This window comes from Oncorhynchus tshawytscha, linkage group LG18 (assembly GCF_018296145.1).
Source record: "Oncorhynchus tshawytscha isolate Ot180627B linkage group LG18, Otsh_v2.0, whole genome shotgun sequence".
NCBI classification, from domain to species: Eukaryota; Metazoa; Chordata; class Actinopteri; order Salmoniformes; family Salmonidae; genus Oncorhynchus; species Oncorhynchus tshawytscha.
The window spans coordinates 36,458,467-36,602,645 of NC_056446.1; the positions used below are offsets into that span (position 1 = coordinate 36,458,467).

The window sequence follows — 144,179 nt, forward strand, 5'->3', positions numbered from 1 at the left end:
ACATCAACCACCCGAGCCACTGCCTGTTCACCCCGCTATCATCCAGAAGGCGAGGTCAGTACAGGTGCATCAAAGCTGGGACCGAGAGACTGAAAAACAGCTTCTATCTCAAGGCCATCAGACTGTTAAACAGCCACCACTAACATTGAGTGGCTGCTGCCAACACACTGACAATGACACTGACTCAACTCCAGCCACTTTAATAATGGGAATTGATGGGAAATGATGGAAATATATCACTAGCCACTTTAAACAATGCTACCTTATATAATGTTTACATACCCTACATTATTCATCTCATATGCATACGTATATACTGTACTCTATATCATCGACTGCATCCTTATGTAATACATGTATCACTAGCCACTTTAACTATGCCACTTTGTGGCACACCTCCACTACATGGACACTCCTTTCCTCCACTACATGGACACTCCTTTCCTCCACTACATGGACACTCCTTTCCTCCACTACATGGACACTCCTTTCCTCCACTACATGGACACTCCTTTCCTCCACTACATGGACACTCCTTTCCTCCACTACATGGACACTCAAATCAAATCAAATCAAATTTTATTTGCCACATACACATGGTTAGCAGATGTTAATGCGAGTGTAGCGAAATGCTTGTGCTTCTAGTTCCGACAATGCAGTAATAACCAACAAGTAATCTAACTAACAATTCCAAAACTACTGTCTTATACACAGTGTAAGGGGATAAAGAATATGTACATAAGGATATATGAATGAGTGATGGTACAGAGCAGCATAGGCAAGATACAGTAGATGGTATCGAGTACAGTATATACATATGAGATGAGTATGTAAACAAAGTGGCATAGTTAAAGTGGCTAGTGATACATGTATTACATAAGGATGCAGTCGATGATATAGAGTACAGTATATACGTATGCGTATGAGATGTATAAAGTAGGGTAAGTAGTATTATATAAGGTAGCATTGTTTAAAGTGGCTAGTGATATATTTACATCATTTCCCATCAATTCCCATTATTAAAGTGGCTGGAGTTGAGTCAGTGTCAGTGTCAGTGTCAGTGTCAGTGTCAGTGTCAGTGTCAGTGTCAGTGTGTTGGCAGCAGCCACTCAATGTTAGTGGTGGTTGTTCAACAGTCTGATGGCCTTGAGATAGAAGATGTTTTTCAGTCTCTCGGTCCCAGCTTTGATGCACCTGTACTGACCTCGCCTTCTGGATGATAGCGGGGTGAACAGGCAGTGGCTCGGGTGATTTTGGCTACCAGAACATGTTGCTTTCCTCTGTCTGCTCCTCACACTGTTGGGAGGGTGACATGGCTTCCCTCCCTCTCTCCCCTTCTCCCTCCATCCCTATCTCTCTCCCTTCCACCCTCTCTCCCCTTCTCCCTCCATCCCTATCTCTCTCCCTTCCTCCCTCTCTCCCCTTCTCCCTTCATCCCTATCTCTCTCCCGTCCTCCCTCTCTCCCCTTCTACCTTCATCCCTATCTCTCTCCCGTCCTCCCTCTCTCCCCTTCTCCATCCCTATCTCTCTCCCCTTCTCCCTCCATCCCTATCTCTCTCCCATCCTCCCTCTCTCCCCTTCTCCATCCCTATATCTCTCCCCTTCTCCCTCCATCCCTCTCTCTCCCCTTCTCCCTCCATCCCTACCTCTCTCCCCTTCTCCCTCCATCCCTATCCCTCTCCCCATCTCCCCCATCCCTATATCTCTCCCCTTCTCCCTCCATCCCTACCTCTCTCCCCTTCTCCCTCCATCCCTATCTCTCTCCCCTTCTCCCTCCATCCCTACCTCTCTCCCCTTCTCCCTCCATCCCTATCTCTCTCCCCTTCTCCCTCCATCCCTCCCTCTCTCCCCTTCTCCCTCCATCCCTATCTCTCTCCCATCCTCCCTCTCTCCCCTTCTCCATCCCTATATCTCTCCCCTACTCCCTCCATCCCTCTCTCTCCCCTTCTCCCTCCATCCCTACCTCTCTCCCCTTCTCCCTCATCCCTATCTTTCTCCCCTTCTCCCCATCCCTATCTCTCTCCCCTTCTCCCTCCATCCCTACCTCTCTCCCCTTCTCCCTCCATCCCTATCTCTCTCCCCTTCTCCCTCCATCCCTCTCTCTCCCCTTCTCCCCCATCCCTACCTCTCTCCCCTTCTCCCCCATCCCTATCTCTCTCCCCTTCTCCCTCCATCCCTACCTCTCTCCCCTTCTCCCTCCATCCCTATATCTCTCCCCTTCTCCCTCCATCCCTCTCTCTCCCCTTCTCCCTCCATCCCTACCTCTCTCCCCTTCTCCCTCCATCCCCTTCTCCATCCCTATCTCTCTCCCCTTCTCCCTCCATCCCTATCTCTCTCCCTTCTCCCTCCATCCCCTTCTCCATCCCTATCTCTCTCCCCTTCTCCCTCCATCCCCTTCTCCATCCCTATCTCTCTCCCCTTCTCCCTGCATCCCCTTCTCCATCCCTATCTCTCTCCAGTCCTTCCATTTTTAAAGGATGAAAGTCCCCAGAACGTGTTGTTTTCCTCTGTCTGATTCTCATACTTTTCCTGTTGGGAGGGTGACCTGGGTGGCGGGTGGAGTTGGCACCTCTGTGTCAGCTTGCGACCCAGGCGTCAGCAGCACAGCAGTAGAACAGTAGCATGTGTCCTGGACTGCCTTCTTATCTGCCCTGCTAGAGGTAACAATTGAGTCGTTTGCAAAAATCTAGTAAATTTCCCAGAATTCCCAGGTTTTCTAGAAATCCCGGTTGGAGAATTCCTGGAACCATGATGGAAAAAACAACAGGAGTTTTGAAGAACCTGAGAATTTTGGGTAAGTGACCAGAATTGTGCAACCCTATACTGGAGATACTATCTGACTGTGCTCGAGAGGATGGAAGTGCTCTGACACCAACCCTAAATCACAGGACAAGATAAGTTCAGGAGACTACAGAGTGGGCATTTTTGTGCCACACACTCCACACTGAACATAGTCTATATCTGGGGAATGTCATTGAATCCCTTTACACGTTTGGTCAAATAACCTCAGGTGATATTCCTGTTGTAAAAAGGACAGACAGGGAAACACTTTAACATTCAGACATCATTTATAAATGAAGCATTTGTGTTGAGTGAGTCCACCAAATCAGAGGCAGAAGGGACGAGCAGGGATGTCCTCTTGATAAGTCTGTGAATTTGACCATTTTCCTGTCCTGCTAAGCATTCATAATGTAACGAGTAATATAAACATAAATAGTAAAGTAAAGTACAGTACAGGTACCCCAAAAAAACAACTTAATAGGACTTTACAGTAGTACTTTAAAGTATTTTTACTGGAGTACTTTACCCCACTGCAACTGTGGTGCCAGTATGGGTGGTTAGAGCGTTGGACTAGTAACCGGAAGGTTGCAAGTTCAAACCCCGAGCTGACAAGGTACAAACCTGTCGTTCTGCCCGGGAACAGGCAGTTAACCCACTGTTCCTAGGCCGTCATTGAAAATAAGAATGTGTTCTTAACTGACTTGCCTAGTAAAATAAAGGTAAAATAAAGGTAAAATAAAGGTTAAATAAAGGTTAAATAAAGGTAAAATAAAGGTTAAATAAAGGTCAAATAAAGGTTAAATAAAGGTCAAATAAAGGTTAAATAAAGGTAAAATAAACAAATAAATATAAGTAGTTAAATAAAGGTAAAATACATTTTAAAAGTATAATGCAGGGAAACGTTCTACAGTGCAGTATGAGTCTTGATGACTTAAACAGAGTCAGAGACTGACATTGGTATGGCTGGAGGGATCAATGTCTTCTGTCCCTTCATGCCTCACTTCGCCCCCTGCTAACTCCTTGTGGAGGAGCACAACCAATCAGTGTTCAGCACTACCTTACCGCTCTACTACAGCCTAGCCAACCAGCAGGCTGTAGTAGAGGGATGGTGAGAGGGATGGTGAGAGAGAACAGTGGGTAGGGTACCAGCTGAGCACCAAGAAGGGGACCAGAAAATAGGATTTTTTTACACCCTTCAGGGGCAGGCGACACACACACACACACAGACACACACACAGACACACACACACAACGACACACACACACACACACAGACACACACACACACCGACACACACACACACACACACAAACATACACACACCGACACACACACACACACACAAACACACCGACACACACACAAACACACACACACCGACACACACACAAACACACACACACCGACACACACACACACAAACACACACACACCGACACACACACACACAGACACACACACACACACACGAACACACACACACACACAAACACACACACAAACACACACACACACAGACACACACACACACACACAAACACACACACCGACACACACACACAAACACACACACACAAACACACACACACACCGACACACACACAGACACACACACACAAACACACACACACACACACAGACACACACACACAAACACACAAACACACACAAACACACACACACACACACACACCGTGGCGGCCTCAACCTGTGGTCACAGTTACATAACCTTAGTTTGACACCTTTTCAAAAGCGTCCTTTACCGGAACAGCAACAATCAGAGAGAGGAAGAGGAAGGAACTCTGTGGAAATGGAACGAGCCCTGGTGACCTTTTCAGAAGCGTCCTTTACTGGAACAGCAACAATCAGAGAGAGGAAGAGGAAGGAACTCTGTGGAAATGGAACGAGCCCTGGTGACCTTTTCATTGCCCACGGCTCAGGCTGTATAGAGAAGCCATTTGAAACATTGCTATAGAGGTTACCGCTGCTGACTGAGTGGGGAAATGTTTACTGTGCTGAGTGATGAAGAAAGGGCACTTAGCTTCTTAAACATTGAAATTAGGCTTGTTAGAATCATGTGGCGGAAACAGTTTGACAAATGACTACATGTCATTTTGATTTAGACATCATTGATCGAAATTACAATAATTAGGCTACAATGATGAAACATTGGCTTATGTTTATTTATTTATTTATTTTGTTTCACCTTTATTTAACCAGGTAGGCCAGTTGAGAACAAGTTCTCATTTACAACTGCGACCTGACCAAGATATAGTAAAGCAGTGCAATACAAACAGCACAGAGTTACACATGGAATAAACAAACGTACAGTCAATAACACCAGAGAAAAGTATATATACAGTGTGTGCAAATGTAGCAAGATTAGGGAGGTAAGGCAATAAATAGGCCATAGCAGCGAAATAATTACAATTTAGCAATTAAAAACTGGAGTGATAGATGTGCAGAAGATCAATGTGGAAGTAGAGATACTGAGGTGCAAAGGAGCAAAAAATAAATAACAATATGAGGATGAGGTAGTTGGGTGGCTATTTACAGATGGGCTATGTACAGGTGCAATCGGTAAGCTGCTCTGACAGCTGATGCCTAAAGTTAGTGAGGGAGATACAGTATAAACTTCAGGGATTTTTGCAATTCGTTCCAGTCATTGGCAGCAGAGAACTGGAAGGAAAGGCGACCAAAGGAGGAGTTGGCTTTGGGGGTGACCAGTGAAATGTACCTGCTGGAGCACGTGCTACAGGTGGGTGCTGCCATGGTGACCAGTGAGCTGAGATAAGGCGGGGCTTTACCTAGCAAAGACTTATAAATGACCTGGAGCCAGTGGGTATGGCGACAAATATGAAGCGAGAGCCAGCCAATGAGTGCATACAGGTCGCAGTGGTGGGTAGTATATGGGGCTTTGGTGACAAAACTGATGGCACTGTGATAGACTGCATCCAATTTTCTGAGTAGAGTGTTGGAAGCTATTTTGTAAATGACATTGCCGAAGTCAAGGATCGGTAAGATAGTCAGTTTTACGAGGGTATGTTTGGCAGCATGGGTGAAAGACGCTTTTTGTGAAATAGGAAGCCGATTCTAGATTTAATTTTGGATTGGAGATGCTTAATGTGAGTCTGGAAGGAGAGTTTACAGTCTAACTAAGTCAGAACCGTCCAGAGTAGTGATGCTAGACTGGTGGGTGGGTTCGGGCAGCGATCGGTTGAAGAGCATGCATTTAGTTTTGCTTGCATTTAAGAGCAGTTGGAGGCCACGGAAGGAGTGTTGAATGACATTGAAGCTCGTCTGGAGGTTAGTTAACACAGTGTCCAAAGAAGGGCCAGAAGTATACAGAATGGTGTTGTCTGCGTAGAAGTGTACCCACTGTTATGTTTAAATGGAGTACATACTGTATCCTATAGGAGAAAGTCTCAAGCATGGATTTCCATTCAGTGGGTCCCAGGATTATTAGAAAAAGCATGCAGGTCAACTGTTTCGAAGAGGCACTACTGCTATTTTGTTCTTTATTGTGTCTTCCTGTTGGTGAGCGGAGACCTAATGAAGTTATCCCGTCTGATCTGATGGGGTAATGCTGCGATGGATGTGAGCTGACAGGGTTTGGAGAAATCTGAGGATGAGTGACAAGAAGGTGAATGAGACAAGGCAGCATTTATCTTTGGGTCATCAATGATTTCTGCCATTTCAATAGCATGTTTATGACACTTTTGAGGCAGTGTACAAAGCTGAAGCACCCCCAGATCATCACCGATCCTCCACCAAATTTCACAGTGGGTGCGAGACCTGGAGAGGCCTACAAGCCACAGTGTCTCGCACCCACAGTGATATTTTGTGGAGGATCGGTGAGAATCTGGGGGTGATTCAAGCCTGGAATCGGGAAGATGTGTATTTGTGAAGGACACATGAATCAAGCCACGTACAAGGTTGTCCTGGAATTAAACTTGCTTCCTTCTGCTCTGACAATGTTCCCCAACTCTGAGAATTGGTATTTCAAGCAGGACAATGCTCCATGCCACACAGCCAGGTCAATCAAGGTGTGGATGGAGGACCTCCAGATCAAGACCCTGTCATGTCCAGCCCAATCTCCAGACCTGAACTCCATTGAAAACTAAGGAATATGATCAAGAGGAAGATGTATGGTCACAAGACATCAAACAAAGCTGAGCTACTTGAATGTTTGTGCCAGGAGTGGCATAATGTCCCCCAACATCAATGTGAAAGACTGGTAGAGAGCATGCCAAGACACATAAAAGCTGTGATTGATAATCAGGGTTATTCCACCACATATTGATGTCTGAACTCTTCCTAAGTTAAAACATTAGTACTGTGTTGTTTAAAAATGAATAGTAACTTATTTTCTTGACATTATTCGAGTTCTGACATCACCATTTATTTATTGTTATTTTGACCAATTGTCATTTTCTGCAAATAAATGCTCTAAATGACAATATTTTTATTTGGAAATTGTGAGAAATGTTAGCAGTAGTTTATAGAATAAAACAAAAATGTTAATTTTACCCAAACACATACCTATAAATAGTAAAACCAGAGAAACCAATAATGTTGCAGTGGTCTCTTCATTTTTTCCAGAGCTGTATATTTGTTACTGCTCAACTAAAACAATCCAGGTCGACCAACTGCTTAATGACCAAACAATCAACCAGTCAACTAAAACAATCCAGGTCGACCAACTGCTTAATGACCAAACAATCAACCAGTCAACTAAAACAATCCAGGTCGACCAACTGCTTAATGACCAAACAATCAACCAGTCAACTAAAACAATCCAGGTCGACCAACTGCTTAATGACCAAACAATCAACCAGTCAACTAAAACAATCCAGGTCGACCAACAGCTTAATGACCAAACAATCAACTAAAACAATCCAGGTCGACCAACAGCTTAATGACCAAACAATCAACCAGTCAATTAATTGTGGTTGGTCAATGAGGAGGTACACGGAGCTATATGGTGACCTCCAGATGGTTACAAACTTAGGGAAGTGCACCGTGATGCAGTACCCACCACAAGACTCCGGAGGCTCCGCAATTGATTCACAACCCTACTACACCGTCTGATTGCCTCGCCTGGTTCACCAACTACTTCTCTGATAGAGTTCAGTGTGTCAAATCGGAGGGTCTGCTGTCCGGACCTCTGGCAGTCTCTATGGGGGTGCCACAGGGTTCAATTCTTGGACCGACTCTCTTCTCTGTATACATCAATGAGGTCGCTCTTGCTGCTGGTGAGTCTCTGATCCATCTCTACGCAGACGACACCATTCTGTATACTTCCGGCCCTTCTTTGGACACTGTGTTAACAACCCTCCAGGCAAGCTTCAATGCCATACAACTCTCCTTCCGTGGCCTCCAATTGCTCTTAAATACAGGTAAAACTAAATGCATGCTCTTCAACCGATCGCTACCTGCACCTACCCGCCTGTCCAACATCACTACTCTGGACGGCTCTGACTTAGAATACGTGGACAACTACAAATACTTAGGTGTCTGGTTAAACTGTAAACTCTCCTTCCAGACCCATATCAAACATCTCCAATCCAAAGTTAAATCTAGAATTGGCTTCCTATTTCGCAACAAAGCATCCTTCACTCATGCTGCCAAACATACCCTTGTAAAACTGACCATCCTACCAATCCTTGACTTTGGCGATGTCATTTACAAAATAGCCTCCAATACCCTACTCAACAAATTGGATGCAGTCTATCACAGTGCAATCCGTTTTGTCACCAAATCCCCATATACTACCCACCATTGCGACCTGTACGCTCTCGTTGGCTGGCCCTCGCTTCATACTCGTCGCCAAACCCACTGGCTCCATGTCATCTACAAGACCCTGCTAGGTAAAGTCCCCCCTTATCTCAGCTCGCTGGTCACCATAGCATCTCCCACCTGTAGCACACGCTCCAGCAGGTATATCTCTAGTCACCCCCAAAACCAATTCTTTCTTTGGCCGCCTCTCCTTCCAGTTCTCTGCTGCCAATGACTGGAACGAACTACAAAAATCTCTGAAACTGGAAACACTTATCTCCCTCACTAGCTTTAAGCACCAACTGTCAGAGCAGCTCACAGATTACTGCACCTGTACATAGCCCACCTATAATTTAGCCCAAACAACTACCTCTTTCCCAACTGTATTTAATTTTTATTTATTTATTTTGCTCCTTTGCACCCCATTATTTTTATTTCTACTTTGCACATTCTTCCATTGCAAAACTACCATTCCAGTGTTTTACTTGCTATATTGTATTTACTTTGCCACCATGGCCTTTTTTGCCTTTACCTCCCTTCTCACCTCATTTGCTCACATTGTATATAGACTTGTTTATACTGTATTATTGACTGTATGTTTGTTTTACTCCATGTGTAACTCTGTGTCGTTGTATCTGTCGAATTGCTTTGCTTTATCTTGGCCAGGTCGCAATTGTAAATGAGAACTTGTTCTCTACTTGCCTACCTGGTTAAATAAAGGTAAAATAAATAAATAAAATAAATCAAGCATAAATTGGCTTTTTGTCACTCTAGATAAGTGGGTCTGCTAAATGACTAACATGTAAGAATGTCCATTTTTTTTCATAGTCTTTTACTCGCCATTCTTTTTTCTACGTATTTTTTTATTTTTATATATACCGTAATAAAGTGAAATATGCGGGAAGATTCTGGACCGATCACCTCACATGCTAGAGAAGAAGTCACATGTAGCTGCAATCTAATATCGCGAGATCCTGAACATTGTGGCGTTACCTACGTATGACGTCAGTCTGTGCGAGCAAGGGGAGAGAAAAAAATGTCGCTTACGAGGTGAGTCGTGTGGCAAGGCCTTATTTATATTTTACTGAATGTACAACACCTTTAAATAATAAAATGGCATGTTAAGACATTATGTAAAGTTGCTTACGTCTTACCCCCATATTCTTTTTATGAAATCGATGTTTTGGTCGTTAGCATATAGTTAGCTAGGCTAACTCCTGGCCTAGTTGGCTAGCTAGCTAGCAAGCTAACTGCTCTCTGGTGGTTTCTTGTCTTGGGGATTAGCTAGCTAGGTATCTGGTTTATCGGGGCCAGGTTTATTAGAAAATGTACATTGGCGTTACTAGTTGCGAACGCAACCATGTGTTGTGTCTGAACTTTCAAACTAGTACATGCATCGTAACGCGAACGTTAGATAGCTAGCTAGCCTTGTTTACAGTCGAGATACCTGAATTGCGTACATACAATTTAATAGCGAAAGAAGATTGACAACTTTGTTTGTCTGCCTGCAGCTTTCTACCTGCGCCGACCCAGCTGTCTCAGGACCAGTTGGAGTCAGAGGAGAGAGCCCGGGCACAGAGGTCCCACTCCACCGCCCTGGTCTCCTCCCGCAGAGAACCCCCTCCCTACGGCTACAGGAAGAGCTGGGTGCCACGCTCTCTGGAGGTACTGATATTTACGCCATACCTAGTTTAATGAATTCAATGAGGCTGCGATTCTGTGTTAGCTATGAGTCGTCTTAAAAGGGACTCTATGTAAAGTGGAAGGGACGGTCAAAGCCTTACAAGAGTTTGCTATTGTTGGTGCTGTGTTAGATAGTACTCGGTCCAGAAAAAAAGAGGTCATGTGAGACTTTTCCTCGGTTTGTGTTTGGCTCCCCTGCGTTGTAGGACTTTGGAGATGGAGGTATATCTCCACACAGTCTCTTCCCCTTAGTCTCTGTTTGTTTGACTATGCCTTGTTTTGTGTTGTAGGACTTTGGAGATGGCGGTGCCTTCCCTGAGATCCACGTGGCCCAGTTCCCTCTGGAGATGGGCAGGAAGAAAAAGACATCCAATGCCCTGGCAGTTCAGGTGGATGCTGAGGGCAAGATCAAATACGATGCCATCGCCAGACAGGGACAGGGCAAGGACAAGGTAAGAATATTATTAAATATCCAGCTTGTCTGCTTGGTCTAGCTAGATTTACAATGCAGTTGGACGTACAATACTTTATGTCGCAGACTCATCTGAGAATGTAAGGTCCATTTTATTTGGATTTATGCTGTGAGCCTCCATCGTTGTTGTCCTATAGTTACCAAGTAAATAAAGCTGTGTCTTGCCCAGATCATGTGTTAAAATTAGTTTGTTTTTGTCACGCTACTATGCGTTTATCTTGACCAGGTCGCAGTTGTAAATGACAACTTGTTTTCAACTGGCCTACCTGCTTAAATAAAGATGAAATAAAAAAAACATTTGAATAAATGCCCCCATAGAGAACCAGTGTAGAGTTCAGTTCATGTATGTTCAGCTGTCTCCTCTGTTTTCCCTGTGCAGGTGATCTTCAGTAAGTACACAGACCTGCTTCCTAAGGAAGTGCTGAACGATGATGCTCCTGAGCTGCAGAAGCCAGACGAGGAGGCTGTCAAAGAGCTGACAGAGAAGACCCGCGATGCTCTGATGAAGCAGGTCTCACAGAAGATCGCTGCAGCCATGCCTGTGAGGGCAGCAGACAAACAGGCCCCTGCACAGTACATCAGGTATGGTTATTCTCTGATGCACTATTAGTGACCATTTTATTAGGTATGCACATCTAGTATTGCCTCCAGAACAACCTGAATTCTCCAGGCAATGGATTCTACAAGGAGTGGCGTTCAAACGTTGCTCTATTGGGATCAAGGGACCTAACATGGAAAACATTCCCCACGCCATTACACCGCCACACCATGTGGCGGCAGGTAACCTAGTGGTTAGAGCGTTGGGCTTGTAAGATCGAATTCCCGAGCTGACAAGGTAATAATCTGCCGTTCTGTTCTTAACTGACATGCCTAGTTAAATAAAGGTCAAAATTAAAATAAATAAGAAACACCAGCATGTGCCGTTGACACCAAGCAGGATGGGGCCATGGACTCGTGCTGCTTATTTCAAATCCTGGCTGCCATCCGCATGCCGCAACAGGAACGGGCTTCGTCAGACCAGGCAATGTTTTTCCACTCCTCAGTTGTCCAGTGTTGGTGATCACGTGCCCACTGGAGCCTCTTCTTCTTGTTTTTAACTGATCGGAGTGGAACCCGGTGTGGGCGTCTGCTGCAATAGTCCATCTGTTACAAGTACCGATGAGTTGTGCTTTCCGAAATGCAGTTCTGCGCTCTACTGTTGTATTGCGCCGTTGTTTGTCTGTTTGTGGCCATTCTCCTTCGACCTCTCATCAACAAGCTGTTTTTGAGCCACAGGCAAGCTAACAAGCTGCTGACTGGATGTTGTTTTTCTGGTTTGTTGCACTGTTCTCTGTAAACCCTGCACACTGTCGTTAATGAAAATGAAAAGCCCAGGATGCCGGCCGTGTCTAAGATAATGGATGTAGAGCTAACCATTTTTGTGATTTGGGGGGGGGTGTAATAAACTGGCCACTAAGTGTATATCATTACGCTACACTCGCATTAACATCTGCTAACCATGTGTATGTGACAAATACAATTTGATTTGATTATATGATACAATGATGTAAAAATGTGTATGTATTTCTGCCCTACAGAAGAGTATAATACAACATTTTTCAGAAGCAATTTAGAAATCATCATTGTGGTCTGAACATTTGCGTACTTCCATGCAACATGTAGCCTAGGCCTACATGTGTACAGGACAGTCCCCGTGAAACCTATCATTTATTCAAAGTGTTTGTGTGGTTTATTGAAAGGGGCCTGTAGATGCTGATACCTTGTGTGTTATTCCAACAGGTACACTCCTTCCCAGCAGGGTGTGGCCTTCAACTCCGGGGCCAAACAGAGGGTCATCCGTATGGTGGAGATGCAGAAGGACCCCATGGAGCCCCCACGCTTCAAGTAAGTACATTTACATCATGGTCACTAACTAAATCCTTGCTAAACTCGTTAACTGGCATGCGGCAGGGTAGCCTAGTGGTTAGAGCGTTGGACTAGTAACCGGAAGGTTGCAAGTTCAAATCCCCGAGCTGACATGGTACAAATCTATCGTTCTGCCCCTGAACAGGCAGTTAACCCACTGTTCCTAGGCCGTCATTGAAAATAAGAATTTGTTCTTAACTGACTTGCCTGGTTAAATAAAGGTTAAAAAAAAAAATGCTTGTCAGTGTTATCTTGCTGGGGTAACTCGAGTCATGCATATCCTTAAACAAAGCGGATGCAGACTAGATGCCCACCCCCTTATTGTGTTAACTAAAATGACATGTTTGATTGTTTCAGGATCAACAAGAAGATTCCTCGTGGTCCTCCCTCCCCTCCTGCACCAGTCATGCACTCTCCCAGCAGAAAGGTACTGTTGGGGTTCAGACAAGGGGTGTGACGTTAGAATGAATTTGGAATCGTTAACGTTTTGGAAAATAATCCCTAACTGAAAACCTATTTATTTAGATTAAAATCCTAGTGCAGTTATCACCAAACTGTCACCAACAGGTGCCTTTATAATGACCAGGACAACATTTAAATGGAACAAATATATAACGCGAAAATACTACAGGTAGGCAATATGCATCTTTCAAATGATTTGCCACGGCTCTAAAGCGCCCCACATGTCATCGTCGTTAACAGGTGTAGAAATGGCAGATGGTGAGACAAAGAAGCGAAGACCTCCTCTGGCAATACTTTAAGGTGATCAGATGCAAACTTTGCCAAGTGGAATTGAGCTACAGTGGCAGGACAGGTGCTGGGAGGGAGGCAGAGTGAGACTCAACCCGTTGTTGGCAGAACAGGTGCTGGGAGGGAGGCAGAGTGAGACCCAACCCGTTGTTGGCAGAACAGGTGCTGGGAGGGAGGCAGAGTGAGACCCAACCCGTTGTTGGCAGAACAGGTGCTGGGAGGGAGGCAGAGTGAGACCCAACCTGTTGTTGGCAGAACAGGTGCTGGGAGGAGGCAGAGTGAGACTCAACCCGTTGTTGGCAGAACAGGTGCTGGGAGGGAGGCAGAGTGAGACTCAACCCGTTGCTGGCAGAACAGGTGCTGGGAGGGAGGCAGAGTGAGACCCAACCCGTTGCTGGCAGAACAGGTGCTGGGAGGGAGGCAGAGAGACCCAACCCGTTGCTGGCAGAACAGGTGCTGGGAGGGAGGCAGAGTGAGACCCAACCCGTTGCTGGCAGAACAGGTACTGAAGGGGAGGCAGAGAGAGACCCAACCCGTTGCTGGCAGAACAGGTGCTGGGAGGGAGGCAGAGAGACCCAACCCGTTGCTGGCAGAACAGGTGCTGGGAGGGAGGCAGAGAGACCCAACCCGTTGCTGGCAGAACAGGTGCTGGGAGGGAGGCAGAGAGACCCAACCCGTTGCTGGCAGAACAGGTGCTGGGAGGGAGGCAGAGTGACCCAACCCGTTGTTGGCAGCAGGGCGATGAGGGACGGCGTGAGAATCACAGCACTGATTACAGAAATGACTGCAGTTGATATGCAGGCATTGTCAGTGGTTGAGGATGTAGGCTTCAATACCCTGATGGTATACTTAGAGCCAGACCACAAGATGCCATGTTGAAAAACCATGACTGCTCTGCAAGTACAAAGCGCTAACTCTCAACCAACATACATGGCGTTAACAACAGATTGAGTGGGTGGTGGACAGCAGTAATACCATCGTTACTGAGTGGGTGGTGGACAGCAGTAATACCATCGTTACTGAGTGGGTGGGGGGACAGTGGTAAGGTGGGTGCTGTCTAGCTGGTTGGTAACCATGACTTCGGTACATTGAACTGAGTACCGCCTAGCGGTTGTACGATGGACCATATCTGAATTGTGAATTCACGTTATTTTATGAAGATAATAAAAAGAAGTTGAATGAGAGAGAAAAGGGGCAGTTGAAATGTTTGTTTAAAAATTAATGAAAATATTGTCCCTCGTTCAGACCATAGGGGTTCAGACAGATACATGCATCTCAAGGTTCGGGCAAAGTTAGTACCGTTCTGTTTTGAGCACTTTAATTCTGTTTTAAAAGCATCGGGTCAGTTGAATACATCACTGTGACTTTCTCTCTCTAGCTGTGTAAATGGGTTCATCTGGAACCTTCTCCCTCTAGCTGTGTAAATGGGTTCATCTGGAACCTTCTCCCTCTAGCTGTGTAAATGGGTTCATCTGGAACCTTCTCCCTCTAGCTGTGTAAATGGGTTCATCTGGAACCTTCTCCCTCTAGCTGTGTAAATGGGTTCATCTGGAAACTTCTCCCTCTAGCTGTGTAAATGGGTTCATCTGGAAACTTCTCCCTCTAGCTGTGTAAATGGGTTCATCTGGAACCTTCTCCCTCTAGCTGTGTAAATGGGTTCATCTGGAACCTTCTCCCTCTAGCTGTGTAAATGGGTTCATCTGGAACCTTCTCCCTCTAGCTGTGTAAATGGGTTCATCTGGAACCTTCTCCCTCTAGCTGTGTAAATGGGTTCATCTGGAAACTTCTCCCTCTAGCTGTGTAAATGGGTTCATCTGGAAACTTCTCCCTCTAGCTGTGTAAATGGGTTCATCTGGAACCTTCTCCCTCTAGCTGTGTAAATGGGTTCATCTGGAACCTTCTCCCTCTAGCTGTGTAAATGGGTTCATCTGGAACCTTCTCCCTCTAGCTGTGTCAATGGGTTCATCTGGAACCTTCTCCCTCTAGCTGTGTAAATGTTGGACAAAGACGTGACGTGTTTTCTCTCTGTCCTTTCAGATGACTGTCAAGGAGCAACAGGAGTGGAAGATTCCCCCTTGTATTTCAAACTGGAAGAACGCAAAGGTACTGACTCTCTGCTCCCTCCCTCTGGAGGCACTGGTGAATTCATGAGACATTTATCTTTGTTTGTGGCCCAGAGCGATAACGTTGGAAGCCCATCTCCTGTGTTCTGTGATTGGTCTCCCTAGGGTTACACCATCCCACTGGACAAGCGTCTGGCTGCGGATGGTAGAGGACTGCAGACGGTTCACATCAACGAGAACTTTGCCAAACTGGCCGAGGCGCTCTACATTGCTGACAGAAAGGTAAACAGTCTGTGGGTTTGGATCCTGTTGTTCGTCCTGTGGCCGAGGCGCTCTACATTGCTGACAGAAAGGTAAACAGTCTGTGGGTTTGGATCCTGTTGTTCGTCCTGTGGCCGAGGCGCTCTACATTGCTGACAGAAAGGTAAACAGTCTGTGGGTTTGGATCCTGTTGTTCGTCCTGTGGCCGAGGCGCTCGACATTGCTGACAGAAAGGTAAACAGTCTGTGGGTTTGGATCCTGTTGTTCTCCTGTGGCCGAGGCGCTCTACATTGCTGACAGAAAGGTAAACAGTCTGTGGGTTTGGATCCTGTTGTTCGTCCTGTGGCCGAGGCGCTCGACATTGCTGACAGAAAGGTAAACAGTCTGTGGGTTTGGATCCTGTTGTTCGTCCTGTGGCCGCGCTCTACATTGCTGACAGAAAGGTAAACAGTCTGTGGGTTTGGATCCTGTTGTTCGTCCTATGGCCGAGGCGCTCGACATTGCTGACAGAAAGGTAAACAGTCTGTGGGTTTGGATCCTGTTGTTCGTCCTGTGCCGTAGCAACTTCTCAGAGCCTCTCTGAAATAATGGTTTGGTTGTGAATGGTCTTCTCTTTTTGTCCATTTCAAATCCAACTACAGTTCTGTGTGATATGGATTTCCGAGTGATTCTGTCGCCATGAAAATCCTATTCTGTGTTCTCTCTTTGTTGTTGTGTTTAGGCCAGAGAGGCTGTGGAAATGAGAGCCCAGGTGGAGAAGAAGATGGCCCAGAAAGAGAAGGAGAAGAAGGAGGAGAAGCTCAGAGAGCTGGCTCAGATGGCCCGAGACCGCAGGGCAGGGATCAAAGGTCACGGAGGGGACAAAGGTCAGTTCACCACCCTGTTCCTGCTTTAATTCTACCCTAACCACAGATCTAGGATCAGATCATCTGTTTATGATGTTGTGTTTTCCTGTACAAGACTGCCAATGTGAAGAGTTGCAAAGTATCAACGTTTTGGTTATCATGATCACAAATCTCTAATAAGTACATTTGAAATGAAATATACTGACGGTGTTTAACCAAATGCAGCATTTAGAAACACTGAGTCTTGACCAAGTAGCTCTGTGCATGTAGAGGGAGGACTAGACTCCGCTGTCGTTTGTGAGTGAGCCTCCTGGTAACCCCCTTGCTCCCTCTCTCCCCCTGCACTGTCCCACTCTCTCATTCCCTGTTTCTTCTCCCTCTGCACTGTCCCACTCTCTCATTCCCTGTTTCTTCTCCCTCTGCACTGTCCCACTCTCTCATTCCCTGTTTCTTCTCCCACTCTCTCATTCCCTGTTTCTTCTCCCACTCTCCCCCTGCACTGTCCCACACTCTCATTCCCTGTTTCTTCTCCCTCTCTCATTCCCTGTTTTCCCTGTTTCTTCTCCCACTCTGCATTCCCTGTTTCTTCTCCCTCTCTCATTCCCTGTTTCTTCTCCTACTCTCTCATTCCCTGTTTCTTCTCCTACTCTTCCCCCTGTTTCTTCTCCCTCTCTCCCCCTGCACTGTCCCACACTCTCATTCCCTGTTTCTTCTCCCTCTCTCCCCTTGCACTGTCCCACACTCTCATTCCCTGTTTCTTCTCCCACTCTCATTCCCTGTTTCTTCTCCCACTCTCATTCCCTGTTTCTTCTCCCACTCTCATTCCCTGTTTCTTCTCCCACTCTCATTCCCTGTTTCTTCTCCCACTCTCATTCCCTGTTTCTTCTCCCACTCTCATTCCCTGTTTCTTCTCCCACTCTCATTCCCTGTTTCTTCTCCCACTCTCATTCCCTGTTTCTTCTCCCACTCTCATTCCCTGTTTCTTCTCCCACTCTCTCATTCCCTGTTTCTTCTCCCACTCTCTCATTCCCTGTTTCTTCTCCCACTCTCTCATTCCCTGTTTCTTCTCCCACTCTCTCATTCCCTGTTTCTTCTCCCACTCTCTCATTCCCTGTTTCTTCTCCCACTCTCTCATTCCCTGTTTCTTCTCCCACTCTCTCATTCCCTGTTTCTTCTCCCACACTCTCATTCCCTGTTTCTTCTCCCACTCTCTCATTCCCTGTTTCTTCTCCCACTCTCTCATTCCCTGTTTCTTCTCCCACTCTCTCATTCCCTGTTTCTTCTCCCACTCTCTCATTCCCTGTTTCTTCTCCATCTGTATTTCTCCCTCCGTTTCTCCTGTGGCAGGTGGAGAGGACGGTGAGGCCAGAGAGCGTGACGAGATCCGTCATGACAGGAGGAAAGAGAGACAGCACGACAGGAACATCTCCAGAGCCGCCCCTGATAAGAGGTACAATCATTTTTAACAACGCAACACACAAACATACACACACCATTGCTCCAGTCACACACCCGACACACTGACTTTACACACAACGGAGTCATTCATGCTGTGTAAGAAACGTTGAATGAATGCAGCTCACCACAGCAGCACCCAGCCCTGACCCCTTGTCTGTCTGCTACGACTGCAGGGAGACAACGGGGGGGGGAGACACCAACCGCGACTACTTAACCTTGCCGGCGCTTCTGCTGGACGTGATTATCTGCAGATTTGTAGAGATTGGGGATGATGAAGTTATGGGACCGTAATGTGCCCTGGTGTTATAGTGTGTGTGGTTTGGAGCAGAGACTAATTCCACACAGAGCTACAGAGGTTGGGTGCGCTAGGTTTTAGCTCGCAGGCTACCTTCCATTGTAGTACTTTTAAATTAATGTCTCCTGTTGTCTGTCTCCTTCTTCCTCAACTGTCTGTCTGGTGTGTTTCCATCGTCAGGTCGAAGCTGCAGAGAGACCAGGACAGAGATGTCAGTGAGCTGATCGCTCTGGGCCAGCCCAACCCTAGAGCCTCCAACGAGGCTCAGTACGACCAGAGACTGTTTAACCAGAGCAAGGTGAGATGGAGCGCACACACACACACTAGTGATGCGCAGGTTGACCCATAACCTGCCGTCCCCACGGTTATATCCACAGGCGGGTGGGGTTAGGTTCATGAAATATTGTATGGCTGAAGGAAGGAAGGTAGAATGAAGACAAAACAATACCGTAACCAATTCATTCATCTATAATTCTTGTGCAATTTATATCTATAGGCTACATTGAGGTTTGTCTTTCATTATTTTAGTCTGTCTGGCGTTAGTGTGTAATCCTAGGCTTTAGGGCCTAATGGGACTTGTGCCAAATACGCACAAATGCTTTTGGGGACGGGCAGAGAAAGCTTTAGTCGAACCACAGGGGGGGGGAATATTTGAGTTTTATTCAATAAGAGGAAACTGTGAAATGGAGAGTTGAAAATAAAGAGAAGAGAGGTGCAGAAAAGTAATGTTTGGGAAACATTAGGTGAAGTGGTAAAAACAGGATGATGGCAGTGCTGGCTAGGTTATAACTATGTTATGTTAATGTTATAACTATGTTATGTTAATGTTATGGCTAGGTTATAACTGTTGTGTGTGAGGATTGTGAGGCGCTATACAAATTAGACAGTCACCAGATGGGCACTTCAAACAGGCCTACGACACATCAAGAGAACTGTAGCCTACTGTTCAGATGGGTTAAATGGAAAGTGAAATCTGGACACTGACTGTAGCTCTGTAAACTCTCACATAGCCTCAACATCAACTCCTGCTGAATTAAGCATTTCATGCAGTAAAATGATACAACAAATGTGGGCTACATTTTGACTGGGGAACAGGATGGAGAAATATGATTTACTTCTTTCAGCATTCTTGAGAAAAAGTGAAGGTGCAGTTAGGGACCGTCTGTAAAAGTTGATCTTTATCAGTATTAGTATTTCAACCACTTAAAATATGGATCCAAGCAGAACTGAAATGTTTTCACTGGTTTTTCTTTTCTTACAGCCGGGCAAACTAATTTAGTTTGGACACTTTGCACAGAAAATCTTACATACTTTTTTATGACCCCCCCCCCAGGGTATGGACAGTGGTTTTGCAGGTGGGGAGGATGAGATGTACAACGTGTACGACCAGCCGTTCAGGAGAGGCAGCGATATGGCCCAGAACATCTACAGGCCCACCAAGAGCTCTGACAAGGACATGTATGGGGACGACCTGGACACACTCATGCAGAGCAGCAAGTACGCAAGGCCATCTGTTATGTTACCCTTCTGTATTTATGATATACTGTTAGATATATTTTTATTTATTTAACTAGGCAAGTCAGTTAAGGACAAATTCTTATTTTCAATAATGACGGCCTAGGAACAGTGGGTTAACTGCTTGTTCAGGGGCAGAACGACAGATTTGTACCTTGTCAGCTCAGGGACTTGAACTTGCAACCTTTCGGTTACTGGTCCAACGCTCGAACCACTAGGCTACCCTGCCGCCATATATACATACACATATATGTACAAGGACATGTCTTGAAATGACTGGGGCATCTAGCTGGGTGATATGGACAAAAATCCATATCGCGGTAAATGACCTGAATTGATGAGGTAACGATAAGTTTAACATTTAGGTGTTATTAGGATCCACATTAGCCGACACATTGGTGACAGCTAGTGTTACTGGAGTCCAACACCATAACCTAACAGACATTATTACATACAATTAAAAACATGAACATGTAGTGTGTTTGTGCATCTTTCAGTTCCACGTACACGTCGGTACAGACACAACGAGTAGTACACGTCGGTACAGACACAACGAGTAGTACACGTCGGTACAGACACAACGAGTAGTACACGTCGGTACAGACACACAACGGGTAGTACGCGCCGGTACAGACACACAACGGGTAGTACACGCCGGTACAGACACACAACGAGTAGTACACGTCGGTACAGACACAACGAGTAGTACACGTCGGTACAGACACAACGAGTAGTACACGTCGGTACAGACACAACGAGTAGTACACGTCGGTACAGACACAACGAGTAGTACACGTCGGTACAGACACAACGAGTAGTACACGTCGGTACAGACACAACGAGTAGTACACGTCGGTACAGACACAACGAGTAGTACACGTCGGTACAGACACACAACGAGTAGTACACGTCGGTACAGACACACAACGAGTAGTACACGTCGGTACAGACACACACGAGTAGTACACGTCGGTACAGACACAACGAGTAGTACACGTCGGTACAGACACAACGAGTAGTACACGTCGGTACAGACACAACGAGTAGTACACGTCGGTACAGACACAACGAGTAGTACACGTCGGTACAGACACACAACGAGTAGTACACGTCGGTACAGACACACACGAGTAGTACACGTCGGTACAGACACAACGAGTAGTACACGTCGGTACAGACACACAACGAGTAGTACGCGTCGGTACAGACACACAACGAGTAGTACGCGCCGGTACAGACACAACGAGTAGTGCGCGCCGGTGCAGACACACAACGGGTAGTGCGCGCGCGGTGCAGACACACAACGGGTAGTGCGCGCCGGTGCAGACACACAACGGGTAGTGCGCGCCGGTGCAGACACACAACGGGTAGTGCGCGCCGGTGCAGACACACAACGGGTAGTGCGCGCCGGTGCAGACACACAACGGTAGTGCGCGCCGGTACAGACACACAACGGGTAGCGCGCGCCGGTACAGACACACAACGGGTAGCGCGCGCCGGTACAGACACACAACGGGTAGCGCGCGCCGGTGCAGACACACAACGGGTAGTGCGCGCCGGTGCAGACACACAACGGGTAGTGCGCGCGCCGGTACAGACACACAACGGGTAGTGCGCGCGCCGGTGCAGGCACACAACGGGTAGCGCGCGCCGGTACAGACACACAACGGGTAGCGCGCGCCGGTACAGACACACAACGGGTAGCGCGCGCCGGTACAGACACACAACGGGTAGCGCGCGCCGGTACAGACACACAACGGGTAGTGCGCGCGCCGGTACAGACACACAACGGGTAGTGCGCGCGCCGGTACAGACACAACAAGTAGGTCACATGGGGGAGAGGAATTGTGCCGTGGGGTGTTGCTTTATTTGTTTTTTTGAAACCAGGTTTGCTGTTAATTTGCGCTACATAAGACTGACTCATGGCTCTGTGTAACACTGTATGTTTCCTTGAATTTGTTCTGGGACTGGTGGTGGCATGTTTGGTGGGCTGTGTGTGTGTGTCAGCGCTGTTGACTAATGCAAACCATTTGGAATTTCCAACACATTAATGTTTCTTATAAAAATAAGTGATGTAGTCAGTCTCTTCTCAACTCCAAGCCGAGAGAGCCGGTCTCTTCTCAACTCCAAGCCGAGAGAGTCGGTCTCTTCTCAACTCCAAGCCGAGAGAGTCGGTCTCTTCTCAACTCCAAGCCGAGAGAGACTGGCTGCATAGTATTTCTATCAGCCCTCTGGTTACAATGAAGAGCAAAACGTGTCGGGGAAGGTGCTGCTTATGGAGAGACACAGTCCACTGCTGATAGATAAACACACTGCCAGAACGCTCCAGTCTGTAGGTACTATCGTGATCTTTCCCTAAGTGGAATGTGCAGTTCTTACCAGAGGTCGACAGTAAAGTGTGTATACCAGAGCAGAATGTCTGTACTTCATCTGCAGAATCCCTACCCTGATGTCCACAGTGTCTCCTCAGACAGTCTACCTTAGTTACACTGGCTGCTTTATGTGATTGGTTTCTTTACTGGGCTACAGATAACAGGTCACTTTAACAGGGACTGATGGTGGAATGTGATACGAGCTATAGACTGTTCCATAGGGTTTATCAACCTATCAGTGGTAAATTCAACCTGCCCTTATTATGTGTGAAATATGGAGACATTAGACCTTTGAAAGTCAAATGGAAAACACTTCAAAGGATGAATTGTTAGATGCGTTTATTTACTCAGCACTGCACTTCATATGGGTCATACCAAGTCTGTCCTCTGTACTCACCAGAATTCAACAACCAACCATGTTTGAGGAATGTTTTTGAGTGAACACTATCTATTTCCAAATGATTCAACTTCCCTTACCTCTGTCCCCTCCCGTCTACACCCCAGGGTTGTAGGCAACTAAAGGAACTTATAATCCTTCTCGACGAGAGCAAATTTTTTGCCCAGCGCTAATGCAACTGATTCCTCCCCTTCCAGGTTTGTTCCGGACCGTGAGTTCTCTGGTACGGACCACGGTCCTCGTCGTGACGGCCCTGTCCAGTTTGAGGAGGATCCGTTTGGTCTGGATAAGTTTTTAGAGGAGGCCAAGCAACACGGCGGCTCCAAGAGACCCTCCACCAGTAGAGGCTCCAAGGACTACGACCACGACAAGAAACGCAGGAAGGAGTGAGAGGACGGAGCAAGAGACCCAGTCTGGTGGGATGGGAGGGTAGTGTTCAGTCGGCACAAAAATGGCTGCGACTGTTTTTGAAACAAGTTTCCACCTGAGACGACGAGTCTGATAGTGGGGTAGCGTTCATTTGGCACAAAATCTCCAAAAACATTTGAAAAGTAGGAGTTGCCATTTTAGCGTGTTTTAGTTAATTTTCCTTTGTTTTAAACTTTGACACAGTGTTCTGCTTTTGTGCCCACTGAATACGACCCAGGGTTTTTTTTTGAGGGGGGGGGGGTTGGGTCAGGGCCTTGGCTGGGACAGTACAGACATCCGTTTGTCTCGTCTGTTGTTTGGCTGAAACCCCAAGGAACTAGCAGGGATTGTTCTTCACATCTATGTTGATGATGACCTTTTTTTCTATTTTCTTTACACCATCCCTTAAACTTTACATGGAACAGAGTCTCGCCTGTAAAGTGTTTTTAAAGTAAAGCCCCCTAGTTGTATTAAGCAATGTTATTATGACTTGTTTTGTTAAATTATCTTTGATCTAGCAGCATTCCTGTGATTTGAGTTTGAATTCCGATCTTAAGTGATCTAGTCTATTGTATCTTGATAATAATTACACAAACTCTGTTACGGCTGGGATAGTGTAACCCTACTCTGTTAACACTGAATACACTTCAACTAGTGGATTGAATGTGTCTCGTATTTTTTTTTTTTAGGTTTGTGCTAATAAACATAACCAATGTGATTCAACAGTGCTATCCAATTTTATTTGTCACATGCTTTGTAAAACCACAGGTGTAGACTAACAGTGAAATGCTTACTTTCAGACCCTTCTCAACAATTTAGAGAAAAAGATTTTAAAGATTTAATAACACAATGAATAAATGCATATGGTACCAGTACTGAGTCAATGTGCAGAGGTACGAGGTAATGGAGGTAGATACAGTGCCTTCAAAAGTACTCATCCCCCTTGTCGTTTTTCCTATTTTGTTGCATTACAACCTAATTTAAACATTTTTATTTGGATTTAATGTAATGGACATACACAAAATAGTCCTAATGGGTGAAGTAAAATGAAAAAAATTGTTTAAAAAAATTTTAAAATGGAGAAGTGGTGTGTGCATATTTATTCACCCCCTTTGCTATGAAGCCCCTAAATAAGATCTGGTGCAACCAATTTCCTTCAAAAGTCACATAATTAGTTAGATTGAACACAGGTGGACTTTATTTAAGTGTCACATGATCTCAATATACACCTGTTCTGAAAAGCCCCAGAGTCTCCAACGCCACAAAGCAAGGGGCATCATGAAGACCAAGGAGCTCTTGAAACGGGACGAAGTTGTGAAGTACATACAGTTGAAGTGGGAAGTTTACATACACCTGAGCCAACTACATTTAAACTCAGTTTTTCACAATTCCTGACATTTAAACCTAGTAAAAATTCCCTGTCTTAGGTCAGTTAGGATCACCACTTTGTTTTAAGAATGTGAAATGTCAGAATAATAGAGAATTATTTGAGCTTTTATTCACATTCTTTTCACATTCCCAGTGGGTCAGAAGTTTACATAGACTCAATTAGTATTTGGTGGCATTGCTTTTAAATTGTTTAACTTGTGTCAAATATTTTGGGTAGCCTTCCACAAGCTTCCCACAATAAGTTGGGTGAATTTCGGCCCATTCTTCCTGACAGAGCTGTTGTATCTGAGTCAGGTTTGTAGTCCTCCTTGCTTGCATACACTTTTTCAGTTCTGTCCACAACATCTGTCCAATGTTCTATAGGATTGAGGTCAGGACTTTGTGATGGCCACTCCAATACCTTGACTTTGTTGACGTTAAGCCATTTTGCCACAACTTTGGAAGTATGCTTGCGGTCATTGTCCATTTGGAAGACCCATTTGCGACCAAGCTTTAACTAACAGACCGATGTCTTGATGTTGCTTCAATATATCCACGTAATTTTCCTTTCTCTTGATGCCATCTATTTTGTGAAGGGCACCAGTCCCTCCTGCAGCAAAGCACCCACACAACATGATGCTGCCACCCCCGTGCTTCACGGTTGGGATGGTGTTCTCAGGCTTGCAAGCCTCCCCCTTTTTCCTCCAAACATAACGATGGTCATTATGGCCAAACAGTTCTATTTTTGTTTCATCAGACGAGAGGACATTTCTCCAAAAAGAGTGATCTTTGTCCCCATGTGCAGTTGCAAACCGTAGTCTGGCTTTTTTATGGCGGTTTTGGAGTAGTGGCTCCGTCCTTGCTGAGCAGCCTTTCAGGTAATGAAGATTTAGGACACGCTTTACTGTGGATATTGATACATTTGTACCTGTTTCCTCCAGCATCTTCACAAGGTCCTTTTCTGTTGTTCTGGGATTAATTTGCACTTTTCGCACCAAAGTACATTCATCTCTAGGAGACAGAACTCGTCTCCTTCCTGTGCGGTATGACGGCTGCGTGGTCCCATGGTGTTTATACTTCCGTACTATTGTTTGTACACATGAATGTGGTACCTTCAGGCGTTTGGAATGAACCAGACTTGTGGAGGGCTACAATTTTTGGTTCTTGGTTTCTTTTGATTTTCCCATGATGTCAAGCAAAGAGGCACTGAATAGACCTCCAATTGACTCAAATGATGTCAATTAGCCTACCAGAAGCTTCTAAAGCCATGTCATAATTTTCTGGAATTTCCCAAGCTGTTTAAAGGCACAGTCAACTTAGTGTATGTAAACTTCTGACCCACTGGAATTGAAATACAGTGAGTTATAAGTGAAATAACCTGTCTGTAAACAATTATTGGAAAAATGACTTGTGTCAACGCACAAAGTAGATGTCCTAACCGAATTGCCAAAACTATAGCTTGTTAACAAGAAATTTGTGGTGGTTGAAAAACTAGTTTTAATGACTCCAACCTAAGTGTATGTAAACTTCCAACTTCAACTGTGTCAGGTTTTGGTTCTAAAAAAATATCAGAAGCTTTGAACATCCCATGGAGCACCATTAAATCCTTTATTAAAAAATGGAAAGAACATGGGACCACAACAAACCTGCCAAGAGAGGGCTGCCCACCAAAACTCATGCAAGGAGGATATTAATCAGAGGCAACAAAGATAACCCTGAAGGAGCTGCAAAGCTCCACAGCGGAGATTGGAGTATGTATCCATAGGACCACTTTAGTCGTACACTACACAGAGCTGGGAATTACAGAAGAGTGTCCAGTGTTCACCAAAAGCCATGTGGGAGGTACTCTGGTCAGATGAGAGTAAAACTGAGCTTTTTGGCCATCAAGGGAAATGCTATATTTGGTACAAACCCAACACCTCACATAACCCCGAGAACACCATCCCCACAGTGAAGCATGGTGGTGGCAGCATCATGCTGTGGGGATGTTTTTCATCGGCAGGGACTGGGAAACTGGTCAGAATTGAAGGAATGATGGATGGCGCTAAATACAGGGAGGGAAACCTGTTTCAGTCTTCCAGAGATTTGAGACTGGGATGGAGGTTCACCATTCCGCAGAACAATGACCCTAAGCATACTGCTAAAGCAACACTCGAGTGGTTTAAGGGGAAACATTTAAATGTCTTGGAATGGCCTAGTCAAATCCCAGACCTCAATCCAATTGAGAATATGTAGTATGACTTAAAGTTTACCGTGCACCAGCAGAACCCATCCAGCTTGAAGGAGCTGGAGCAGTTTTGCCTTGAAGAATGGGTGAAAATCCCAGTGGCTAGATGTGCCAAGTTTATAGAGACATACCCCAAGAGACTTGCAGCTGCAATTGCGGCAAAAGGTGTCTCTACACATTATTGACTTTGGGGGGTGAATAGCTAGCTATACATAGCTAGCTCAAGTTCTTTTCTTTTTTTTTTTTTTCAAGGTAAAAAATGTTTTGCATCGTCAAAGTGGTAGACATGTTGTGTAAATCAAATGAAACAATACCCAACAAATACATTTTAGGTATTCAGGTTGTAAGGCAGCATTTTTCCTATTTTATTAAGGGGGTGGATACTTTTGCAAGCCACTGTATGTACATATAGGTAGGGGTAAAGTGACTAGGCTTCAGTTCAAATAATACACCAGCAGCAGTGTATGTGATGATTCAAAATACCCTAATGACCCTAATTAGTTGATTGTTTGGTCGATAGGCTGTTGGTCGACCGAGATTTCTTTAGTTGAGCAGTAGCAGGTGTAAAAGACACCTGTATGATTGGCTCCTGTCTGAGTGGACTGATCTTTTGTGGAGGCTGTGGGAATGGCACAGTCCATCACTCTAAGACGTGCTACTGAAATTGTTGTTATAACAGTTGTTATTTGTAGGGCCATGTACCTCAAGACAGTTGTTATTTGTAGGGCCATGTACCCCAAGACAGTTGTTATTTGTAGGGCCATGTACCTCAAGACAGTTGGTGTTTGTAGGGCCATGTACCTCAAGACAGTTGTTATTTGTAGGACCATGAACCCCAAGACAGTTTTATTTGTAGGTCCATGTACCTCAAGACAGTTGTTATTTGTAAGGACATATACCCCAAGACAGTTGTTATTTGTAGGGCCACCATTTGTAGAACCCCAAGACAGTTTTATTTGACAGTTGTTATTTGTAGGTCCATGTACCTCAAGACAGTTGTTATTTGTAGGGCCATGTACCTCAAGACATATACCATGTACCAAGACAGTTTTATTTGTAGGACCATGAACCCCAAGACAGTTTTATTTGTAGGTCCATGTACCTCAAGACAGTTGTTATTTGTAAGGACGTGTACCCCAAGACAGTTGTTATTTGTAGGGCCATGTACCTCAAGACAGTTGTTATTTGTAGGTCCATGTACCCCAACACAGTTGTTATTTGTAAGGACGTGTACCTCAAGCTTTTGCACCATGTCTTTCTCATAACCTTGGTAAGCTTCACTTTTTGTTTTCTACCTGCAATGTCAATCTCTTAGGAACAAAACACACATAGTTCAACTACCATCACTTCAATCTTGCCCCTGGAGTTCCTACTCCGACAGAGCGAGAAACAAACACTTCAATCGGGCCCCTGGAGTTCCTACTCCGACAAGGAGAGAGACAAACACTTCAATCGGGCCCCTAGAGTTCCTACTCCGACAGAGAGAGAAACAAACACTTCAATCTGGCCCCTAGAGTTCCTACTCCGACAGAGAGAGAAACAAACACTTCAATCTGGCCCCTAGAGTTCCTACTCCGACAGAGAGAGAAACAAACACTTCAATCTGGCCCCTAGAGTTCCTACTCCGACAGAGCAAGAAACAAACACTTCAATCGGGCCCCTGGAGTTCCTGCTCCGACAGAGCGAGAAACAAACACTTCAATCTGGCCCCTAGAGTTCCTGCTCCGACAGAGTGAAACACCTGATAGAGGTAATAGTGACAGGATGCCAGGTATACTGGCCTTGCCTCAGTGGTAGACTATTCTTTTCTGGAGTCACTTTATTATGGGCCCCATGCCGATTCTCTGATAGACAGTTTTCACACTCCACTCCACACTGTGCCTCTTCAAGGCTTCACCGCCTATCTCTAGTCACAGCTGTTATGTTGCCATCAGAATTAATTTCCCTCCCACAGTGAGAGATCAGGCTAAATGGGAAGCACATATACACACACACTCCCTGTCAAACCCATGAAGCCTTGCAAGCAAACTGTGTGTGTGTGTGTGTGTGTGTTAGCTTGATCACACAGCCCCTCGGGCACTGGAGAACAATAAAGCTTGACTCGCTCCATAGGAAAATGCTGTTTTCTTTTGCATTGACCTTAATCATGTGGAGAGGAGTGAAGCCTGTGATTGTAATCCAATAGCATCTCAGCAGGAGATGCTTTTCAGACCGCGGTGGAGACTCGCTGTAATGGTGTCAGACGAGCAGTGACGTGAGAGAATCAATCCACAGTATGACGAATCAATATCTGTTGTGACTGGTCTGATGCAAGACTGCATCTTTTAGTCATTCAGAGTGTTGTCTCTGTAGTCTGTAGTCTAGTCTGTAGTGTGTAATCTGTAGTGTCTAGTCTGTAGTGTGTAATCTGTAGTGTGTAGTCTGTAGTGTGTAGTCTGTAGTGTGTAGTCTGTAGTGTGTTATCTGTAGTGTCTATTGTGTACTATGTAGTCTGCAGTGTGTAGTATGTAGTGTGTTATCTGTAGTGTCTAGTCTGTAGTGTGTAGTATCTAGTCTGTAGTGTGTAATGTGTAATCTGTAGTGTGTAGTGTCTAGTGTGTAATCTGTAGTATGTAGTGTGTAATCTGTAGTATGTAGTGTGTAATCTGTACTGTCTAGTGTGTAGTCTGTAGTGTCTAGTGTGTAATCTGTAGTGTGTAGTCTGTAGTGTCTAGTGTGTAATCTGTAGTGTGTAGTGTCTAGTGTGTAATCTGTAGTGTGTAATCTGTAGTGTCTAGTGTGTAGTCTCTAGTGTGTAATCTGTAGTGTCGAGTGTGTAATCTGTAGTGTGTAGTCTGTAGTGTGTAATCTGTAGTATAGTGTGTAGTATGTAGTGTGTAATATGTAGTGTGTAATCTGTAGTGTGTAGTGTTTAGTAAATAGTGTGTAATCTGTAGTGTGTAGTGTGTAATCTGTAGTGTGTATTGTGTAATCTGTAGTGTGTAGTGTATAGTCTGTAGTGTGTAATCTGTAGTGTCTAGGGTGTAGTGTGTGGTATGTAGTGTGTAGTGTCAAGTCAGTAGTGTGTAGTATATAGTGTGTAGTCTGTAGTGTGTAATCTGTAGTCTGTAGTGTGTAATCTGTAGCATGTAGTCTAGTGTGTAGTGTGCAGTGTGTGTACTCTTTGTAGTGTACACTCTGTAGTCTGCAGAGCGGGGTCTGCAAGTGTATAGTCTGTAGTGTGTAGTGTGTAGTCTGTAGTGTGTAATCTGTAGAATGTAGTCTAGTGTGTAGTGTGCAGTGTGTGTACTCTTCAGTGTGTAGTCTGCAGAGTGTGGTCTGCAGTGTGTAGTCTGCAGTGTGTAGTATATGCGGTCTATAGTGTGTAGTCTGTAGTGTGTGGTATGTAGTCTGCAGTCTGTAGTGTGTAGTGTCTAATATTGCTGGTATGGTCTCTTTGGAGGTTTTTGTTGTTTGAACTGATTGAACCGAGAGCTTTACTGACCAAGTACCTGACTTTTGGGGCGAGGGCCCAGAGTTTTTTTGTTTTTTTTGGTCAGGCCATACGGTAGGGAAAGACTCCTGGCCCTACGTAAACATGTTTTTTAACTTCCGGAGCACCCCATTCTGTATGATGCTGTAGTCTACAAATTCAATTGAGCTTTTAGAAGCATAACCCTACCACAGCCATCCTCAACATATTCTTTCAGTTCTCAGTTGAGCTTTGACCATTATTGTTGAGACCGTGAGGTGTATTTAATTTTCTCGGACAGCTTGATAATGGCTCTTCACTAGTCTGTTGTTCTGGCTGTGAATGTGGAACAGTGGAAGATGAATGAGTTTCTTAAGAAAAGGAAATTGGTTCTTTGGCCAGCTTTTGTGTGGCTTTGAACACAAACAGCTAAACACTATTGTGTCCTTCCATAATGGAATCTTCAGCGTGCAGACGGAACACGATTGATAGGTGTTTATCTCTGTTACAGAATGGAACAACCCCCAGACAGAAACAATATTGCGTTGTACAGAAAATCTATCTTTCACACTTTTCAATTCATGGGGCGTTTTTCTAGTTATTTGTTATTATCTATGTGTTTTTGTGATATTTTCCTTCCCTGTCAGGAAAGACAAAGCAATGAGTCTCAGTGATGAATGGGTGTGCTCTGTGCCCCTTTTTTTTACCTGTTGAAAGTTCTGGACAAAGATTCCAGCAGACTGATGGCTTGTTGTTCCACTGCTTATAAGATTGTGCTGAACTTATAAGGTCATGCTGAGTCACTCTTTCTTTTTATAAAACTGCCTACTCTTATGAGTCAGTCTGAGTATTTTGATTCTGATGTGAGTGACGCAGCCTAATTTAGGCATCTGTTCAAAATACTCTGTGAGAATCTCAATTGCATGTTCCTCGTGTCCTCTCTCCTTGCCTCCTTCTCAAACCCCAGTGTATGAGAAAGCCAGAGATTCCAGCCCCTCTGACCTTCTCCTCCAATGGGGTTTGAGAAGGAGTCAAGGAGAGAGGACACGAGGAACATGCAATTGAGATTCTCCCCATCATGCCAATCTAATATTCCTCACCCATTCACTATTCCAGGTTACCTGTCTTGCATCGTTTCCTCATCACAACAGACTGGTGGAGTCTGGGGGTCTTGGCTTGACACTCATTTGGTAGTCATTCCAGACCAACATTCATATAGCTTGAGATTTGTCTATGGCTCGTGAGAATACTCATTGGATGACTGAGCAGTCCGTCAGTGGGTGTGTAGAGGTTAGCCTCTGAATCCTGGAGAGCTGCAGACACACAGTGGTCTCCTCTCCTCAGCAGCTGCCCACTGTGTTTTTCCACTGAGGAAAAGCCTAATCATTATGCAAGACAAGTTTACTCATCACGCAAGTATGGTTCCCAAACCACGTCTGTTGCACTGAGGCTAGCCTCTGAATCCCGGAGAGCTGTTCTCCTGTTCTTTCCCTCTCCTCTCTCCTCAGCCGTGGCTCCCCTTCCCAAGTATGGTTCCCAAACCACGTCTGTTGCACTGAGGCTAGCCTCTGAATCCCGGAGAGCTGTTCTCCTGTTCTTTCCCTCTCCTCTCTCCTCAGCCGTGGCTCCCCTTCCCAAGTATGGTTCCCAAACCACGTCTGTTGCACTGAGGCTAGCCTCTGAATCCCGGAGAGCTGTTCTCCTGTTCTTTCTCTCTCCTCAGCCGCGGCTCCCCTTCCCAAGTATGACAGAGAGCTCAGAGTATAATCCATTATAAGGAGAGGGTTTAGACAGGCGTAAAAACTCTCTAATGGTTGTGTCAGTCAGAGACCGGCCCCCGCCTAGCAGTCACACACACACACACACATAGTTGCTGAGAGAGGCATGACTTCCTGGAATTCAATGTTTAGCACACTGACAGCTCTGGAATGTGTTGTGATGTGTGATTGAGTGACAGCTGGGACAAAGTCTTACTTTAATAAAAGACCAAGTGTCTTACTGTGGAGCCAAATGTCTCATAGTAGTTTCCTGTGGTTGTTGCTGTTCTGGTGGTGGATCTTGTCTAGGTTGATAATTTCTCCCTTTTGCTTTCCCTCCCTCTGTTTTCTTTCTCTCACACACACACACGTTCACACAGAGAGGTCAATCATAATAGGTTATGACTCGTCAGTGTCCTGTCTTCGTTATACCATTTATCACGCACATATTGTGATGTCATATTGTGCTAGAGCTAAATAATAGGTTGTTTCTGTCCAAGATCTGAGATTTCTCTGGATTTTTTAAAATCTCAACCTTCTAAAACTATAACGTTGAGATACTATCCATCTATCTCATTATTGGGAGCCATGGTGTAACTTAGGATCAGGGGTCGGGGGACATGAAATAGCATTCCCCCCTCCAGTTTTATCATTGGAATGTGATACAAAATGAGGCAGCGGTGTGCTTTAGGACCATGCGGACGCCTCCGAGCGGGTCGGGTAAGCTGTTTGGAGTGTTTGATCCAACTGGATAAAACAAAATAAAAGTTGTCGTCGTTCCCCCCCCCACTTCTAAAGTCAAATTTGCACCCCTGTTTAGGATTATAAATAAACGGTAAACCTAGTCATTTTTTACTAATCAGACTGCATTATAGATCTCAGTTCATCATTGTGTGAAGGACATGGCTTGGTCTGTAGGATGGCAAATGTTTCCTTTATTCATTCGACCATCTCAACAACAAAAAAACAAGCACAAATCATGGAGGATAACACACAATACAGTCTGGGACTTATTACCATCGTTAAATCATGGAGGATAACACACAATACAGTCTGGGACTTATTACCATCGATAAATCATGGAGGATAACACACAATACAGTCTGGGACTTATTACCATCGTTAAATCATGGAGGATAACACACAATACAGTCTGGGACTTATTACCATCGTTAAATCATGGAGGATAACACACCATACAGTCTGGGACTTATTTCCATCGATAAATCATGGAGGATAACACACAATACAGTCTGGGACTTATTACCATCGTTAAATCATGGAGGATAACACACCATACAGTCTGGGACTTATTTCCATCGATAAATCATGGAGGATAACACACAATACAGTCTGGGACTTATTTCCATCGATAAATCATGGAGGATAACACACAATACAGTCTGGGACTTATTTCCATCGATAAATCATGGAGGATAACACACAAAGTCTGGGACTTATTAGCAGTAGTGTAAAGTACTTACAGTTGAAGTCGGAAGTTTACATACACCTTAGCCGAATACATTTAAACTCTATTTTTCACAATTCCTGACATTTAATCCAGGTAAATATTCCTTCAATTAGTATTTGGTAGCGTTGCCTTTAAATAGTTTAACTTGGGAAATATGTTTCTGGTAGCCTTCCACAAGCTTCCCACAATAAGTTGGGTGAATTTTGGCCCATTCCTCCTGACAGAGCTGGTGTAACTGAGTCAGGTTTGTAGGCCTCCTTGCTCGCACACACTTTTTCAGTTCTGCCCACAAATGTTCTATAGGATGGAGGTCAGGGCTTTGTGATGGCCACTCCAATACCTTGACTTTGTTGTCCTTAAGCCATTTTGCCACAACTTTGGAAGTATGTTTGGGTCATTGTCCATTTGGAAGACCCATTTAAGACCAAGCTTTAACTTAACTTTAACTTTAAGACTGATGTCTTGAGATGTTGCTTCAATATATCCACATAATTTTCTTGCCTCGTGATGCCATGTCTTTTCTGAAGTGCACCAGTCCCTCCTGCATCAAAACACCCCCACAACATGATGCTGCCACCCCCGTGCTTCATGGTTGGGATGGTGTTCTTCGGCTTGCTAGCCTCCCCCTTTTTCCTCCAAACATAAAAATGTTCATTATGGCCAAACAGTTCTGTTTTTGTTTCATCAGACCAGAGGACATTTCTCCAAAAAGTATGATCTTTGTCCCCATGTGCAGTTGCAAACCGTAGTCTGGCTTTTTTATGGTGGTTTTGGAGCAGTGACTTCTTCCTTGCTGAGCGGCCTTTCAGGTTATGTCGATATAAGACTTGTTTTACTGTGGATGTAGATACTTTTATACCTGTTTCCTTCAGCATCTTCACAGGTCCTTTGCTGTTGTTCTGGGATTGATTTGCACTTTTCTCACCAAAATACGTTCATCTCTAGGAGACAGAAGACGTTACCTTCCTGAGCGGTATGACGGCTGCGTGGTCCCATGGTGTTTATACTTGCGTACTATTGTTTGTACAGATGAACGTGGTACCTTCAAGTGTTTGGAAATGGCTCCCAAGGATGAACAAGACCTGTGGAGGTCTACATTTTTTTTATGAGGTCTTGGCTGATTAATTTAGATTTTCCCATGATGTCAAGCAAAGAGGTACTGAGTTTGAAGGTCGGCCTTGAAATACATCCACACCTCCAATTGACTCAAATGATGTCAATTAGCCAATCAGAAGCTTCTAAAGGCATGTCGTAATTTTCTTGAATTTTCCAAGCTGTTTAAAGGCACAGTCAACTTAGTGTGTGTAAACTTCTGACCCACTGGAATTGTGATACAGTGAATTATAAGTGAAATAAAATGTCTGTAAACAATTGTTGGAAAAATGACTTGTGTCTTGCACAAAGTAGATGTCCTAACCGACTTTCCAAAACTATAGTTTGTTAACAAGAAATTTGTGGAGTGGTTGAAAAACTAGTTTTAATGACTCCCACCTAGGTGTATGTAAACTTCACACTTCAACTGTAAGTAAAAATACTTTCAAGTACTACTTATGTAGTTTTTTGGGGTATCTGTACTTTACTATTTATATTTTTGATAACTTTTACTTCACTACATTCAGAAAGAAAATATTGTACTTTTTACTCCATACATTTTCCCTGACAACCCAATATACTCATTACATTTTAAATGCTTAGCAGGACAGGAAAATGGTGAAGTTCATGCACTTATCAAAAGAACACGTGGTCATCCATACTGCCTCTGGTCTGGCGGACTTAACACAAATACATCTTTTGTGAATAATGTCTTTGGGTCGGAGTGCTCCCCTGACTGTCGGTACATTTTAAAAACAAGAAAATGGTGCCATCTGCTTTGCTTCAAATAAGGAATTTGAAATGATTTATACTTTTACTTTTGATAGTGAAGTATATTTTTAGCAATTCCATTTACTTTTGATACTTAACTATATTTAAAAGCAAGTACTTTCAGACTTTTACTCAACTAGTATTTTACTGGGTGACTTTCACTTTAACTTGAGTAATTTTCTATTAAGGTATCTGTACTTTTACTCAAGTATGACAATTGGGCACTTTTTCCACCACTGTGTGTGTGTTGTTTAAAAACACTGTTTCCACCACTGTGTGTGTGTTGTTTAAAAACACTGTTTCCACCACTGTGTGTGTGTTGTTTAAAAACACTGTTTCCACCACTGTGTGTGTGTTGTTTAAAAACACTGTTTCCACCACTGTGTGTGTGTTGTTTAAAAACACTGTTTCCACCACTGTGTGTGTGTTGTTTAAAAACACTGTTTCCACCACTGTGTGTGTGTTGTTTAAAACACTGTTTCCACCACTGTGTGTGTGTTGTTTAAAAACACTGTTTCCACCACTGTGTGTGTGTTGTTTATAAACACTGTTTCCACCACTGTGTGTGTGTTGTTTAAAAACACTGTTTCCACCACTGTGTGTGTGTTGTTTAAAAACACTGTTTCCACCACTGTGTGTGTGTTGTTTAAAAACACTGTTTCCACCACTGTGTGTGTGTTGTTTAAAAACACTGTTTCCACCACTGTGTGTGTGTTGTTTAAAAACACTGTTTCCACCACTGTGTGTGTGTTGTTTAAAAACACTGTTTCCACCACTGTGTGTGTGTTGTTTATAAACACTGTTTCCCAACAGGCTGTCAGGGGTGTATAGGGAGAGATTGATACCCCAGGAAGATTTCATTAGATCACATCTACAGTCGTGAAACAACTACACAGGCTGTGAATACATCATCTGGAGAATGGGAGGAAAGGGGACCCATCAATTGAATGTAACTCACAGGCAACACCATTCAATACATTTCCAATGATGTGTTTACCTGTCAGAGGAGACACACAATAATTCAGTTGTTGTTCCTATATGGGTATTTAATATGAGTTGATGCATTTTCACGATTACAGACACATCTGTCCATGTCATATTGTGGAGATTGGTTTGCATGGATTTAACTTTGCAGGAAATGATTGTGATGTACACTGAGTGTACAAAACATTAAGAACATGTGCTCTGAATTCAGACTGACCAGGTGAATTCAGGTGAAAGCTATGATCCCTTATTGATCTCACTTGTTAAATCCACTTCAATCAGTGTAGATGAAGGGGAGGAGACATGTTAAAGAAGGAGGGGAGGAGACAGGTTAAAGAAGAAGGGGAGGAGTCAGGTTAAAGAAGAAGGGGAGGAGTCAGGTTAAAGAAGAAGGGGAGGAGACAGGTTAAAGAAGAAGGGGAGGAGTCAGGTTAAAGAAGAAGGGGAGGAGTCAGGTTAAAGAAGAAGGGGAGGAGTCAGGTTAAAGAAGAAGGGGAGGAGACAGGTTAAAGATGAAGGGGAGGAGTCAGGTTAAAGAAGAAGGGGAGGAGTCAGGTTAAAGAAGAAGGGGAGGAGACAGGTTAAAGATGAAGGGGAAGAGACAGGTTAAAGATGAAGGGGAGGAGACAGATTAAAGAAGACTTTTTAAGCCTTGAGACAGTTGAGACATGGCTTCTGTATGTGCCATTCAGAGGGTGAATCGGCAAGATATTTAAGTGCCTTAGAACAGGGTATGGTAGTAGGTGCCAGGCGCGCCGGTTTGTGTCAAGAACTTTAACACTACTGGGTATTTCAGGCTCAAAAGTGTCCCGTGTGTATCAAGAATGGTCCTCCACCCAAAGGACATCCAGCCAACTTGACACGTCCGTGGAAACTATTGGAGTCAACATGGGCCAGTATCCCTGTGCAATGCTTTCGACACCTTGTAGAGCCAATGCCCCGATGAATTGAGGGAAAAAGGGGTGTCGGTACAACTCGATAAGGGGTGTCGGTACAACTCAATATTAGGAAGGTGTTCTTACCTAAGTGGCTCGTCTGCAACAACGACATTGGCTACCTGTATCTATGTATCTCTGTATTCAATTGGATAGAGATAACAGATACATGAAAGGGTTTTACCACAGGCAAAATCAGTCTATGCTGTTACAGTATTGGTTGTTTTGGCTGTGTCTGCAGTACATCTGATCACAAAAACTCTTACAGCAAATGCATACCTCTGTGGAAAAAAAAGTGAATGATATGTGTTGTGATTTCATGTCATTTTTTTCTTCCAATAAATAATCTGCCCGGAGAAGATAATATTGTTCAGAAACAAAATATCCATTCAATCAGATTTGATTCAATAACCAATCAGGTCAGGTCTAAATCTATTTGGTAAAACAACCTTGTGACATACAGTGTGTCATCCATTAGATCCCTTGCCTTCTCCCACTTAACCCTGTCCTAGATCCTATTAAAGCTTTACAGTCTCATATCTGCTATTAAGAAAAGGTCTAAGGCTGTTGCCCAAAATGGCAACCTATTCCCTTTATAGTACACTCCTTCTTTATACAGAGCCAGCTCATAGGGCTCTGGTCAATAGTAGTACCATTTTGAGACGCCTACTATTCGTCTTAACAACCTCTATGTACGTTGGCAGAGCTAGTGGACATAATTCATTGTAACACAGTGAAGGTATATAACCTTGAATAGGGTACAGAAGCATAAAAGTCTCCCGTTGAAAATCGATTGGACAGAGAATCAATTGGTTTGATGTTGTCAGGATATAAATGTCTTGATCTCAGAGTTCACATTGAGTTAGGTCAGAACATTGCTGTTGTACATTGAGGTATACTGCATAACCAACAGCGGTATTCTGGTTAATATTTGGCGATATGATCTTCTCCGCTGTTTCTATGGTCCCACAGCGCCATCTAGGAGGGTGAGAGGAGTAGTGAAACACCTATACACAACCCTGTTCAATCAAACCCGTATGAATTGATATTCTCCAAACCCAGTTAATAGTTCTATTGCCCCCACAGGTTAGTGTTGTGTTGGAGTGTTCTATTTAGCCTCTGGCTAACCTCATAGTCCACTTGAGAGAGTATCCTGTGCCAAGAAAGCAAGTGTGTGTTTACAACGTGTAATAATACTGCAGGGTGAAGACGCATGTCGCTCTACACTGAGTGTACAAAACATTAAAACACTTTCTCTTTCCATTGACATAGACTGACCAGGTGAAAGTTCTGATCCCTTATTGATGTCACCTGTTAAATCCGCTTCAATCAGTGGTGATGAAAGGGGAGGAGACAGCATAGCTGCGGGAAGTAGTTTGGGGGTTGGGTAGGCGGTGGTGCTGAAAAGTTGTTTGGCCCACTGTACAGATGGCTATGTGGGCCCGCTAAAACAGGACTGGTAAAGGCCTAGTGCACTAGTTTTGTCGCAAACAATTATAAAAATAAAAATGTTTTGTTTGTTTCTTCCTATTTTTCAGGGGGTGCTGCAGCATCCCCTGAAAAATAGGGGTTCTGTGTCTTTTATACTTATAAGTTCAAACAGGTGCCATTAATACAGGTAACGAGTGAAGGACAGAGGAGCCTCTTAAAGAAGAAGTTACAGGTCTGTGAGAGCCAGAAATCTTGCTTGTTTGTAGGTGACCAAACACTTATTTTCCACCATAATTTGCAAATAAATTCATAAAAAATCCTACAATGTGATTTTCTGGATGTTTTTCCCTCATTTTGTCTGTCATAGTTGAAGTGTACCTATGATGAAAATTACAGGCCTCTCTCATCTTTTTAAGTGGGAGAACTTGCACAATTGGTGGCTGACTAAATACTTTTTTGCCCCACTGTATATATGGGGCATAATAATCTCAGCTCTGTAGATTTTGCTGCGAAGATACAGAATCAATAGATCATTTATTCTGGTATTTCCCCTATGTAGCTTGTTTCTGGTCACAGGTTCAGGAATGGTTAAAAAATCACAACATGCACGTAAAATGAACCTTACAAATAGCAGTGTTGGGCGATTTGTAAAGCCATAGTCAGTCAATAAATAATATAATAATACTCGTAGGAAAGATGTTCATTTTTAGCTCACAATCTCTGGATACTATACAATTAGAAAGGTAAAAAAATGTATGTAAAACATCACAGTGCAATTGAAAAATATATGGCACATGGAAACCAAACGAGGGTGGTCTATGGTGTTAGGTGAGGTGGGTTGAGAGTTTGAGGGGTGGTCTATGGTGAAAGATGGGATGGGCTGAGAGTGACTGAGGGTTGGGATTAAAGAGCTGAGGTCTATGGTGATAGGAGGGATGGGCTGAGAGTGGCTGAGGGGTGGGATTAAAGAGCTGAGGTCTATGGTGATAGGTGGGATGGGCTGAGAGTGACTGAGGGGGAGGGATTAAAGAGCTGAGGTCTATGGTGATAGGTGGGATGGGCTGAGAGTGACTGAGGAGGAGGGATTAAAGAGCTGAGGTCTATGGTGAGAGGTGGGATGGGCTGAGAGTGGCTGAGGGTTGGTCTATGGTGATAGGTGGGATGGGCTGAGAGTGACTGAGGGGAGGGATTAAAGAGCTGAGGTCTATGGTGAGAGGTGGGATGGGCTGAGAGTGGCTGAGGGTTGGTCTATGGTGATAGGTGGGATGGGCTGAGAGTGACTGAGGGGAGGGATTAAAGAGCTGAGGTCTATGGTGAGAGGTGGGATGGGCTGAGAGTGGCTGAGGGTTGGTCTATGGTAATAGGTGGGATGGGCTGAGAGTGACTGAGGGGGAGGGATTAAAGAGCTGAGGTCTATGGTGAGAGGTGGGATGGGCTGAGAGTGGCTGAGGGTTGGTCTATGGTAATAGGTGGGATGGGCTGAGAGTGACTGAGGGGGAGGGATTAAAGAGCTGAGGTCTATGGTGAGAGGTGGGATGGGCTGAGAGTGGCTGAGGGTTGGTCTATGGTGATAGGTGGGATGGGCTGAGAGTGGCTGAGGGGAGGGATTAAAGAGCTGAGGTCTATGGTGAGAGGTGGGATGGGCTGAGAGTGGCTGAGGGTTGGTCTATGGTGATAGGTGGGATGGGCTGAGAGTGGTTGAGGGGGAGGGATTAAAGAGCTGAGGTCTATGGTGAGAGGTGGGATGGGCTGAGAGTGGCTGAGGGTTGGTCTATGGTGATAGGTGGGATGGGCTGAGAGTGGCTGAGGGGGAGGGATTAAAGAGCTGAGGTCTATGGTGAGAGGTGGGATGGGCTGAGAGTGGCTGAGGGTTGGTCTATGGTGATAGGTGGGATGGGCTGAGAGTGGCTGAGGGGAGGGATTAAAGAGCTGAGGTCTATGGTGATAGGTGGGATGGGCTGAGAGTGGCTGAGGGTTGGTCTATGGTGATAGGTGGGATGGGCTGAGAGTGGCTGAGGGGGAGGGATTAAAGAGCTGAGGTCTATGGTGAGAGGTGGGATGGGCTGAGAGTGGCTGAGGGTTGGTCTATGGTGATAGGTGGGATGGGCTGAGAGTGACTGAGGGGGAGGGATTAAAGAGCTGAGGTCTATGGTGAGAGGTGGGATGGGCTGAGAGTGGCTGAGGGTTGGTCTATGGTAATAGGTGGGATGGGCTGAGAGTGACTGAGGGGAGGGATTAAAGAGCTGAGGTCTATGGTGAGAGGTGGGATGGGCTGAGAGTGGCTGAGGGTTGGTCTATGGTGATAGGTGGGATGGGCTGAGAGTGACTGAGGGGGAGGGATTAAAGAGCTGAGGTCTATGGTGAGAGGTGGGATGGGCTGAGAGTGGCTGAGGGTTGGTCTATGGTGATAGGTGGGATGGGCTGAGAGTGGCTGAGGGGGAGGGATTAAAGAGCTGAGGTCTATGGTGAGAGGTGGGATGGGCTGAGAGTGGCTGAGGGTTGGTCTATGGTGATAGGTGGGATGGGCTGAGAGTGGCTGAGGGGAGGGATTAAAGAGCTGAGGTCTATGGTGATAGGTGGGATGGGCTGAGAGTGGCTGAGGGTTGGTCTATGGTGATAGGTGGGATGGGCTGAGAGTGGCTGAGGGGAGGGATTAAAGAGCTGAGGTCTATGGTGAGAGGTGGGATGGGCTGAGAGTGGCTGAGGGTTGGTCTATGGTGATAGGTGGGATGGGCTGAGAGTGACTGAGGGGGAGGGATTAAAGAGCTGAGGTCTATGGTGAGAGGTGGGATGGGCTGAGAGTGGCTGAGGGTTGGTCTATGGTAATAGGTGGGATGGGCTGAGAGTGACTGAGGGGGAGGGATTAAAGAGCTGAGGTCTATGGTGAGAGGTGGGATGGGCTGAGAGTGGCTGAGGGTTGGTCTATGGTGATAGGTGGGATGGGCTGAGAGTGACTGAGGGGGAGGGATTAAAGAGCTGAGGTCTATGGTGAGAGGTGGGATGGGCTGAGAGTGGCTGAGGGGGAGGGATTAAAGAGCTGAGGTCTATGGTGAGAGGTGGGATGGGCTGAGAGTGGCTGAGGGTTGGTCTATGGTGATAGGTGGGATGGGCTGAGAGTGGCTGAGGGGGAGGGATTAAAGAGCTGAGGTCTATGGTGATAGGTGGGATGGGCTGAGAGTGGCTGAGGGTTGGTCTATGGTGATAGGTGGGATGGGCTGAGAGTGACTGAGGGGGAGGGATTAAAGAGCTGAGGTCTATGGTGAGAGGTGGGATGGGCTGAGAGTGGCTGAGGGTTGGTCTATGGTGATAGGTGGGATGGGCTGAGAGTGACTGAGGGGAGGGATTAAAGAGCTGAGGTCTATGGTGAGAGGTGGGATGGGCTGAGAGTGGCTGAGGGGGAGGGATTAAAGAGCTGAGGTCTATGGTGAGAGGTGGGATGGGCTGAGAGTGGCTGAGGGTTGGTCTATGGTGATAGGTGGGATGGGCTGAGAGTGGTTGAGGGGAGGGATTAAAGAGCTGAGGTCTATGGTGAGAGGTGGGATGGGCTGAGAGTGGCTGAGGGTTGGTCTATGGTGATAGGTGGGATGGGCTGAGAGTGACTGAGGGGGAGGGATTAAAGAGCTGAGGTCTATGGTGAGAGGTGGGATGGGCTGAGAGTGACTGAGGGGGAGGGATTAAAGAGCTGAGGTCTATGGTGAGAGGTGGGATAGGCTGAGAGTGGCTGAGGGTTGGTCTATGGTAATAGGTGGGATGGGCTGAGAGTGACTGAGGGGGAGGGATTAAAGAGCTGAGGTCTATGGTGAGAGGTGGGATGGGCTGAGAGTGGCTGAGGGTTGGTCTATGGTAATAGGTGGGATGGGCTGAGAGTGACTGAGGGGGAGGGATTAAAGAGCTGAGGTCTATGGTGATAGGTGGGATGGGCTGAGAGTGGTTGAGGGGAGGGATTAAAGAGCTGAGGTCTATGGTGAGAGGTGGGATGGGCTGAGAGTGGCTGAGGGGGAGGGATTAAAGAGCTGAGGTCTATGGTGAGAGGTGGGATGGGCTGAGAGTGGTTGAGGGGGAGGGATTAAAGAGCTGAGGTCTATGGTGATAGGTGGGATGGGCTGAGAGTGGCTGAGGGGGAGGGATTAAAGAGCTGATGTTCAGTCATGTATTATTATGTGACTGCTTTATATAAAAGTACCATGTATGTCAAATGTACGTATAAGTAGCAGAAAAGCTGTTTAAAATCAAAAATATATATTTGTCCTCTGAAGAGGTGGGATGTGTTAATAAAAAAGACACAATGATAAACTTGATGTAACTGTGGGACGCAGGGATGTTCATATGGTGTTCTTACTGTTTTGAAGAAAAGGGGGGTGAGGGGGTGCAACTCAATATTAGGAAGGTGTTTTTCATGCTTTGTACCCTCAGTGTATATCTAAAGGCTGTTGGAGCATGCTGTCTACTGTTTGGAGTGGTTGTAGTCTATTGTGGGTGTTAACAGTGGTGTGTGTGTCGGTGCATGCGTGAATGCGCGTGTGTGTACATGTGTAGTGTGCACGAACATGTTGACCAAACAGGGAGACATGCGTTAACATGACCTGGAAGGCTTTTAAGAGACGAATTAGGCTTGATCTGAAAATGTGGTCGATCGGAGGCCATATATGGATGGTGTGACGCAATTGCGAAGCCTCGGGAGGCTAGCAGAGGCCAGATTGACCTCTGGTACGGCTTCCGCCGTGCACCTCTCAAATTTTGTAACAATGTAGATGGCTCCGTATACCTCCGCATTGACTTGATTGGTTGACAGGTAAGTAAGGGCGGGAGGTCCTGTGTACACACAAACTCACTTTCTTGACAACTTCCTTCACAACAGCCAGTGGTGTATCGTACTCACAGTAAATAAAATACTTTAAAGTACTACTTAAGTCGTTTTTTTAGGGTATCTGTACTTTACTTAACTATTTATATTTTTTAAAACTTTTTTATTTTACTTCACTTACATTCCTAAAGAAAATAATGTACTTTTAATTCTATACATTTTCCCAGACACCCAAAAGTACTTGTTACATTTTGAATTGTTAGCAGGACAGGTAAATTGTCCATTTTCTATTAAGGTATCTTCATTATTACTCAGGTATGACACCGCTGACAACAGCTCTGCACTGCTCGGTGAAACGAAAGAAGTATTCATGCCCTTTCTTCTGCAGAGGCCACATCACCATAAACGCTGCACAGCCAATGCAGATGTCAGATTGACCATGCAGCGCCTCCAGCGCTCTATTTCAAATATAAATATAGAAATACACTTGTTTGTTGTTGTTGTTGTTGTTTTTTGGGGGGGGGGGTGCACTTGACCTCATAACAAGGACTATTGTTTTATGTTCTCTCCGTGGCGTTGACTACAAGGATCAGGAGTGTTATTTCCTTCTACTCCAGGAATGGTTCAGCTTCCAACCAAAGCACAGGCTATGACGACTACGTTTGTTGTCTTCCACTTCTTGTGCTGGGAGGTACAAGAGGAAATGACTGGTAGATAAATGAAATAGCGTTATGCGATAAGGTTACCTTTTATTTTTAAGGTTACCTATATTATGAAGTGTTTATGAATGACTATCACACCATTTTAAACAACAAATTATAGCTGTTTAAAAAGGTTTTAAAGCTTTACCGAGCGGGATATTGTGTAGGTGAAGAAAAGCCCACTGAAAGACGAGCAGATAAGGATCAGGTTACTGTTTCAGGCCCCGGGCCAGTCATTGCGGCAGTATTTTGTTATGTGGCAGTATTTTGTTATGTGGCAGTATGTTGCTGTGTGGCAGTATGTTGCTGTGTGGCAGTATTTTGCTGTGTGGCAGTATGTTGCTGTGTGGCAGTATGATGCTGTGTGGCAGTATGTTGCTGTGTGGCAGTATGATGCTGTGTGGCAGTATGATGCAGTGTGGCTGTTGCTGTGTGGCAGTATGATGCTGTGTGGGAGTATGTTGCTGTGTGGCAGTATGATGCTGTGTGGCAGTATGTTGCTGTGTGGCAGTATGATGCTGTGTGGCAGTATGTTGCTGTGTGTATGATGCTGTGTGGCAGTATGATGCTGTGTGGCAGTATGTTGCTGTGTGGCAGTATGTTGCTGTGTGGCAGTATGTTGCTGTGTGGCAGTATGTTGCTGTGTGGCAGTATGTTGCTGTGTGGCAGTATGTTGCTGTGTGGCAGTATGATTGTGTGGCAGTATGTTGCTGTGTGGCAGTATGTTGCTGTGTGGCAGTATTTTGCTGTGTGGCAGTATGTTGCTGTGTGGCAGTATTTTGCTATGTTTGCATTCAACAGTAGGCTATGACTCGGGTAACTCATCAAAAAAAGGTATCATGTGCAATTGACCCTACGTCCCAAATGGCACCCTAGTCGCTATATAGTGACCTACTTTTCATCAGAGCCCTATGGGTCCTGGTCAAAAGTAGTGCCCTACATAGGGGATGGGGTGCTATTTGGGATATAACCAATTGGTTTAGACTAGGTATTTTGTAGACTGAGTGGGTGAGGAAACATATTCTGTAATCTTGGAGGATTGTAAATCGATTAACTGTAAACATTAAACAGGTGGTTAGTCATGAACGCTGGAGATGATGTCATTGTATTCAGTTTCCCAAAAATACTATTTTCACAAACATCCTATTCAGGGACATCTGGCTCAGTGGGTGGGTGTAAGGAAAATCGTCTCCTTAGACTTTTTTCCTGTAGGTCATGGCCATGGCACATGACCAAAGTCCTTTACTCACAAGTGAGGTGATACTTCACTGGAAAAAAATCGTAAACCCATGCAAAAGGTTACTACAGGCTCTTTCGATGGTCATTTACATGGCTAATCCCGTATTTATTCAGTTTTACATGACGTCATAAACTCCTCATTGGTCGCTGAAAGTTAACAGGGGCGTGTATTTCCGGTAATCTCATATTGTGTATTTGCAGTTTCTCCAGACACAGAGAGAAGAGAGTGTCCCGGGCACGTAAGTATACAAACCTGTATATTCAGGCGAATAAATGCCACCAAGCATGACCAAGAGCTCGGCGAATAAACTGACAAATGGAGACGTTTTCCACCGGACATCCAACGGTAAGACATCATCGAGGAGGAACGGTTTCGTGAAGAATCATTGCTTGTTCCAACAACCGCAACAGAAGAATCGGCGCCCGAGTGAGGTGAGGCCCACCCGTCAACACTACTGCTACTACCGCTCGATGAGAAGAGGGAATGACCATTAGGATATCCGCCAACAATATAGATTGAATAAACACAGCCCAATAAAATGTAGCGATTTATTCCAACTATGTTGATCTGTCGCTTTTTTTAAACTAGTATTGAAGTTGAATCATTGTAACAAGTTTGATAGGGTGGATGCTTTGTGACGAAGTGATTAAGCCTCAATGTGTTGACTGAATTATAATCATTATTTATCGTGTCCGTTTTGTGAAAATGTGTCTTGCATCTCAACACAGCAAAGCATCACCACATAGGTACATCAGTATATATATATATATATATAAGTTACAAACAACTACATCGGCAACACATGTGGTTACAGATAACAGTTCGTAGGGGGGAGGGAGCAGTTATTTATTCAATTGACATATACTGGTGGGGATGAATGATTTCTGGGCTCAGGTGGTTCTGTAAAGATGGACTCTGTATCGGCGGGGTGATGGTAGCAGGTACTCCTGGTTGAGTGGGTGTGTGAGGTCGGTTTCGCTCCTGTGCTCACAACTCTCCAAGAACAGCGCTTCCATGTTCTTGAGTTTAACTCCACTGATTTAGCTTGACAGCGTTACTATTTTGTGTAGTTTTTGTTTTCGATGGATAGCTGATTGTACCAGGCTTGGAAACAGAAAGTGAGAACACTGAACAATGTATGTTTAGAATATGGCTGATATTATTTTATTGACTGGGGATTTATTTGATCTCCTCATGAAATACAGTTGTTGTCCCTTTTGTGTGTTTGCAATCCGACAGAGTTTTGAGTCGATTTTATAGTTCCAAGATATTTGTATTGCTCAATTGATTCTATTTGTTCTGAGTCTGTGGATTGGCCCGGTGTCATCTTCTATGGTTCTGAAGTTTGTCATTTCCTTGTTTTTTTTACATTAAGAATGAGTCTGTTTTCTTTGCACCATTCTGTGAAGTGTGTTATTTCTGTCCTGTAGTCATCCTGGACCCCTCGATCAGACTGAAGAATAGGCTATGGGTGTTAGACAGCGTAATCATAGGCTGCTATGCTTTCACTGTGTAGGTTATTTAGTTTACAAACTAATTAACAATCAGCCACATGCTAGACTAATTTTCACCATTGTTTTCCCAAAACGCACTTTTAAAGGAATCATTTACGACATAAAGTCACTCTTATAAACTCCAAACTCCTATCCGGGTTTTAAATGATCAAATAACATTTTATTGGGCACGTGTTCAGCAGATGTTATTGCGGGTTTAGTGAAATGCTTGTGTTTCTAGCTCCGACAGTGCAGTAATTTCTAATAAATAATATCTAACAACTGCACATATACTCAATACACACAAATCTAAGTAAAGGAATGATGAATATATAAATATATGGATGAGTAATGTCAGAACGACAGCTTAAGATTCAGTAGAATAGAATACAGTATATACATATGAGATGAGTAATGTAAGATATGTGAACATTATTAAAGTGAAGAGTGTTTAATCAATTGAAGTGGCCAGTGATTCCAAGTATATGTATCTAGGCAGCAGCCTCTAATGTGCTAGTGATGGCTATTTAACAGTCTGATGGCCTTGAGATAGAAGCTGTTTTTCAGTCTCGGTCCCAGCTATGATGCACCTGTACTGACCTCGCCTTCTGGATGATAGCGGGATGAACAGGCAGTGGCTCGGGTGGTTGTTGTCCTTGATGATCTTTATGGCCTTCCTGTGACATCGGGTGGTGTAGGTGTCCTGGAGGGCAGGTAGTTTGCCCCCAGTGATGTGTTGGGCAGACCACACTACCCTCTGGAGAGCCCCGTGGTTGTGGGCGGTGCAGTTGCCATACCAGGCGGTGATACAGCCCGATAGGATGCTCTCAATTGTGCATCTGTAAGAGTTTGTGAGGGTCTTAGGTGACAAGCCACATTTTCTTCAGCCTCCTGAGGTTTGAGAGGCACTTTTTGCTTCTTCTTCAGCACACTGTCTGTGTGGGTGGACCGTTTCAGTTTGTCAGTGATGTGTACGCCAAGGAACTTGAAGCTTTCCACCTTCTCCACTGCGGTCCTGTCGATGTGGATAGGGGGGTGCTCCCTCTGCTGTTTCCTGAAGTCCACGATCATCTCCTTTGTTTTGTTGACGTTGAGTGAGAGGTTATTTTCCTGGCACCACACTCAAAGATCCCTCATCTCCTTGCTGTAGGCTGTCTTGTCATTGTTGGTGATCAAGCCTTTGTGGAACCACAGTTTTGAGGATCAGAGGAGTGAAGGTGGAACATACGTCTTGTGTCTGAGCCGTTGAATTGCGACCTCTTTGTCTCTGTACTGACCTTGTGCCTGTTTGATTGCTTTACGGAGGGAATAACTACACTGTTTGTATTCGGCGATATTCCCAGTCACCTTGCCTGGGAATATGCGGTGGTTCGTGCTTTCAGTTTTGTCCAAATGCTGCCATCTATCCACGGTTTCTAGTTAGGGTAGGTTTTAATAGTCACAGTGGGTACCACATCTCCTATACACTTCCTGATAAACTCAGTTACTGTATCAGTATATACATCGATGTTATTTGCTGAAGCGACCGGGATCATTTCCCAGTCCGCGTGATCAAAACAACCTTGAAGCGTGGATTCCGATTGGTCAGACCAGTGTTGAACAGTCCTTAGCATGGGTACTTCCTGTTTGAGTTTCTGCCTATAGGAAGGGAGGAGCAAAATTAAGTTGTGGTCACATTTGCCGAAGGGGGGGGGGGCCTTGTAGGCATCCCGGAAGTTGGAGTAGCAGTGGTCGAGTATTTTAGCAGTGCGAGTACTACACTCTGTGTGAGAACTTCGGCAGCCTTTTTCTCAAATTTCCTTTGTTAAAATCCTCAGCCACAATACATGTGGCCTCAGGATATGTGGTTTCCAGTTTGCATAACATGACGATTAGATTTTAGGATCCACAAATTAGCCAAAGCCAATGGTGACAGTCTTACTGGGGTCCAACACCATAACCTAAAAGACTAAACATTTAAACACGTGAACATGTGGTTTGCATGTTGTAGAAGTTCTGCTGAAACTGACACTACCATGCAGAGTACATGTCAGAACGGGGAGGCTGGGCAGCTGGTTGTGCAACGCAACTGCAGAGGAGTACTTTCTCTCCCAGGCAACACACACATGACCCAACACAAGCCTCCCCCTGGGGATAATGGCTGCTGGCTATAGGATGTGGTCCTTGGGAGGGTTGAATGTCTCTGAGGACAGAAGGAGAGAGGATGAGGAAAAGGGACACTGACAGCTAGGCTTTGATATGTTGGGAGCTTGGGGTGGTTGGACACTTGAGGCTACTGTGGAATTCTAAATTGAACTGTTTTTCCTATACCCCTCGGGCAATGTAGATATGAAAGGGTTGTATCGAAACCAAACAACATGGTAATAACATACAGTGGGGCAAAAAAGTATTTAATCAGCCACCAATTGTGCAAGTTCTCCCACTTAAAAAGATGAGAGGCCTGTAATTTTCATCATAGGTACACTTCAACTATGACAGACAAAATGAGAAAAAAAATCCAGAAAATCACATTTGTAGGATTTTTAATGAATTTATTTGCAAATTATGGTGGAAAATAAGTATTTGGTCAATAACAAAAGTTTATCTCAATACTTTGTTATATACCCTTTGTTGGCAATGACAGAGGTCAAATGTTTTCTGTAAGTCTTCACAAGGTTTTCAGACTGTTGCTGGTGTAATATTCTCTATACACTTGACCTATATACTACCGTCTGATCTTAATAACAAGTGTCTTGGGGACAGGAATTCATCCTTCATAAGCATTGGAATTTGGAGCATTTTGAATTCAACGTAACTGACCGGTTGGCCCCTTTAACAGGTTGTTGCTTTCAACCCAAACGTGATCTTTGTTGAGCTAGTGATGCCGATAATACAACAGTACCTTCCTTATCCTCCTTGGTTGATAATCCTGGTGTTGTATCACCGTGGAGAGTTTAATAAAGATTAGGTTTAGGAGTGGCAAATTGAGAGCCTAGGCATTGACTTTGTTGGCATTGCCCTCTAATAGACCTCTTTATCCAGCTCATGTGACAGAGACATGTCCTGGATGTGTGGAACTCCTCTCTTTTCATGGAACAGGAAACACCCTATTAGATCCCTGTACTGTAGACTACTGTTCCTCACACGACAGTTGGTCTCCGGGCAGTTGCTAATGCACAGCTATAAAATGTGTTCAGATATGATCTGTCTGGTTTCTGTAGTCTGTGGTAGTGACTGGAGGGCCTAGGTCAGTAACTGCTCCCTCTGAACGGTATATTTGGCTTTAAACATTTCTCTTTGTGTTTTCAGTTCGCTTGAAGGTCTAGTTGTTAGCTGTCAGACCTGTATGTGGGTTAGTGGTGTAGTTTAGAGGGCTATTTCGTCATCACTTATGGGAGAATGACTCTGGGACCAGTTTGATCCGTTCTGAGCTGCATTGAGCACGTAGTCCACATGCTCACCCACCATAAAGGTAGAGAGAGGCATGACTGGGTCACATGTGGTTGCTAAGCAGCCAGGGTTTAATGGGTGACCAGGCTGACTGACTTTAGGTCATTTGATTTGAGAGTTTAGTTTTCAACACAATAAGCCACAGTTCAGCCTCAATGAAAACCCTCTGGGTAGCCCTCTGAGCCCAGGGTCCAGGTGATCTGGTTTTGCAAGAGGGATCAAAAACACTCACTGTATTCAGGGGTCTGTTTTGTCCTACTGTTTTTAACAAACCATCTTTATTCAAAGGATCTAAGCTGCATGCATAGAGTTGAAGTTGGAAGTTTACATACACTTAGGATGGAGTCATTTAAAATTCGTATTTCAACCACTCCACAATTATCTTGTTAACAAACTATAGTTTTGGCAAGTCGGTTAGGACATCTACTTTGTGCATGACAAGTCATTTTCCCAACACTTGTTCACAGACAGATTATTTCACTTATAATTCACTGTATCACAATTCCAGTGGGTCAGAAGATTACATTCACTAAGTTGACTGTGCCTATAAACAGCTTGGAAAATTCCAGAAAATTATGTCATGGATTTAGAAGCTTCTGATTGGCTAATTGACATCATTTGAGTCAATTGGAGGTGTGGATGTATTTCAAGGCCGACCTTCAAACTCAGTACCTCTTTGCTTGACATCATGGGAAAATCAAAAGAAATCAGCCAAGACCTTAGAAAAAAAATTGTAGATCTCCACAAGTCTGGTTCATCGTTGCGAGCCATTTCCAAACACCCGAAGGTACCACGTTCATCTGTACAAACAATAGTACGCAAGTATAAACAACATGGGACCACGCAGCTGTCATACCGTTCAGGAAGGAGACGCCTTCTGTCTCCAAGAGATGAACGTACTTTGGTGCGAAAAGTGCAAATCAATCCCAGAACAACAGCAAAGGACCTTGTGAAGATGCTGGAGGAAACAGGTAAAAAAGTATCTATATCCACAGTAAAACAAGTCTTATATCGATCTAACATGAAAGGCCACTCAGCAAGGAAAAAGCCACTGCTCCAAAACCGCCATAAAAAAGCCAGACTACGATTTGCAACTGCACATGGGGACAAAGATCTCACTTTTTCGAGAAATGTCCTCTGGTCTGATGAAACAAAAATAGAACTGTTTGGCCATAATGACCATAGTTATGTTTGGAGGAAAAAGGGTGAGTCTTGCAAGCCAAAGAACACCATCCCAACCGTGAAGCACGGGGGTGGCAGCATCATGTTGTGGAGGTGCTGTGCTGCAGGAGGGACTGGTGCACTTCACAAAATAGATGGCATCATGAGGAAGAAAAATTGTGGATATATTAAAGCAACATTTCAAGACATCATTCAGGAAGATGACCGCAAGCATACAATGACTGCAAGCATACTTCCCAATGTTTGGCAAAATGGCTTAAGGACAACAAAGTCAAGGTTTTGGAGTGTCCATCACAACACCCTTACCTCCATCCTATAGAAAATGTGTGAGCAGAAATGAATAAGCGTGTGCGAGCAAGGAGGCCTACAAACCTGACTCAGGTACACCAGCTCTGTCAGAAGGAATGGGCCAAAATTCACCCAACTTATTGTGGGAAGCTTGTGGAAGGTAACCTGAAATGTTTGACCCAAGTTCAACAATTTAAAGGCAATGCTATTTATACTAATAAATCATTCTCTCTACTATTATTCTGACATTTCACATTCTTAAATTGGTGATCCTAACTGACCTAAAACTGAATTTTTACCTGGATTAAATTGAGTTTAAATATATTTGGCGAAGGTGTATGTAAACTTCCGACTGTCTCAAATATTCTGCATGTTTCTATAGAGCAAACAGATTAGGCCTGACTAAAAGTAAACCATGACCTTGTAAGGAGGGTCAGAGATACAGTATGCTGGGTTTAACACTTCTGTATTTGTGCTATGTAGATTCGTTTAACACTTCTGTATTTGTGCTATGTAGATTCGTTTAACACTTCTGTATTTGTGCTATGTAGATTCGTTTAACACTTCTGTATTTGTGCTATGTAGATTCGTTTAACACTTCTGTATTTGTGCTATGTAGATTCGTTTAACACTTCTGTATTTGTGCTATGTAGATTCGTTTAACACTTCTGTATTTGTGCTATGTAGATTCGTTTAACACTTCTGTATTTGTGCTATGTAGATTCGTTTAACACTTCTGTATTTGTGCTATGTAACAACACTTCTGTATTTGTGCTATGTAGATTCGTTTAACACTTCTGTATTTGTGCTATGTAGATTCGTTTAACACTTCTGTATTTGTGCTATGTAGATTTGTTTAACACTTCTGTATTTGTGCTATGTAGATTCGTTTAACACTTCCGTGCTATGTAGATTCGTTTAACACTTCTGTACTATGTAGATTCGTTTAACACTTCTGTATTTGTGCTATGTAGATTCGTTTAACACTTCTGTATTTGTGCTATGTAGATTCGTTTAACACTTCTGTATTTGTGCTATGTAGATTCGTTTAACACTTCTGTATTTGTGCTATGTAGATTCGTTTAACACTTCCGTGCTATGTAGATTCGTTTAACACTTCTGTATTTGTGCTATGTAGATTCGTTTAACACTTCTGTGCTATGTAGATTCGTTTAACACTTCTGTGCTATGTAGATTCGTTTAACACTTCTGTGCTATGTAGATTCGTTTAACACTTCTGTGCTATGTAGATTCGTTTAACACTTCTGTGCTATGTAGATTCGTTTAACACTTCTGTGCTATGTAGATTCGTTTAACACTTCTGTGCTATGTAGATTCGTTTAACACTTCTGTGCTATGTAGATTCGTTTAACACTTCTGTGCTATGTAGATTCGTTTAACACTTCTGTGCTATGTAGATTCGTTTAACACTTCTGTGCTATGTAGATTTTAACACTTCTGTGCTATTAACACTTCTGTGCTATGTAGATTCGTTTAACACTTCTGTGCTATGTAGATTAACACTTCTGTGCTATGTAGATTCGTTTAACACTTCTGTGCTATGTAGATTCGTTTAACACTTCTGTGCTATGTAGATTCGTTTAACACTTCTGTGCTATGTAGATTCGTTTAACACTTCTGTGCTATGTAGATTCGTTTAACACTTCTGTGCTATGTAGATTCGTTTAACACTTCTGTGCTATGTAGATTCGTTTAACACTTCTGTGCTATGTAGATTCGTTTAACACTTCTGTGCTATGTAGATTCGTTTAACACTTCTGTGCTATGTAGATTCGTTTAACACTTCTGTGCTATGTAGATTCGTTTAACACTTCTGTGCTATGTAGATTCGTTTAACACTTCTGTGCTATGTAGATTCGTTTAACACTTCTGTGCTATGTAGATTCGTTTAACACTTCTGTGCTATGTAGATTCGTTTAACACTTCTGTGCTATGTAGATTCGTTTAACACTTCTGTGCTATGTAGATTCGTTTAACACTTCTGTGCTATGTAGATTCGTTTAACACTTCCGTGCTATGTAGATTCGTTTAACACTTCCGTGCTATGTAGATTCGTTTAACACTTCCGTGCTATGTAGATTCGTTTAACACTTCCGTGCTATGTAGATTCGTTTAACACTTCCGTGCTATGTAGATTCGTTTAACACTTCCGTGCTATGTAGATTCGTTTAACACTTCCGTGCTATGTAGATTCGTTTAACACTTCCGTGCTATGTAGATTCGTTTAACACTTCCGTGCTATGTAGATTTGTTTAACACTTCCGTGCTATGTAGATTCGTTTAACACTTCCGTGCTATGTAGATTCGTTTAACACTTCCGTGCTATGTAGATTCGTTTAACACTTCCGTGCTATGTAGATTCGTTTAACACTTCTGTATCCGTGTTATATGTAGATTAGTTTCACATTTCTGTGATCAATGGCCCATTTTATTCACTCATGCCATTTTGTTGATCTTTTCTCAGCTTGGGTGTGTCCCATGGGACAGACTGCAATGGTGCAACCACCATTAACCTGTGATGTCTGCAGAAAAGTCTAACATTAGAACAGACTAGGCTACCCAATAAATGGTGTTTCCAATGCTCCCTCTTTTGCATGACCAAAATTGCATGTAAAAGATGGACACCAACTCCCTTCCAGTCAGCAACACAACCATCTTCTGTTTGTCTGTATTTTCTTCTTCTCCAGAACAACCATGTTGTCTCCAGAACAACCAACGCCAGCCTGTACAACAAAGCGTTTGTGGAGCAGTTTGAGGAGACTCCTCTGCTTGTGGCGGTTCTCACATACATGGGCTATGGGATCCTCACCATCTTCGGGTACCTGCGGGACTTCCTCCGGCACTGGGGCATGGAGAAGTGCCATGTAGCCAGAGAAAGGGAAGAGCAGAAGGTAAGAGATGTAGATTACTTTTTCCTTGGAGGCTATTCACTTTTTTTCTTTTTAGCTTCTGTCTTGGATGGGTGTTTGTTCTAGCTGACAGATCTAGAATCGGATTACCCCGCCCCTGAATCGGATTACCCCGCCCCTGAATCGGATTACCCCGCCCCTGAATTATTATTTTTGAACCATTAACCTCTCTGGGACGCTAGCGTCACACCTGGCCAAAAGCCAGGGGAAATGCAGAGCGCCAAATTCAAATAAATGACTATAAAAATCTAACTTTCATTAAATCACACATGCAAGATAGCAAATTAAAGCTACACTTGTTGTGAATCCAGCCAACATGTCAGATTTCAAAAAGGCTTTTCGGCGAAAGCAAACGATGCTATTATCTGAGGATAGCACCTTCCTAAACAAAGATAAACCCTATTTCAACCCTGTAGGCGCGACACAAAACGCAAAAATAAAAATATAATTCATGCCTTACCTTGGACGAGCTTGTTTGTTAGCACTCCAATATGTCCCATAACGATCACAAATGGTCCTTTTGTTTGAATAGTTCCGTCGGTGTATATCCAGAATGTCCATTTGATCCGCTTGATCCAGAAAAACACTGGTTCCAACTTGCTCAACGTGACTACAAAATATCTCAAACGTTACCTGTAAACTTTGCCAAAACATTTCAAACTACTTTTGTAATACAAAGGTATTTTTTAACTTAAATAATCAATCAAATTGAAGACGGGATGATCTGTGTTCAATACAGGAAGAAAACAAACTGTAGCTTTCTGGTCACGCACCTCTATCTAACAGTACACTACAAGTGACCCTTGTTCAAGATGGCTGTACCTCTTCATTACACAAAGGAATAACCTCAACCAATTTCTAAAGACTGTTTACATCCATTGAAAGCGATAGGAACTGTAAGAAGGTCCCTTAGAAATCTGGATTCCCAATGAAAACCCATTGAAAAGAGAGTGACCTCAAAAAAAATGAAATCAGAATGGTTTGTCCTCAGAGTTTCGCCTGCTAAATAAGTTCTGTTATACTCACAGACATGATTCAAACAGTTTTAGAAACTTCAGAGTGGTTTCTATCCAAATCTACTAATATCTTATCTTGTGGGGATGAGTAGCAGGCAGTCGAATTTGGGCATGTATTTCATCCGGACGTGAAAATACTGCCCCCTGTCACCAAGAAGTTAAGGGTTTGGAGAAATAGCTGACCCTGTGTCAGTGGTTACTGGTTAGGGGCAACCTCTGTCTACCTACCTCCTTTGCTATTCATTCATTGCTTCTGCTTTAAAACGCCCCTCTAAAACGGTTTTATGATGTAGGCTGTTAGTGCTAATATTTAGTCTGGTGCTGTGTGAATAGGGAGTGAAATATGCCTGAACAATACAGGCGTGTAACATGGGAAGGTGTGAAAGTGATTTCTCCATTCACATTCCACTATAAAACCTGTTTTCTGTAAACCGCAATGCTCAGTGTAACCGCTGTGCCAAACCAGTTGTCCTGAAGCTGTAAAAGAGACGCACCTATTCCTGTGAGAAATGTGTGTTTGTCTATAAACACACTCTTTCTGGCAACAGCTAGTGCACACCAAATGCTTTTGAACAGTTAGGTCAAACGATTTCTTTGAAAGCTTGTGTGTTTGCATAAATTCAGACCGTGGTATTGATTCCAACAATGACTGACTCTGTCTGTCTCTGTGTTTTCTAGGACTTTGTTCCACTGTACCAGGACTTTGAGAATTTCTACACCCGGAATCTTTACATGCGTATCCGTGACAACTGGAACAGGCCGATCTGCAGTGTTCCAGGAGCCAAGATGGACCTGTTGGAGAGGGCCTCCAAAGACTACAACTGGACCTTCCAGTGAGTGGCCCATCCCAACCATAATAACTCTGTTAGAGTTTGTATTTGGTTGTATTTGCTACTGTACACTCTGGACCTGGCTTTTACAGGGAGTAGATGGGTCTGTGTGAGAACTGGACCTGGCTTTTACAGGGAGTAGATGGGTCTGTGTGAGAACTAGCCATGGCTTTTACAGGGAGTAGATGGGTCTGTGTGAGAACTGGACCTGGCTTTTACAGGGAGTAGATGGGTCTGTGTGAGAACTGGACCTGGCTTTTACAGGGAGTAGATGGGTCTGTGTGAGAACTGGACCTGGCTTTTACAGGGAGGAGATGGGTCTGTGTGAGAACTAGCCATGGCTTTTACAGGGAGTAGATGGGTCTGTGTGAGAACTGGACCTGGCTTTTACAGGGAGTAGATGGGTCTGTGTGAGAACTGGACCTGGCTTTTACAGGGAGTAGATGGGTCTGTGTGAGAACTGGACCTGGCTTTTACAGGGAGGAGATGGGTCTGTGTGAGAACTAGCCATGGCTTTTACAGGGAGTAGATGGGTCTGTGTGAGAACTGGACCTGGCTTTTACAGGGAGTAGATGGGTCTGTGTGAGAACTGGACCTGGCTTTTACAGGGAGTAGATGGGTCTGTGTGAGAACTGGACCTGGCTTTTACAGGGAGGAGATGGGTCTGTGTGAGAACTAGCCATGGCTTTTACAGGGAGTAGATGGGTCTGTGTGAGAACTGGACCTGGCTTTTACAGGGAGTAGATGGGTCTGTGTGAGAACTGGACCTGGCTTTTACAGGGAGTAGATGGGTCTGTGTGAGAACTAGCCATATTTTTATTTTTTTATTTTACTAGGCAAGTCAGTTAAGAACAAACTCTTATTTTCAATGACTGCCTAGGAACTGTGGGTTAAATGCCTTGTTCAGGGGCAGAATGACAGATTTGTACCTTGTCAGCTCGGTGATTCAAACTTGCAACCTTTCGGTTTCTAGGCCAACGCTCTAACCACTAGGCTACGCTGCTGTCCCGAATGTCATGGAAGGGTCTTTCATGCCCCCTCTATCACCTACAGGTCATTGCCCTACTTACAATGATAAGAGAGGAAAGTCTATCTGGGGACAAACGTGATGTGTAGAAACCAACAGACAATATCTGTCACGTATCGTTGTGTGGTAATGGTTAACCTCATTCACTCTTTGCTAGGCATGATATGCTGTTGTCACAACTGCATGCAAGTGTTAGGGAACTCGTCAAGAACAAGTTAAAAACAAAACCTGATGTTATTGTCAACACGATAGCTACTCTTGCTGCTTGTCAAAACTCACAAGTACAGTATAAAACAAAAAAACCAGAAGCCTTGGTTTGGTGTGTTTAGCTTTATCAGAATGTTTTTAAATACAGGACAATGTAAGACCTCCTCCAACACAACAGTAGTTCTGTCTCGTCAGAGTTGTCTTTCTACCCAGACACACAGGCAAGCTGGTGAAAGACGTGATCAACATGGGTTCATATAACTACCTGGGCTTTGCTGAGAACACTGGGAGGTGTGCCGACGCTGCCACAGAGTCCACCCACCACTATGGCGTTGGAGTGGGTAGCACCCGCTATGAGATGGGTAAGACATGGATATAATCACCTTCTTGTTGGGGACGAGGGACGTTTTGTTTTTAAACACTCTGTGGACCGCAGGTAGAGCATGTTGCTTACAACGCCAGGATAGTGGGTTCGATTCCCGGTACCACCAGTACCTTAAATGTATGCACGCGTGACTGTTACGTTTATCCAAGCCACGTATCTTCTAAATGGCTAATGTTATTTAAAAGGAAGCGCTGATACACAACGTTGGTACAATATCCACTGCAGACAACCTTCTGGGGACAAACTGGCCCACTCATTCTGTTGTTGGGCTTGGTTGTGCCGTCTACTTTAGTAGTTTTGCAATTTTTAAAGGAAACAAGGAATCAAAAGTCCTCTGTTGTCATGTACCCCACAATGCCAGAGTAGAACGACATGTTGGACATGAACATTCTAGTCAAGTCGTCCTCCATGCGTCGTTTATGTCAGGCCTTTATGTGCAGCAAGCTGTTGTTCTGAGGTAGTGCATCTTTGTGTTGTTGTATTGAGTTAAAAATGAAAAGTGATGATTTTAGAGCATCACTGTAACTGAGCTGGATCCTAGTGAGTTTTAGTACATCTGTATTGATGTCATGCACACTTTATGTTGACATGAACACTTGTTAAAGTAAGACATCCCTTTTGTTTCCATCTTTCTGTTCCTGCTGTGTCCAGGCAACCTGGACATCCATGAGGAGTTGGAACAGCTGGTTGCTAGGTTCCTGGGGGTGGAGTCATCTATGGCCTTTGGGATGGGCTTCGCTACCAACTCCATGAACATTCCGGCTCTGGCTGGAAAGGTAGGGATAAAAATATATATTTATTTCTCACATGCTTCGTAAACAACAGGTAAATGGTTACGTACGCGTCCTTATCTAACAATGTATATTTAGAGATGCATTAAAACAGAGAAATAGTGACACAAGCAATAAATACACAGTAAATAACGAATACAAATATTAAGTTCATATAACATGGCTGTTTTACATGGAGTATATAATATAACATGGCTGTTTTACATGGAGTATATAATATAACATGGCTGTTTTACATGGAGTATATAATATAACATGGCTGGTTTTACAGGGAGTATATAATATAACATGGCTGGTTTTACAGGGTTTTACAGGGAGTATATAATATAACATGGCTGGTTTTACAGGGTTTTACAGGGAGTATATAATATAACATGGCTGGTTTTACAGGGAGTATATAATATAACATGGCTGGTTTTACAGGGAGTATATAATATAACATGGCTGTTTTACATGGAGTATATAATATAACATGGCTGGTTTTACAGGGAGTATATAATATAACATGGCTGGTTTTACAGGGAGTATATAATATAACATGGCTGGTTTTACAGGGAGTATATAATATAACATGGCTGTTTTTACAGGAGTATATAATATAACATGGCTGGTTTTACAGGGAGTATATAATATAACATGGCTGTTTTACAGGAGTATATAATATAACATGGCTGGTTTTACAGGGAGTATATAATATAACATGGCTGGTTTTACAGGGAGTATATAATATAACATGGCTGGTTTTACAGGGAGTATATAATATAAAATGGCTGGTTTTACAGGGAGTATATAATATAACATGGCTGGTTTTACAGGGAGTATATAATATAACATGGCTGGTTTTACAGGGAGTATATAATATAACATGGCTGGTTTTACAGGGAGTATATAATATAACATGGCTGGTTTTACAGGGAGTATATAATATAACATGGCTGGTTTTACAGGGAGTATATAATATAACATGGCTGGTTTTACAGGGAGTATATAATATAACATGGCTGGTTTTACAGGGAGTATATAATATAACATGGCTGGTTTTACAGGGAGTATATAATATAACATGGCTGGTTTTACAGGGAGTATATAATATAACATGGCTGGTTTTACAGGGAGTATATAATATAACATGGCTGGTTTTACAGGGAGTATATAATATAACATGGCTGGTTTTACAGGGAGTATATAATATAACATGGCTGGTTTTACAGGGAGTATATAATATAACATGGCTGGTTTTACAGGGAGTATATAATATAACATGGCTGGTTTTACAGGGAGTATATAATATAACATGGCTGGTTTTACAGGGAGTATATAATATAACATGGCTGGTTTTACAGGGAGTATATAATATAACATGGCTGGTTTTACAGGGAGTATATAATATAACATGGCTGGTTTTACAGGGAGTATATAATATAACATGGCTGGTTTTACAGGGAGTATATAATATAACATGGCTGGTTTTACAGGGAGTATATAATATAACATGGCTGGTTTTACAGGGAGTATATAATATAACATGGCTGTTTTACATGGAGTATATAATATAACATGGCTGGTTTTACAGGGAGTATATAATATAACATGGCTGGTTTTACAGGGAGTATATAATATAACATGGCTGTTTTACATGGAGTATATAATATAACATGGCTGGTTTTACAGGGAGTATATAATATAACATGGCTGGTTTTACAGGGAGTATATAATATAACATGGCTGGTTTTACAGGGAGTATATAATATAACATGGCTGTTTTACATGGAGTATATAATATAACATGGCTGGTTTTACAGGAGTATATAATATAACATGGCTGTTTTACATGGAGTATATAATATAACATGGCTGGTTTTACAGGGACAGGGAGTATATAATATAACATGGCTGGTTTTACAGGGAGTATATAATATAACATGGCTGGTTTTACAGGAGTATATAATATAACATGGCTGGTTTTACAGGGAGTATATAATATAAAATGGCTGGTTTTACAGGGAGTATATAATATAACATGGCTGGTTTTACAGGGAGTATATAATATAACATGGCTGGTTTTACAGGGAGTATATAATATAACATGGCTGGTTTTACAGGGAGTATATAATATAACATGGCTGGTTTTACAGGAGTATATAATATAACATGGCTGGTTTTACAGGTTTTACAGGGAGTATATAATATAACATGGCTGGTTTTACAGGGAGTATATAATATAACATGGCTGGTTTTACAGGGAGTATATAATATAACATGGCTGGTTTTACAGGGAGTATATAATATAACATGGCTGGTTTTACAGGGAGTATATAATATAACATGGCTGGTTTTACAGGGAGTATATAATATAACATGGCTGGTTTTACAGGGAGTATATAATATAACATGGCTGGTTTTACAGGGAGTATATAATATAACATGGCTGGTTTTACAGGGAGTATATAATATAACATGGCTGGTTTTACAGGGAGTATATAATATAACATGGCTGGTTTTACAGGGAGTATATAATATAACATGGCTGGTTTTACAGGGAGTATATAATATAACATGGCTGGTTTTACAGGGAGTATATAATATAACATGGCTGGTTTTACAGGGAGTATATAATATAACATGGCTGGTTTTACAGGGAGTATATAATATAACATGGCTGGTTTTACAGGGAGTATATAATATAACATGGCTGGTTTTACAGGGAGTATATAATATAACATGGCTGGTTTTACAGGGAGTGTATAATATAACATGGCTGTTTTACAGGGAGTGTATAATATAACATGGCTGGTTTTACAGGGAGTGTATAACATGGCTGGTTTTACAGGGAGTGTATAACATGGCTGGTTTTACAGGAGTGTATAACATGGCTGGTTTTACAGGGAGTGTATAATATAACATGGCTGGTTTTACAGGGAGTGTATAATATAACATGGCTGGTTTTACAGGGAGTGTATAATATAACATGGCTGGTTTTACAGGGAGTGTATAATATAACATGGCTGGTTTTACAGGGAGTGTATAATATAACATGGCTGGTTTTACAGGGAGTGTATAATATAACATGGCTGGTTTTACAGGGAGTATATAATATAACATGGCTGGTTTTACAGGGAGTATATAATATAACATGGCTGGTTTTACAGGGAGTATATAATATAACATGGCTGGTTTTACAGGGAGTATATAATATAACATGGCTGGTTTTACAGGGAGTATATAATATAACATGGCTGGTTTTACAGGGAGTATATAATATAACATGGCTGGTTTTACAGGGAGTGTATAATATAACATGGCTGGTTTTACAGGGAGTGTATAATATAACATGGCTGGTTTTACAGGGAGTATATAATATAACATGGCTGGTTTTACAGGGAGTGTATAATATAACATGGCTGGTTTTACAGGGAGTATATAATATAACATGGCTGGTTTTACAGGAAGTATGTACAGAGTCCCACGGGATTCCTGACCCCTTCCATCAGCTCACTCTCGCGCCTCGCTTCAGTTGGCACCGTCACTTGGCTACCTCAGATACCAACCTGCATCAGTAGGCTAAATGAGGACGCCTTCAGTAGAGGAGTTGAAACGTTTTAGCCAAGGACCCATCATTAACATTAGAGCGACGTTTTATCTACATTTGATGGAGTCGTCTGTAACACGAAAGGAACCAGAACACGGCTTGTTAAAAAGGCTGTGGTTTAATCAAATAGGCTGCCAACCAGAGAGAGGGACAAGCAGCCTGAATCAGCATCGCTGTTCTGCTCCTAACAACTTTAGCATCAGGCCCAGTAGTTTGTTTATTTAACTAAAGCCCTGCTGTCTGAGGTGAGGAGGGAAATGAACATAGATTGACTTATACAGTCCTGTAACTCAGGTTTTATGATCTGATAATCTGTGCTCCGCTGTAGGCTACAGATTTCTGCAGTGCTGAGCAGACAGTCCTGTTGGGGGTGTCTGTCCTCATCTTTCAGCATCTTTCAGCCTTAACTAATCTACATTACAGAGACGTAGGCCTACAGTCAGTGCATTTAACATCTCACAGTCGCATTTTGCATTTCTGAAATGATTTTCAATACTTCCCAATCGATCACAATGGTCACAATGGTCGATCACAATGATCTACATATTTCTGCGTGCAAAAATGAGCACGGGGCCGGAGTGATTCTTATCTGGAAGGGACAGGAATGTTCTGGGGTTATAGACCTGTTGTGTGATCAGGAATGTTCTGGGGTTATAGACCTGTTGTGTGATCAGGAATGTTCTGGGGTTATAGACCTGTTGTGTGATCAGGAATGTTCTGGGGTTATAGACCTGTTGTGTGATCAGGAATGTTCTGGGGTTATAGACCTGTTGTGTGATCAGGAATGTTCTGGGGTTATAGAACTGTTGTGTGATCAGGAATGTTCTGGGGTTATAGACCTGTTGTGTGATCAGGAATGTTCTGGGGTTATAGAACTGTTGTGTGATCAGAATGTTCTGGGGTTATAGACCTGTTGTGTGATCAGGAATGTTCTGGGGTTATAGACCTGTTGTGTGATCAGGAATGTTCTGGGGTTATAGACCTGTTGTGTGATCAGGAATGTTCTGGGGTTATAGACCTGTTGTGTGATCAGGAATGTTCTGGGGTTATAGAACTGTTGTGTGATCAGGAATGTTCTGGGGTTATAGAACTGTTGTGTGATCAGGAATGTTCTGGGGTTATAGACCTGTTGTGTGATCAGGAATGTTCTGGGGTTATAGACCTGTTGTGTGATCAGGAATGTTCTGGGGTTATAGACCTGTTGTGTGATCAGGAATGTTCTGGGGTTATAGACCTGTTGTGTGATCAGGAAAGACTTGACAGGAATGGATTTGAACTCCTGTGTCAACCTGTACTATGCACTATCCTCTGTAGTGGCTTGTGATTGGAGGACAGGCAGTTGCCATACTAGCCAGTGAAGCAGCCGGTCAAGACTCTCTCAGTGGTACAGCTGTAGAACTTTGTGAGGATCTGAGGGCCCATGCTGAATCTGTTCAGCCTCATGAGGGGGGAAAAAACATTGTTTCCTCTTCACGACTGGGTTGCTGTGTGGGGACCATAATATTTCCTTATTGGTGTGGACATTGAGGAACTGGAATCTCGACCTGCTCCTTTTTGATTTAAATGAGGGCGTGCTCGGCCCTCCGTTTCCTGGTGTCCACGATCAGCGACTTTGTGTTGCTGAGGTTGAGGGAGAGGTTGTTGTCCTGGCACCACACTGTCTCTGACCTCCCTATAGGCTGTCTCATCGTCATTGGTGATCAGGCCCACCACCGTCTTCTGCATACTTAATGGTGTTGGAGTCGTGCGCGGCCGTGGGTGAACAGGGAGTACAGGAGGGGACTGTATGTACCGCTAAGGGGCCCCGTGTTGAGGTTCCACATGGGGGATGTTTTGTTGCCTACCCCCACCACCTGGGGGCAGCCGATCAGGAAGTCGGGAATCCAGTTGCAGAAGGAAGTGTTCAGTCCCAGGATCCTTAGCTTATTGATGAGGTTTGAGGGCACTATGGTGTTGAACGCTGAGCTGTAGTCAATGAACAGAATTCTCACTTAGGTGTTCCTTTTGTCCAGGTGGGAAAGGGCAGTGCGGAGTGCAAAATAGATTGCATCATCTGTGAATTTGTTTGGGCGGTATGTGACTTGGAGTGGGTCCATTCAATGTTTGCAGACTCCAAGAAGAGTCTGCGTTACAACTTCAGCTTTAAGCACTAAGTGATTTTGTCTCTCTCTGACCCAGACAAAGTGGTCTTGTTTCAATTCTACGAAATGATTTAGTTAAGAGGTAAATCCGGCTGAGCATATCACACCGAGATGAAACCACAATGGCTGGATTCGTCTGACTGTCACCGTTCATTTTCCTTCTCCCAAGCTCAGCTCACTCACTCAGAGGAAGAGATAATCGATTCTTTGTCTGGATAGGCCAGAAAATGTGACACGTCACTTCTTATGCAAATGTAGGGTCTGAAACCTGACACTTGGAAACAGAGAGCAGACAGCTGGGGCTTTTTGGCATTATAAGGCAAGGGACACTACGGCGTTCACAGAGCGCTTTCGACACTAACATGTCATTCGGAATCAGTCCAGAACTGCTCAAAGTCCCCCATATGGGGGTTCACGCCGTTCCAAAACCCTCTAGTTTCCTCGGTGTGTTTTCAAAACATTGAGAAACGGGTCCTGAATCATCATGATGCCTGAATGGCCTTGAGTTATTAGGATAGGAAGCTCCCTCTCTCTCTCTCTCTCTGACCCCTCTCTCTCTCTGACCCCTCTCTCTCTCTGACCCCTCTCTCTCTCTGACCCCTCTCTCTCTCTGACCCCTCTCTCTCTCTCTCTGACCCCTCTCTCTCTCTCTCTCTGACCCCTCTCTCTCTCTCTCTCTCTGACCCCTCTCTCTCTCTCTCTCTGACCCCTCTCTCTCTCTCTCTCTCTGACCCCTCTCTCTCTCTCTCTCTCTCTGACCCCTCTCTCTCTCTCTCTCTCTGACCCCTCTCTCTCTCTCTCTCTGACCCCTCTCTCTCTCTCTCTCTCTCTGACCCCTCTCTCTCTCTCTCTCTCTGACCCCTCTCTCTCTCTCTCTCTGACCTCTCTCTCTCTCTCTGACCCTCTCTCTCTCTGACCTCTCTCTCTGACCTCTCTCTCTCTCTCTCTCTCTCTGACCCCTCTCTCTCTCTCTCTGACCCTCTCTCTCTCTCTCTGACCCTCTCTCTCTCTCTCTGACCCCTCTCTCTCTCTGACCCTCTCTCTGACCTCTCTCTCTGACCCCTCTCTCTCTCTCTCTGACCCCTCTCTCTCTCTGACCCCTCTCTCTCTCTCTGACCCCTCTCTCTCTCGCTCTCTGACCCTCTCTCTCTCTCTCTGACCCCTCTCTCTCTCTCTCTGACCCCTCTCTCTCTCGCTCTCTGACCCCTCTCTCTCTCTCTCTGACCCCTCTCTCTCTCTCTCTCTGACCCCTCTCTCTCTCGCCCCTCTCTCTGACCCCTCTCTCTCTCGACCCCCCTCTCTCTCCCCTCTCTCTCTCTGACCCCTCTCTCTCTCTCTCCGACCCCTCTCTCTCTCTCTCCGACCCCTCTCTCTCTCTCTCCGACCCCTCTCTCTCTCGCTCTCCGACCCCTCTCTCTCTCTCTCTCCGACCCCTCTCTCTCTCTCTCTCTCTGACCCCTCTCTCTCTCTCTCTCCGACCCCTCTCTCTCTCTCTCTCTCTCTCTGACCCCTCTCTCTCTCTCTCTCTCTGACCCCTCTCTCTCTCTCTCTCTCCGACCCCTCTCTCTCTCTCTCTCTGACCCCTCTCTCTCCGACCCCTCTCTCCGACCCCTCTCTCTCTCTCTCTCTGACCCCTCTCTCTCCTCTCTGACCCCTCTCTCTCTCTCTCTCCGACCTCTCTCTCTCTCTCTCTGACCCCTCTCTCTCTCTCCCTGACCCCTCTCTCTCTCTCTCTCCGACCTCTCTCTCTCTCTCTCTCTCTGACCCCTCTCTCTCTCTCCGACCCCTCTCTCTCCCTCCGACCCCTCTCTCTCCTCCGACCCCTCTCTCTCCTCTCTCCGACCCCTCTCTCTCTCTCTCTGACCTCTCTCTCTCTCTCTCTGACCCCTCTCTCTCTCTGACCCCTCTCTCTCTCCTGACCCCTCTCTCTCTCTCTCTGACCTCTCTCTCTCTCTCTCTCCGACCCCTCTCTCCCTCTCCCCTCTCTCTCTCCCCGACCCCTCTCTGACCCCTCTCTCTCTCTCTGACCCCTCTCTCTCTCTCTCTGACCCCTCTCTCTCTCTCTCTCCGACCCCTCTCTCTCTCGCTCCCCCCCTCTCTCTCCGACCCCTCTCTCTCCGACCCCTCTCTCTCTCTCTCTCTGACCCCTCTCTCTCCCTCCGACCCCTCTCTCTCCCTCCGACCCCTCTCTCTCTCTCTCTCTCCGACCCCTCTCTCTCTCGCTCTCCGACCCCTCTCTCTCTCGACTCTCTCTCCCTCCGACCCCTCTCTCTCTCTCTCTCCGACCTCTCTCTCTCTCTCTCTCTCTCCGACCCCTCTCTCTCCTCTCCGACCCCTCTCTCTCCCTCCGACCCCTCTCTCTCTCTCTCTCCGACCCTCTCTCTCTCTCTCTCCGACCCCTCTCTCTCTCGCTCTCGACCCCTCTCTCTCCCTCCGACCCCTCTCTCTCTCTCCCTCCGACCCCTCTCTCTCTCTCTCTCCGACCCCTCTCTCTCTCTCTCTCTCCGACCCTCTCTCTCTCTCTCCGACCCCTCTCTCTCTCTCTCTCCGACCCCTCTCTCCCCTCTCTCTCCCTCCGACCCTCTCTCTCTCTCTCTCTCTCCGACCTCTCTCTCTCTCTCTCTCTCTCCGACCCCCTCTCTCTCTCTCTCTCTCCGACCCCTCTCTCTCCACCCCCATCTCTCTGCCCACCCCTCTCTTTCTCTCCACCCCCATCTCTCTGCCCCTCTCTCTCTCTCTCTGACTCATATAATCCTTTACTTCTCCTCCTCTAAGTTTTGTTTTGACAAAAAGTAAAGTAGAAGTCTCTGACTGGCAGGCGTGTGGTCGTCCTCGTGAAAGTAGTCAAGACACTTCCTGTCTTGACAGACGTAAACATTAAGGAGAGGCGAAGGACCATTCACATGATCCTGACAGACTTCCTCCTCCTCGCCTCTTCTTGGAAATTACATCATTGCGTAATGCACTCATTCTGCTCAATCGTTCAATCACGAGATGATGGAATTGTGTAACTTGTCTTGTGGTAACTATACAATGGCTGTGGTGTGATGTCTGAGGTGTCATTGACTGTGAGACTGTGTCTGTGACCCCCCCCCCTTCAGGGAGACTGTCCTGTATGCCACTTTAGTGTTTTTGTATATCGATGTAAATAAATGATATTATATTGTTGTAATTCCAGGGCTGTTTGATCCTGAGTGATGAGTTAAACCATGCCTCTCTGGTGCTGGGCGCTCGGCTGTCTGGATCCATCATCAGAGTCTTCAAGCACAACAGTGAGTCATTTAGTGGTGTCCAAGACGACCCTGTTTGATCACCATCTATCTATTACCTCAGCCAGCTGTCTACAGTAAACGTCCAGATCACAATGGGATGTAACCCGCTCCGTGCAATCAACACAACACTAAAGACCAACTGTCTCTCATTAGAAGCTCTAGTCTCTGTCTAGCTGTTTGTTTATCTTATAATAGAGTCTGAGCACATGTAAGCCGTGTCACCGTCCATCCCCGGCCTCCTCTACACCATCTACTGTTCATCCCGATCCAGTTAGACGTGACTCTGTAGTTAGGTGTCAGGTAGTAATGCAAATCTGGATATTTCGTGCCAGTGTTTGTTTTCTCTCATTGCTCCTTCTGGCATTCTATTTTAGACTGACAAGACGGGGGAGATGTGATGGATAAACACATTTCTTCACTCGAAGACTCGCTGCCACTCGGTGTTAGCCAGCCATCTTGTTGTTGTCTTGCTTTGGGATACAATGTCTAAACATTCAGGTACTTAGGCTGCATTATTCAGACCCTTTTCTATGCTCTGTGTGTGTCTCTGTAGATATGGTGAGTCTAGAGAAGCTGTTGAGAGACGCCATCGTCCACGGCCAGCCCAGAACACGCAGGCCCTGGAAGAAGATCCTCATACTGGTCGAAGGAATATACAGGTACGGTACCTTTTTTTAAGAGGTATCGTATGATATCATCTGCATTTATTTTTCTGAGTTTTCTTATTAAACGTTAATGAATTCCAATAAATAATGGAAATAACCCCAGCTGAATCAGACGCTCACAATACATTTTAGAAAGTCTCCCTGCGGGCACGGCCTAGTCGTACAGAAAGGCTCCCTACAGGCTCGGCCTAGTCGTACAGAAAGGCTCCCTGCGGGCACGGCCTAGTCGTACAGAAAGGCTCCCTACAGGCTCGGCCTAGTCGTACAGAAAGGCTCCCTACAGGCTCGGCCTAGTCGTACAGAAAGGCTCCCTGCAGGCTCGGCCTAGTCGTACAGAAGGCTCCCTGCAGGCTCGGCCTAGTCGTACAGAAAGGCTCCCTGCGGGCACGGCCTAGTCGTACAGAAAGGCTCCCTGCGGGCACGGCCTAGTCGTACAGAAAGGCTCCCTGCGGGCACGGCCTAGTCGTACAGAAAGGCTCCCTGCGGGCACGGCCTAGTCGTACAGAAAGGCTCCCTGCGGGCACGGCCTAGTCGTACAGAAAGGCTCCCTGCGGGCACGGCCTAGTCGTACAGAAAGGCTCCCTGCGGGCACGGCCTAGTCGTACAGAAAGGCTCCCTGCGGGCACGGCCTAGTCGTACAGAAAGGCTCCCTGCGGGCACGGCCTAGTCGTACAGAAAGGCTCCCTGCGGCATGGCCTAGTCGTACAGAAAGGCTCCCTGCGGGCACGGCCTAGTCGTACAGAAAGGCTCCCTGCGGGCACGGCCTAGTCGTACAGAAAGGCTCCCTGCGGGCAGAAAGGCTCCCTGCGGCACGGCCTAGTCGTACAGAAAGGCTCCCTGCGGGGCTCGGCACGGCCTAGTCGTACAGAAAGGCTCCCTGCGGGCTCGGCACGGCCTAGTCGTACAGAAAGGCTCCCGGCCTGCGGGCTCGGGGCACGGCCTAGTCGTACAGAAAGGCTCCCTGCGGGCTCGGCCTAGTCATACAGAAAGGCTCCCTGCGGGCACGGCCTAGTCGTACAGAAAGGCTCCCTGCGGGCATGGCCTAGTCGTACAGAAAGGCTCCCTGCGGGCACGGCCTAGTCGTACAGAAAGGCTCCCTGCGGGCACGGCCTAGTCGTACAGAAAGGCTCCCTGCGGGCTCGGCACGGCCTAGTCGTACAGAAAGGCTCCCTGCGGGCACGGCCTAGTCGTACAGAAAGGCTCCTGCGGGGCGGCCTAGTCGTACGGAAAGGCTCCTGCGGGCTCGGCACGGCCTAGTCGTACGGAAAGGCTCCCTGCGGGCTACGGGCTCGGCACGGCCTAGTTGTACGGAAAGGCTCCCTACGGGCTCGGCCTAGTCATACAGAAAGGCTCCCTGCGGGCACGGCTCGGCCTAGTCGTACAGAAAGGCTCCCTGCAGGCTCGGCACGGCCCCTAGTCGTACAGAAAGGCTCCCTGCAGGCTCGGCCTAGTCATACAGAAAGGCTCCCTGCAGGCTCGGCCTAGTCATACAGAAAGGCTCCCTACAGACTCGGCACGGCCTAGTCGGCTCGGCCTAGTCGTGCGGAAAGGCTCCCTACAGGCTCGGCACGGCCTAGTCGTACAGAAAGGCTCCCTGCAGGCTCGGCCTAGTCATACAGAAAGGCTCCCCGCAGACTCGGCCTAGTCGTACAGAAAGGCTCCCTGCAGGCTCGGCACAGCCTAGTCGTACAGAAAGGCTCCCTACAGGCTCGGCACGGCCTAGTCGTACAGAAAGGCTCCCTACAGGCTCGGCACGGCCTAGTCTTTACGTAGAAGTGGGCATAAATATAGTGGGACTTAAGTTCTTTGTCATGTACTTAGTGTAAAGGTCAACCAATCTGTTCTGTTCAGTATGGATCTTGGTGAAGCTGCCTGTCCCTGATCAGTTCACCAAATGTGTCGTTAAAACGGTCTGACACACCCTGAGTGATCTAGAGAAACACACAGTCACTGACTTCTCACAGCAAATGAAGATCAATAAGAAACACACTGTTTACGTTGTTTTAGATTGCACATAGGGAGATGTTCACGTCTTAGTACGGCCGTGTGGTCATTTTACCAGACACAACAGTTGATACACAGAATATTTGTAGTGTGTGTGTGCTGTACGTTCATGTCATGTATGTGTGTCTGTCTCTCCTCCCTCCACGTCTCACCATTCTCCTCTCCATCTTCAGTATGGAGGGATCCATCGTGCGTCTGCCTGAGGTGATAGCCCTGAAGAAGCGCTACAAGGCCTTTCTCTACCTGGACGAGGCCCACAGCATCGGGGCACTAGGACCTCGTGGTGGAGGGGTGGTCGACTACTTTGCTCTGGACCCCAAAGATGTTGACATCATGATGGGAACGTTCACTAAGAGCTTTGGTGCTGCTGGAGGGTATATCGGAGGAAAAAGGGTGAGTCTGCTGTCTGTCAGAGGTTAAAGGGCAGGGGAGGTCATTATGGGAGTATTTACCCAGAGCTTTGGTGCTGCTGGAGGGTATATCGGAGGAAAGCAGGTGAGCCGGCTGTCTCCAAAGGCAGAAACCTGAGTTCCAGCTTTTTTTCCTCATGTTCCCATTCCGTTAAGTGAATGAATACTAGACTAGGAAGTATGGCTAAGCAACGCCAAAAGATCTGCGATTGGGAGAAATGCTCTTGACGGGGTGCCAAGACCTCTGAAGCAGCCATCAGTGCTGGAAACACCAAAACATTCAGTTCCAACAGAGGGGGAGGGGTAACACTGAAACTGCCCTGGGTGTTCACACACAGATAATCGTCACTGGCATGAGTCATGACATGTATATTACAAGCCGAAGTCTTTGTTTTCAGGGATGGTTACTGATACAGTTTACTGAAAAAGTTTTGGTGTGGCGGTTTCGTCATCAACAGGACAACCCGGTTTCATCATTGCCCTATGATATGAGACATTTCCCACAGTACTTAGTGAAACCAGTTAATTAGTGAAACCAGATTTCCATGGCTCAGTTGGAGCATGTTTCATTTCTGAATAGATCCCATACGGTCTACGTTAGAATGACAATGGTCTCTTCTCTTCCCCCGTAGGAGTTGATAGACTACCTGCGGTCCCACTCCCACAGTGCTATCTACGCCACCTCCATGTCTCCTCCTGTGTCCCAACAGATCATCACTTCTATGAAGATTATCATGGGGGAGGACGGTACCACTCTGGGTGAGTTTACACAGCCAGCCTCCCTCAGCTGGGATGAAACACACTGTGTAGCTGAAATAGAACTAGTTATTATCCCAAATCCTGCAATCATTAACATATCAAGAAGGTGATTTAAACAGCACGATCATTACACAGGTGCACCTTGTGCTGGGGACAATAAAAGGCCTCTCTAAAATGTGCTGTTTTGTCACAAAACACAATGTCACAGTTGTCTCCGGTTTTGAGGGAGTTTGGAATTGGCATGCTGACTGCAGGAATGTCCACCAGACCAATTTCCAGATAATTTAATGTCCATTTCTCCTCCTCCAACATCATTTTCTGAGAATTTGTCAGTACGTCCAACCGACCTCACAGCCACAGACCACATGTAACCACGCCAGCCCAGGACCTCAACATCCGGCTTCTTCACCTGAGGGATCGTCAGGGAGGGGTGTTGAGGAGTATTTCTGTCTAAAATAAAACCCTTTTGTGGGGAAAAACTCATTCTGATTGGCTGTGCCTGGCTCCACAGTGGGTGGGTCTAAGCCCTCCCAGGCTCACCTGTGGCTGTGCCCCTGCCCAGTCATGTGAAATCCATAGATTAGGGCCAAATTAATGTATTTCAATTCACTGATTTCCTTAAATGATCTCTAATTCAGCAAAATATTTGAAATTGTTGCATTATATTTTGGTTCGGTATACTGTACATGCAATGCATTCGGAAGGTATTCAGACCCTTTGACTTTTTCCACATTTTGTTACATTACAGCCTTATTCTAAAATTGATTTTTTTTTTCAAATCCTCATCAATCAACACACAATCCCCCGAAATGACAAAGCGAAAACAGTTTATTAAAAATCAACAGAAATACCTTATTTATACAAGTATTCAGACCCTTTGCTACGAGACTTAATTGAGCTCAGGTGCATCCTGTTTCCATTGATCGTCCTTGAGACAGTTCTACAACGTGATTGGAGTTCACCTGTGGTAAATTCAATTGATTGGCCATGATTTGAAAAGGCACACACCTGTCTATATAAGGTCCCACAGTTGACAGCGCATGTCAGAGTAAAAACCAAGCCATGATTGTGTTGAGGCATAGTTCTGGGGAAGGGTACCAAAACATTTCTGCAGCATTGAAGGTCCCCAAGAACAGTGGCCTCCATCATTCTTAAATGGAAGAAGTGTGTAACCACCAAGACTCTTCCTAGAGCTGGCCGCCCGGCCAAACTGAGCAATCAGGGGAGAAGGGCCTTGGTCAGGGAGGTGACCAAGAACCCAGTGGTCACTCTAACAGAGCTCTAGAGTTCCTCTGTGGAGATGAGAGAACCTTTCAGAAGGACAACCATCTCTGCAGCACTGCAACAATCAGGCCTTTATGGTTGAATGGCCAGAGGGAAGCCACTCCTCACTAAAAGGCACATGACAGCCCACTTGGAGTTTGCCAATTGTGACATAAAGACTCTCAGACCAAGAGAAACAAGATTCTCTGGTCTGATGAAACCAAGATTGAAATCTTTGGCCTGAATGCCAAGCGTCACGTCTGGAGGAAACCTGGCACCATCCCTACGGTGAAGCATGGTGGTGGCAGCATCACATCTGGAGGAAACCTGGCACCATCCCTACGGTGAAGCATGGTGGTGGCAGCATCACATCTGGAGGAAACCTGGCACCATCCCTACGGTGAAGCATGGTGGTGGCAGCATCACATCTGGAGGAAACCTGGCACCATCCCTACGGTGAAGCATGGTGGTGGCAGCATCACATCTGGAGGAAACCTGGCACCATCCCTACGGTGAAACATGGTGGTGGCAGCATCACATCTGGAGGAAACCTGGCACCATCCCTACGGTGAAGCATGATGGTGGCAGCATCAGGCTGTGGGGATATTTTTCAGTGGCAGGGACTGGGAGATCAGTCAGGATCAAGGGAAAGATGAACAGAGAAAAGTGCAGAGATCCTTGATGAAAACCTGCTTCAGAGCGCTCAGGACCTCAGACTGGGGTGAAGGTTCACCTTCCAACAGGACAACAACCCTAAGTACACAGCAAGGCAATGCAGGAGTGGCTTCGGGACAAGTATCTGAATATCCTTGAGTGGCCCAGCCAGAGTCCAGACTTGAACCCGATCGAAGAACTCTGGAGAGACCTGAAAATGGCTGGGCAGCGACGCTCCCCAACCAACCTGACAGAGCTTGAGAGGATCTGCAGAGAATAATAGGAGAAACTCCCCAAATACAGGTGTGCCCCAGAAGACCCGAGGCTGTAATCGCTGCCAAAGGTGCTTCAACAAAGTACTGAGTAAATAGTCTGAATACTTATGTAAATGTGATATTTACATTTTTTTTATTTATAATAAATTAGCAAAAATGTCCATCTTTTTTGCTTTGTCATTATGGGGTATTGTGTGTAGATTGGTCTGTGGGGGGGGGGGTTAATCGATTTTAGAACAAGGCTGTAACATAACAAAATGTGGAATAAGTCAAGGGGTCTGAATACTTTCTGAATGCACTGTATCTACCTCAACTACTGCTGAACATTAACTATGGTAGTGGCACTGACACTGTAAAACCTGATTCCATCATCAATACTTAATCATCAGGAGTTGAATCTGCTCCAAAGGGTTGTTGATGGCTATACACAAGGTTTTCACTTGCGTTAGGCTGTGCCTGGTACAGCACAGTGTCATTACCACCAGTAACCACAAGGTGGCAGTACAGACCTGGAAAGCATTACTGACTTCTGACTAAATTCATTGATTCTTGCTCACTGAAAAACTGAAGGAAAAACACAGTTTACGTTGATAAAAAAATATGCCCTTAAAATACAATTAGCTGTGTGTGGATTCTTCCAAACTAAAACTTAATACGAATATAAAATTCCATAGCTGTTGAGTCCTCTGGTTGAACTGTACTTAAACTAGTGAAAGTTGGGTCTCCTGTCTGGTCCATCTGTAGAACACAATCTCCTCTCTTCAACCTGAGTGCTGTCATCAGGTGCAGTGGAGTTGACGGTCACTCCGACACACACTGTACAGCAAACATCTGGAACCAGCTCAGCCCATCCAGAGTGTATGTATCCCCCTCTCGTTAGCATCAGGCTGGGTTAAAACCTCCAGTCAGTCCCCTGCTTCCCTAAGGGCTCTGAGTGATTGAAGTCTGTGAACTGGTAGTATAGACTTTCCCCACATGGCTTCATGGCTTTCAGATGTCTGTCTGTCTGAGCTCCTGTGTGTGTGTGTGTGGCTTCCATCTGTGTACAAAGCGACGTGCCACTGTGGATTAGAGTTCTCTCAGGAGTTCACTATGCTCACACACACACACACACACACACAGCTAAACCCAGCGAGGGTCCGGGTCACTCCAGGATTATGTTATTCTGACAGGGAGGTTCCCCCTGTTCCTACCTAGATAGTTGCAAATAACCACAGATATTGGGTCAGATGACCCTATAGTCAACCTTAACAGTAACCACTGGAGGATGAAAACATATCTGATCCTGTACCAGTGGATTGGGACAAAGTACAGAACTGATGTCTCTGCACCACTATTTCATCTCTGGGTGGGACGGGGAACAGTATTACATATTTCATCTCTGGGTGGGATGGGGAACAGTATTACATATTTCATCTCTGGGTGGGACGGGGAACAGTATTACATATTTCATCTCTGGGTGGGACGGGGAACAGTATTACATATTTCATCTCTGGGTGGGACGGGGAACAGTTTATTACATATTTCATCTCTGGGTGTGACGGGGAACAGTATTACATATTTCATCTCTGGGTGGGACGGGGAACAGTATTACATATTTCATCTCTGGGTGGGACGGGGAACAGTGTTACATATTTCATCTCTGGGTGGGACGGGGAACAGTTTATTACATATTTCATCTCTGGGTGGGATGGGGAACAGTATTACATATTTCATCTCTGGGTGGGACGGGGAACAGTTTACATATTTCATCTCTGGGTGGGATGGGGAACAGTATTACATATTTCATCTCTGGGTGGGACGGGGAACAGTTTATTACATATTTCATCTCTGGGTGGGACGGGGAACAGTTTATTACATATTTCATCTCTGGGTGGGACGGGGAACAGTTTTACATATTTCATCTCTGGGTGGGACGGGGAACAGTTTATTACATATTTCATCTCTGGGTGGGACGGGGAACAGTATTACATATTTCATCTCTGGGTGGGACGGGGAACAGTTTATTACATATTTCATCTCTGGGTGGGACGGGGAACAGTATTACATATTTCATCTCTGGGTGGGACGGGGAACAGTTTATTACATATTTCATCTCTGGGGACGGGAACAGTATTACATATTTCATCTCTGGGTGGGACGGGGAACAGTATTACATATTTCATCTCTGGGTGGGACGGGAACAGTTTATTACATATTTCATCTCTGGGTGGGACGGGGAACAGTATTACATATTTCATCTCTGGGTGGGACGGGGAACAGTGTTACATATTTCATCTCTGGGTGGGACGGGGGAACAGTGTTACATATTTCATCTCTGGGTGGGACGGGGAACAGTGTTACATATTTCATCTCTGGGTGGGACGGGGAACAGTGTTACATATTTCATCTCTGGGTGGGACGGGGAACAGTATTACATATTTTATCTCTGGGTGGGACGGGGAACAGTACATATTTCATCTCTGGGTGGGACGGGGAACAGTATTACATATTTCATCTCTGGGTGGGACGGGGAACAGTATTACATATTTCATCTCTGGGTGGGACGGGGAACAGTGTTACATATTTCATCTCTGGGTGGGACGGGGAACAGTTTATTACATATTTCATCTCTGGGTGGGACGGGGAACAGTATTACATATTTCATCTCTGGGTGGGATGGGGAACAGTATTACATATTTCATCTCTGGGTGGGACGGGGAACAGTATTACATATTTCATCTCTGGGTGGGACGGGGAACAGTATTACATATTTCATCTCTGGGTGGGATGGGGAACAGTATTACATATTTCATCTCTGGGTGGGACGGGGAACAGTATTACATATTTCATCTCTGGGTGGGACGGGGAACAGTTTATTACATATTTCATCTCTGGGTGGGACGGGGAACAGTATTACATATTTCATCTCTGGGTGGGACGGGGAACAGTTTATTACATATTTCATCTCTGGGTGGGACGGGGAACAGTATTACATATTTCATCTCTGGGTGGGAACAGTGTTACATATTTCATCTCTGGGGAACAGTGTTACATATTTCATCTCTGGGTGGGACGGGGAACAGTATTACATATTTCATCTCTGGGTGGGACGGGGAACAGTATTACATATTTCATCTCTGGGTGGGACGGGGAACAGTATTACATATTTCATCTCTGGGTGGGACGGGGAACAGTATTACATATTTCATCTCTGGGTGGGACGGGGAACAGTATTACATATTTCATCTCTGGGTGGGACGGGGAACAGTGTTACATATTTCATCTCTGGGTGGGACGGGGAACAGTGTTACATATTTCATCTCTGGGTGGGACGGGGAACAGTGTTTCATATTTCATCTCTGGGTGGGACGGGGAACAGTGTTACATATTTCATCCCTGGGTGGGACGGGGAACAGTTTATTACATATTTCATCTCTGGGTGGGACGGGGAACAGTGTTACATATTTCATCTCTGGGTGGGACGGGGAACACTATTACATATTTCATCTCTGGGTGGGATGAGGAACAGTTTATTACATATTTCATCTCTGGGTGCGACGGGGAACAGTGTTACATATTTCATCTCTGGGTGGGATGGGGAACAGTGTTACATATTTCATCTCTGGGTGGGACGGGGGGAACAGTTTATTACATATTTCATCCCTGGGTGGGACGGGGAACAGTGTTACATATTTCATCTCTGGGTGGGACGGGGAACAGTTTATTACATATTTCATCTCTGGGTGGGACGGGGAACAGTTTATTACATATTTCATCTCTGGGTGGGACGGGGAACAGTATTACATATTTCATCTCTGGGTGGGACGGGGAACAGTATTACATATTTCATCTCTGGGTGGGACGGGGAACAGTTTATTACATTTAATCTCTGGAAGGGACGGGGAACAGTTACATATTTCATCTCTGGGTGGGACGGGGAACAGTGTTACATATTTCATCTCTGGGTGGGACGGGGAACAGTATTACATATTTCATCTCTGGGTGGGATGGGGAACAGTATTACATATTTCATCTCTGGGTGGGACGGGAACAGTATTACATATTTCATCTCTGGGTGGGACGGAGAACAGTGTTACATATTTCATCTCTGGGTGGGACGGGGAACAGTTTATTACATTTTCATCTCTGGGTGGGACGGGGAACAGTATTACATATTTCATCTCTGGGTGGGACGGGGAACAGTTTATTACATTTAATCTCTGGGTGGGACGGGGAACAGTATTACATATTTCATCTCTGGGTGGGACGGGGAACAGTATTACATATTTCATCCCTGGGTGGGACGAGGAACAGTTTATTACATATTTCATCTCTGGGTGGGACGGGGAACAGTTTATTACATATTTCATCTCTGGAAGGGACGGGGAACAGTTACATATTTCATCTCTGGGTGGGACGGGGAACAGTGTTACATATTTCATCTCTGGGTGGGACGGGGAACAGTTACATATTTCATCTCTGGGTGGGACGGGGAACAGTGTTACATATTTCATCTCTGGGTGGGACGGGGAACAGTGTTACATATTTCATCTCTGGGAGGGACGGGGAACAGTTTACATATTTCATCTCTGGGTGGGACGGGGAACAGTGTTACATATTTCATCTCTGGGTGGGACGGGGAACAGTGTTACATATTTCATCTCTGGGTGGGACGGGGAACAGTTTATTACATATTTCATCTCTGGAAGGGACGGGAACAGTTTATTACATTTAATCTCTGGAAGGGACGGGGAACAGTTACATATTTCATCTCTGGAATGGACGGGGAACAGTTACATATTTCATCTCTGGGTGGGACGGGGAACAGTTACATATTTCATCTCTGGAAGGGACGGGAACAGTTACATATTTCATCTCTGGGTGGGACGGGGAACAGTTACATATTTCATCTCTGGGTGGGACGGGGAACAGTGTTACATATTTCATCTCTGGAAGGGACGGGGAACAGTTACATATTTCATCTCTGGAAGGGACGGGGAACAGTTACATATTTCATCTCTGGAAGGGACGGGGAACAGTTACATATTTCATCTCTGGAAGGGACGGGGAACAGTTACATATTTCATCTCTGGAAGGGACGGGGAACAGTGTTACATATTTAATCTCTGGGTGGGACGGGGAACAGTGTTACATATTTCATCTCTGGGTGGGACGGGGAACAGTGTTACATATTTCATCTCTGGGTGGGACGGGGAACAGTATTACATATTTCATCTCTGGGTGGGACGGGGAACAGTGTTACATATTTCATCCCTGGGTGGGACGGGGAACAGTATTACATATTTCATCTCTGGGTGTGACGGGGAACAGTATTACATATTTCATCTCTGGGTGGGACGGGGAACAGTATTACATATTTCATCTCTGGGTGGGACGGGGAACAGTTTATTACATATTTCATCTCTGGAAGGGACGGGGAACAGTTTATTACATTTAATCTCTGGAAGGGATGGGGAACAGTTACATATTTCATCTCTGGAAGGGACGGGGAACAGTTACATATTTCATCTCTGGAAGGGATGGGGAACAGTTACATATTTCATCTCTGGGTGGGACGGGGAACAGTATTACATATTTCATCTCTGGGTGGGACGGGGAACAGTATTACATATTTCATCTCTGGAAGGGACGGGGAACAGTTTATTACATTTAATCTCTGGAAGGGATGGGGAACAGTTACATATTTCATCTCTGGAAGGGACGGGGAACAGTTTATTACATTTAATCTCTGGAAGGGACGGGGAACAGTTACATATTTCATCTCTGGGTGGGACGGGAACAGTTACATATTTCATCTCTGGAAGGGACGGGAACAGACGGGGAACAGTTTATTACATTTAATCTCTGGAAGGGATGGGGAACAGTTACATATTTCATCTCTGGGTGGGACGGGGAACAGTTTATTACATTTAATCTCTGGAAGGGACGGGGAACAGTTACATATTTCATCTCTGGGTGGGACGGGGAACAGTTACATATTTCATCTCTGGAAGGGACGGGGAACAGTATTACATATTTCATCTCTGGGTGGGACGGGGAACAGTATTACATATTTCATCTCTGGGTGGGACGGGGAACAGTTTATTACATTTAATCTCTGGAAGGGACGGGGAACAGTTACATATTTCATCTCTGGAAGGGACGGGGAACAGTTTATTACATTTAATCTCTGGAAGGGATGGGGAACAGTTACATATTTCATCTCTGGGTGGGACGGGGAACAGTTTATTACATATTTCATCTCTGGAAGGGACGGGGAACAGTTACATATTTCATCTCTGGGTGGGACGGGGAACAGTTACATATTTCATCTCTGGGTGGGACGGGAACAGTTACATATTTCATCTCTGGAAGGGACGGGGAACAGTTACATATTTCATCTCTGGAAGGGACGGGGAACAGTTACATATTTCATCTCTGGAAGGGACGGGGAACAGTTACATATTTCATCTCTGGGTGGGACGGGGAACAGTTACATATTTCATCTCTGGGTGGGACGGGGAACAGTTACATATTTCATCTCTGGGTGGGACGGGGAACAGTTACATATTTCATCTCTGGAAGGGACGGGGAACAGTTACATATTTCATCTCTGGAAGGGACGGGGAACAGTCAGGACATCAATTTAAAAGGAATGTGAAACAAGTGGAAAACAATCCCTCCTGAGAAAACCCCTCTTTTTTTCAGCTTATATCACTCTTCAGTTCTCGCAGTTTTGGTTTTGAATTCCTGGGCTCAAGAAAAAAATAAAAGTCTGTGTGAATTGAATATCACACTTGTTGTGTCTTGGGTACCTTTTGAAGCTGTATGTTTCTGTCTCTCAAAATGAAATGGCAGATGCTGGTCTGGAGCTTTTTTCTCATGTTGCTGAAGTCACCCATTACCCAGGCCTAGTGAACAGGCAGGTACTAGGCTCTAAGGCCTAAGAGAGGTTGCCTGCGTGCCAGCCTGGTTCTGCTCTCTTGCCAGCTCCTCATGGGATTGACAATGGAGTAGTAACAAACCCATCAGGTGACAAGGGGAGGGTCTGGAATAGAGGGTGTGACCAATAGTCCTTTAAAGGGTGTGGTTTACCTGTTTTAAATGTTTTACTGGTTAATGGTTGTAATCACAAATGGTTTAACAGGTTTTTACTAATGGGTTTACAGGGGATTAAATAGGGAATGGTTTCATTGTGTTTCCAGGTGTGGTTCGTCTGAGGCAGCTGTCAGAGAACACTACATATTTCAGGAGGAAACTCAGAGAGATGGGCTTCATCATCTATGGCAACGATGACTCTCCTGTTGTACCCATGATGCTCTACATGCCTGCCAAGATAGGGTAGGTCTGGTAATGGCTAGTTAGAGATGTTTACCAGAACACAAACAAAGAGAGACTAGGTTTTATCAGTCTGCCGCGTAACACCTTGGTCAACTCACACAGTTTTAGACTAAATAACCACGGTGAACATGATCAGGTTGTTTCTGTTCACTTTCCTTTGACACGATCAACATGGCATTCCTCAGTCAGTCACAGAATAAGCAGATTGTTCACACATTGGTCACATGTTCTCTAACCCCGCTCTGTGATTGGTTTTCTCTCAGGGCGTTCGGTAGGGAGATGTTGAAGAGGAACATTGGGACGGTGGTGGTTGGCTTTCCGGCCACGCCCATCATAGAGTCCAGGGCCAGGTTCTGTGTGTCTGCTGCCCACACCAGAGATATTTTGGACACGGTGAGACAACCAATCACGGACTAGAGTCAAAGGACTCCCCCCCCCGTCATGGCGTCATCTCTATCCTGCATCTTGTCTGTCTGTCACTCAATAGGATATTTTGTCTGTCTGTCACTCAATAGGATATTTTGTCTGTCTGTCACTCAATAGGATATTTTGTCTCTCTCTCTCTCACTCAATAGGATATTTTGTCTCTCACTCAATAGGATATTTTGTCTCTCACTCAATAGGATATTTTGTCTCTCACTCAATAGGATATTTTGTCTCTCTCTCTCACTCAATAGGATATTTTGTCTCTCTCACTCAATAGGATATTTTGTCTCTCTCTCAATAGAATATTTTGTCTCTCTCTCACTCAGTAGGATATTTTGTCTGTGTCACTCAATAGGATATTTTGTCTCTCTCTCAATAGAATATTTTGTCTCTCTCTCACTCAGTAGGATATTTTGTCTGTGTCACTCAATAGGATATTTTGTCTGTCTGTCACTCAATAGGGTTTGTGTTCATCACTAGTTATATTCTATTCAACTCTCTGAGATGTTAGTATGGGATGGAAGGAGAAGAAGCTGCATTTGAGTATTGAGATGCACCTCAAGTCTCTGTGGTCCTAGAATTGGGTCCAGTTCAATTGATGGGAATGGTTACGGTTGGTAAGTTGTATATCAGTGGTTAGATTGTATGGTGAAGACAGCATCATCCCTTTTAATAGCTGAAAGAATCCCTCCACATCTCTTCAAAGCAGTGGGACTGACTGACACTTCCTAGTGTTGAGTCAGTCAAGCCTGGCTTCTGACTTTCATGGCTGATGTGCTGCTGGTGTATAAGACAGAAAAGGCATTTCAATATGTGCTTTATTAGAGAGGGTGAGAGGGTTCAGAAAATATTTTCCTTTCAAATACTTAAACTGGGCTCAATGGAGTTTGCCTGGTGCAATGGAACCAACAATCGTCCCATAATTACCAACCCTGCCCGTCTTGGTACACCCAGGCAGGTTCAATCACGTCTACAACATGTTTTGGGAGAACACCTATTGTTTGAACCCAGGTGTGGGTGGGAGACTTGGAAGGATGACAGCACAAGCCATTACTATGGTGGATCAGCGAGCTCAGACACTTGTCTTTAAGGAGTGTTGTCTGACCAAGGACAGTCCATCTTTTTGATGAGTGGGTCAACACTGTTTTTAATAGTCCGCTTCACTTGTTGAAATGTATGAAGACACTTTTTCCTCTCTTTACAAAGTTCAGAGGAGGTATGAAACAGAGAAAGTGGAGAAAGATTGTTTCCAAGGGGGTTGCGGACCGATGGTATTGCAGGGCAGATAACGTCTCCTGAGGTATGTGGTGTAGTTTTAGCTCTAGTTGTGTATTCTTTGTTCACCCTTACGCAAATGGCCCCCATTTATCTTCACTAACAGTTTCATCAGGTGAATTTCAGGGTTCAGCAACCCTCACAATGCTGTAAGAAACACCCCCCCCCCCATCTCAATCTCTTGGGTCAGCAGGAAATACTCCTGCTTCTTATGCTCAACATTCTGCTGTTGATCTTGATGTTGTATAGCTTCTCATTTCTCCACAGTAGAGGATTCTGCTTCTGAGACCAAATGGAATCCATCCAGCTCTCTCTCATACTGTTGTTGATGTTGAGTAGCTTCTCATTTCTCCACTTGTTGTTTAGTCTTCTCTCTTGTCTTCCCCAGGCGTTGGAGGCCATCAGTGAGGTAGGATATATATTACAGCTGAAGTATTCTAGACACCAGAGACGTCCTCATCTCCCCTCCTCCCTGGGTTCATGGTCCTCTGAGGAGAGTCTGCTCCAGGAGCCCAGCCACATCAAGCCTTCTGTCATGTAACTAACTGAAATTGCCTACACTGGTGTAGGGTCAAGTTGCCTCTAGATGCTGATCTTGTCAGTGTAGTATTTTTCCCCACTAATAGTTAATGTTAGGATTGGGGATGGAAAGCTGATCCTAGATCTGTACCTAAGTGAAACTTCACCAGGTCTGAACAGTCACCATGTGCCCAGACGGTTTTCTTAATGCATCTTAACTTATTGTGACTTCATTTTTTTGAGTTTGTACCTTAATGTTGAGTCTTAAATATGTCTTTGTGCATTATGGGGTCTTCCAATGCAATAATAACAAGATCACATTGACATTGTAGTAATTTAGAAGACTCTCTTATCCAGAGCCACTTACTGGAGCACCTTGCTCAACGGCACATTGACAGCTTTTTCACCGATTCGGCTCAGGGATTTGAACCAGCTACCTTTAGCTTACAGGCCCAACACTTTAAACCAGTAGGCTACCTGCTGCGGTTCTTAAATGTATTTTCAGCTTTTAAGATAGGTTTTAATATTAAAATATACAGTACCACTTGTTTGGTTATACCAATGGTTGGTTACTGGCAGGAGTTATATAACAGACAAAGTAAATAAATAATATATATCATTCCTTACGTTAGTAGAGCACTGTTGATATGGGTAAAATACCCCATCCCCACCTAAATATAGGCCTTCATATCACATGGGGTACATCAAGTGTCAACCTTATTTTAAATTTTTTTATTTAACTTAAACCTTTCCACTCTAATCAGTGTTTTATACTTGAATATTGTCACTGGGTCCTTTCTCTAACCAAATATATGTATTGTACATTATCTACTGTTTATACTGTAAATTAACATGTGAAATCTTCTTTGACTTAACATCGTAGCTAGTCACCAATCACAGAGCTGCTTTCCATGAGTAGTCCTAGCTCTCTCTGCAATCTACGTATCACACCTGGCTCATGTTCATTAGGGCACGTCTCTGCCAAAACAAGCATTTCTTATTGGACAAGCCCTGGTAGTCCCTCCCAGTTTCAGTTAGTTTTGTTCCATTTTGTGCCTAATGAACACGACTTTGTTCCAAAAAGATCCGTTGAGATATTTAGAATAGTAGGGGGGGAATCCCTTTGAAGAGCCGACCATGTTGTGAATGTTTTATTTTCTATCTTTTTCAGCCTTTAATATTTAGTGTTCTTTACACCTGTGCTGGAATAACTTGAACTCATATGTCTTAAACATTTTGAACAGAGTCTTTAACGTATCCATGAATGAAGATTCTCTAATACTGCTACAGGATAAATGAGAGCCAGGTCGTGTTTTGTGTTTCTTAGTATCAGCTTCCTGGAATAGAAAATACATATATTTCAATGGAAATTCTTGCCTTCATCTGTGTGCGGGAAACTGCCTGTTACTGAAGACACATGTCATGTGAATATCTAACTGTATATCTGAACCTAAGTGCTTATTCTATTATTAAACAACCCAGCGTTGATGTCTTCTTCCTGAACAATGACACACTGGGTGTAATGTAACCACACTGTCTATCTGTACGTATGACCATGCTGCATCCTAACCATTGCTTCTCTGATGTACAGATATGTCCTTATTCGGAAAACCCTTCCTATGGATACCCTCTTTATAAGGTATTATAAGTGCATCCATAATGCATTATGATGCCTTATGAGCTATGTATAATGCATTATAATGCCTTATGAGCTATGTATAATGCATTATAATGCCTTATGAGCTATGTATAATGCATTATAATGCCTTATGAGCTATGTATATTGTATTATAAGTGCATCCATAATGCATTATAATGCCTTATGAGCTATGTATAATGCATTATAATGCCTTATGAGCTATGTATAATGTATTATGATGCCTTATGAGCTATGTATAATGCATTATGATGCCTTATGAGCTATGTATAATGCATTATGATGCCTTATGAGCTATGTATAATGCATTATAATGCCTTATGAGCTATGTATAATGCATTATAATGCCATGTATAATGCCTTATGAGGTTTAATACAGGACGTTTTTCTATTTATTGCAAATTCCCTATAGTATTTCAATCTGCCTTGTTTTGGGGAAGATGTTTCTAATATAGTATCTCTGTGGGTTGCAGCTCTTTGTTCTACAGCAGTTCTTCTAAATTCAATTTAAAGTCAGCCATTTCAGGAAGTTAAATTTCATGGAATTTCAGTTTGGAAATGTTTATGGAAATTCAGAAAACTATTAGAATTGACTTGATTTGTAATGGAATTGACCCCCAACCCTGTTCCAGAGTACCTGTGTTTTAAAAACTGACATGTCTTCAGTGCTAGTACTACTGATGGGCATTGGAAATGCAAAGATGATGTAGCCTCACTGAAACGACAGGCTTTACGGCTGGCTAACGGCAGGCTTTACGGCTGGCTAACGGCAGGCTTTACGGCAGGCTAACGGCAGGCTTTACGGCTGGCTAACGGCAGGCTTTACGGCTGGCTAACGGCAGGCTTTACGGCTGGCTTTACAGCAGGCTTTACGGCTGGCTTTACGGCTGGCTAACTGCAGGCTTTACGGCTGGCTAACTGCAGGCTTTACGGCTGGCTAACGGCAGGCTTTACGGCTGGCTTTACGGCTGGCTAACGGCTGGCTTTACGGCTGGCTTTACGGCTGGCTAACGGCTGGCTTTACGGCTGGCTAACGGCAGGCTTTACGGCTGGCTAACGGCTGCTTGGTTTGAAGGAAGCGTCTTTTTACCGCCGACTGTCTCACAATGATTCTTCTGATCTGATATGGCATTCCAGAATTAGCTGATTTTGTTTTGGCTGGCTTGTATATTTGTTTTTATTTTATTTTGTGTAAATTATATATTTGATTTTCAATGGGACAACCTATGGGTCATTTCAAGTGTAATATTGTGATAAGTCAAATATCCAGTTTGTAGTTGAGGTGTGTGAGTGTAGAAATGTATCGAACTGAGACTAGCACTGTGATCATTCCACCACTACAAGCTCCTTTTAAACTATCTCTGACATTTTAAAGTGTCTAGAATTTGTTTAGCAGTAAAACTGAAACTTTGTTGATTCTGCATTGTATTTAGTTCAAGCTGGGTGGGCCCATCTAGTTAGTCTCTCTTGGTCCCGAATGGCTCTCTTTTTCCTATAGTGTACAACTTTTAACCACAGCCTTAGTCAAAAGTAGTGCACTATATAGGCAATGGGGTACAATTTGGGATGCCTGCTCCGTATCCTGTTCCCAGCTCTATTGAGACAGGATGTGATTGCTGATATCCAGCAACATGATCTCAGGAAGGCTTTTTACATTTCTACAAAGCAAATAACATTTAGCTTCATATGTCATTAATCACTGGCCCATTTTTTTTTTAAGTAAATGTGTTTTTTAAAATGAAAAGATATTAAAAAGTTCTTTGATGTAAAATGACATTGTTTAACCAGCAATGGGAGAGATTTGTGAACTGACCTACTATGTAAGCAGCTGTGTAAATCCTGTGTGTTATCAGTAGGCTTTTACCCTTGGCAAGTTCAATGTTTGGAGATAGTTAGGGTTGAAAGATAAACCATTTGAGGTTTTTGAAGCAATGGTGTGTGTTAAACCGTGCTGTTGGAAACGGTGCTGAGATTAAATCTGTCTTTGTTTGTATCAAGCTCTAGGTTAGCTTTGTCTTTTGGCAAAGGTCTATATACATACGCACGATGTGTAATGTCATCTATCGGAAAGTATTTACAGAATGAATACCATTAAATGACTTACAACCTGTTTGTATCTTAAAGACATCTCTTGATTTATTCAGTTTTATTTGTTACACACACTAACCTATAGAGAAATGTATCTATCATTATGACTAACACCAACATCTGTATGTCTAATGAAAATGATAGAACAAATGATTGTGTGTATCCTTCTCATTGTTGAGTTAAGCAAATATAGGCATATCTCATTGGAAAAAACACCTACCTGTGTGATTCAACATTGTTAGTCTGTCCCAAAAATGTCTCCAGTCACTTATGTTCTTTCCTTGAGCTGATTATTTTTTAAATACTCCCCCCTCTGTTCTGTCTTAATTAACATCTGTGGCTATTTATCTATTATTCTGAGAACAAATGTGGTCACGATCTGTCTAGATTCATTCCACACAGAACTAATTTGTAGTCCATTTAGAACTGTACAACTCACTGTAGATGCGCCTGCTTCGATGGGGCCAGAAGCCATGCTTTGTTACGATTCTGAATGGCAACAATGCAAGAAGCTGTCGTGTGGGGAATTGTAGGTGGCTCTTTTCATCTAGTTTTTATCTTGTTCGGCAACTCAGACATGCGTCGCATGTGGAGCTGTGTGGTGCCCAATGCAGCTGTGTGGTGCCCACTGAAGCCTTCCTCCCAGCCAAACTTAACACATTCTGTGCTCGCTTCGAGGCAGACAATACTGAGCCATTCAGGAAGACTCCCGCTGCTCTTGACGTCTAGATGCTTTCGCTATCCAAGGCTTATGTGAGGAAAACGCTCAAAATAGTGAATACTCACGAAGCCGCTGGCACCCAGAGTGTGTGCTGACCAGCTTGTAGGCGTATTCTCCGCTGTCTTCTCAGACCCAATCAAATTAGCCTACCGCTCCAACAGAACCATGGAAGATGCCATTTCCATCACATGGTCGTAACACATCTGGACAAGAGGAACACCTATGTGAGAATGCTGTTCATTGACTACAGTTCAGCATTCAACACTATTGTTCCCTCCAAGCTCAGAGCCCTGGGTCTGGATACCACCCTCTGTAACGGGATCCTGGACTTCCTGAAGGGCAGACCACAGGCTGTGAGGATTGGCAACAACACCTCCACATGGACTCTTAATACAGGGTTGGTGACGACACCACGGTTGTAGGCCTGATAACCAACAATGATGAGTCAGCCTATAGGGAGGAGGTAAGTGAACTGTCATAGTGGTGTCATAACAACAACCTCTCAATCAATGTCAAACAAAGAAAGCAGGGGGGGGGGACATGCCCCGATCCACATCCCATCCAGGACATCACTGGTGCCCCCATCACCACTCTTGTCCAGGACATTGCCGGCATGCCACCTCCCCCAAATCCAGGACATCCCATCCAGGACATCACTGGTCCCCCCATCCAGGACATCCCGGAATCTGTGCCCCCCCCCCATCCAGGACATCACTAGAACCATACCCCCCCATCCAGGACATCCCCGGAATCCAGGGCATCACTGGTACTGTTACCCCCCCCCATCCCATCCAGGACATCACTGGAACCATACCCCCCCCCCAATCCAGGGCATCACTGGTACCATTACACCCCCAGGACATCACTGGAAACGGTGCCTTAGGACATCACGCAGTATCATCAAGGACCCCATACACCCCGGCCACGTGCTGTTCTCTACCTTAACCGTCGGGCAGATGGTATCGGAGCATGAGGTCTGATATCGACAAGCTTAGAGACAGTTTCTATCTAAAAAGTACATTTCCTTTAGGAATGTAGTGAAGTAAAAGTCATACAGTTAAAAATATAAATTATAAAGTACAGATACCCCCAAAAACTACTAAATAGTACTTTAAAGTATTTTTGCTTGTACTTTACACCACTGCCTGTGAGGGTATATGGACAGACATGATTATGCAGTAGAACAACCCTGAAAACAGATTGATGGCCTTGATGCTGTCTGTGAACCATAGAATCAATGGAGATGTGATGTTTCCTTCCCAACCTGTAGCATCTTGCTTCCACAACCCTATCATGGTTATAGGTTCCCCGTGTGCATCCCTGCCAGTTGATAATGCCCTTAATTAAGACAGAGAGCTGAGTCCCTGTGATTTCTATAGTAACTAATAGGAAAGAATGTATCAGTCTAAGAAGTGTTAGTTCTGCCGGTGTTACGATCAACTAGGAGTGGTGGGTGGAATCAGGCGCAGAGAGCAGGGTTCAGTCTTTCTTTTCAAATTTATTCCCCAGCGCAACAAAACAGTCACGCCAACACACAGGGCGTATATAAGTTGCCAGTCCAAACAACAGGACAAAATAGTCCAGAGAATAAATACACAAATAAATCACACCATCAAACACAGAGTAACAAAAACAAGCCCGCACAAATATCCAGCGGGCCTAGTGCCCTTAAATACCCTACAAACAAACCCTAATACAAAACAGGTGTAACCAATTACCCAATAACCCAAAACAAACGGAAAGGGAATCGATGGCAGCTAATAGGCCGGCGAAGACGAGCACCGCCCGAACAGGAAGAGGCACCATATTCGGCGAGGTTCGTGACAGTACCCCCCCGGAGGACGAGGCGCAGGGCGATCCGGGTGGAGGCGATGGAAATCCCTCAAGAGGGAAGGATCTAAAATGTCCCTCCCCGGTACCCAGCACCTCTCCTCCGGATCGTACCCCTCCCAGTCCATGAGGTACTGCAGGCCCCTCACCCGGCGTCTCGAGTCCAGAATAGCTCATACTGTGTACGCCGGGGACCCCTCGATGTCCAGAGGGGGTGGAGGGACCTCCGGTACCTCACTGTCTTGTAGGGGACCAGCTACCACCGGCCTGAGGAGAGACACATGAAACGAGGGGTTAATACGATAATAAGAGGGAAGTTGCAATCTATAACACACCTCGTTTATCCTCCTCAGGACTTTAAATTGCCCCACACACTGCGGCCCCAGCTTCCGGCAGGGCAGGCGGAGGGGCAGGTTTCGGGTCGAGAGCCAGACCCTGTCCCTTGGTGCGAACACCGGGGCCTCGCTGCGGTGGCGGTCAGCGTCTCTCTTCTGCCGTTCACTGGCCTGCCTGAGAGAATCCTGGACTGCCCGCCAGGTCTCTCTAGAGCGCTGTACCCACTCCTCCACCACAGGAGCCTCGGTCTGACTCTGATGCCACGGAGCCAGGACCGGCTGGTAGCCCAGTACGCATTCGAATGGCGACATATTCGTGGACGAATGCCGAAGAGAGTTCTGGGCTAACTCTGCCCACGGGACGTACCTCGCCCATTCTCCTGGCCGGTCCTGGCAATACGACCTCAGAAACCTGCCCACTTCCTGGTTTACTCTCTCCACCTGCCCATTACTTTCGGGGTGATAACCAGAGGTAAGGCTGACCGAGATCCCCAGACGCTCCATAAACGCCTTCCAAACCCGAGACGTGAACTGGGGACCCCGATCGGAGACGATATCCTCTGGAAACCCATAGTGCCGGAAGACGTGGGTAAATATAGCCTCTGCAGTCTGTAGGGCCATAGGGAGACCAGGCAATGGGAGGAGACGGCAGGACTTAGAGAACCGATCCACAACGACCAGAACGGTAGTGTTCCCCTGAGATGAGGGAAGATCAGTAAGGAAATCTACCGAGAGATGGGACCATGGCCGTTGTGGAACCGGGAGGGGCTGTAACTTCCCTCTAGGAAGGTGCCTAGGAGCCTTACTCTGGGCGCATACCGAACAGGAAGAGACATAGAGCCTCATATCCCTAGCTAAGGTGGGCCACCAGTATTTCCCCCTAAGACCCCGCACCGTCCTATCAATCCCCGGATGACCCGCAGACGGTAGTGTGTGGACCCACCGAATCAACTTATCACGGACACCAAGCGGTACGTAACTTCTACCAGTCGGACACTGTGTAGGCGCAGGTTCAACCCTCAACGCCCGCTCGATGTCCGCGTCCACCTCCCATACCACTGGGGCCACCAGCCGAGAGGCTGGAAGGATGGGAGTGGGTTCGATGGACCGGTCCTCGGTGTCATAGAGACGGGACAGCGCGTCGGCCTTAGTGTTGAGGGAACCTGGTCTGTAAGAGATCGTAAATCTAAAACGTGTAAAGAACATGGCCCACCTAGCCTGACGCGGATTCAGTCTCCTCGCTGCTCGAATATACTCCAGATTATGGTGGTCAGTCCAGATGAGAAAAGGGTGTTTAGCCCCCTCTAGCCAGTGTCTCCACACCTTCAGGGCTTTTACCATAGCTAGTAACTCCCGGTCCCCCACATCATAGTTCCGCTCCGCCGGACCCAGCTTCTTAGAAAAGGAAGCGCAGGGACAGAGCTTCGGTGGCGTACCCGAGCGCTGAGACAGCACGGCTCCAACCCCAGCCTCGGACGCATCCACCTCCACTATGAATGCTAACGAAGGGTCCGGATGCGCCAACACGGGAGCCCCAGTGAACAGTGCCTTCAACTGGTTGAAGACTCCATCAGCCTCTGCTGACCACCGCAAACGCACCGGTCCCCCCTTCAGCAGTGAGGTAATGGGCGCCGCTACTTGGCCAAAACCCCGGAAAACCTCCGATAGTAATTGGCAAACCCTAAAAAACGCTGCACCTCATTTACCGTGGTCGGAGTCGGCCAATTACGCACAGCGTTAACGCGGTCACACTCCATCATCATCCCCGAGCTGGAAATGCGATAACCCAGGAAGGAAACGGCTGGTTTGGAGAACACACATTTCTCAGCCTTGACGTATAGTTCATGCTCCAGCAGTCGCCCAAGAACCCTGCGCACCAGGGAAACATGCGCGGCGCGTGTGGTAGAATAAATCAAGATGTCATCAATATAGACTACCACCCCCTGCCCGTGCAAGTCCCTGAAAATCTCATCTACAAAGGATTGGAAGACGGCTGGAGCATTCTTCAACCCATACGGCATGACGAGGTACTCATAGTGGCCTGATGTGGTACTAAACGCTGTTTTCCACTCGTCTCCTCCCTGAATACGCACCAGATTATACGCGCTCCTGAGGTCCAGTTTTGTGAAGAAACGCGCTCCGTGGAATGATTCCACCGCCGTAGCGATGAGAGGTAGCGGATAACTAAACCCCACTGTGATCGAATTGAGACCTCGATAATCAATGCACGGACGCAGACCTCCCTCCTTTTTCCTCACAAAAAAGAAACTCGAGGAGACGGGTGACATGGAGGGCCGAATGTACCCCTGTCTCAGAGCTTCCGTGACATATGTTTCCATAGCCAGCGTCTCCTCCTGTGACAGTGGGTACACATGACTCCGGGGAAGTGCAGCGTTCTCCTGGAGGTTTATCACGCAATCCCACCGTCGATGGGGTGGTAATTTGGTCGCCCTCTTCTTACTAAAAGCGATAGCCAAATCGGCATATTCTGGGGGAATGCGCATGGTGGAAACCTGGTCTGGACTCTCCACCGTCGTGGCACCGATGGAAACTCCTATACACCTCTCTGAACACTCGTCTGACCACCCCTTAAGAGCCCCCTGTTTCCAGGAAATAAGGGGATTGTGAATAGCCAGCCAGGGAACCCCCAAGACCACCGGAAACCCAGGTGAATCAATAAGGTAGAAACTGATCCTCTCCCTATGATTCCCCTGCGTTACCATGTCCAGCGGAATCGTGGCCTCTCTGACCAGCCCTGACCCTAACAGTCGGCTATCTAAGGAGTGCACGGGGACAGGTGGGTCTATCTGCACTAACGGAATACCCAATTTACGGGCGAGTCCACGATCCATAAAACTCCCAGCTGCACCTGAATCGACTAGCGCCTTATGCTGAAGAGAGGGAAAAAACGCAGGGAAAAAAATTAACAAAAACATGTGACCAACAAGGAGCTCTGGGTGAGTTTGGTGCTTACTCACCTGGGGTGGCCGAGGAGTGTTCCGCCGACCATCTCGACTCCCAGAGGGACTCCTCCAACACCGGTCCAAAGTGTGTCCTCTCCGTCCACAATAGGAGCAGGAGGAGCCTCCTCTGATCCCCCTAGATGCAGCTCCTCCCAACTCCATCGGAGTGGGAGTGGGAGAGCTGGAAGGTGGAATTAACAGGACCCCTTCTGAACGCCCGCGGGCAGCTAGCAGGTTGTCCAATCGAATAGACATGTCTATTAGTTCATCCAGGGAGAGAGTTGTGTTCCTGCAAGCTAGCTCCCGGCGGACGTCCTCCCGGAGACTACACCGGTAATGGTCCATCAGGGCCCTGTCATTCCACCCAGCACCAGCAGCTAGGGTCCTAAACTCCAACGCGAAGTCCTATGCGCTCCTCGTATCCTGTCTGAGGTGGAACAGTCGCTCACCCGCCGCTTTACCCTCTGGTGGATGATCGAACACAGCTCGGAAACGGCGGGTGAACTCCAGGTAGTTGTCCCGAGCCGAGTCTGGACTGTTCCAGACCGCGTTAGCCCAGTCCAGGGCCCTGCCCGTTAAACAGGAGACGAGGAGGCTCACACTCTCCTCACCCGAGGGAGCCGGACGCACGGTAGCCAGGTAGAGCTCTAGCCTAGAGCAAAAATCCCTGGCACCCAGCCGCCGCTCCATCGTACTCCCTCGGGGGGGGAGAGACTCAGTGCGCCGGACCCAGAGGACGACGTAGGTGGAGTAGGTGGTGTCGGCAGTGGGGGAGCTGGGGTAGACGTCGGTAGACCACTCCTCTCCCATCGTTCCATCCTCTCCATCATCTGGTCCATCTGGGTACCAATCCGATGGAGGACCGCTGTGTGGTGATGGATGCGCTCCTCCATAGTGGGGAGAGGGGTGGTCGCTGCTCCTGCTGATTCCATTTCTGTTGGTGCGGGCTTCTGTTACGATCAACTAGGAGTGGTGGGTGGAATCAGGCGCAGAGAGCAGGGTTCAGTCTTTCTTTTCAAATGTATTCCCCAGTGCAACAAAACAGTCATGCCAACACACAGGGCGTATATAAGTTGCCAGTCCAAACAACAGGACAAAATAGTCAGGAGAATAAATACATGAATAAATCACACCATCAAACACAGAGTAACAAAAACAAGCCCGCACAAATACTCAGCGGGCCTAGTGCCCTTAAATAACCTACAAACAAACCCTAATACAAAACAGGTGTAACCAATTACCCAATAACCCAAAACAAACGGAAAGGGAATCGATGGCAGCTAATAGGCCGTTGACAACGACCGCCGAGCACCGCCCGAACAGGAAGAGGCACCATCTTCGGCGAGGTTCGTGACAGCCGGGTTCTCCAAATCTGTGTTGAACTGTAAAAACAAATTGATGTCATCTGTAGAACACCGTTGATGAAGAAAATTGAGTCAACATCTGAATCCTGTTGATCCATGGTGTTTAAGCGAATCTAATAATGTAAGCAGTTTGAACACACTTGAGTAAAATGATAGTAAAATTACACATGATATCCATGTGTGATTGAATCAGGGTGCAAAGATAAATCCTGATTCCTATTAATCCACATAGTGATGCAGTCACAAATTACGACTACCTTTTGAGGGATACACATCAGTGATTCTATACTTGAGAAACACACTGTCAAATTGAACTTGTCAATGAAGTTCATAAACTTGACTAATACACATCTGAAGCTTCTAATGTGGCCCAGAATTAACTTTTATTTTCAAAGAAACCTTGTCTCCAGTGTAGATCTCATCTCAATGTTCTACTCCATAATTTTCCAATCCTCCCCCTCTTCCTAACAAAATCAACATTGACAGACAAGTTCCTCTTTGATCCAATCCCTTTGTTTGCATCCAACACTGGAGATAGAGGAGCTCCGGGTAATAAACACGTCAAACAAAACATTCTGCCTGTTCTAATATGGAGGAAGTTTGTCTGTTTTGTCTCCAATTGAAAGCAGATTGCTGCTCTACACGTGCTAAGACTGGGGATCATTCAATCTCTATGGGTTCAGCAGCATCTCTATGGGTTCAGCATCTCTATGGGTTCAGCAGCATCTCTATGGGTTCAGCATCTCTATGGGTTCAGCATCTCTATGGGTTCAGCAGCATCTCTATGGGTTCAGCATCTCTATGGGTTCAGCTTTGTAAGATCAGTCAGCGGGCCTGGATGGTCCTGGTTAAGGTACATAAAATGGAAAAACAAAGTCTGCTTCTCTCCTTGGCTGTCTAGCTGGAACCCTGAGAGAGATACCGAGGGCGTCCTTCACTGATCAGGCTCTTGTGAAAACATTACATTTGGTAATGATGCTACTCTGAGTAAAAACGCAGGCCTGTCAAAGTTCGCTCATGTTGTGTTTTTGTAATGTAGTGGATGAGTAGAGGCCTAGTGGGAGTTGAGGGAAGTCAGCCACACAGAGAAACAGAACATTAATCATTTTGCTACTTTTACATTTTGTTCTGAACTTTTAAGAAGAGCTACAAGTCAGAATTTCACAGTACCTTTATACCCGCTGTATTCTGTTCATGTGACAAACACACTTTGATTTGACATCAATGTGTGTAAACTGGACTGAATAAGTAACAGTATAACTTTAGACCGTCCCCTCGCCCATACCCGGGCGCAAACCAGGGACCCTCTGCACACAACAACAGTCTCCCACGAAGCATCGTTACCCATCGCTCCACAAAAGCCCTTGCAGGGCAAGGGGAACCACTACTTCAAGGTCTCAGAGCAAGTATGTCACCGATTGAAACGCTATTTAGCGCGCAATACCGCTAACTAGCTAGCCGTTTCATATCCGTTACATAAGGACACCTTCAAACGAGCCAGAAAATGTCTTTATATTCATCGTTGTATTTGTCACAACATATTTTCACTGAAATACAATAAAAATATCAAAGTATATACAGACACTTGATATAGTCACTGTTGGGAGTGGTCCTGTCATGTGACGTCACCGTGGCGCCGGTGTCTGTCCGTAGTAGAGTTGCAACATTCCTGAAACTTAACCAACTTCTTTTTTTTTCTTCAGAAATCCCGGTTGGATGATTCCTCTCGCAGCATTTCTGATTCCAGAAATTCTCAGCATTTCAGAGAAACCTGGGAAAGTTGTCCGATTTTTTTGCAACCTTAGTCCTAATAGTGCCCCATGTGGGTTTTAGAAGAGTCAAAGTTGGAGCAGACTTTTAAAAAAACGCACAATAAATACTGTACAATGCGGTAGTAACACTAGTTTAGGAAATCACAAAAGATCAACCATGCTTTTAAACAGAAACCCACATGATAATATACTTTACAAATTAACAATGCAGCATTTCTGCCAAGTCATCCCTTCACAATTATAATATATAAACATGGGTATATATGCTTACACACCATCGTTTGTGTTTTTTATACATTAAATAAAAGGTCTTCCTTACATGTCATTCCAAAACTAGATTTCCCGATAAAGGTTTGGAGCGTAAACATTAAGACTATAGGTGTTCCCTCTATAATGAAGCCTTTGCCAATACAACACAGCAACGCAAAAAGCTATTTAAATGTAATTACATTAATTGAAAGACTACATTGAAGACTACATGCCAAATAACGCACAAAGAGGATCATTTCGTCATTTTAAGTGTATTTATCCACTATCCATTTTCCTCTGCAGTTTCCATTTCCCTAACATGTACCATTTATGTGAATGAGCATTCTGAACCACTGGGTCCCGATACTTCTCCACTGTTGAGGTACATGTAAAAATGGACTACATTCGCTAACAACTTGAGTTCCCCTGAGAAAACAGTAGAAACATCCATGATTGAAGGTTATCAAGCTGTCATTGTTGAGACTGTGGATCATAAATTCAGTCCAGACCAGATCACCTTGTAAGAACATCTGTTTTGCATGTGATCATGAATTACCATGAATTGCTGGAGGTTGTTGTTCTTGTTTGTCAAGATCTTTAGACCCAATTCTCTCCTCAGCCATAAATATATATTTCAAAGAAGAATCGCTCAAATTCATGCAACCATATGTAGATTCCTCTCCAGTCCCTATCACATCTGAAGTATATTCTCTTAGCAGCATCGTTAAGACTTTTCAATTGGCCAAAACATGTTCCGTCTCACCATTCCCCTCTTCAAAATAAGACTTACCACAGTATCAAACATCTCACATAGCAAAATCATATAAGGAAGTAGGTTCACCATAGTTATGTTGCTCTGTTCAGCAGTGTTGGGATTTGTTACTCGAAAGAGTTGTATTACTAGTTACATTTGACAAAAGTAACACATTCCGTTACAATATTACTTTGTGTTAAAAAAATCTCAATCTCACAATTAGTTGGACTTTCGGAGGGAGAAAGGGGAGCTGCTTACGCTACCAAAGATAGGCTACATACTAACTCAGGTTGGAGCTGCTTTAGTCTAAAGCTAGTCTAAAGGTGCTGTGCTGTCATATGGGCTACTTACTAACTCAGGTTGGAGCTGCTTTAGTCTAAAGCTAGTCTAAAGGTGCTGTGCTGTCATATGGGCTACTTACTAACTCAGGTTGGAGCTGCTTTAGTCTAAAGCTAGTCTAAAGGTGCTGTGCTGTCATATGGGCTACTTACTAACTCAGGTTGGAGCTGCTTTAGTCTAAAGGTGCTGTGCTGTCATATGGGCTACTTACTAACTCAGGTTGGAGCTGCTTTAGTCTAAAGCTAGTCTAAAGGTGCTGTGCTGTCATATGGGCTACTTACTAACTCAGGTTGGAGCTGCTTTAGTCTAAAGCTAGTCTAAAGGTGCTGTGCTGTCATATGGGCTACTTACTAACTCAGGTTGGAGCTGCTTTAGTCTAAAGCTAGTCTAAAGGTGCTGTGCTGTCATATGGGCTACTTAATTAGCCATGTAGACTGTCAGCCAAACGTCTCTACAAACGTCTCTATCATTTAATTGAAAATCTTTCTCTCGAGCCGCCAGTTATGGTTATAGAGCGCAAGTAGGCGGACCCATAATGATGTATAGAGGACACACCTGCCAGTAGACGGGAAAACAGCCCTCTAAGGGCATTTCTATGGACAGCAGCTGTCATGACATTTCGACAAACAGGCTTTTCCGCTGCTCGACATCTAAATGAGGAAACGACTCGAGATCGGATCACGGAAACACGTGGCCGGTAGAGATATGATTCTGAAAGTAACGCATGCGTTGTTTGACAAAGTAAATGTAATAATACACTATATATACACAGAAGTATGTGGACACCCCTTCAAATGAATGGATTTGGCTATTGCAGCACTTACTGACAGGTGTATAAAATCTCCATAGACAAACATTGGCAGTAGAATGGCGTTACTGAAGAGCTCAGTGACTTTCAACGTGGGACCATCAAAGGATGCCACCTTTCAAACAAGTCAGTTCATCAAATTTCTTCCCTGCTAGAGCTGCCAAGGTCAACTGTAAGTGCTGTTATTGTGAAATGGTCTAGGAGCAACAACGGCTCAGCTGCAAAGTGAAAGCTCACAGACAGGACCACCAAGTGCTGAAGCGCATAGCGTGTATAAATTGTTTGTCCTCGGTTGCAACATTCACTACCGAGTTCCAAACTGCCTCTGGAAGCAACGTCAGCACAATAACTGTTGGTTGGAAGCTAAATGAAATGGGTTTCCATGGCCGAGCAGCCGCACACAAGCCTAAAATCACAATGCACACGGCCAAGCGTGGGTTGGAGTGGTGTAAAGCTCGCTGCCATTGGACTCTGGAGCAGTGGAAACACGTTCTCTGGAGTATTGAATCACGGTTCACCATCTGGCAGTCTGACAGAGAATGCTATCTGCCCCAATGTATGGTGCCGAATGTAAAGTTTGGTGGAGGAGGAATAATGGTCTGTGGCTGTTTTTCATGGTTCAGGCTAGGCCCCTTAGTTCCAGTGAAGGGACCTCAGCATTACTCTGGACCCTGATCTCTCTTTTGATGAACATATCAAGGCTGTTTCAAGGACAGCTTTTTTCCATCTACGTAACATAGCAAAAATCAGAAACTTTCTGTCCAAAAATGATGCAGAAAAATGTATCATTTTGTCACTTCTAGATTAGACTACTGCAATGCTCTACTTTCCGGCTACCCGGATAAAGCACTAAATACACTTCTGTTAGTGCTAAACACAGCTGCTAGAATCCTGACTAGAACCAAACAATTTGATCATATTATTCCAGTGCTAGCCACCCTACACTGGCTTCCTGTCAAGACAAGGGCTGATTTCAAGGTTTTACTGCTAACCTGCAAAGCATTACATGGGCTTGCTCCTACCTATCTCTCTGATTTGGTCCTGCCGTACATACCTACACGTACTCTACGATCACAAGACGCAGGCCTCCTAACTGTCCCTAGAATTTCTAAGCAAACAGCTGGAGGCAGGGCTTTCTCCTATAGAGCTCCATTTTTATGGAATTGTCTGCCTTCCCATGTGAGAGACGCAGACTCGGTCTCAACCTTTAAGTCTTTAGGACCATGCCTCAGGACTACCTGGCCTGATGACTCCTTGCTGTCCCCAGTCCACCTGGCCGTGCTGCTGCTCCAGATTCAACTGTTCTGCCTGCGGCTATGGAACCCTGACCTGTTCACCGGACGTGCTACCTGTCCTAGACCTGCTGTTTTCAACTCTCTAGAGACAGCAGGAGCGGTAGAGATACTCTGAATGATCGGCTATGAAAAGCCAACTGACATTTCATCCTGAGGTGCTGACCTGTTGCACCCTTGACAACCACTGTGATGATTATTATTTGACCCTGCTGGTCAACTATGAATATTTGAACATCTTGGCCATGTTCTGTTACAATCTCCACCCGGCACAGCCAGAAGAGGACTGACCCCTCATAGCCTGGTTCGTCTCTAGGTTTCTTCCTAGGTTCTGGCCTTTCTAGGGAGTTTTTCCTAGCCACCGTGCTTCTACACCTGCATTGCTTGCTGTTTGGGGTTTATCAGCTGATGTAAGAAGGCCTTTATAAATACATTTGATTTGATTTGAAATCTTAACACTACAGCATACAATGATATTCTAGACGATTCTGTCTAAGGCCCAATTCTGGGGAAGGCCCTTTCCCGTTTCAGCATGACAATACCCCCATGCACAAAATGAGGTTCATACAGAAATAGTTTGTTGAGATAGGTTTGGAAGAACTTGACTGGCCTGCACAGAGCCCTGACGACAACCCCATTGAACACCTTTGGGATGAATTGGAACGCCAACTGCAAGCCAGGTCTAATCGCACAACATCAGCTTCCGACCTCATTAACGCTCTTGTGGCTGAATGGAACAAGTCCCCGCAGCAATGTTCCAACATCTAGTGGAAAGCCTTCCCAGAAGAGTGGAGGCTGTTATAGCAGCAAAGGGGGGACCAACTCCATATTATTGCCCATGATTTTGGAGTGAGATGTTCGATGAGCAGGTGTCCACATACTTTTGGTCATGTAATGTATTACCCAATTTGAAAAAGTACCGCGTTACTTTACTCCATTACTCATAAAAGTAATCTGATTATATAACATGTTACCAACACTGATGGTCAGTCACACAGACAGAGCTCCTACAATACCAACAGGCTAGATGACAACGTCATGCTTACATGCACACAGGAGTGTGGACAGACATCGAGAGAGCTGGGAATCTTACTGGATGCGAAACACATCGTCAGGACTGCATCTCTTTTTTGATCAGTTCAATGAAGTTCAATTATTTTCTGTTGGGCCTGGTCGCATGATGTTTAATGTGCCAACTCCTAACTTGAGATTAACTTGCACCTTCAACTTCACAATCCCCAAACTTCCTATTGACTTTAATGCAATGCAAAACATCCCTGCTTTCTTTTCTCAAGTTAGGATTGGACCCCACTGTTCTGGCACATTCTGGGTAATGTAGTTTTGGCGACTGCTCGCGTTCTCAGTACTCCCGGGCCTCCTCCAGCTCGTTTATGAACACGTCCTGGTGGGGGTTCTCCGGGCAGACCAGGCCATTGTTGGGCGGTCGCAGTGCGTGGAAGTGGCTCCAGTCCCCTTTACACAGGATCCAGGGCAGCACGTCCACCTTGAAGTGGAGCTCCGGTGAGAACTCCGTGCTGATCAGGTTGGGCGTTCCCGCACCCTTCCCCCGCGTGATCAGATGGTCGCGGTTGTCGTAGCAACAGTGCTGGGCGGCGAGCGTGGCGACGTCGCCGGAGAGGGCCGAGCGGATGCAAGTCCTCGCCGAGGGTTTGTAGATGTCCAGGCGTTCTTTAGGGCCGCTGGCGTCGCGCCAACGGAACGTCCGGTCGTGTCCCTCGTCGAAGACGCTGACCACGGTGGCGGCGGTGGCCGAGGGGTAAGTGCAGGGGCAGCTGGGTAGTTCTGACAGGACCTGGTTGAGGTATCTCTGGAGGAAGTTACTCTTACAGTTCAGCCACTTCTCACAGGTGTCCACATCTAAAGGGAGAGCAGAGGGAGGCCATTGTGTCAATTACCATCTAATTACATAGTTATTTCTGCCCTGTTCTGTTCTGCCCTGTCCTACTCTGTTCTGCCCTGCTCTTTTCAGTTCTGTTCTGCCCTGTCCTACTCTGTTCTGTCCTGCTCTTTTCAGTTCTGTTCTGCCCTGCTCTTTTCAGTTCTGTTCAGCCCTGTCCTACTCTGTTCTGCCCTGCTCTTTTCAGTTCTGTTCAGCCCTGTCCTACTCTGTTCTGCCCTGCTCTTTTCAGTTCTGTTCAGCCCTGTCCTACTCTGTTCTGCCCTGCTCTTTTCAGTTCTGTTCTGCCCTGTCCTACTCTGTTCTGCCCTGCTCTTTTCAGTTCTGTTCTGCCCTGTCCTACTCTGTTCTGCCCTGCTCTTTTCAGTTCTGTTCTGCCCTGTCCTACTCTGTTCTGCTGTGGTCTACAGGGATGAATAAAGCTGCCTCTGTTCTGCCCTGCTCTGTTCTACCCTGTCCTGTTCTGCCCTGCCCTGTCCTGCTCTGTTCTGCCCTGGTCTGCCCTGCTCTGTTCTGCCCTGCTCTGTTCTGCCCTGCTCTGTTCTGCCCTGCCCTGCTCTGCTATATATCTTTTTTCCCAGGTGTACATCGATAAAGTGTATTCAACGTACCTGTGCCAAAAGGTTCAGTGCCATTCTCCATCTCGAAGGGGAAAGCTTCAGCCACAGTGTTGACATCGTCTGGACAAGGCTCCATGTCACATTTGGAGGCCTCTGTCAGGGTGCAGGAGTAACCACAGGACCGTATCCTTTTCCTCTCTCCATGACCACAGGTGACAGAGCACGGAGACCAGGCACTCCACTCCTCCGTCTCCTCCGTCTCCTCCTTCTCTGTGGGGGGACAAAACAAAACTCATGATATTAAATGATAATGCATTTAGATGTATAGTGTTTCTCCTATTTAAGCTGTTTTACATTTTATGGAGGTAACACACACACACACTTCTCCCCCATCACACGATTACTCTCTAATCAGTAAGAGATGAATTTCTCTCCCAGCTGTGGGATTTCCTAACTAGGCTACATCCTAACTGTGTAGAACTCCAATTAGAAGCATTTGGCTGGTTCACCACCTGTGCTTAACAAGCTATCAAAGAAAAGGAAAACAACTTGAAAGGGTTCATTAGTAGTACTACTTATGTCGTTTTTGGAGGGAATCTGTACTTTACTATTTATATTTTTGATAGCTTTTACTTCACTACATTCTGAAAGAAAATGTACTTTTTACTCCATACATTTTCCCTGACATCCACAAGTTCTCGTTACATTATGAATGCTTAGCAGGACAGGAAAATGGTCCAATTCACAGACTTATCAAGATAACATCCCTGCTCATCCCTTCTGCCTCTGGTCTGGAGGACTCACTAAACAGAGAACATCCCTGCTCATCCCTTCTGCCTCTGGTCTGGAGGACTCACTCAACACAAATACTTCATTTGTGAATTATGTCAGTGTGCCCCTGGCTATCCGTAAATGTAAAAAAACAAGAAAATTGTGCCGTCTAGTTTGACTAATATAAGGAGTTTTAAATGTTTTATACTTTTACTTTTGATACTTAAGTATATTTAAAATCAAATACTTTTAGACTTTTAAGTAGTATTTTACTGGGTGGCTTTTACTTGAGTCATTTTCTGTTAAGGTATCTTTACTTTTACTCAAATATGACAATTGGGTACTTTTTCCACCACTGTAGTTTTTCCACCACTGTAGTTTTTCCACCACTGTAGTTTTTCCACCACTGTAGTAAACAGTGCTGCTGAGAAACAAAGCTAGATTTGGTTTCGATGCATTTACTGCACTGACGTATGAGCCAGAAGCTAGACTGTACACATTACAAGGATAAGTAAATAACCTCTTAAAACTCCATCTAATCCCTTAACATCCACATTACTAAAAGTGTAAAGTGAATTTACAGGAAATTCTATTTTATAATTGTTTCCATGACAGAAAAATCCAAATCCATAACGAGGCTTTTCTATGTACAGTTGAATGCTCCTATGGTCTAACCTTTCTCCTCTGGTCTAACCTTTCTCCTCTGGTCTAACCTTTCTCCTCTGGTCTAACCTTTCTCCTCTGGTCTAACCTTTCTCCTCTGGTCTAACCTTTCTCCTCTGGTCTAACCTTTCTCCTCTGGTCTAACCTTTCTCCTCTGGTCTAACCTTTCTCCTCTGGTCTAACCTTTCTCCTCAGGTCTAACCTTTCTCCGCTGGTCTAACCTTTCTCCGCTGGTCTAACCTTTCTCCGCTGGTCTAACCTTTTTCCTCTGGTCTAACCTTTCTCCTCTGGTCTAACCTTTCTCCTCTGGTCTAACCTTTCTCCTCTGGTCTAACCTTTCTCCTCTGGTCTAACCTTTTTCCTCAGGTCTAACCTTTCTCCGCTGGTCTAACCTTTCTCCTCTGGTCTAACCTTTCTCCTCTGGTCTAACCTTTCTCCTCTGGTCTAACCTTTCTCCTCTGGTCTAACCTTTCTCCTCTGGTCTAACCTTTCTCCTCAGGTCTAACCTTTCTCCGCTGGTCTAACCTTTCTCCGCTGGTCTAACCTTTTTCCGCTGGTCTAACCTTTTTCCTCTGGTCTAACCTTTCTCCGCTGGTCTAACCTTTTTCCTCTGGTCTAACCTTTCTCCTCTGGTCTAACCTTTCTCCTCTGGTCTAACCTTTCTCCTCTGGTCTAACCTTTCCCTCAGGTCTAACCTTTCTCCGCTGGTCTAACCTTTCTCCGCTGGTCTAACCTTTCTCCGCTGGTCTAACCTTTCTCCGCTGGTCTAACCTTTTTCCTCTGGTCTAACCTTTCTCCTCTGGTCTAACCTTTCTCCTCTGGTCTAACCTTTCTCCTCTGGTCTAACCTTTCTCCTCTGGTCTAACCTTTTTCCTCAGGTCTAACCTTTCTCCGCTGGTCTAACCTTTCTCCTCTGGTCTAACCTTTCTCCTCTGGTCTAACCTTTCTCCTCTGGTCTAACCTTTCTCCTCTGGTCTAACCTTTCTCCTCTGGTCTAACCTTTCTCCTCTGGTCTAACCTTTCTCCTCAGGTCTAACCTTTCTCCGCTGGTCTAACCTTTCTCCGCTGGTCTAACCTTTTTCCTCTGGTCTAACCTTTCTCCTCTGGTCTAACCTTTCTCCGCTGGTCTAACCTTTTTCCTCTGGTCTAACCTTTCTCCTCTGGTCTAACCTTTCTCCTCTGGTCTAACCTTTCTCCTCTGGTCTAACCTTTCTCCTCTGGTCTAACCTTTCTCCTCTGGTCTAACCTTCAGCCTATCTGCCTTCTGAAAAGTTTGAGTCTGGTGTTTAATGATACTGAAAACATGTCCGCCCTCGATTACCGACGAGATGAGGTGGGTGCAGAAATTGCAGCTTTGGCGGAGGCGCAGCTGTGTCCTTTGTGGCACAGCCAGCTTACCATACGGCCAGATCACAGGAATAGACTCTTCTCAGGAGCATTTCAATTACAGAAAGGAAGCCCCAACGTTACGCTAGTCTGACTGACATACTTTATGTTCACTAAAAACCTTCAGATCGGATCACTTCATAAACATTGTTGCCCTGTTCCTAGATCACATGCACCTCATTTAGAGACATTCAATGTTGATGAATGTGTACATACTGTCTGCACACAGCTACATGCTCACAGTTGTCTACAGGGATGAGTAAAGCTGCCTGGCTCTGCTGTGGTCTACAGGGATGAATAGAGCTGCCTGGCTCTGCTGTGGTCTACAGGGATGAATAGAGCTGCCTGGATCTGCTGTGGTCTACAGGGATGAATAGAGCTGCCTGGATCTGCTGTGGTCTACAGGGATGAATAGAGCTGCCTGGATCTGCTGTGGTCTACAGGGATGAATAGAGCTGCCTGGATCTGCTGTGGTCTACAGGGATGAATAGAGCTGCCTGGATCTGCTGTGGTCTACAGGGATGAATAGAGCTGCCTGGATCTGCTGTGGTCTACAGGGATGAATAGAGCTGCCTGGCTCTGCTGTGGTCTACAGGGATGACTAGAGCTGCCTGGCTCTGCTGTGGTCTACAGGGATGAATAAAGCTGCATGCCTGTGCATCCAGAAGGCACAATGCTCTTTTCCCATCATGCACAGGGAGAAAACGGACTGAGAACTAAGAGAAACAAAAAACAATAGAGGCGTAAATGTTATCCACGTCCCTGAAAGCCCCCGAATTCTTGAACAGGCTCAAAAGGCCTTGCCGCCTAGGGCCCAGGGCAGAGGGCCGAGTCGGGGTCTGGGGGGCCTGGAGGGGGGATGAAAGACCCAGCCGAATGGCCCCTGTCATCCCCTGTTCCCAATCTGCCCTCTAATTATACACAAGCAGTGGGCTGTTTTGTCCATCCGGGGGAACAGGCTCATGCTGCCATTAGCGAGCGCATCAGGCCCATCTTCAAAAGACAGCAGGCCTCCACAGCGAGCTGCAAGTTGGGACCCAGTGTCCACTTCAAAGGCTGGAGCTCCACAATGGCCTGACGGTCGAGTGCTCGCAGAGCATAGCTCTCTCGCTCGCTCAGTCAGTCCAGCCCTGCCGCCCTGCCACAGTCCTCAGTCAATACAGCCCTGCCGCAGTCCTCAGTCAGTACAGCCCTGCCGCAGTCCTCAGTCAGTACAGCCCTGCCGCAGTCCTCAGTCAGTACAGCCCTGCCGCAGTCCTCAGTCAGTACAGACCTGCCGCCCTGCCACAGTCCTCAGTCAGTACCGCCCTGCCACAGTCCTCAGTCAGTACAGCCCTGCCGCAGTCCTCAGTCAGTACAGCCCTGCCGCAGTCCTCAGTCAGTACAGCCCTGCCGCAGTCCTCAGTCAGTACAGCCCTGCCGCAGTCCTCAGTCAGTACAGCCCTGCCGCAGTCCTCAGTCAGTACAGCCCTGCCGCAGTCCTCAGTCAGTACAGCCCTGCCGCAGTCCTCAGTCAGTACAGCCCTGCCGCAGTCCTCAGTCAGTACAGCCCTGCCGCAGTCCTCAGTCAGTACAGCCCTGCCGCAGTCCTCAGTCAGTACAGCCCTGCCACTCTGCCGCAGTCCTCAGTCAGTACAGCCCTGCCACAGTCCTCAGTCAGTACAGCCCTGCCGCAGTCCTCAGCCCTTTCCCTCTCTCTCTCCCTCTCTCTCTCTATCCTAACGAATCACTTATTGACATTTTTCTTAATCCTGTGATTGTTTGTTTCTCACTATTTCAAAACAATAACATTCTCAACTTTTGTAGACCATTTTAAAATGATCCACTACTCTGAGGCATGCAAAAGTGGATCAGAGATCACTGTTCTTTTCCATTATTTTTTTAACAACTTTGTCCTGCTATACAGACACTGTGCCACTTAGCGAACAAAAGAAAGCCTCACCATAGTAGCTCTGTGTGGCGTCCCTACCCTCGTTCCAGCGACCGCTAGGGAGGGGCTTTTCGCTACCATACTCCAACAGGTAATCTTCCTCGACTTCCTCTTCCTCTCCAGTGTCCTCCGGCACTGAGCGGCCCGTCCCATCCTCGCTGGAGTCAGCGTCTGTGTATCCCCAGAACAGAGGCCAGAACAGCTTCTTACCCCCCAGCCAGCCTACAGAGGACGAGGGGATCCAGTCCTTTATCAGATCCATCTCTAAGTCCATGTTAGGGTCGTCCACCACCTCAATGGTCACCTGGGAGGGAGGAAAGCAGAGCGAATCATTTAGAGAACCATTGTGGAAGCATGATATTGATTCGGTGGACATGCTAAGATAGCTACAACTAGTCCTTATATGGTCACAAAGTCTGCCAAAACTAAAATGTTGAACACTTACTTCACAAAAATACATACTTTTAATAGGAGGATGCACACACAACTTAACATCTAAATGTCACTGGAAAGCCACAATGTAATTTCTAGCTCTGACTTAACCAGTCAGACATGAGATGATCCGTGAGCACTCAGTCAGAAGATCCCACGCGTAACCAGTCAGACATGAGATGATCCGTGAGCACTCAGTCAGAAGATCCCACGCGTAACCAGTCAGACATGAGATGATCCGTGAGCACTCAGTCAGAAGATCCCACGCGTAACCAGTCAGACATGAGATGATCCGTGAGCACTCAGTCAGAAGATCCCACGCGTAACCAGTCAGACATGAGATGAGCCGTGAGCACTCAGTCAGAAGATCCCACGCGTAACCAGTCAGACATGAGATGATCCGTGAGCATTCAGTCAGAAGATCCCACGCGTAACCAGTCAGACATGAGATGATCCGTGAGCACTCAGTCAGAAGATCCCACGCGTAACCAGTCAGACATGAGATGATCCGTGAGCACTCAGTCAGAAGATCCCACGCGTAACAACATCTCATTACACTGGTAGGCCACTACTGTATGACTCAACCTGTACGTTAGCTCACTCCCATAGTAGTTGTCAGCACCAGGCAACACGGAGAGACCATAAGAGGGTAGAGCCTGCATGGGGTCATTACATCCAGCTCCAGCTAACCACATTCTGAACTGCCCTGAGTCGACCAGTAGATGGAACTAACCACTGTGGGATTGAGATGAGTTCAACGAAAGGACATGCTGAAGACATTGAGGCTCATCGCTGGAGGAATCACAGGAAAGGACATGCTGAAGTCATTGAGGCTCATCGCTGGAGGAATCACAGGAAAGGACATGCTGAAGACATTGAGGCTCATCGCTGGAGGAATCACAGGAAAGGACATGCTGAAGTCATTGAGGCTCATCGCTGGAGGAATCACAGGAAAGGACATGCTGAAGACATTGAGGCTCATCGCTGGAGGAATCACAGGAAAGGACATGCTGAAGTCATTGAGGCTCATCGCTGGAGGAATCACAGGAAAGGACATGCTGAAGACATTGAGGCTCATCGCTGGAGGAATCATAGGAAAGGACATGCTGAAGACATTGAGGCTCATCGCTGGAGGAATCACAGGAAAGGACATGCTGAAGTCATTGAGGCTCATCGCTGGAGGAATCACAGGAAAGGACATGCTGAAGACATTGAGGCTCATCGCTGGAGGAATCACAGGAAAGGACATGCTGAAGTCATTGAGGCTCATCGCTGGAGGAATCACAGGAAAGGACATGCTGAAGACATTGAGGCTCATCGCTGGAGGAATCACAGGAAATGGAAGAAGTGAAGGTGGGGATTGGAACTATTTATTCAACGTGAAAGTAGTTACCGTCTTGTTCTGCTGAACTTGGCATTCATGCCAAGTAGAACCTCCTCACCACAGAATGGAATCAAGATAAAGGATCTCTATAATCACTGCTCTTCCCTGCTTTACCAGGGTGCAATGCATTGTTGGTAGAGCATATATATATATATATATATATATATATTTTTTTTTTTTTAACCTTTTTTAAAATGTAACTAGGCAAGTCAGTTAAGAACAAATTCTCGTTTACAATGACGGCCTACACCGGCCAAACCCGGACGACACTGAGCCAATTGTGTGCCGCCCTATGGAATTCCCAATCACAGCCGGTTGTGATACAGCCTGGATTCGAACCAGGGTGTCTGTAATGACACCTCTAGCACTTCCAACACCAGGATTCTGGGTTTGATTCCCGGGACCAACCATATGTAAAATGTATGCATGCAGGACTGTAAGTCCCTTTGGATAAAAGTGTCTGCTAAATGTCATATATTATGTATATTTATTATTTATATTAGGCGAGCTTCCACCGTACAAATGTAAATCGCTCGAGGGGCTAGAAAAACATTATAAAAATACTATCAATATTCGTCACCACACCTGGATGTTGGGGTTCTGCGAGCTGATGTCTGCGTTGGCCAGCTCAGGGAAGTTCTTCAGGTCCAGAACGAAGGGCTTGATCTCCTCAGGCTCAGGCTGGGGCAGAACCCCTACGGAGCGGTGCTGGGAGTGGAACCACCTCCTCTTGTGGCGGTGCTCAGTGACAGGGGGGAGGAGGCTCTGGACCTGGTTCTGCTGCTCCAGGGCCTCCGGTCTATGATGGACCCCACTGATGGGCGGCTGAGCACGAGCCTGAGGAAAAAGGTAGGACACCTCAATTAATCATCATGACGAAACACAGTGGACTGGACCGCTCTGAAGACCTTGATGACATTAATCATAAACAATACAGTGATTACTGGCTAGTTTAAGATACAAAGGTTACTTGCTTTAGCTATTTGCCCAGGAAAAACATTTGCACCGTGCTATTACTTAGTGACAGAGCTCCTAGAAACCATTGGGGCAACAAACCAGCAGACCAACCAGCCAAACCCCGTCCATCTGTCTGCTTCTCATTTATTTCCCACAGCAGCCAGAGCCCTGGCATCCAGGCCTTTGACAAAGAGGAGCCTGTGCCAGATTCTCTAGTTTTAATGAGAGCGCTTCGAAGTCGTGGGACCCCTGGGATGGTGGGCAGGCTGGTCCTGTGTTTCAATCTGCCGTGTCCTGCCATGCCCTAGGGCAGCAGGTAGCTTAGCGGTTAAGAGCATTGGGCCAGTAACCGAAAGGTCGCTGGGTCAAATCCCCAAGCCTTGTGAAAGGCACTTGATCCTAATTGCTACAGGAACTCACTCTGGATGAGAATGTCTGCTAATAACTCAAATGTAAAGAATGTGCAGCTACACTCAACAGACAGAAGCCATAGGTCTCCCTAAGGTCCTCCTCCCTCTGTCTCTCCCTGTCTCTCCCTCTGTTCCTCCCTCTGTCTCTCCCTCTTCTCCTCCCTCTGTCTGCCTGTCTGTGACAAAGTGAACATCGTCTAGCTCTGACTTTGCTACTTTATTGCAGAAAAAATGTACTCACTATGACTGTGATACTGTATGTGGTTATCTCAACTAGCTATCTTAAGATGAATGCACTAGATTGTCAGTCGCTCTGAATAAGAGCGTCTGCTAAATGACTCAAATGTAAATGCCAACCATCCTTTAGATCAAGTTGCCACTAAAAATGTATCTAAGGTCAGGTAAGGGTCTTCTATTACTCAAAGCTTTTAATTCAGCCAGTATCTACAGTGGTAATAAATAGCCCAAACATCTGACAGGACTTCAGTAACTGAAGCAGTGCCAGTTTGCGGTCTGAAACGTAGTGCAGTTTAAACCAAAATCTGGAGTGGTGACAAAACAGTTGGTTATGGGCCCGAGAACAGACTGTACTTTTTCAGTGGCTGCAATTCTCCCATAAAAAAAAAGTCAGCCTGTTGGTCGGTCAGATCTGATCCATTTAGAGGTAACCCCTGTCAAACATGATTGACTCTTTACTGATGAGAGGAGGATCCTGAAGACTTCCTCTGGGTCTTGTCAGGTCCCTCTGAGAATTAGGGGATGGTCATTACACGCTTCCAAACACATTAGGACTTGTCTTCCTTCTTTGTTCTGTGTTTTGATTGGATCTGGTGATCTATAATTTTTTATTTAATTATACCTGGTGTTCTGTGTTGATTTAATTGGACCTGGTGATCTATAATTTTGATTTAATTGGACCTGGTGTTCTGTATTTTGATTTAATTGGATCTGGTGATCTATAATTTTGATTTAATTGGACCTGGTGTTCTGCATTTTTATTTAATTGGACCTGGTGATCTACAATTTGATTTAATTGGATCTGGTGTTCTATATTTAAGCAATAAGGCTGGTGGAGGTGTGGTATATGGCCAATATACCACGGCCAAGGGCTGTTCTTAAGCACTACACGAGTGACTATGCATAGATAATAACGTATATAATAGAGGGTGTGTGGGGGCAGGGCAATGCAAATAGCCTGGGTGACCATTTAATTAGAACTCGGAGTCTTATGGCTTGGGGGTAGAAGCTGTTCAGAACCCTCTTGGACCTAGACTTGGCGCCCCAGTTCCGCTTACCCTGCAGTAGCAGAGAGAACAGTCTACAGACAATTTTTCCTCTGACACCGCCTGGTATTGAGGTCTTGGATGGCAGGAAGCTTGGCCCCAGTGATGTACTGGGCTGTACGCATTACCCTCTGTAGTGCCTTGCAGTCGGAGGCCGAGCAGTTGCCATACCAGGCAGTGATGCAACCAGTCAGGATGCTTTCGATTGTGCAGCTGTAGAACCTTTTGAGGATCTGAGGACCCATGCCAAATCTTTTCAGTCTCCTGATGGGGAATAGGTTTTGTCGTGCCCTCTTCACGACTGTCTTGGTGTGCTTGGACCATGCTAGTTTGTTGGTGATATGGACACCAAGGAACTTGAAGCTCTCAACCAGCTCCACTACAGCCCCGTCAATGAGAATTGGGGCGTGCTCGGTCCTCCTTTTCCTGTAGTCCACAATCATCTCCTTTGTCTTGATCACGTTGAGGGAGAGCTTGTTGTCCTGGCACCACATTGCCAGGTCTCTGACCTCCTCCCTATAGGCTGTCTCGTCATTGTCGGTGATCAGGCCTACCACAGGGAGTACAGGAGGGGACTGAGCACGCACCCCTGAGGGGCCCCCGTGTTGAGGATCAGCGTGGCGGATGTGTTGTTACCTACCCGTACCACCTGGGGGTGGCTCAGTCCCCTCCTGTACTCCCTGTTCACTCACGACTGCATGGCCAGGCACGACTCCAACACCATCATTAAGATTGCCGATGATACAACAGTGATCACCGACAATAGTGAGACTGCCTATAGGGAGTTCAGGATCCAGTTGCAGGGAGGTGTTTAGTCCCAGGGTCCTTAGCTTAGTGATGAGCTTTGAGGGAACTATGCTGTTGAACGCTGAGCTGTAGTTGCTCAGTGAATAGCATTCTCACATACATGTTCCTTTTGTCCAGGTGGGAAAGGCCAGTGTGTAGTGCAATAGAGATTGCATCATCTGTGAATCTGTTAAGGCGGTGTGCATATTTAGGTGGGTCTAGGGTTTCTGGGATAATGGTGTCGATATGAGCCATGATCAGCCTTTCAAAACACTTCATAGCTACAGACGTGAGTGCTACGGGTCGGTAGTCATTTAGGCAGGTTAACTTAGTGTACTTGGGCACAGGGACTATGGTGGTCTGCTTGAAACATGTTGGTATTACAGACTCAGACAGGGAGTGGTTGAAAATGTCAGTGAAGACACTTGCCAGTTGGTCAGCGCATGCTCACAGTACATGTCCTGGTAATCCGTCTGGCCCTGCGGCCTTGTCAATGTTGACCTGTTTAAAGGTCTTACTCACATCGGCTGCGGAGAGCGTGATCACACCGTCTTCCGGAACAGCTGGTGATCTCATGCATGTCTCAGTGTTATTTGCCTCGAAGCGAGTATAGAAGTAGTTTAGCTCATCTGGTAGGCTTGTGTCACTGGGCAGCTCTAGGATGTGCTTCCCTTTGTAGTCTGTAATGGTTTGCAAGCTCTGCCACGTCCAATGTGCGTAAGAGGAGAGGAACACAGGCAGGGCAGGGCAGAGAGGGCAGGACAGGGCAGAGGGCAGGGCAGAGAGGGCAGGACAGGGCAGAGAGGGCAGGCAGGCGAGTGGTGTGACAGGCATGCAGGCCTGATTTATGTGTCCACAGATATCAAAGGCCTCTACACTTGGCCCTTTCCAAACCATTACAGAATAACAATAAACTATGGGGTCCTTTGATCGCAAGCCTTGAAAGAGTGAGGAGGCAAGGAGAGGGAGGGAGAAGAAACAGATAGGTAGAGTGAACAGGTTTCAATATTTGTGAACCAGGCCATGCACACTCCACATTCTACACCCCTCCTCAGCCCCCCCATGATAAGGGGGAAACCAATAACACAGATGGCCAAAGTAAACAATCAACCAGCCTGACCTCTGACCTTATTCCAGTGTGAGAGAGATCTGCTGAGGGTTCCTTTAACCCTGCTGAGTTAGGGTAAAGTTTGGGTTAGGGTTATGTAAGCCCTTGCTATTGTGCATCTTGCTCCTCTATTGTTCAAACCAGCCCCTCCTCTACCTGGTTAAACTGGCATCTACCAGGTAGGGTCACTGGTGCCCAAAACGCACACTCATTACCACCACCAGAATCACAACATGCTATCTCTCTCTTTCTGTCCCCTCTTTCTCTATTTCGCTTTCTCTAACTCTCTAACTCTCCCATTCTCCCTCTCTGTCTCTCACTCTAACTCTCTCACTCTCCCACTCTGTCTCTCTCCCTCACTGTTTTTCTTTTGTTTGACATCCAACTGACATCCATCATCAATCAGTTATAGACTATGGGCATCAGGACATCAACAGGGCATCCATTGAAGGAGACCCAGGGGAGAGAATGTACAGAGGAACGATTTCATAGAGCTCTGGAATCTGTCTGTTTAAACCTTTCCTCCATTCTTACATCTGATTCTGTTCATGGTGACCTTCAAGGCCCCTACACACACACACACACACACACCCATATATGCACAAACACCCACATGAGTTACTCTTACAGATAGATATGTGCTTCAAAGGGAATTCAGAAAGCCCATATGTTATAGCTGCTGTAGACGAGGAGGCTGTCTGTGTAATATTACGCTGCGACCTTCTCACGATGCCTAGATATCTTACTATACATGGAGAAACGGCGAACAACCCTTTACCCCAAGGCCCTAGAGATTTCAGTGTAGCATAATGTTAGGCACAACATTGTCCGTCTGTGATTCTTTTATTTGGTTTGTTAGAAGGTTAACTTTTGTAACTTAAGTTAATTACAATTCAGAATATGTCATACACTCCAGTAAGTTTCGCTGGCACGAGAACAGATCCTCTCTGTGGATAAATTTAAGTTAATTTCATTTTGAAGAGATAACTGACAACAAATAAGCTATTATATTAGGCTATAGCGTAAAATATGTAATTAATTTCATAGAGGATCATTTACATCAGCTCAATTCGTATCCAAATACTGTGACATTTGGAACGTATTATTTACCTAAAATCTAGAAGAAAATAATTAAGAAAAAAGTTGCTTACCAACAAAAAAACACCATTGTGGCGTTTGTGGTGGTGTTTGTTGGGAAAGCTCATCACCAACACAACGAAAAGTACTAAAACGATGATAATTATCGTTAGACATCTCCCTCCGAATAGAAACAATTTCTCCATTGAAGTGACAACTAAGACCAAGTGGCAGTATTTGCGGTACTCAATCTATCACACGTATTCTTTCACTACAGTTATTTCTTTTGCGAGATCAACTTTTTATTTTATCTCATCATCGGCGGTTGTTCTTTTCCGTGATTCGTTCCCGAGCAAGTCACGTAATTGAACCAGCCAGAAGAAAGCCACTCATTCAACCAACAGCTTCAGAGTCGTCTTCTTAATAGAGATGCGCTCTAATGTCCGGTGGAAAATCCATATCCCGCTGCCGCACTAGGACGGAACTGATTTCTCCTTTCGCTGTTTGCCTCCCTGTATTGCGCGTCTAGGTCAATGTGCGCTCTTCAATCCTCGCCTTAAAACCAGACCAACTTGGACTATAGTGCCAAGGATGCTTTGAGTGCCACGTGCAGACCACGCACTCTCTCTGTCCGCACCGGTGAACGGTTTATTGAACGAGGTTAAAAGAGTTGGCTACATTTCGCTATGGTTGGGTTGATGTTTTCTACTAATACAATCACATCTGGAGTTGAGCATAGCCTGTATGCGTTTGATCTCGGATCCATTGTCCAATGAAGGTCCCTTAGCCACGTGTTGTCCCGGAATGAGTATGCTGCAGCTCGGATTCAGAAGGAAACCTGTTACCACTCTCTGACTTCATCTGTTCACAGCTTCTACACTGCTGTTTGGTAGAAAAGGAATGCTCACGAATCAATGGGGGTGTCTCTCTTAGGGATCCACTTTTCCAAATGGAGGGGATTGAAGAGCCATTTTAGAGAAGTTGTGATCTCCACACAGAAATGACTGGTAATTGGCATGGACATAAAGGGAGAGGAGACCAGTATACTATTACATGGATAAAAAGCCAGCCAACACATTAGCCTGAAAGGTGTCTCATGTCAATAAGAGATACCAGCCAACACATTAGCCTGAAAGGTGTCTCATGTCAATAAGAGATACCAGCCAACACATTAGCCTGAAAGGTGCATCATGTCAATAAGAGATGCCAGCCAACACATTAGCCTGAAAGGTGCCAAGAGATGCCAGCCAACACATTAGCCTGAAAGGTGCCTCATGTCAATAAGAGATACCAGCCAACACATTAGCCTGAAAGGTGCCTCATGTCAATAATAAGAGATACCAGCCAACACATTAGCCTGAAGGTGCCTCATGTCAATAAGAGATGCCAGCCAACACATTAGCCTGAAAGGTGCATCATGTCAATAAGAGATGCCAGCCAACACATTAGCCTGAAAGGTGCCTCATGTCAGATGCCAGCCAACACATTAGCCTGAAAGGTGCCTCATGTCAGATGCCAGCCAACACATTAGCCTGAAAGGTGTCTCATGTCAATAAGAGATGCCAGCCAACACATTAGCCTGAAAGGTGTCATGTCATGTCAGTAAGAGATGCCAGCCAACACATTAGCCTGAAAGGTGTCTCATGTCAATAAGAGATGCCAGCCAACACATTAGCCTGAAAGGTGCCTCATGTCAATAAGAGATGCCAGCCAACACATTAGCCTGAAAGGTGCCTCATGTCAATAAGAGATGCCAGCCAACACATTAGCCTGAAAGGTGTCTCATGTCAATAAGAGATGCCAGCCAACACATTAGCCTGAAAGGTGTCACATGTCAATAAGAGATGCCAGCCAACACATTAGCCTGAAAATAAGAGTGCCTTAGCCTGAAAGGTGTCATGTCAATAAGAGATGCCAGCCAACACATTAGCCTGAAAGGTGCCTCATGTCAATAAGAGATGCCAGCCAACACATTAGCCTGAAAGGTGCCTCATGTCAATAAGAGATGCCAGCCAACACATTAGCCTGAAAGGTGTCTCATGTCAATAAGAGATGCCAGCCAACACATTAGCCTGAAAGGTGCCTCATGTCAATAAGAGATGCCAGCCAACACATTAGCCTGAAAGGTGTCACATGTCAGTAAGAGATGCCAGCCAACACATTAGCCTGAAAGGTGTCTCATGTCAGTAAGAGATGCCAGCCAACACATTAGCCTGAAAGGTGCCTCATGTCAATAAGAGATGCCAGCCAACACATTAGCCTGAAAGGTGTCTCATGTCAGTAAGAGATGCCAGCCAACACATTAGCCTGAAAGGTGTCTCATGTCAGTAAGAGATGCCAGCCAACACATTAGCCTGAAAGGTGTCTCATGTCAGTAAGAGATGTGTCAAGGTGCTGACAGAACAGCTGATACCTACTTTTACACCATGTAAAGAGATGGTGTGTGAATGCAAACTTCATGACAGTGTAGGGTAGGCTATAGTGTACTCCACACAAAGGCCTATTTTTTAAATACATGTTTGCTATTTGAATATACACTGAGTATACCAAACATTAAGAAACCCTTCCTAGTATTGAGTTACACACCCACACACAGTTGGATGTCAGACAAATCTTGATACACGAGAAACTGTTGAGTGTGAAAAACCCAACAGTGTTGCAGTTCTTGGCACACTCAAAGTGGTGCGCCTGGCACCTACTACCATACTCCGTTCAAAGGCACTGAAATATTTTGTCTTGTCCATTCACCCTCTGAATGGCACAATTACACAAATCAGTCTTCATTTATTTGCTGGTTTTATTGAACCTTTAACGAGGCAAGTCAGTTAACAACAAATTCTTAATTACAATGACGGCCGAGGAACAGTGGGTTAACTGCCTTGTTCAGGGGCCAGAACAACAGATCTTTACCTTGTCAGCTCAGGGATTTGATCTAGCAACCTTTCGGTTACGGGCCCTACGCTCTAACCACTAGGCTACCCTGCCACCTCTACACTCTAACCACTAGTCTACCTGCCTCCTCTACGCTCTAACCACTAGGCTACCTGCCGCCCCAAATTGTCTCAAGGCTTAAAAATCCTTCTTTATCCTTCTCCTCCCCTTCATCTGCACTGATTGGAGTGGATTTAACAAATGAGATCAATAAGGGATCATAGCTTTCTCCTGGATTCACCTGGTCAGTCTATGTCATGGAAAGAGCAGGTGTTCATAATGTTTTGTCCATTCAGTGTATTTCAGAGGATGACTTTTGAGAGTGTTTCCATGAAAGGCAGTACTTTTACCCAGAGCCCAGGTTTTAGTCACAACCTAAGACTGTCTGAGGGGGCTCTGAGTGGTACGCTACACTATGCCTTATTCATAGCCCACGGCCCGGCCCACGGACAGCTCTAGGTGGTTAAAGTCCAGTTTACTCTGCTCGGCTGACAGGAACAGGAGACTTCCTCAGGATGTAGTGCACCACAGTGGACCAGGACCAGCAAACAGCACTGTGGTATGGACACCACACACACACACACACACACACACACACACACACACACACACACACACACACACACACACACACACACACAAATACACACAGGCATGGAAGCACACACACACAAACATGCAAATACACACAGGCATGGAAGCACACACACACAAACATGCGCACGTATGCAGGCACACACACAAACACGTACACACACTCTCATAGCCCTCCACCACTACAATCCAGATATTGCTATATCGCCCACAGAGTCCCCAACCCACACTGTGGTCCACATATGAGAGCGATACACCGGCCACACACAGACATGCACAGAGGCATGCATACACGCACAAGATCAATGAATCACATTGATGCCATTAGAATCTCATAGATTATCTTGAATTTGACACAAGAGATGGTGACTCAGAAGGCCTCGTTTCAGAGTGATCCGTAACCCCAGGAGACCTGTAAACATCTGTGACTCAGAAGGCCTTGTTTCAGAGTGATCCGTAACCCCAGGAGACCTGTAAACATCTGTGTGCCTCTGAGGTGGTCCCCGTGATTTACATGCAATTAACAAACAAACATAGTGTCACACACAGATTAACAGATGGACAGGAAGAAGACAGGAACTTTTATTGTGTTTACATCCATAACCGTTTTATTTTGTGACACAGGTTCATTTGACATGCACTTATGTCTTAATTGTGTCAATTCTACATCAGTTGTGTAGCTTGTTGTGGTAATCAAATGATACCTATATAGTTTAACTCACTACAATGGAGTGATTCCAAAACATTATTTTAGCTACTGTGATCCCAATGCGGGACAAAAATATAGTCCCTACTCCACCCCCAAAAATATAGTCCCTACTCCACCCCAAAAATATAGTCCCTACTCCACCCCAAAAATATAGTCCCTACTCCACCCCAAAAATATAGTCCCTACTCCACCCCAAAAATATAGTCCCTACTCCACCCCAAAAATATAGTCCCTACTCCACCCCAAAAATATAGTCCCTACTCCACCCCAAAAAAATATAGTCCCTACTCCACCCCAAAAATATAGTCCCTACTCCACCCCAAAAATATAGTCCCTACTCCACCCCAAAAATATAGTCCCTACTCCACCCCAAAAATATATAGTCCCTACTCCACCCCAAAAATAGTCCCTACTATAGTCCCTACTCCACCCCAAAAATATAGTCCCTACCCCAAAAATCCACCCCCCAAAAATATAGTCCCTACTCCACCCCAAAAATATAGTCCCTACTCCACCCCAAAAATATAGTCCCTACTCCACCCCAAAAATATAGTCCCTACTACTCCACCCCAAAAATATAGTCCCTACTCCACCCCAAAAATATAGTCCCTACTCCACCCCAAAAATATAGTCCCTACTCCACCCCAAAAATATAGTCCCTACTCCACCCCAAAAATATAGTCCCTACTCCACCCCCAAAAAATATAGTCCCTACTCCACCCCAAAAATATAGTCCCTACTCCAAAAATATAGTCCCTACTCCACCCCAAAAAAATATAGTCCCTACTCCACCCCAAAAATATAGTCCCTAAAAATATAGTCCCTCCACCCCAAAAATATAGTCCCTACTCCACCCCAAAAATATAGTCCCTACTCCACCCCCACCCCAAAAATATAGTCCCTACTCCACCCCAAAAATATAGTCCCTACTCCACCCCAAAAATATAGTCCCTACTCCACCCCAAAAATATAGTCCCTACTCCACCCCAAAAACCCCATAGTCCCTACTCCACCCCAAAAATATAGTCCCTACTCCACCCCAAAAATATAGTCCCCCAAAAATATAGTCCCTACTCCACCCCAAAAATATAGTCCCTACTCCACCCCAAAAATATAGTCCCTACTCCACCCCAAAAATATAGTCCCTAAAAAATATAGTCCCTACCCCACCCCAAAAATATAGTCCCTACTCCACCCCAAAATATAGTCCTTACTCCACCCCAAAAATATAGTCCCTACTCCACCCCAAAAATATAGTCCCTACCACCCCAAAAATATAGTCCCTACCCCAAAAATAGTATAGTCCCTACTCCACCCCAAAAATATAGTCCCTACTCCACCCCAAAAATATAGTCCCTACTCCACCCCAAAAATATAGTCCCTACTCCACCCCAAAAATATAGTCCCTACTCCACCCCAAAAATATAGTCCCTACTCCACCCCAAAAATAAAACAAATTCTTCACAAGATTCAGACTGTTAATTGTTGTTTTCCAGGGGGAGACTTAGTTTTAGTCTCTCTGTCAGTCTGTCTCTGTCTTTCTTTCTCTGTGTGTCTCTCTCTGTCTCTCTCTCTGTCCGTGTCTCTCTGTCTCGCTCTCCCTCATCATTCTCTCTCCTTCTCTCTCCCCCCCTCTCTCTCTGTCTGTTGGTAGGATAATGTAACTCACAAGACAAGACAACAGAATACCCTTCAACATGAGTCTCAGCCCCAGCCTTGCCTGAAGCAGAGAAGCTAGCCTAGTGATGCTACTGGGACGTCAGTGAGCCAGCCATAATAATAAAAACATCAAACAGCCTCCTAGCCTGTGGCGCTTACAGCCTTACTCTGAGCCAAGGATCAGAACCAGTCCTTTTTTCCTCTGTAAATAACGAAAGCAGAGTACTGCTGAAGTTATTGTGAACAGTATGTACAGGTATGAAGTTGTCATAGAGGAAGATGAGATGTAGTAGTTGAAGGTGAAGTCCTTTTGGATTTAATTTGATCTACCCAGTAGCCCATATGGGCAAACATTGATGTTTCACAAACAGTTTCTCAGAAAGGTGAAATCTGCTGTCTCTAATTTGCTACAGTTGTCATAAATGTATCCTTTATGGGAGGTCATGAAGGCTTTATAACACATTGATAAATGGTTATAACTCATTGGTTAATCTCATCTACCAGCCAGTTCTCTCTCAATCAAGCCTGAGGATGAGGTTACTCATTGCTTGAAGTTGTGTGATTACAAAACTGACCTTAGATCTTTAAGAGCAATTGCATTTTATTCCCTAGCTTTGCTTACTGTATCACCAAGTACATGTTGCTCTGTCCGGAGTCCCCCTGAAATACCCCCTAATGTACAGTTTACCAGTAAGACTATGTCCTCACCGCTAGTACCCCCTAATGTACAGTTTACCTATAAGCCTATGTCCTCACCTCTAGTACCCCCTAATGTACAGTTTACCAGTAAGCCTATGTCCTCACCTCTAGTACCCCCTAATGTACAGTTTACCAGTTAGCCTATGTTCTCACCTCTAGTACCCTCTAATGTACAGTTTACCTATAAGCCTATGTCCTCACCGCTAGTACCCCCTAATGTACAGTTTACCAGTTAGCCTATGTTCTCACCTCTAGTACCCCCTAATGTACAGTTTACCTATAAGCCTATGTCCTCACCTCTAGTACCCTCTAATGTACAGTTTACCTATAAGCCTATGTCCTCACCTCTAGTACCCCCTAATGTACAGTTTACCTATAAGCCTATGTCCTCACCTCTAGTACCCCCTAATGTACAGTTTACCAGTTAGCCTATGTCCTCACCTCTAGTACCCCCTAATGTACAGTTTACCAGTTAGCCTATGTCCTCACCTCTAGTACCCCCTAATGTACAGTTTACCTATAAGCCTATGTCCTCACCTCTAGTACCCCCTAATGTACAGTTTACCTATAAGCCTATGTCCTCACCGCTAGTACCCCCTAATGTACAGTTTACCAGTTAGCCAAGTTCTCACCTCTAGTACCCCCTAATGTACAGTTTACCAGTTAGCCTATGTCCTCACCTCTAGTACCCTCTAATGTACAGTTTACCTATAAGCCTATGTCCTCACCGCTAGTACCCCCTAATGTACAGTTTACCTATAAGCCTGTTCTCACCTCTAGTACCCTCTAATGTACAGTTTACCTATAAGCCTATGTCCTCACCGCTAGTACCCCCTAATGTACAGTTTACCTATAAGCCTATGTCCTCACCGCTAGTACCCCCTAATGTACAGTTTACCAGTTAGCCTAGTTCTCACCTCTAGTACCCTCTAATGTACAGTTTACCTATAAGCCTATGTCCTCACCTCTAGTACCCCCTAATGTACAGTTTACCTATAAGCCTATGTCCTCACCTCTAGTACCCCCTAATGTACAGTTTACCAGTTAGCCTATGTCCTCACCTCTAGTACCCTCTAATGTACAGTTTACCTATAAGCCTATGTCCTCACCGCTAGTACCCCCTAATGTACAGTTTACCTATAAGCCTGTTCTCACCTCTAGTACCCTCTAATGTACAGTTTACCTATAAGCCTATGTCCTCACCGCTAGTACCCCCTAATGTACAGTTTACCTATAAGCCTATGTCCTCACCGCTAGTACCCCCTAATGTACAGTTTACCAGTAAGCCTATGTCCTCACCTCTAGTACCCCCTAATGTACAGTTTACCAGTAAGCCTATGTCCTCACCTCTAGTACCCCCTAATGTACAGTTTACCAGTAAGCCTATGTTCTCATGAGTAAGCGTATGTTCTCATTCTCTGCCCCCCTTAGAACTCAAGGGGGGCAGGCAAAGAACGGCCCGCCGGGCACTTCAATCCGGCATTTGTGTATTAAATATTATTGTATTTGAGTTAAGACTTGCCACAAACTTAAAAGCCCAACAAAATATGTTTATTAGACAGTGTTCCACTCCAGACTCTGTAACTAAGTCAAGCTACGGCTGTGGCACATAAAATCACAAAGCGTAGCAAGCCTTCTACTGAAGGGCAGTTTGTGAAAGAGTGTTTGGGTGGAGACTGTTGGTATATTTTGTCCTGAGAGTAAAAAACAAACAATTGTAGAACATTTGCTCATCACGCAGAACCATCACCAGGCACGTGGAAGTGATAGGTCAGTGATAGGTCAAGCTATCACTAGCTAATCTCCGAGTTGAAGAAAAAAAGCAGATGTCTTTGATCTGTTTTTCTATTGCACTGGATGAGAATACTGACATCAGAGACACCGCTCAACTTAGCATATTTGTCAGAGGAAAAAATGAGAACTTTGAAATAACAGAGGAACTTCTTGCGATGGAATCAATGATGGAAACAACCAGGGCCTCTGATTTATACGACAGGGTGTCTGCCTGCTTGGGGAAAAAAATGAATCTACCTTGGCGCAAACTGACAAACGTCACAACAGATGGATCACCAAATCTAACCGGTAAAAACATTGGCCTACTAAAAAGAATACAAGACAAAGTAGAAGAAGAAGCCCTAACTCGGAGGCTTTAATATTTCTTCACATCAGGAAGCCCCGTGTAAAAGTCTGTTAAAGCTGGAAAATGTTGTCAAAGTGGTTGTAAAACTTGTCAACTTTATACGGGCATGGAGTCTTATCCATCATCAGTTCAACTTTATACGGGCATGGAGTCTTATCCATCATCAGTTCAACTTTATACGGGCATGGAGTCTTATCCATCATCAGTTCAACTTTATACGGGCATGGAGTCTTATCCATCATCAGTTCAACTTTATACGGGCATGGAGTCTTATCCATCATCAGTTCAACTTTATATGGCAAGGAGTCTTATCCATCATCAGTTCAACTTTATATGGCAAGGAGTCTTATCCATCATCAGTTCAACTTTATATGGCAAGGAGTCTTATCCATCATCAGTTCAACTTTATACGGCATGGAGTCTTATCCATCATCAGTTCAACTTTATACGGCAAGGAGTCTTATCCATCATCAGTTCAACTTTATATGGCAAGGAGTCTTATCCATCATCAGTTCAACTTTATACGGCATGGAGTCTTATCCATCATCAGTTCAACTTTATACGGGCAAGGAGTCTTATCCATCATCAGTTCAACTTTATACAGCAAGGAGTCTTATCCATCGTCAGTTCAACTTTATACAGGCAAGGAGACTTATCCATCGTCAGTTCATTCAGCTGCTCAATGACACAGAGGCAGAACACCAGGACTTGTTGTACCATTTATATGTGAACGGCTAAGCCTGGGGAAAGTGTTCGTCCTGTGTGGGAACTGAGAGGGTAGATGGGTATGTTCCTTGATACGGTTGGTAAAGCTGACGACTTCTCCGAATTGAAAGACACACAATTGCTGGGCGACTTTGCTTTCGGTGTGGACATACTGGGGCGTCTGAATGTGAAACTGCAGGGAAATTATGTTTTTGTGCATTGAACTGTATTCCAACGTGAAAGCATTCAAGGCCAAACTTACAAATAAGTAGCCGGTCTCTCGCTCATTTTCCGACACTTCTCAGACTTCACCAGATTGAGACTGAGCTGGAGCTTGTATCATGGCCCTCTGTCTTTCGACAGTGAAAAATCACCACCAGACACAATTGGAGCTCATCAACATCCACTGTGACAGTGCTTTGAAGGAGAAGTTAAGAAGGCCAGCATCCCGGAGTCGCCTCTTCACTGTTGACGTCGAGACTGGTGTTTTGCGGGTACTATTTAATGAAGCTGCCAGTTGAGTACTTGTGAGGCTTCTGTTTCTCAAATTAGACACTCTAATGTACTTGTCTTTGGTTTTGGTCTGATCCTTCCTATTGCTCATACGAGGAGGACAACGATCGTTACAGTTTCAGAAGAAAGTTATTTGTTTTTGGCCATTTTGAGCCTGTAATCGAACCCACAAATGCTGATGCTCCAGATACTCAACTAGTCTAAAAAAGGCCCGTTTTAATGCTTCTTTAATCAGAACAACAGTTTCCAGCTGTGCTAACATAGTTGCAAAAGGGTTTTCTAATGATCAATTAGCCTTTTAAAATGATAAACTTGGATTAGCTAATATAACGTGCCATTGGAACACAGGAGTGATGGTTGCTGATAATGGGCCTCTGCACACCTATGTAGATATTCCATTAAAAGAAAATCTGCCGTTTTCAGCTACAATAGTAATTTACAACATTAACAATGTCTACACTGTATTTCTGATCAATTTGATGTTATTTGAATGGACAAAAATGTGTTTTTCTTTAAAAAACAAGGACATTTCAAAGTGACCCCGAACTTTTCAACGGTAGTGTATATATTTTGAAGTTTGCATACTTTGACTGAGTTTGATTGAACTTTACAAGGGTAGAGATGCAGGATCTGTGTGTGTTTTTGACTGTGTCTGATGTTATAAATGATGTACATTTTGTGAAAAATCTGTTCACAAAAAACAAGGGTAGAGATGGTACAAGGGTAGAATTGTTCTGTTCATATGTACACCTACAGTACACAAGTAGTTGCGTGTCAATGTGAAAATGAATAAAGGCTTCACATGTTTTGTCCTATATATTCACATATAGTGTGTGGCCCTTCAATTGGTTTCAAAAATTCAATGTGCCTTTTGAGCCAAAAGGTCTGCCCACCCCTGTCCTAGGTACTAGTACCCCTAGTTGAGAATCAGTGCCCTAACTAGCCCGTGGAAGTGAGGCAGTGCAAAGGCCCCCAGCTTGACATTAGGAAGGAAAGAATTTCCAAACAGAACAGAGACTGCCCCCTGCTGTTGGACATACTTGCATCTCAATAGTCTAGAGAGGCGTCCTCTGTTGGACATACATCAATACATCTCTGAGCCGCGGGCTGCCTCTCAATAGTCTAGAGAGGCGTCCTCTGTTGGACATACATCAATACATCTCTGAGCCGCGGGCCGCCTCTCAATAGTCTAGAGAGGCGTCCTCCTCTCCTGTCCTTTATTCATACTGATCTGAAAACACTGTACTTCTATTTCACCTGGACTGGCTGTTCTGTCTGCTGACAGATCTATTAACTAAATTAAAATAGATGTTATCCTCAGCAGGGATTACAGTTGTATTTACATGTCCAGTAGGACCTGACGTAGGTAGGCTACAGGTTTGATTTTGAAGCAGATATCCTTTCTTCTGGAACAATGACAGACTTTATCTGATGCACTTTATTCCCTTGAAGAATCACAAACAGCAAAATCGTTCATTGATTTACGATGTTGGTCTGTGTCGCTGCTTCCTCCTTCTCTACGGTGAATTGCTATTCTGAACTCACTTGATATCCATTGATTCCCACAATTACCCTTGAATTACCCATAAACCACTGGATATAAGGAGTATAATTGTATTTCTGAGGGATGCTCGCTCTGCTCTCCAATCGAGAGGGATAGATAGGGTTTTTTAAGCAGTGAAGAAAGGGTTTAGTTTGCTCTACCATTCTACGCCTGACTGGCATAACAATGATCCTATTTTGAGCCAGAGAAGGAATTTCCTGCCTCTTCATTGGAGCAGACAAGATCTCAACTCAATCTATGGGCAAAGAGAAGTCACACACACACACACACACACACACACATAGGCCTAACTGTGGATGAGAGGATATGGAGATGTAACTCGATTAGAAGTTCAGAGACATGGGACATTATAATTCAACCCTCTACTAGAGGGAAATGCATGAGCAGTTTTTACCATATATGTGGCACATCAGTTAGGCCTAGGCTATATGGCATCCAGTATATTCACGAGTCATACTCTCTTGTCTCGTTTAAGTTGGAAGTTGGAACAAAGATTTTTAAAAAGCTCCTTGCAACTCAGGCTACAAGAGACTCAAAACTCCAGCATGATCACATCTATCACTTCAAATCAAATCAAATTTTATTTGTCACATACACATGGTTAGCAGATGTTAATGTGAGTGTAGCGAAATGCTTGTGCTTCTAGTTCCGACAATGCAGTAATAACCAACAAGTAATCTAACTAACAATTCCAAAACTACTGTCTCATACACAGTGTAAGGGGATAAAGAATATGTACATAAGGATATATGAATGAGTGATGGTACAGAGCAGCATAGGCAAGATACAGTAGATGATATCGAGTACAGTATATACATATGAGATGAGTATGTAAACCAAGTGGCATAGTTAAAGTGGCTAGTGATACATGTATTACATAAGGATGCAGTCGATGATATAGAGTACAGTATATACGTATGCATATGAGATTAATAATTGTAGGGTAAGTAACATTATATAAGGTAGCATTGTTTAAAGTGGCTAGTGATATATTTACATCATTTCCCATTATTAAAGTGGCTGGAGTTGAGTCAGTGTCATTGACAGTGTGTTGGCAGCAGCCACTCAATGTTAGTGGTGGCTGTTTAACAGTCTGATGGCCTTGAGATAGAAGCTGTTTTTCAGTCTCTCGGTCCCAGCTTTGATGCACCTGTACTGACCTCGCCTTCTGGATGACAGCGGGGTGAACAGGCAGTGGCTCGGGTGGTTGATGTCCTTGATGATCTTTATGGCCTTCCTGTAGCATCGGGTGGTGTAGGTGTCCTGGAGGGCAGGTAGTTTGCCCCGGTGATGCGTTGTGCAGACCTCACTACCCTCTGGAGAGCTTTACGGTTGAGGGCGGTGCAGTTGCCATACCAGGCGGTGATACAGCCCGCCAGGATGCTCTCGATTGTGCATCTGTAGAAGTTTGTGAGTGCTTTTGGTGACAAGCCGAATTTCTTCAGCCTCCTGAGGTTGAAGAGGCGCTGCTGCGCCTTCTTCACGATGCTGTCTGTGTGAGTGGACCAATTCAGTTTGTCTGTGATGTGTATGCCGAGGAACTTAAAACTTGCTACCCTCTCCACTACTGTTCCATCGATGTGGATGGGGGGTGTTCCCTCTGCTGTTTCCTGAAGTCCACAATCATCTCCTTAGTTTTGTTGACGTTGAGTGTGAGGTTATTTTCCTGACACCACACTCCGAGGGCCCTCACCTCCTCCCTGTAGGCGGTCTCGTCGTTGTTGGTAATCAAGCCTACCACTGTTGTGTCGTCCGCAAACTTGATGATTGAGTTGGAGCGTGCGTGGCCACGCAGTCGTGGGTGAACAGGGAGTACAGGTGAGGGCTCAGAACGCACCCTTGTGGGGCCCCAGTGTTGAGGATCAGCGGGGAGGAGATGTTGTTGCCTACCCTCACCACCTGGGGGCAGCCCGTCAGGAAGTCCAGTACCCAGTTGCACAGGGCGGGGTCGAGACCCAGGGTCTCGAGCTTGATGACGAGCTTGGAGGGTACTATGGTGTTGAATGCCGAGCTGTAGTCGATGAACAGCATTCTCACATAGGTATTCCTCTTGTCCAGATGGGTTAGGGCAGTGTGCAGTGTGGTTGAGATTGCATCGTCTGTGGACCTATTTGGGCGGTAAGCAAATTGGAGTGGGTCTAGGGTGTCAGGTAGGGTGGAGGTGATATGGTCCTTGACTAGTCTCTCAAAGCACTTCATGATGACGGATGTGAGTGCTACGGGCGGTAGTCGTTTAGCTCAGTTACCTTAGCTTTCTTGGGAACAGGAACAATGGTGGCCCTCTTGAAGCATGTGGGAACAGCAGACTGGTATAGGGATTGATTGAATATGTCCGTAAACACACCGGCCAGCTGGTCTGCGCATGCTCTGAGGGCGCGGCTGGGGATGCCGTCTGGGCCTGCAGCCTTGCGAGGGTTAACACGTTTAAATGTCTTACTCACCTCGGCTGCAGTGAAGGAGAGACCGCATGTTTTCGTTGCAGGCCGTGTCAGTGGCACTGTATTGTCCTCAAAGCGGGCAAAAAAGTTATTTAGTCTGCCTGGGAGCAAGACATCCTGGTCCGTGACTGGGCTGGATTTCTTCCTGTAGTCCGTGATTGACTGTAGACCCTGCCACATGCCTCTTGTGTCTGAGCCGTTGAATTGAGATTCTACTTTGTCTCTGTACTGGCGCTTAGCTTGTTTGATAGCCTTGCGGAGGGAATAGCTGCACTGTTTGGCTTGATTACCAACAACGACGAGACGGCCTACAGGGAGGAGGTGAGGGCCCTCGGAGTGTGGTGTCAGGAAATGTGTCAGACCTGATGCTAATCTCTCACCTGTTATTGTGTTATACACTTGCCCTATGTTTGATAACCTCACACTCAACGTGATGGCAACAAAACTAAGGAGATGATTGTGGACTTCAGGAAACAGCAGAGGGAACACCCCCATCCACATCGATGGAACAGTAGTGGAGAGGGTAGCAAGTTTTAAGTTCCTCGGCATACACATCACAGACAAACTGAATTGGTCCACTCACACAGACAGCATCGTGAGGAAGGCGCAGCAGCGCCTCTTCAACCTCAGGAGGCTGAAGAAATTTTACGGCTTGTCACCAAAAGCACTCACAAACTTCTACAGATGCACAATCGAGAGCATCCTGGCGGGCTGTATCACCGCCTGGTATGGCAACTGCACCGCCCTCAACCGTAAGGCTCTCCAGAGGGTAGTGAGGTCTGCACAACGCATCACCGGGGGCAAACTACCTGCCCTCCAGGACACCTACACCACCCGATGCTACAGGAAGGCCATAAAGATCATCAAGGACATCAACCACCCGAGCCACTGCCTGTTCACCCCGCTGTCATCCAGAAGGCGAGGTCAGTACAGGTGCATCAAAGCTGGGACCGAGAGACTGAAAAACAGCTTCTATCTCAAGGCCATCAGACTGTTAAACAGCCACCACTAACATTGAGTGGCTACTGCCAACACACTGTCAATGACACTGACTCTACTCCAGCCACTTTAATCATGGGAATCGATGGGAAATTATGTAAATATATCACTAGCCACTTTAAACAATGCTACCTTATATAATGTTACTTACCCTACATTGTTCATCTCATATGCATACGTTGATACTGTACTGTATATCATCGACTGCATCCTTATGTAATACATGTATCACTAGCCACTTTAACTATGCCACTTGGTTTACATACTTATCTCATATGTATATACTGTACTCGATATCATCTACTGTATCTTGCCTATGCTGCTCTGTACCATCACTCATTCATATATCCTTATGTACATATTCTTTATCCCCTTACACTGTGTATAAGACAGTAGTTTTTTTTTTTTGGAATTGTTAGTTAGATTACTTGCTCGTTATTACTGCATTGTCGGAACTAGAAGCACAAGCATTTCGCTACACTCGCATTAACATCTGCTAACCATGTGTATGTGACAAATAAAATTTGATTTGATTTGATTTGTTTGTATTCAGTCATGTTACCAGACACCTTGCCCTGATTAAAAGCAGTGGTTCGTGCTTTCAGTTTCACACGAATGCTGCCATCAATCCACGGTTTCTGGTTAGGGAATGTTTTAATCGTTGCTATGGGAACGACTTCTTCAACGCACGTTCTAATGAACTCGCACACCGAATCAGCGTATTCGTCAATGTTGTTGTCTGACGCAATACGAAACATCTCCCAGTCCACGTGATGGAAGCAGTCTTGGAGTGTGGAGTCAGCTTGGTCGGACCAGCGTTGGACAGACCTCAGCGTGGGAGCCTCTTGTTTTAGTTCCTGTCTGTAGGCAGGGATCAACAAAATGGAGTCGTGGTCAGCTTTTCCGAAAGGGGGGCGGGGCAGGGCCTTATATGCGTCGCGGAAGTTAGAGTACTGTATAGGAGACCAGACTACAGAGGGAGTTTACCTGCTGGTGGTGAAGGAGACCAGACTACAGAGGTAAAGAGGGAGTTTACCTGCTGGTGGTGAAGGAGACCAGACTACAGAGGGAGTTTACCTGCTGGTGGTGAAGGAGACCAGACTACAGAGGTAAAGAGGGAGTTTACCTGCTGGTGGGGAAGGAGACCAGAAGGTAAAGAGGGAGTTTACTTGCTGGTGGTGAAGGAGACCAGACTATAGAGGGAGTTTACCTGCTGGTGGTGAAGGAGACCAGACTACAGAGGGAGTTTACCTGCTGGTGGTGAAGGAGACTAGACTACAGAGGGAGTTTACCTGCTGGTGGGGAAGGAGACCAGACTACAGAGGTAAAGAGGGAGTTTACCTGCTGGTGGTGAAGGAGACCAGACTACAGAGGTAAAGAGGGAGTTTACCTGCTGGTGGTGAAGGAGACCAGAAGGAGACTGCTGGTGGTGAGACTAGACAGAGGGAGTTTACCTGCTGGTGGTGCAGGAGACTAGACTACAGAGGGAGTTTACCTGCTGGTAGTGCAGGAGACTAGACTACAGAGGGAGTTTACCTGCTGGTGGTGAAGGAGACTAGACTACAGAGGGAGTTTACCTGCTGGTGGGGAAGGAGACCAGGCTACAGAGGTAAAGAGGAGTTTACCTGCTGGTGGTGAAGGAGACCAGACTACAGAGGTAAAGAGGGAGTTTACCTGCTGGTGGTGAAGGAGACTAGACTACAGAGGGAGTTTACCTGCTGGTGGTGAAGGAGACCAGACTACAGAGGTAAAGAGGGAGTTTACCTGCTGGTGGGGAAGGAGACCAGAAGGTAAAGAGGGAGTTTACTTGCTGGTGGTGAAGGAGACCAGACTACAGAGGGAGTTTACCTGCTGGTGGTGAAGGAGACCAGACTACAGAGGGAGTTTACCTGCTGGTGGTGAAGGAGACTAGACTACAGAGGGAGTTTACCTGCTGGTGGGGAAGGAGACCAGACTACAGAGGTAAAGAGGAGTTTACCTGCTGGTGGTGAAGGAGACCAGACTACAGAGGTAAAGAGGGAGTTTACCTGCTGGTGGTGAAGGAGACCAGACTACAGAGGGAGTTTACCTGCTGGTGGTGAAGGAGACCAGACTACAGAGGGAGTTTACCTGCTGGTGGTGAAGGAGACCAGACTACAGAGGTAAAGAGGGAGTTTACCTGCTGGTGGTGAAGGAGACCAGACTACAGAGGTAAAGAGGGAGTTTACCTGCTGGTGGGGAAGGAGACCAGACTACAGAGGGAGGTTACCTGCTGGTGGTGAAGGAGACCAGACTACAGAGGTAAAGAGGGAGTTTACCTGCTGGTGGTGAAAGAGACCAGACAACAGAGGGAGTTTACCTGCTGGTGGTGAAGGAGACCAGACAACAGAGGGAGTTTACCTGCTGGTGGTGAAGGAGACCAGACAACAGAGGGAGTTTACCTGCTGGTGGTGAAGGAGACCAGACTACAGAGGTAAAGAGGGAGTTTACCTGCTGGTGGTGAAGGAGACCAGACTACAGAGGTAAAGAGGGAGTTTACCTGCTGGTGGTGAAGGAGACCAGACTACAGAGGGAGTTTACCTGCTGGTGGTGAAGGAGACCAGACTACAGAGGGAGTTTACCTGCTGGTGGTGAAGGAGACTAGACTACAGAGGGAGTTTACCTGCTGGTGGGGAAGGAGACCAGACTACAGAGGTAAAGAGGGAGTTTACCTGCTGGTGGTGAAGGAGACCAGACTACAGAGGTAAAGAGGGAGTTTACCTGCTGGTGGTGAAGGAGACTAGACTACAGAGGGAGTTTACCTGCTGGTGGTGCAGGAGACTAGACTACAGAGGGAGTTTACCTGCTGGTAGTGCAGGAGACTAGACTACAGAGGGAGTTTACCTGCTGGTGGTGAAGGAGACTAGACTACAGAGGGAGTTTACCTGCTGGTGGGGAAGGAGACCAGGCTACAGAGGTAAAGAGGGAGTTTACCTGCTGGTGGTGAAGGAGTCCAGACTACAGAGGTAAAGAGGGAGTTTACCTGCTGGTGGTGAAGGAGACTAGACTACAGAGGGAGTTTACCTGCTGGTGGTGAAGGAGACCAGACTACAGAGGTAAAGTTTACCTGCTGGTGGGGAAGGAGACCAGAAGGTAAAGAGGGAGTTTACTTGCTGGTGGTGAAGGAGACCAGACTACAGAGGGAGTTTACCTGCTGGTGGTGAAGGAGACCAGACTACAGAGGGAGTTTACCTGCTGGTGGTGAAGGAGACTAGACTACAGAGGGAGTTTACCTGCTGGTGGGGAAGGAGACCAGACTACAGAGGTAAAGAGGGAGTTTACCTGCTGGTGGTGAAGGAGACCAGACTACAGAGGTAAAGAGGGAGTTTACCTGCTGGTGGTGAAGGAGACCAGACTACAGAGGGAGTTTACCTGCTGGTGGTGAAGGAGACCAGACTACAGAGGGAGTTTACCTGCTGGTGGTGAAGGAGACCAGACTACAGAGGTAAAGAGGGAGTTTACCTGCTGGTGGTGAAGGAGACCAGACTACAGAGGTAAAGAGGGAGTTTACCTGCTGGTGGGGAAGGAGACCAGACTACAGAGGGAGGTTACCTGCTGGTGGTGAAGGAGACCAGACTACAGAGGTAAAGAGGGAGTTTACCTGCTGGTGGTGAAGGAGACCAGACAACAGAGGTAAAGAGGGAGTTTACCTGCTGGTGGTGAAGGAGACCAGACAACAGAGGGAGTTTACCTGCTGGTGGTGAAGGAGACCAGACAACAGAGGGAGTTTACCTGCTGGTGGTGAAGGAGACTAGACTACAGAGGGAGTTTACCTGCTGGTGGTGAAGGAGACTAGACTACAGAGGGAGTTTACCTGCTGGTGGTGAAGGAGACTAGACTACAGAGGGAGTTTACCTGCTGGTGGTGAAGGAGACTAGACTACAGAGGGAGTTTACCTGCTGGTGGTGAAGGAGACTAGACTACAGAGGGAGTTTACCTGCTGGTGGTGAAGGAGACTAGACTACAGAGGGAGTTTACCTGCTGGTGGTGAAGGAGACTAGACTACAGAGGGAGTTTACCTGCTGGTGGTGAAGGAGACTAGACTACAGAGGGAGTTTACCTGCTGGTGGGGAAGGAGACCAGGCTACAGAGGGAGTTTACCTGCTGGTGGGGAAGGAGACCAGACTACAGAGGTAAAGAGGGAGTTTACCTGCTGGTGGTGAAGGAGACTAGACTACAGAGGGAGTTTACCTGCTGGTGGTGAAGGAGACCAGACAACAGAGGGAGTTTACCTGCTGGTGGTGAAGGAGACCAGACTACAGAGGTAAAGAGGGAGTTTACCTGCTGGTGGTGAAGGAGACCAGACTACAGAGGGAGTTTACCTGCTGGTGGTGAAGGAGACCAGACTACAGAGGTAAAGAGGGAGTTTACCCAAAAGGGCTTTGTAGATGAACACATACAAATTGAACTTTTTGCACATATAAAGTGAGGTCCAATCTACCATTTGGTACAATGTGCAAATGGTGGGTGAGTGACTTGGAATTTGTAATGAAGCATTATAAGCAGTCCAGTCTCCATAAGACAGAGGAGGCTGCATGCATTAAATCAAATCAAATGGTATTGGTCACATACACATGGTTAGCAGATGTTATTGCGAGTGTAGCGAAATGCTTGTGCTTCTAGTTACGACAGTTGAGCAATATCTAACAAGTAATATCTAGCAATTCCACAACAAATACCTAATACAAACACATCTAACTAGAGGAATGGAATAAGAATATATAAATATAAATATATGGATGAGCAATGACAGAGCAGCATAGGCTAAGATGCAAAAGATAGTATCGGATACAGCAAGTCACCATTATCAATCACAGAGAGAAAAGTGGCCTGAACAAGCTTCTTTCTAGTCATAAGCTGGAAGCTTTATTCTGAAAATAAAAACCCAATTTCAATTTAATAATTAGCGTCTGAGGGATCTCCACCCTTTAGCAGCGGAAGGACATGAGCTGATTTCCAAATGCTGAGTGTGGAATTGGTCAAGAGACTCAAGTTGAAAATGTGAGCCACAGGTTCAGTAATAATACCAGCTGCTATCTTTAAGAGGTAGGGGTCCAGGTTGTCTGGACCTGTAGACTTTTTAGTGTCTATTGCCTTTAGTGCTTTATAGACCTCAGTATAAGAAACAGGCTAAAGTTAAAATGGTTTACATGAGGGCCTATATCATAGTTGACTGTAACAGAGCTGACAGAGGCCTGGGACCCACCATTATCAACAACTGAACCAACAGTTACAAAGAGCTTGTTAAAATCACCTACAATATCGGCTTTATCCTTCACTTCATTAGAATCCACCATTAAGTCAGGAAGGTCAGAGGCTGTATCCTTCACTTCATTAGAATCCATCATTAAATGGTCAGGAAGGTCAGAGGAGACATTAGAACCGGACACTGATCTGATTAGCTTCCAGAACTTGGTATTGTTGTCTAGGTTCTCTGTGACTGCATTTAGATAGACATCTGATTTGGACTTCCTGATCAATCCTGTGCGTTTGTTTCTTAGCGCTCTGAAGGAGGCCCAGGCAACAGGAGCTTTTGTAAGTCTAGCTTGAGCCCAAGTGATATTTCTCTTTCTAATTAATTCTGCCAAGTTATCTGAAAACCAGGGATTGTCCCTTCCACTGATTCTAAATTTCTTCACAGGGGCATGCTTATCACAAATGGACACACATTATATTATGGTACAGATCATGTGAGAACGCTTGCTCATCAAACGGTCTAAACCATATTTAAAAAATATTTGGCTTTGATCATTGATGTATTTCTAACGCAAACAATTGCACAGTGAACACTGACGTCATTTCCTTAGAATAATGTCCAATAGCGTTGATTTGTTTGGTGCTCTGATATTTGGTCTTGTAGGCGCATTAATTCATTGAGTGAGATTCAGAGAGTCACACAGGTCTTTAAAAGAGTCCGATACAGATGTAAGCATGTCCCAGTTCAAATCTCCTACAATAATAAATTCAGAGTCATTTAGCTTGTGCAGGACATCAGAAAGAGAGTGCGTCTCCCGAAGCCGAGCGCGGTCTGTAGCAGCCGACTGCAGTGATGTGGGAGTCCTTATATACCGTACATCTAACTAGCATTCTTACACTTGCAGTCAACACGTGTTTAAAATTTCACCCTAAGAGGTTCAAATGTGTGCAAAATATATCAGATATTTATCAAGACGATATCATATTCTAGGCTCTCTTCTACACGTTCTCAGCATACCCGTGTGGCAGAAAATATATATTATATCTAGGCTCCAGCGAGGATCGAACTCGCGACCCCTGGTTTACAAGACCAGTGCTCTGCCACTGAGCTATAGAGCCAAATGCGTCATTTAGTAAGCACGCAGGTAGTCTTTAGTGATGAAGAATCTAGCTCCTGTTATACAGACAGCAAACCCCGGAAATTGGTCACGAACACAGTAAAACCATAAAAGCAGGCAAGTCGACTACTAGTGTGCGTTCATATGTCGGAACTAGGACACTCGGAAATGTCAATTTTTCTGATTCGTGAACGCGGCATGTGTACAACAACAACCATTTACGTAGTTATACATTTCCGAGTTTCGACTATTACGTGAACGCGGCATAGTACTACGGGTGACCAAATTCAGTCCAAAAGCAGACTACACACACTGCTTGTAGGGTCACCGAGCTAGCTGGTCTACTGCAATATGGCACTTTTTCATTTGATTGCAGGTTGGATTGGTTATGTTCTTATGTGCCTACTTGGTTTGATTTTGATCGTATTTCTCTGTTTTTGTCTGTACATAAAATATATTCATTTGAAATATGATCACATACCGGGACCACCAAGGGACAGGTAAGACATTATGTAACCTGAACATTTATTTTAAATACTGTAGCTGGAAGTTATTTTCAACTATGTATATTGAGTTACATAAGGATCAGAGAAACTAGAGAAAAGTTATCCTTAATAACCGCCAGGGGTCGGTGTTTCACCGGTCTTGTGCGTTTTCACTGAGTGAACTTGGTTGAAGGGATGACTCAACATAACGTCCTTATTTGTCAGTTATGGAATAAACGTCTCTTGTTATCCCACAGTTTTATATTCGGACATTCCGCAATCCTGAGTGAAATTAGCAATGGTCGAGTTATCCACGACAAATTCCTGGAATGGTGAGCTGAATGCCATGGAGCAGTGGTGTTAGTGGCCAAGACACACACACACCAACCAAGTTGTCTTGGGACATTTCACATTCTATTTAGTGTATTCTATTGTGTCTTTGACAGGTCTAGGACATATGGACCTGTGTACCGTATCAACGGTATGCACATTGTGATGCTGTTTGTCACCTGCCCTGATACCACCAAGGTAAACCTGTGCCTGAATATGACACACATCTGGTTTAAGGGAAGAAGTTAAGCATCTGTCCATTTCTTTGTACTATTTTACAAAGAAAATACCCAGTAATTTCTGTCTGTACTCTACCCCATTCCATTTCCTCCATTAACTAAACAGACATTTTGCTTTCTCGCCACAGGAAGTGCTGATGTCACCAAAGTACCCCAAAGACTCACTGGTCTACAAGGGTCTTTTCAACCTATTTGGACAGAGGTGATTCCTGAATATGTTGTGTGATTTATGCTATATCAACATATAACAATTACAGCCACTGACCTCGTACCATTACATCTGTGTTTTTTTTATTGTGTTGACGTTTCGGTTGGTACATTATTTTCCAATACATTCAATCTGAATGCTGTCTGACTTACATTAAGCCACCTCCACATTAAAACCGGACAACCTTGGTCATTGGCAAGTGGATTCAGTGTCAGGGTACAGTAAATACTCTGTTGTCCTGCTTTTCCGCAGGTTTCTGGGAAGTGGTCTGATTACGGCTCATAATCATGATACGTGGTACAAACAGCGAAGGATCATGGACCCTGCCTTCAGCAGTCTGTAAGACACTTATCTATTTCACTTCAATAATCTATTGATCAATGGATCAGTCTGTCTGTCAGTCAACCAATCCACCCACCCATCCACCCACCCATCCATCCACCCAAACCCACCCACCCATCCACCCACTCACCCATCCATCCATCCACCCATCCATCCAAACCCACCCACCCATCCATCCATCCACCCAAACCCACCCACCCACTCACCCATCCACCCATCCACACCCACCCACTCACCCATCCACCCATCCACACCCACCCATCTACCTATCCATCCACCCACCCATCCATCCATCCACCCACCCAAACCATCTACCTATCCATCCACCCTTCCAACCACCCAAACCCACCTATCCATCCACCCATCCATCCACCCATCCAACCACCCACCCATCCTTCCATCGTGCTGTGTATTGCCAGGTACCTACGTGGTCAGATGGGTGTGTTCAACGAGCGGGCAGAGCGTCTGATGGATAAACTGGCAGACATGGCTGACACCAATACAGCCGCCAACATGCACCAAATGTTCAACCTTGTGACCCTGGATATCATCACCAAGGTAACGAATGGTCATTCCTGTTACCCCCAGATCAACCCACTACCCCTACCAATTTAATATTTCACATAAAGCTGTCTTCATGACAGGAAAACCAGTCAAAGTGACACATTTTCAGGTTATGACAATTGACTTACATGGTTATTATGCAAGCTACAGTGTAATCTAGTTATTAGGCAGCCAAGCCAGCGAGCTAGCCATTATAAAGCATAACTAGGACTCAGAGTTGCTGCTGGTCAGGTATTATTATGACATGCTAATAAGCTTGATCTGAAACATGAAAGGCACTCATAATAAATGTATCATCATCATCAATGTTGTTAATCGGTGTTTCTACCTGTAGGTGGCGTTTGGAGTGGATCTTGATCTGTTGAAGGAGAGTGACACTCCGTTCCCCAAAGCCATAGAGATGTGTCTGAAGGGAATGGTCCACTATGTCAGAGACTCCACCTTCCAGGTAAGTAGTGACATAATCTTGGTTAACCCAGAACAAAAATCTTGTGTAATTCGGTCAGCTGCGAGAGTTCCGGTGTGCGAATTCTCCACCCTTACAAAAGGACATTCTCAGCAAAGCCTCTCCCTTCTGATCCGTGTGAAGTGAAGCACCGCCTTTTCCCAATGCTGATACGTCCAAACAACCAGAGACGAGAAACCCAAACACCTGAACCACAGATAAAACAATGAGACAGATATTTCACCGGATGTATAATTGTGAACCATCCGCTTGGCGTTTCCACATTCTACACATTTGATCTCAATACAGTTCTCTTCCCAAAACTACAATCTGTTACGAACAGAGTGGACTAAGTTTTGCAGACTTTACCCGTTGCCAAACTTTAAAAATATTGCTGTAACGGTTTTCTAGGTGTGAAGGAGAGTCGGACCAAAATGCAGCGTGTAGATTGCGATCCATGTTTAATGAACAAACGTAACACGAATCTAAATACAAACACTACAAAACAATAAACGTAACGAATGAAACGAAAACCGAAACAGCCTATACTTGTGTAAACTAACAAAAACAAGGACACTAAGGACAATCACCCACGACAAACTCAAAGAATATGGCTGCCTAAATATGGTTCCCAATCAGAGACAACGATAAACACCTGCCTCTGATTGAGAAGCACTTCAGACAGCCATAGACTTAACTAGAACACCCCACTAGCTACAATCCCAATACATATACACCACATACAAAAACCCATGCTACACCCTGGCCAAATAAATAAAGATAAACACAAAATACTTCGACCAGGGCGTGACAGGGGTGGGGGGTTCTAAGGTGCGGACTCCCGAACGCACCTCAAAACAATAGGGAGGGTCCGGGTGGGCGTCTGTCCATGGTGGCGGCTCCGGCGCGGGACGTGGACCCCACTCAATCAAGCCTCAGGAGTGAGAGGAAGCCTCAGGAGTGAGAGGAAGCCTCAGGAGTGAGAGGAAGCCTCAGGAGTGAGAGGAAGCCTCAGGAGTGAGAGGAAGCCTCAGGAGTGAGAGGAAGCCTCAGAAGTGAGAGGAAGCTTCAGGAGTGAGAGGAAGCTCAGGAGTGAGAGGAAGGCTCAGGAGTGAGAAGAAGCTCAGGAGTGAGAGGAAGCTCAGGCAGGTTGATGGATCTACCAGATCCTGGCTGGCTGGCGGTTTCGGCAGATCCTGGCTGACTGGCAGATCCTGGCTGACTGGCAGATCCTGGCTGACTGGCACATCCCGGCCGACTGGCGGATCTGGCAGATCCCGGCCGACTGGCGGATCTGGAAGATCCCGGCCGACTGGCGGATCTGGAAGATCCCGGCCGACTGGCGGATCTGGAAGATCCCGGCCGACTGGCGGATCTTCCTGGCGGATCTGGAAGATCCCGGCCGACTGGCGGATCTTCCTGGCGGATCTGGAAGATCCCGGCCGACTGGCGGATCTGGAAGATCCCGGCCGACTGGCGGATCTGGAAGATCCCGGCCGACTGGCGGATCTGGAAGATCCCATCTGGAAAAGTCTGGTTGACTGGCAGATCTGGAAGAGTCTGGTTGACTGGCAGATCTGGAAGAGTCTGGTTGACTGGCAGATCTGGAAGAGTCTGGTTGACTGGCAGATCTAGAAGAGTCTGGCTGACTGGCAGATCTGGAAGAGTCTGATTGACTGGCGGATCTGGAAGAGTCTGGCTGACTGGCGGATCTGGAAGAGTCTGGCTGACTGGCGGATCTGGAAGAGTCTGGCAGATCTGGAAGAGTCTGACAGATCTGGAAGAGTCTGGCTGACTGGCAGATCTGGAAGAGTCTGGCTGACTGGCAGATCTGGAAGAGTCTGGCTGACTGGCAGATCTGGAAGAGTCTGGCTGACTGGCAGATCCTGGCAGGCTGAAAGATCTGGCTGCTCCATGCTGACTGGCGGCTCTGGCTGCTCCACGCTGACTGGCGGCTCTGGCTGCTCCATGTAGGCTGACAGCTCTGGCGGCTTCTTACAGACTGACAGCTCTGGCGGCTCCGTGCAGACTGGCAGCTCCTTGCAGACTGACAGCTCCTTGCAGACTGACAGCTCCTTGCAGACTGACAGCTCCTTGCAGACTGACAGCTCCGTGCAGACTGGCAGCTCCTTGCAGACTGGCAGCTCCTTGCAGACTGACATCTCTGGCTGCTTCATGCAGACTGACAGCTCTGGCTGCTCCATGCAGACTGACAGCTCTGGCTGCTCCATGCAGACTGACAGCTCTGGCTGCTCCATGCAGACTGACAGCTCTGGCTGCTCCATGCAGACTGACAGCTCTGGCTGCTCCATGCAGACTGACAGCTCTGGCTGCTCCATGCAGACTGACAGCTCTGGCTGCTCCATGCAGACTGACAGCTCTGGCTGCTCCATGCAGACCGACAGCTCTGGCTGCTCCATGCAGGCCGGCAGCTCTGGCTGCGCTGAACAGGCAGGAGACTCCGGCAGCGCAGGAGAGGAGAAAGGCTCCGACAGCGCTGGAGAGGCGGGAGACTCCGACAGCGCAGGAGAGGCGAGGCGCACTGTAGGCCTGATGCGTGGTGCTGGTACTGGTGGTACTGGACCGAGGACACGCACAGGAAGCCTGGTGCGGGGAGCTGCTACCGGAGGGCTGGGGTGTGGAGGTGGTACTGGATAGACCGGACCGTGCAGGCGCACTGGAGCTCTTGAGCACCGAGCCTGCCCAACCTTACCTGGCTCGATGCCCACTCTAGCCCGCCGATACGAGGAGCTGGAATATACCGCACCGGGCTATGCACCCGCACTGGGGACACCGTGCGCACCACTGCATAACACGGTGCCTGCCCGGTCTCTCTAGCCCCCCGGTAAGCACAGGGAGTTTGTGCTGATCTCCTACCTGGCATAGCCATACTCCCTGTGAGCCCCCCCCCAATACATTTTTGGGGCTGACTCTCGGGCTTCCATCCGCTCTGCCGTGCTAGCTCCTCATAATGCCACCTCTCTGCTTTTGCTGCCTCCAGCTCGGCTTTGGGGCGACAATAATCTCCAGGCTGTTCCCAGGGTCCTTTCCCGTATAGAATCTCCTCCCAAGTCCATTTCTCCAAGTAGTGCAGCCTCTCCCACTGTAGTTGCTGCTGCTCCTGCTGCTGCTGCCTCTGTTGCCTCTCCTGCGGCTCCTGCCTGTTGACACGCTGCTTGGTCCGGTTGTGGTGGGTGATTCTGTAATGGTTTTCTAGGTGTGAAGGAGAGTCGGACCAAAATGCAGCGTGTAGATTGCGATCCATGTTTAATGAACAAACGTAACACGAATCTAAATACAAACACTACAAAACAATAAACGTAACGAATGAAACGAAAACCGAAACAGCCTATACTTGTGTAAACTAACAAAAACAGGAACAAGGACACTAAGGACAATCACCCACGACAAACTCAAAGAATATGGCTGCCTAAATATGGTTCCCAATCAGAGACAACGATAAACACCTGCCTCTGATTGAGAAGCACTTCAGACAGCCATAGACTTAACTAGAACACCCCACTAGCTACAATCCCAATACATATACACCACATACAAAAACCCATGCCACACCCTGGCCTGACCAAATAAATAAAGATAAACACAAAATACTTCGACCAGGGCGTGACAATTGCATTGTTTAGGAGTGCAAAGGTGAATTTAGTTATTGCACACGCGCACACGCGCACACGGGCACACGCACACACGCGCACTCCCTAAAGAAAACATGCAAAAAAAATCTTTGCCTTAACTACTGCTTGTCATTATCCCATGCATCCCATCCCTTCACAACAGATTATTTGGGTTTACATCAGGTCGTCAGGGTAACGGAGGTGCAGGTGCTTGTTGTGATGTTACCCTCGTCCTGATGTTGTTGGTCAGCATGTGGCATGAGGGGTGGTTGGGTATTATATTTGATGCTTAGGGTCCTCAACCTCATGGTCAGGCCTGCTGTAGGTTGCTCGGTGAGCTTGTCCTCCCTCTTGACATGCTGGTCATCATTTCGTTTTGCTCTTGGCAGTGCCTGGCCATTTTGGATATCCATGCTGATCAAAGCTTAGCCAACTAGCTATAATTATTCAGCGCGCCGCTACCATAACTTAACACAGCTAGCCCGTTACGAAGCTAACTAGCTAGCCAGGTTTTATCTGTAGCTGTCTGTAAAAGTAAACCCCTTTTTCCCCTCTCTGAAAAATAAACAAGGGACACAGAGAGGGGAAAAGGTGTTTTACTTTTACAGACAGGTACAGATAATACCTGGCTTGCTGGTTAGGTAATGAAGGCGGTACCTTATGACATTGAATGGCTAGGTGCCCAATCAGAATGCATTTGAGGATTTTAACTACTAAATATGACAGCATTGCATCCTCCTTCCCTCCCCCCTCCTCAGATCATGAACGCACACACGGCATATAGCCTCTTTTCCCTGGTCTGAGCTACTGGCAAAACTGGCAAAACCGGGCAGGGTATTTCATATACCATTTGTTATGTTTATGGGGAAACAAAACTGGGGGGGGGGCACAAGTTCTATCAGTGGGGTCAATGTCTGTCTCTGCCACACCGTAGAGCCCTGGATGGCATCCTTAATGTATTTATTTTATAAGCACACAAACAGTCAAAACATTGGCAATCATCAACAGACAGATGTACTGCACCACAATGCTTCATAAACTGCATAGCATCAGTCCTGGCCTGTAAATATGGTGGAATTTCCTATTTCCCTAATCTAATGTCATATTAGCTCTACCCAAAGAACAAGAAGTTCATCAACGAGGTGAAAGCGTCTGTTCAGCTATTGCGTTCGACAGGCAGACGGTGGATCAACGAGAGGAAAATGGCCATCCAAAATGGCGAGGATGTCCCTAAAGATATCCTGACACAGATCCTCAAGACGGCTGGCAAAGGCACGTTGTAGTAGCCTGGTCCCAGATCTGTTTGTGCTGTCTTACCAACTCCTACCAATGTTGGCAAGAGTTGGCAAGACAAGACATCACAAACAGATCTGGGACCAGGCTAACATTGGAGACTTTTTACTTTGTGGCTCTGCATGTGACGTTGTCAGCTAAAACAGTCATGTTATTGATGAGGTTGAGTAGCAGAATTGTCTCAATGCTGTAAACTTGTATATATTCATCATTTCAGAGGAAAACAAAGACAATGAAGATGAGGAGCTTATGCTGGACAACTTTGTAACGTTATTCGTTGCAGGTGGGTCTCCATAGAAACAATTCCACACACAATTCAAGATTCAGCAGCTGGAGTTACCTTAACAGCCTTTACTCTTTTGTCTTCCTCTTGAAAGGGCAAGAGACAACAGCCAATCAACTAGCTTTTGCTGTCATGGAACTGGGAAGGCTGCCTGAGATATTGGCCAAGTAGGTCTTATTATTTCATTTCATTTAAACTTTGTTTAACCAGGAAGGGCTCATTGAGATTTGAAATCTCTTTTTCAAGAGCGTCCTGGCCAAGATAGGCAGCACCAAGTCATCACACAATTACAGACAGACAACATGAAAAACTACAAGTAATCTAGTAAAAACCATAGAATTCACAAGAATATAACAAAATCATAAAACAGCTAATTAAAAACATTGACAGGTGAAGGAATCAGTCTCAAAATCCTTCATCAGTGATTTAAAAATACCAATCGGGACAAGTTCTTCCAGTTTAAAAGTATTTTGTAAGGCGTTCCAAGACGATGGCGCAGAGTACATAAAAGCCCTTTTACCAAATTCAGTTCGGACATTTGGAACAAATAGCAGGATAAAGTCCAGCGAACGAAGAGAGTACCCACCACATTTCTGAACAATAAAAATGGCCAAATAAAATGGTAGTAAACCCTAAAAGTATACCAGTGACTGAGCCTACGAGTGACCAGAGAAGGCCAGCTAACTCTGGCATACAATGTGCAGTGGTGCGTAAGGGTCTTGCAGTTTAAACTAAATCTGAAAGCGCCATGGTAAAGGGTGTCAATTGATCTCAAACACTGAGCAGAAGCATTCATATATAAAATATCCCCATAGTCTAGTAAAGGCATAAATGTGGCTGATACTAGCCTCCTGGCTTCAAAAGAAAA

At 45.5% G+C, this 144,179-nt stretch overlaps 4 protein-coding genes and 1 non-coding gene across 5 annotated transcripts in view; 3 read left to right on the plus strand and 2 right to left on the minus strand.

The window, feature by feature from the left end:
* Positions 1–9,483: 9,483 nt before the first annotated feature.
* On the plus strand, positions 9,484–23,708 carry LOC112235782 (SNW domain-containing protein 1). The gene is made up of 13 exons (XM_042300992.1): positions 9,484–9,611; positions 10,073–10,226; positions 10,535–10,696; positions 11,096–11,298; positions 12,496–12,600; positions 12,979–13,048; positions 15,409–15,474; positions 15,600–15,716; positions 16,417–16,561; positions 17,888–17,990; positions 18,474–18,591; positions 19,627–19,790; positions 22,775–23,708. The coding sequence occupies exons 1-13, from the start codon at positions 9,598–9,600 to the stop codon at positions 22,965–22,967; spliced, it is 1,614 nt and encodes a 537-aa protein (XP_042156926.1). The 5' UTR covers positions 9,484–9,597; the 3' UTR covers positions 22,968–23,708.
* A 21,692-nt stretch (positions 23,709–45,400) lies between these two features.
* On the plus strand, positions 45,401–84,858 carry LOC112235781 (serine palmitoyltransferase 2-like). Its single transcript, XM_042300993.1, has 12 exons — positions 45,401–45,648; positions 54,318–54,521; positions 56,234–56,388; positions 57,833–57,981; positions 58,656–58,780; positions 67,704–67,797; positions 68,351–68,456; positions 70,640–70,859; positions 71,509–71,635; positions 81,015–81,150; positions 81,414–81,543; positions 83,240–84,858. The coding sequence occupies exons 1-12, from the start codon at positions 45,490–45,492 to the stop codon at positions 83,390–83,392; spliced, it is 1,758 nt and encodes a 585-aa protein (XP_042156927.1). The 5' UTR covers positions 45,401–45,489; the 3' UTR covers positions 83,393–84,858.
* Positions 84,859–100,381: 15,523 nt separating this feature from the next.
* Positions 100,382–114,995, minus strand: LOC112235778 (isthmin-2-like). The gene is made up of 5 exons (XM_024404303.2): positions 114,282–114,995; positions 109,172–109,423; positions 106,783–107,074; positions 102,072–102,290; positions 100,382–101,420 (listed from the first exon to the last, which is right to left on the minus strand). The coding sequence occupies exons 1-5, from the start codon at positions 114,411–114,413 to the stop codon at positions 100,903–100,905; spliced, it is 1,413 nt and encodes a 470-aa protein (XP_024260071.1). The 5' UTR covers positions 114,414–114,995; the 3' UTR covers positions 100,382–100,902.
* A 20,424-nt stretch (positions 114,996–135,419) lies between these two features.
* On the minus strand, positions 135,420–135,491 carry trnat-ugu. Its single transcript has one exon. It is a non-coding gene; the product is annotated as a tRNA-Thr (tRNA).
* A 28-nt stretch (positions 135,492–135,519) lies between these two features.
* Positions 135,520–144,179, plus strand: part of LOC112235780 (cholesterol 24-hydroxylase) — a 19,356-nt gene continuing 10,696 nt past the window's right edge. The window contains exons 1-10 of the mRNA XM_042300994.1: positions 135,520–135,990; positions 136,233–136,307; positions 136,422–136,503; positions 136,673–136,746; positions 137,005–137,091; positions 137,514–137,652; positions 137,993–138,106; positions 142,845–143,007; positions 143,246–143,311; positions 143,406–143,478. Coding sequence (XP_042156928.1) covers positions 135,842–135,990; positions 136,233–136,307; positions 136,422–136,503; positions 136,673–136,746; positions 137,005–137,091; positions 137,514–137,652; positions 137,993–138,106; positions 142,845–143,007; positions 143,246–143,311; positions 143,406–143,478 — 1,022 coding nt within the window. The 5' untranslated portion in view covers positions 135,520–135,841. The remainder of the gene's footprint in view (positions 135,991–136,232; positions 136,308–136,421; positions 136,504–136,672; positions 136,747–137,004; positions 137,092–137,513; positions 137,653–137,992; positions 138,107–142,844; positions 143,008–143,245; positions 143,312–143,405; positions 143,479–144,179) is intronic.

Excerpts from the sequence above, each read along its gene's own strand:
- LOC112235781 (XM_042300993.1), top strand. The coding sequence starts at position 45,490 with ATGCCACCAAGCATGACCAAGAGCTCGGCGAATAAACTGACAAATGGA. Across the intron at positions 45,649-54,317 it reads AGAATCGGCGCCCGAGTGAG|AACAACCATGTTGTCTCCAG; the intron begins GTGAGGCCCACC and ends CTTCTTCTCCAG. Across the intron at positions 56,389-57,832 it reads GACTACAACTGGACCTTCCA|ACACACAGGCAAGCTGGTGA; the intron begins GTGAGTGGCCCA and ends CTTTCTACCCAG.
- LOC112235778 (XM_024404303.2), bottom strand. The coding sequence starts at position 114,413 with ATGGAGAAATTGTTTCTATTCGGAGGGAGATGTCTAACGATAATTATC. Across the intron at positions 102,291-106,782 it reads CGCCACACAGAGCTACTATG|AGAAGGAGGAGACGGAGGAG; the intron begins GTGAGGCTTTCT and ends GTCCCCCCACAG. Across the intron at positions 101,421-102,071 it reads CACTGAACCTTTTGGCACAG|ATGTGGACACCTGTGAGAAG; the intron begins GTACGTTGAATA and ends CTCTCCCTTTAG.
- LOC112235782 (XM_042300992.1), top strand. Across the intron at positions 10,227-10,534 it reads GGGTGCCACGCTCTCTGGAG|GACTTTGGAGATGGCGGTGC; the intron begins GTACTGATATTT and ends TTTGTGTTGTAG. Across the intron at positions 15,475-15,599 it reads CAAACTGGAAGAACGCAAAG|GGTTACACCATCCCACTGGA; the intron begins GTACTGACTCTC and ends TGGTCTCCCTAG.